General features: G+C 40.0%; 4 protein-coding genes across 8 annotated transcripts; 2 read left to right on the forward strand and 2 right to left on the reverse strand.

Moving 5' to 3' along the window:
• Nucleotides 1–14,256: 14,256 nt before the first annotated feature.
• Nucleotides 14,257–46,340, reverse strand: GPAT3 (glycerol-3-phosphate acyltransferase 3). Its single transcript, XM_039350838.1, has 12 exons — nt 46,056–46,340; nt 36,637–36,703; nt 31,731–32,001; nt 27,055–27,129; nt 26,184–26,273; nt 24,172–24,265; nt 22,514–22,629; nt 20,714–20,769; nt 19,999–20,084; nt 17,751–17,879; nt 17,503–17,582; nt 14,257–15,560 (listed from the first exon to the last, which is right to left on the reverse strand). Exons 1-12 carry the CDS (start codon nt 46,197–46,199, stop codon nt 15,440–15,442), a joined length of 1,329 nt encoding a protein of 442 aa, XP_039206772.1. The 5' UTR covers nt 46,200–46,340; the 3' UTR covers nt 14,257–15,439.
• Nucleotides 46,341–46,598: 258 nt separating this feature from the next.
• ABRAXAS1 (abraxas 1, BRCA1 A complex subunit) lies at nt 46,599–68,403 on the forward strand. 3 transcript variants are annotated; one of them, XM_039350837.1, is made up of 9 exons: nt 46,599–46,736; nt 55,959–56,049; nt 57,072–57,108; nt 57,870–57,936; nt 59,340–59,533; nt 61,623–61,742; nt 62,293–62,377; nt 63,668–63,779; nt 66,492–68,403. In XM_039350837.1, the coding sequence occupies exons 2-9, from the start codon at nt 56,019–56,021 to the stop codon at nt 66,875–66,877; spliced, it is 1,032 nt and encodes a 343-aa protein (XP_039206771.1). In that variant the 5' UTR covers nt 46,599–46,736; nt 55,959–56,018; the 3' UTR covers nt 66,878–68,403. The 3 variants fall into 3 exon arrangements, with proteins under 3 accessions (XP_039206771.1, XP_039206768.1, XP_039206769.1); XM_039350834.1 differs by lacking the exon at nt 46,599–46,736 and adding an exon at nt 53,271–53,948; XM_039350835.1 differs by lacking the exon at nt 46,599–46,736 and adding an exon at nt 53,820–53,948 and having other exon boundaries at nt 55,963–56,049.
• MRPS18C (mitochondrial ribosomal protein S18C) lies at nt 68,035–72,857 on the reverse strand. Its single transcript, XM_039350839.1, has 6 exons — nt 72,671–72,857; nt 70,651–70,712; nt 70,080–70,163; nt 68,588–68,645; nt 68,261–68,320; nt 68,035–68,183 (listed from the first exon to the last, which is right to left on the reverse strand). The coding sequence occupies exons 1-6, from the start codon at nt 72,768–72,770 to the stop codon at nt 68,107–68,109; spliced, it is 441 nt and encodes a 146-aa protein (XP_039206773.1). The 5' UTR covers nt 72,771–72,857; the 3' UTR covers nt 68,035–68,106.
• A 134-nt stretch (nt 72,858–72,991) lies between these two features.
• Nucleotides 72,992–100,165, forward strand: HELQ (helicase, POLQ like). 3 transcript variants are annotated; one of them, XM_039350831.1, is made up of 18 exons: nt 72,992–73,556; nt 76,134–76,878; nt 77,617–77,795; nt 78,814–79,014; nt 79,117–79,189; nt 80,096–80,193; nt 81,701–81,799; nt 83,461–83,606; nt 85,281–85,520; nt 86,829–86,970; nt 93,264–93,368; nt 93,790–94,009; nt 94,730–94,887; nt 96,427–96,525; nt 97,197–97,370; nt 98,139–98,252; nt 98,746–98,880; nt 99,977–100,165. In XM_039350831.1, exons 1-18 carry the CDS (start codon nt 73,368–73,370, stop codon nt 100,052–100,054), a joined length of 3,195 nt encoding a protein of 1,064 aa, XP_039206765.1. In that variant the 5' UTR covers nt 72,992–73,367; the 3' UTR covers nt 100,055–100,165. The 3 variants fall into 3 exon arrangements, with proteins under 3 accessions (XP_039206765.1, XP_039206766.1, XP_039206767.1); XM_039350832.1 differs by lacking the exons at nt 72,992–73,556; nt 77,617–77,795 and having other exon boundaries at nt 76,678–76,878; XM_039350833.1 differs by lacking the exons at nt 72,992–73,556; nt 76,134–76,878 and having other exon boundaries at nt 77,739–77,873.
• Nucleotides 100,166–103,910: the final 3,745 nt, after the last annotated feature.

The following is a 103,910-nucleotide window of genomic DNA, read 5'->3' on the forward strand; positions in this document are numbered from 1 at the left end:
GAAGCTACTAAGCTACACTCTCGTTCAAAATAACCCAACACTGTCCAAGTAGCTTTTTTGGTTGAAGAACGTCTATATGTCAAGTACATGCTCTTCTGATACAGTATTATGAAGGCTCCTAAGGTACATTTGATGGTACTATAGGCCAGGGGTCTCCAACCCCTGGTCTGTGGACCAGTACCGGACCACGGCATGCAGTCCACACAAACAAGGAAAGCCCCATCCGCAGGATGCAGGCAACAAACAAAACCACGCACCCTCTGGTCTGGGGGGGGGGGGAACCTCTCTCCATGTAACCAGTCCCTAGTGCCCCAAAGGTTGGTGACCTCTGCTGTAGGCCTATCAAAGGTGGAGGGTTTTTTTGTTTTTGTTTTTGCAAAACAAAGGAAGTTCATTCAGGAACGAATGCAAATGAACTCTTTTGCAAAAACTCAATATAAGTAGTTCTCGACTTACAATCATTTGTTTCTTGACCATTCAAAGTTAAAAAGGCAGTGGAAAAAAGTTGCTTCTGATCAGTGCTCGCACTTACAACTGTTGTGTGATTGAAAGTTGGGCACTCGGCAACTGACATGTATTTATGACCGTTGCAGCATTCCAGAGTCACGTGTTTGCCATTTATAACCTTCCCAACCAATTTCTAACAAGCAAAGGCAATGGGGCAAGCTGGATTCACTTAATGGCCACAAGATTCACTTAACATTTGTGGGACAAAAGGTCATAAAATCAGGCACAACTCGACTAACAAGAGTCTTGCTTAGCAATGGAAATTCTGGTCCCAGCTGTGACCCTAAGTTGAAGACGACCTACTTAGCGCTTAGGTAAATTGTTGAATATCCTTCTTGATAAGATCTCTTTAAAACGTCTTGTTTGTTTTGTGTTTTTTCTTTGTTTCTTTAAAAAAAAGAATTTGAACTTTTGTGTTTTAACTTCTTTTGAATAAAATAAAAATAGACTAAAAGAAAAAGATCTTTTCTGTACAGATGCCCTGCCTCCAAGGATAGTTTTATTGATCAGAGGGTTGTTAAGATCACTAACTTCTGTCTGTTACCCATCTTTTTTTTTCTTGTTATCACAAAATGGTCATACCTTAAAGCAGGGCTTTTCAACCAGTGGTACGGGTACCACCTGTGGTACATTGGCACCTGGCAGGTGGTACATGACCATCCTAGAAAAGTGGTACCAGGGGAGGGGAATGAGCTGAACCAGTGGCAGCACCGCACAAGCCTGAGTGAGAGATGGCTGGAGCTGCAGGGCTGTCAGGGCTCAGCGGAAGCACCAGGATCAGTGCTGCTTTCCAGCTGATCGGTGCTTCTTTGGGGCTGTCAGGGCTCAGTAGAAGCACCAGGATCAGCGCCAGGCTCCAGCTGGAGCTCAGCGCTAATCCTGGTGCTTCTGCTGAGTCCTGAAGAAGCACCAATCAGCTGGAAAGCAGCACTGATCCTGGTTCTTCTGCTGAGCCCAGAAACGCCGATCAGCTGGAATGTGCAGCATCTCCAGAGTCTTGTGATTTACATTCATATGCTAGGCAACTGATTCATATTTATGACAGTCACAGTGTCTCAGGGTCATGTGAAGTGACCAAAACCTGCTGCAACCACCCAGTAGATGGGGGGAATGAAAACCAAACACCCCCATCCCACCACTGCTGCTAATCCTCAACAGAAATGCTCAAAGCAATGAAAACCTCGGACAGGAGGAAGAGCGCCACTGGGCGGGCGGGTAGGCGTCTTGTTCAGTTGTGGCTTGGGGGACACTTTTTTCAGTGCCATTGTAACTTTGAACAGTCACTAAGTGAACTGTTGTAAGTCGAGGTCTACTTTATCACTTTTTTCTCTTTTTTTTTTTTTGGTCATCAAGTTTTTGACACCTTGCTAGGCGACTGGTGGGACTCGGATGTTGTCATATCCTAAAAGTGGTACAATGGGTGAAAAGGTTGAAAAGCCCTGCCTTAAAGTACCATCTTTCATACAAGGAAAGTAAGGAGGAAGAAGGAGGCCTTTGAATCAAAATTTGGGACTTCCTTCCACAAAGGTCTAGCCAGGGGTAGGCAACCTTGGCTCTTTTATGATTCGTGGACTTCAACTCCCAGAATTCCTGAGCCAGCTTGGCTGGCTCAGGAATTCTGGGAGTTGAAGTCCACGAGTCATAAAAGAGCCAAGGCTGCCTACCCCTGGTCTAGCCCATTATGCTTTTGTGTATGTGTATCAACAGATGCACAATAACTATTATGTACATTGAAATATTGACTTGTATTGGTATTCATCTTTCTTCAGTTCTGTTCTAAGACCATTCACATGAACAATATGCACATAGGTTTGCCTTCTATTCGGGGTGCATCTGAAGGTGGATTTCATAGGCACAATCAGCAACAGCAACTAAGTATCTCAATTCCACCCTTACATTCCACCCATTAAATCTACCCACTTGAAATATTGCATCCAGTTTTGGTCACCATGATGTAAAAAAGATGTTGAGACTCTAGAAAGAGTGCAGAGAAGAGCAACAAAGAAGATTAGGGGACTGGAGGCTTAAATGTCCTGTTTAAAGAATGGTTGCTGGAATTGGGTATGACTAGTTTAATGAAGAGAAGGACCAGGAGTAACATGATAGTAGTGTTCCAATATCTAAGAGGTTACCATAAAGAAGAGGGGGTGTCAACCTATTCTCCAAAACACCTGAAGGCAAGACAAGAAGCAGTGGATGGAATCTAATCAAAGAGAAAACCAACCTAGAACTAAGGAGGAATTTCCTGACAGTTAAAACAATTAACCAGTGGAACGACTTGCTCCAGAAGTTGTGAATCCTCCAACTGTTTTTAAGAAAAGACTGGACAACCATTTGTCTGAAATAGTATAGGGTTTCCTGCCTGAGTGGGACGTTGGACCTCCAAGGTCCCTTCCTACTCTATTATTATGTTAAATATGAAAACTAAGTAAACTTACTACCCACTTGTAGGTAGTAGAATTTCTCCCACAGATGTTTTCACTCCGTATCTCGTTTTCATAATAGATGGAAACCTTTATTACATACTTTTAATGTTAATTTCCCCTGCACATCTGTTCTTATTAAGATATTCCTTATTTGTCTTTTGTTGTTGGTTTATTTGGATTACAGAAGCAGCATGCTAATGAATTTTGATAAGATTTGAGTAAACAAAGCATCTCTAGCTGACAGAAGACATTAGAGGGGAAAAAAAAACTTCAGACTGTGTTTAAACCCGGACATGTATTGTTAAATGTGACATGCTCAATTTATCATTAGTTATGAAGTGAAAACGGATGAATACACATTCAATTTAGTTCAGCTGCTTTCTTCATTTATCACACTCTTTCATCATCCATCATTCCTCTTTCACCCTTTTGATTTCAACAAATAACACACTTTCATAAGTTTAATCTAATTAATCATAATTGTAAGGTAATGTTCCCTTAATGAACCAGACATGGGGCTTTATAAAGTTTACTGCAAATTTTAATAAAATCAGCTCAAGATAGAATCTGCAAATGATTGTATTTTCACCCAAACTACCATTCCCCGCCGTCCTTTTCTGTTATTGGTTCAGCTGATAATAGTAATGATGAATCAATCTCTCGAGTGAACAAGAGTTCCAGCATATTGGAAAGTGTTCATCATTTTATGAGACAAGATATATTTTTAAGGACAAGTTAATTGAAGCAAAAACAGTGAAAAAGATCTACCCAAAGGGTTTTTCACATTAGCACTGTGGGAAAAGTAAAACTTTCTCTATCTGAGGAAGCCATCATAGCTGTGGGGGGATTGAGGAAAGGGGAAGAGAATGCAACTCTTAAAAAAAGAAGGGCTGTAATGCTTGCTTATTACTTTCTCATTCAATGAAATGGAAGGTTTAATCTCCTGATCTCCTGGAAATTTGATCCTGAAAAGCTGCATATTTTAAAGTAGGATACTGAAAGTCTATGGATGTTTCTTCATTTCTTATGAGCTTAAACTTAAAGCAACAGAATAATAAAGTTTGAAGGAACCTTGGAGGATTTCTAGTCCAACCCCCTGCTCAAGCTGGAGATCCTAGACCAGTGGTTCTCAACCTGTGGGTCGGGACCCCATTTGGGGTCGAACGACCATTTCACGGGGGTCGCCAAACAACGCAGTCCGCCATTTTTTTCCCCCTTTTCCTTAGTTGTGCTACTCCCTTTTATTCTATTGGCTTTTGAAACCAATAGAATAGACTCTCTTGAATAGAGTCTAACTCTATTGGCTTTCAAAAGCCAATAGGAATTGTCCAGGCTGTCTCTGCCCTGCTGAGCCCGCCAAAAGTCCCATTCTGCAAACGGTGCTGCACCAGTTGAGTAGTCCTCAACTTACGACCGTTTGAGTAGTCCTCGACTTGCGACCGGTTGGGGGTCGCGGCATTAAAAAGGTTGAGAACCACTGGCCTAGACTGTTCCAGACAAGTGGCTGTCCAGTCTCTTCTTAAAAATCTCCAGTGTTAGAGCACCCACAACTTCTGAAAACAAGCTGTTCCACTGGTTAATTGTTCTCGCTGTTAGGAAATTGCTCCTTAGCTCTAGGTTGCTTCTCTCCTTGATTAGTTTGCATCCATTGTTTTTTGTCTTGCCTTCAAGTGCTTTGGAAAATAGTTTGACCCCTTCTTCTTTGCGGCAGCACTTTAAATATTGGAACACTGCTACCATGTCCCCCCTAGTCTTTTCACTAGACTAGACATACTCAATTCCTGCATTCTTCATATGCTTTAGCCTCCAGTCCCCTAATCATCTTCGTTGCTCTTCTCTGCACTCTTTCTAGAGTCTCAACATCTTTTTTACATCGTGGTGACCAAAACTGGATGCAGTATTTCAAGTGTGGCCTTACCAAGGCAAAGTGAAGTGGTATTTATATGTATTAATACTAACTGCTTAGCAACTGAATCATATTAATGACTGTTGCAGTGTCCTGGTGTCATGTGATCCCCTTTGGCAACTTTCTGACATGCAAAATCATTGGGGAAGCCAAATTCCCTTAACAGCCATGTTACTAACTTAATAACTGCAGTGATTCACTTAATAACTATGACAAGAAAAGTCGTAACATGGGGCAAAATTCACTGAACAAGTGTTTCACTTAGCAACAGACATTTGGGGCTCAATTGAGATCGTACCTGTAGTCCTAAGGGGCCAGGGAGGAATCAAAGACCACGCTACTGCTTAGGATAGTACATCACATATTAATTGGAAGCTATCCATAAATAAAGAGTTGCTTGATAGTGAAATGGGAGGCATAGAAGTTTAATAAATAAATAGAAATCTTTTATTTATTTATTAAATTTCTATATCTCTCGTTTCATTGTCAAGCAACTCTGGGTGGCGTACACATTTAATAAATAGATGGACAACTTTACCTTTATTTTCCAATCATTATGTGATGTATTATCCTAGCATACTATCCCAAACAGTAGCATAAAGATGATATATAAACAAGCTGCGTTTCTCCATATTCTTACAAATATTGCACCAAGTGTTCAAGAGCCGTCTCCCGTTCAGAAAGTTAGGGAATTTGAAAGAAAGGGGATAGTTAAAACATAAGCAGTATATTTTATTGTAAAGTACATCCAAGATTTTAAATAGAGAAAGGTTTCACTTGCTATTCCGTCAACCGTTCTCTTAAAGCCGGCAGATGTACGCTCTAAAGTTCTCCCCATGGGACGATGGGGTGACGACATCAGCTTGGCCGCTGCTGATTGCTGAATACAAGTATAATTAATTTTTTTCTCCAACAGAATAGCCCCGGAATCTTACCACAAAATCAATTGGCTCCCCTAAGCCAAAAACGCACCGACTCTATTTAAGCTCAATGAAAACAAAATCAATGCAAGCCAATTATGGCCCATCTCATTAGAGTATTCAAATGCCGTGCAATACAAATCTAATGCTTCCCTCAACCTTCCCTTTCACCCTTCATTGTCGCGGGCGGGGGGGGGGGACCTGAACGGTGTTCAGCAGCAGCAGGAAAGGAAGAGAAATGAGACGTGGCGAGGCTGCCCTCTAGCTGTGGTGCCTAATATTGACGCAGGCTGGCAAGTTCCCCCCCCCCCCCGCTGGATTCCCAAGAAATGACAATAAGATTTTTCCAATAGAAGCCGATTTACAAGCAAAAACGTCAATCGTCCCACTGCATTAAACAGCAAAAGGAACTCCTGGGACATTTTTTTCTCCAAGAGTATAAATTTACTGAAAAGCCATATGAGTACAGAAGTGAAAAAGTCAGTTCTGATGTTTTTGCATGCAAACAGTATAAGAAACCTTTTCCTTCTCCTTGCCCATGGACCTCCCATTTTCCATTGTGCACCAATTATAGAATAGAATAGAATAGAATAGAATAGAATGGAATGGAGTGGAGTGGAGTGGAGTGGAGTGGAGTGGAACAAAATGGAAGAATGGAACGGAATGGAACAGAGAATAGAATAGAATAGAATGGAGTGGAGTGGAGTGGAGTGGACAAAATGGAAGAATGGAACGGAATAGAATAGAATAGAATAGAATAGAATAGAATAGAATAGAATGGAATAGAATGGAATGGAATGGAATGGAATGGAGTGGAGTGGAGTGGAGTGGAGTGGAGTGGAGTGGAATAGAATGGAAGAATGGAACGGAACAGAGAATAGAATAGAATAGAATAGAATAGAATAGAATAGAATAGAATAGAATGGAATGGAATGGAATGGAATGGAGTGGAGTGGAGTGGAGTGGAGTGGAGTGGAGTGGAGTGGAATAGAATGGAAGAATGGAACGGAACAGAGAATAGAATAGAATAGAATAGAATAGAATAGAATAGAATAGAATAGAATGGAATGGAATGGAATGGAATGGAATGGAGTGGAGTGGAGTGGAGTGGAGTGGAGTGGAGTGGAGTGGAGTGGAATAGAATGGAAGAATGGAACAGAGAATAGAATGGAATAGAATAGAATAGAATAGAATAGAATAGAATAGAATAGAATAGAATGGAATGGAATGGAATGGAATGGAATGGAGTGGAGTGGAGTGGAAGAATGGAACGGAACAGAGAATAGAATGGAATAGAATAGAATAGAATAGAATAGAATAGAATAGAATAGAATAGAATAGAATGGAATGGAATGGAATGGAATGGAACGGAACGGAGTGGAGTGGAGTGGAGTGGAGTGGAGTAGAATAGAATGGAAGAATGGAACAGAACAGAGAATAGAATAGAATAGGAATAGAATAGAATAGAATAGAATGGAATGGAATGGAGTGGAGTGGAGTGGAGTGGAGTGGAGTGGAGTGGAGTGGAATAGAATGGAAGAATGGAACGGAACAGAGAATAGAATAGAATAGAATAGAATAGAATAGAATAGAATAGAATGGAATGGAATGGAATGGAATGGAATGGAATGGAATGGAGTGGAGTGGAGTGGAGTGGAGTGGAGTGGAGTGGAATGGAAGAATGGAACGGAACAGAGAATAGAATAGAATAGAATAGAATAGAATAGAATAGAATAGAATGGAATGGAATGGAATGGAATGGAACGGAGTGGAGTGGAGTGGAGTGGAGTAGAATAGAATGGAAGAATGGAACAGAACAGAGAATAGAATAGAATAGGAATAGAATAGAATAGAATAGAATAACAGAGTTAGAAGGGACTTTGGAGGTCATCTAGTCCAACCCCCTGCTCAGGCAGAAAACTGTATACCATTTCAGACAAATGGTTGTCCAGTTTCTTCTTAAAAACTTCCAGTGTTGGAGCATTCACAACTTCTGGAGGCAAGTCGTTCCATTGATTAATTGATCTAACTTTTGCACTTGCTTTATTTTGGAAAAGGTCAACTTCCCAGTCAATGTCCTTGGGGCATGGGCCTGTGGTGCCCCAGTTGCATTCCAGAGTTCCCTCCTACTCCTCCCTTACATTCCAGTGCCTTCCAATCCCTCCCATTACTGTTGTCTGTTTGCGAGCAGGGCTGTGTAGCAAGTCAACCATGACAAAAAGTCTGTTTTGCATTTTGCCCCTGGGTGATTCCTGAAACATAGTTCAGTTGGGATTGTGTGGTCCTCCCCTGGTCCTCTTTTACTTACATTTTTAGTAGTTGCTCAGCAGGGAGGGGTGGAAGCAGTTCGCCTTCGCTGCAGACAACTTGCAGCACTGTTTGCAGAATGGGACATTTGGCGGGCTCAGCAGGACAGAGACAGCCTAGACAATTCCTATTGGCTTTTGAAAGCCAATAGAATAAAAGGGAGTAGCACAACTAAGGAAAAGGGGAAAAAATGGCGGACTGCGTTGTTAGGAGACCCCCGTGAAATGCCGACCCACAGATTGAGAACCGCTGCTGTACAATTTTCCTGGTAAGGTTTTTCAAAACTGGTTACCTCCTTCCTAGGGCTGACAGAGAAAGACTGGCCTATGATCACTCAGCTGGCTTTGTGCCCAAGGCAGGAAAGAACTCCCAGTCTCCCAGTTCCTAGACCAGGGATAGGCAATCTTGGCTCTTTTATGACTCGTGGACTTCAACTCCCAGAATCCCTGAGCCAGCATGGCTCAGCTTGGAAACCTCTCCCTTTCCCCTCAGCATGGCTGGCTCAGGAATTCTGGGAGTTGAAGTCCACAAGCCATAAAAGAGCCAAAGTTGCCTACCTCTGGCCTAGGCCTAGGCCGCTTTATGGCTCATGGACTTCAACTCCCAGAATTCCTGAGCCAGCTATGCTGAGGGAAAAGGGAGAGGTTTCCAAGCTGAGCCATGCTGGCTCAGGAATTCTGGGAGTTGAAGTCCACGAGTCATAAAAGAGCCAAGGTTGCCTACCCCTGTCCTAGCCTGATGCCTTAACTACTACATCAGTCTGGCTTCCCTGCACATATTTTATACCTGTATAAAATCAGGTAACTGTGTCAATGTTTCTGTGCTGGCTCCTTCATTGCTGCTTTTCAGACTGAAGAAGCTATTTGGATAAGCAGCAAAACATTTCAAACCAAAAAGAAAAGAAGTTGTTGCCATGACTCAATTCTACCTGGAAGGCTGAGGATTTTCACTGACATTCATCCATCCATCCAAAGTAGAAGAAATGTATAGCTTCCACCCCTGCTTACCAGTTTTCCCATCTTTCTCTTCAGATTGCAAGTAATGGGATAAAGTTGGTTTCCACTCACCACCCCCCAATCTAGAATTAGGTTCTATAAGAACCCTGTGGTGGCACAGTGGTTAGAATACAGGTTGCAGGCAAACTCTGCCCACAGCCTGGAGTTCGATCTTTTTTTTATTGAAAATTTTTTAAGTTTTACAACAAATCCCCTCCCCAAACCCCCCCACCCTCCCATACCCTCCCCCACCTCCCCAAACCTCCCAAACCCTCCCCCAACCTTCCCAGAGCTGAATACAGGCTTACTTAAAATTTTTCAAAAAAAAGAATAGAAAAACTTAAAACACACATAAATCCTAAACAAATCTAAATACATTAAATTAATCTAAAAAAATAAAAATTACAATCATTAAACACATTATAATATACTCTAAACATTTTCTAGTATCATGAACTCCCTCCAAAACACAAATTTAAACATTAGTTTCTTTGAATATCTATACCTACAATGTAAAATCTAATTTCTCCCTCTTTCTTTATCCTCAAACAAAAAATACCATTAAAACTAAATACTCTTTAAATACTTTAAACTAAATACTTAAACTTCTTATCTAAAATTTCCATTCAATCTCCATAATCTTCTCTCCTAACAAAAAAAAGAAAAACAAACAAAAAAAACAAAAAACTTAAAAAAATATAAATCCTAAACAAATCTAGATACATTTAATTAAACAAGTTATCTTCTCTTAAAAATAATAATAATCATAATAATAAAAAACCCCAATCATTGAACACATTATAATATACTCTAAACATTTTCATATCATACTTATATTATTATCCATCATAAAATTTTCATTCAATCTCCATAATCTTCTCTAACAAAAAAAAAACCAAACAAAAAAGAACAAAAAACTTAAAAAACATATAAATCCTAAACAAATCTAGATACATTTAATTAAACAAGTTATCTTCTCTTAAAAATAATAATTATAATATACTCTAAACATTTTCATATCATACTTATATTATTATCCATCATTCTTTATAAACAGCCTGGAGTTCGATCTTGATGGGCTCAAGGTTGACTCAGCTTTCCATCTTTCCAAGGTTAGTAAAATGAGGATCCAGATTGTTGGGGCAATATGCGAATAGTGAAAATATACAGGTAGTCCCTGACTTAGGATTGTAATGGAGCTTGCCCATCATGGTCATGACAGTCATAAAACTGCTCAAATATCAATTTTATGACGTTTTTGGGGCAGTCGATAAGCAAACATTGAGGTCATTAAGTGCCCAAGGTCATTGGTCATTAAGCAAAGCAATGATTTGCGATGGGCCAATTTTGCTGCAAACTACCAGTAAATGCTGGTTTAGGGCAAAAGCATCATAAAAGGTGGTCACATGACCATGGGATGCTGCCACCAATAGCTCTAAATGAGGACCAAGTATCCAAAGCATGGTCATGTGAGGGAGCAGCCACTGCAACTTCAGAACTAGATTCTAAGTACCCCAGTGAGGTCTGTCATAATACTGAATGGTCCCTAAGTGACCAGTCGTAAGTCAAGGACTACCCATATGTTGCTCAGGATTGAATTCTGGAGTCCTTGGTGCTCTCTTATTTCTATCATGATGGAACTCAGGTTTGTTTGATAGACTAAGTGATGGGAGTTAAGATACCAAAACTGCACGTGAGAACCCAACCAGAGGCATCCAGTGATCTGTGGAAACTCAAATGTGGTTTGGCTTACAGTGCTATATAAGCCCAGCTAATACAGTTTCTGTAGTAATATGTTGGATGAGCTCATCCAATTGTGGCTTATTTAATGAACTGATACTAACCCTGGCTTATCATGATTGTGAACTCAATCACTGTATTCAATTGAGATGATATTGATGTAGAGGTATTAAGAGCTCTGTGGCACACAGATAATCCTTAACTTAGGATTTTAACGGAGCCTGTCAGTTGCAGTCATAAGTTGTGACAGTCGTAAAGCGTTACCAACCAGATTTTATTGGGTTTTTTTGTTGCTATTATGCAAATGTGTGTCATAAAGTGAATGTGGCAGTCATTAAGCAAATCCATTCTTTGCTGTGCAGTATTTCGGTTGAAAACATGAAATAAATGCTGGTTTTCAGCAAAAATGTCTTAAATTGCAGGCACACGATTGCGGGAAGCAGCAAATGAATGTAAATGCAGGCCAATTGACAAAGGCTGAAAATGTGATGATCATGGAACTGGTCTGAAAGTACCTTTTGGGGTAGTTCACTGTAACTTCAAACACTTGCTAAGCGACCCGTCATAAGTCAAGGGCTTACAATTTTCTATTACTGAAACCATAGCTTTCAAACTGCTTGAATGGAAGCATGGATTGTGAACCAAATATCCAGCCGTGTATTGCTTAGCATCTGAAGAGCAAATTAAGAGAAGGACATGCAGTAGTTGTCCATAAAATGTCATTATTCTGTCATTATGCCACTCATCTTCCTTCAACTTAACAATCCCTGAAGTATGTGCAGGCCCACCGTTGGACTGGGCCATGAATAAAATCAGGTTGCAACACCACCATCTAGTGGCTGAAATCTGCTTTTATTTTTATGTAATGCTGTGAAATTTCTATTTGTGCTTTGGTTAAATACATTCAGTCACATACTTCACAAAGCAACCAGCATCTTAAATGGCTACAGTTCTGTGCAGTAACACAATTTCATTGCCAAATTGGAGCATAGGTTTGAAACACCTTCCTTAAGGTGGCCTGGCCATCCCAGAATAGGCAAAGGTTTTCAGGATGAAATATTTTCTCTAAAGTAGCAACGGTATATTTTCCTGGAAACGTATCTGTCAGTATTAAAACTCAGTTCTCGTTCACAGGTCTGTTATCTTAATTTTGCAAAGCAGTTCACCACAATAGTAAAAAAAAAAAAAAAACCTATACTAGAGAAGATATACAGATAGTCCTCAATCTGCAACCACAACTGAGTCCCAAGTTTCCATTGCTAACCAAGAGCAACCTTTGCCCCATTTTATGATCTTTCTTACCACAGTTGTTGAGTGAGTCACTGCAGTTGTTAAGTTAGTAACATGGTTATAAAGTGAATCTGGTTTCCCCACTGACTTTGCTTGTCAGAAGGTATCCCACTGGACCCTGGGACACCGCAACCGTCATAAATACTGTATGAGTCAGTTGCCAAATGCTGGATTTTGATTATGTGCAATGATCACAAGGGTGAAAAATGGTTATAAGTCACTTTTTTGGTGCCATTGTTAACTTCAAATGAAAGGTTGTAAGTTGAGGACTACCTGCACAAAATTATGTAGGTCAGAGGTTCTTAACCTGGGCGATATTGCCCCCCAGGGGGCGATTTCATTTTTCAGGGGGGCAATGGAACAAAAAGGGGGCAATACGGGGGCGATGGAGCGAGAAGTTTGGGGACACTTTTGAGACTTTTTTGTACAGTGAATCACTGTATATCTGTCGTACAAAAACATCAGATCGCTCGCTATTAATGGATTGAATTGTTTTCAAATGTTCCTCCAGCTAGCTTCAGTACAGAACGCCATACATATGTGAATATGCATTGCTTATCTTCATGCGTGTTGCGCAGCAGCCTCTACCCATACAGTGGCGCGCCATTGGCCAGAATATGGGAGATATGGGAAAAAGACTGGAAATAAATTATTTGTATCGATATGTCCTGATGACAATTTTAAAGAAAACAAAAAAAAGTGTTCGCATAAATCAAAGAACTATTTCCTATGTTGTGATTGAGAGGTTATGTTGGGGGAGGGGGCGATGACAACTTCCTCACTGGCTCAAGGGGGCGATTCGTTCAAAAAGGTTAAGAACCACTGATGTAGGTGATTAATTCCTATCTTTGCAAATACTGTATACATTTGTCAAATGTTAAACACATCCTATTGGAGAACCGTGCACCAAAATATACAGCAATTTTGAAAGCACTCAGAGGACTGAAAGCTAGGACTAGGTGAATGAAGCTTCCAACAAAAAGGAACAAAATGGAAAGGTTCATCTACATGGCTCAATAATTATTTTTCAACCATGTAATTTTCATTTCTCCTAGGCAAGTCAGTGGGGGAAATTCCCCATTAATATTGAGGGAAGTTAGCCCAGAGAAGGAAATATTAAAAAGGGCAGAAAAATATATTTTTCCTCAAAAGGACTTTTTAAAACCAAACCTGGCCCCAAATCTATCTCTCTGCCCCAAGCAAGACTTTAGCCCCATACAAATGCAGATGTAAAACCATCAGAGAATTGAAGCCAGGGCAATCAAGAAGACAAAAGAGAAGATCTGCATACCCCACCCAAACTCTAGGAGTCATTAGCCCTATTACCTGGGAAGCAGGATATGATTAATAGGATTAAACCATAGATATCAAGGCCTAGACAAACACTCAGAAACAGCCTCAAGGTTCATGCCACAGGAACAGGAAACTCTTCCAAACAAGGCTAGATGGGGTATAAAAAACCTACTGCCCATGTGCTCACTCTCTTTCCTCTCTGCTCCTTGCAAGGACATCTTTCTGCTTCTTCAATTAACTGTAACCTTCTTCCCAAAGCAGTCTCCATGTTGCCTATTTATTCCCAGCTTGGATGAACCAGGATGAAGACTTACTTCTCACAATACTGAGGAGGAAATAGCAGGATGCAACAGACAGGTACCAACTGACAGTAGCATCCATAGGAGAACGCAAGGGTAATTGATTAAAAGTTGGAAAGGTATCTGAAGCAGCAGAACTGCCTTCCCCATCTTCACAATAACCATAGCAGAAGGTTGACATCCCGCAGTGCCCATCCCAGCCAGCTGTTCCAGATGCTGACGCTGCTGAAGGCCAAAGGAGCTGGCTATATTTAACTTGGAAAAGAGCCAGACTTATACTGAAGGCCATCTTCAAACATTAGACGAGTTGCTGCACAGATGCCACATCCAGTTTGGTCTGGACAGGACACAACCGTTGAGTCATACAACTAAATGGTGAGAACAGCCCTCCAGAGTCCAGAGAATTCATTCCATAGTAAGCATAAATGCCCTGGAATGATTTTTTTCTCTTTGGACTCTTCCAAGTGGCTCTGTTAGGTGGCTAGAAACTGGAAAATCACTGAATTCCCAGTTCAGTTTGTATCCAGGAATCTCCTTATATCCAGATCAGCAGAAGCACACATGCCACTCAGCTACACAAAAAGAGGTTTATTTATCAAAAATCAAAACAGTTAACTGGCAAAATGGAGCAGAAGGCAAGGAAAAGAGGCACAAATAACAGACAAGAGATAAAAAAACATAGAAGAACATCTACATTACCATATCTATAGACTAAAGGACACAGAATTTTTCAGAACCATTAGAAACAACAACATAGACAATACAAAGGGAGTGGCTTTCGGTTATTGGAGATTTAAACCTATTTACAGGTAGTGCCATCTCATCTTGTTTTTGACCCCTACTTTTAAGTCATCAGTTTTCTCCCCACCTCTTTTTGTATAAGTACATAAGCTCAGTCCTAGGAAAAGAAAATGTTACTGCTAGTTAGAAATATAGAATTTATTTCAATGTACAATAAGGCAACAAGTCATATTTCTCAGACAGTGAGTGACAAATATATATAAAGACTGCCAATACAGTCCAGGAAAGAAAAGCATTGTATTCCATATTTCTTTTGACTGATATTGCATGTATGTATGTGTGTATTCTATCTCTCTTTTAATATTTTACTACCAAAGGAGCAGACAGACCTGCAGCTTGGAGCTTGTAAGCCCCCATTTTCTTTTTAGGCAAGATAAAAAGCAAAAAATTGTTCAGTTTTAGAAGCATCTTTTGAAAAAACAGCTACAGGGAGGGAATTATAAGTTTCTCACTGCACCTCCTAAGGGCACCCTTCATTATTCCTACCATTTATTCCTTCCCATGAACATTTCATTAACAATAACAGCAACAAAAACACAATTCAGCAAAACGACTTTGGAAATGTTGGACCATCTATTCAAACAAACACACAACAGCCCAGTGCAGCCAGGGAGGACTATTTGTTCAAACATTCTCTAATCACTTAAAAGATAAGAGCCATTATTTGTACAATTAAATAACTTGATTTTTAACATTCTTATATACATTCCCCTCAGGCAAGAATTGCACCCATTTTAGCTACTGGGATTTTTGATTTTGCTTCAAGCTAGTTTTCCAGACACCAAGAGTGAAATTCACTGGTGAGTACCAGAAAAAGCAAGAAAAATGCTTGTTTTTCCCTCCTTTTTTTTTTGAATTACCCACACTTGAAGTTTTCTTATTTATTTTCTATATGGGGAAAAAAATTCACCCTTTCTGACAGTGAACAGGTATGAGACACATCCGCTGAGAGAGCTCAGCCAGAGTTGTTTGTGCCATTCAATGATGTTCCATTTCCTATGATCATCTTGCTGTAGTTTTTCTGTTCCTCTTCCTTAAAAGTTTCCTTCACTTTGGCCCTTTTCAATCCTCCGTCCCTTAAAAGAGTAAAAAGGAAAAACAATGAAATATAATTATCTACCTAATATAATATGCTATTAAGGAGGTTCAGTTGATGTCACAACTCTATGAAGGAGGCAAGTCTAACTAAGATGATGATCATCCATCTCCCGGTTGATCACCTCGGTACTAGCCTACTGCCATTTGTTTGGTACCAGGCTGTCCCCAAGGAGTACAGTAACTGCAATTATTGCAAAAAAATGGCTTTCTAGTATGCTTTGGCTACTGAGGTTAGTGGCATATAAATTAAACAGCTAGACCAGTGGTTCTCAACATTTTTAATGCCGCGACCCCCAACCGGTCATAAGTCGAGGACTACTCAACCGGTCGTAAGTCAAGGACTACTCAACTGGTGCAGCACCATTTGCAGAATGGGACTTTTGGCGGGCTCAGCAGGGCAGAGACAGCCTGGACAATTCCTATTGGCTTTTGAAAGCCAATAGAATTAGACTCTATTCAGGAGAGTCTATTCTATTGGCTTTCAAAAGCCAATAGAATAAAAGGGAGTAGCACAGCTAAGGAAAAGGGGGGGAAAATGGCAGACTGCGTTGTTTGGCGACCCCCATGAAATGGTCGTTCGACCCCAAATGGGGTCCCGACCCACAGGTTGAGAACCACTGAGCTAGATGATAAATGGAAGAAAAATAGATGGACGATAGCCAGATGGATGGACCGACAAGACAGATAGATGGATGGATGGATGGACGGACAGAGATAGACAGACAGAGACAGACATGAATGGATAGGTGGGTGGACAGATAAGAGAGACAAACAGATATGGATTTGTCCCATATCTGAATATATGTCTGTTGTCAAGTGTCCTAATTTTGATCATATGACCATAGGGATGTTGCAGCGGTCATAAGTGTGTGCTGTTTTCAGTGCTGTTGTAACTTTCAATGGTAACTAAAAAAATGGTTGTTAAGTCGAGGACTGCCTGTACAGTAAAATCTTGTTTTACCAGACTGTAGAGTCAGAGGAGCTGTCTGTTCTTCCCCAAAGTCCAGTAAATATGGAATTTACATCAAGACAGTGTTTGAATAATGACAGCATCATTCAAACTTTAGGAGCTGTGGTGGCGCAGTAGTTAGAATGCAGTATTGCAGGCTGACTCTGCCCATTGCCAGCAGTTTGATTCTGACTGGCTCAAAGTTGACTCAGCCTTCCATCCTGCCAAGATTGGTAAAATGAAAACCCAGATTGCTGGGGGCAATGTGCTGACTTTATAAACCACTTAGAGAGGGCTGTAAAGCAATATATAAGTCTAAGTGCTATTGCTATTATGCAAATGAAGTATATCATTTGTATAATAATGCAATTTACAGTTGCCTAATATGGTAAATTCTACTTGCACATCTTAAATGCCTCATTCAGACTGCAAGTCTGTTATTCTGGGAGCATGTCTGAATAGAAATGCTGTGCTTTATAAGGTTTCTTATAAAGAGAACACAGAAAATATCAAATTTCTTAACAGTTTTTAAGTCTCATTCAGATCTCTAGATTAATATCCTTCTTTCTGTAAGCAATCTTGAATTTGTGATCTCTCATTTTACAGCCTCTAAAGCATCTGTGGATTGTTCTACTGAACCCAGAAATAGTCGATTTACGATACACAAATATTGCTTGCTGGGTTAAAGTAAAATTAGATATGTAGTGTATAGATTATGTATCTGCATTTCTAAATTTCTAACCCTCATAATTGTAGCCAAACCCACAAATGATTGGAGGGCCGAGGGAGATTTGGATGAAATGTTTCATCCCATCCTTCTACTGGTGTAATTATCATCAGTCTCAAGATCAAAAATGTTTTTTTAAACAGTAAAGTTGATCCATGAAGGCTGCTCAATCCAGGACAAGGGATTTGCTCCTTCTCTAAAACTTCTTTTCTTTCCATTAAAACAGCAGAATCTTTTTCCTTACCAGGGTAACTCGGTAAGGCCTCCTCGGTGAGCAATAGCAGATTTCACCCTGTTGGCAAATTCAACAGCATCTTCTCCTTCCTGTGTATATAAATGAACAAAAGAAGAGATAATCCAACCATCAATACGATAGCAAAAAAAAAGGTAATTCCATAGCCAAGAGGAAGTGGAGCTCAGAAAGCAGAGCGGTTTCTGGTCAGCCTCAGAAGTTGTAGCGACCCACAAAAAAGAGTCAATAACAGGAATTACCTTTCTTGTCACGGGTGGCAGGTACCACACCTGGCACACAATGGCCCAGCTAGTCATGATGCGCAGGAGGTAACTCACAATGTTATACTTGCTGCTGTTCCAGAAGGCATCACCAAACCGTGGGTCATACTGCAACAGAAAGAAAAGCTTGAAGGGCCATCTAGATGCTCAATGCCATCACACAAGAAGCTGCTTCAGAACATGTCAAACGACACATGACAATTGCAGCAGAAACTTCTGAACGGTGTGCTTGAGAAATAAACAAATAGCCGAGCGGTCTTTGGTGCTATCTAAACTTGGTTGTTTTCTTGCAGACGTTTCATTACCCAAACTGAGTAACATCGTTAGTGCTAGTAAAGAACGGGGTTTGCTCTCATTTTATATTCTAGTGGCTTGCCCTGTCAATGTTGGCGGGGGGTGGGCTTAGAGCAGCGGGTCTCAATCTGTGGGTCGCGACCCCATTTGGGGTCGAACGACCATTTCACGGGGGTCGCCAAACAACGCGATCCACCATTTTTTCCGCCATTTTTCCCCCTTTTCCTTAGCTCTGCTACTCCCTCTTATTCTATTGGGTTTCGAAAGCCAATAGAATAGACTCTCTTGAACAGAGTCAAAAGCCAATAGGAATTGTCCAGGGCTGTCTCTGCCCTGCTGAGCCCGCCAAAAGCCCAGTCTGCAAATGGTGCTGCAAGGGGAATAGTCTGCAGAGCTTCCCTCCCTGCTGAGCAACTAAAAAGTAAGTAAAAGAGGGCCGGGGGTGGGAGGTGGGAGGCCAGTGGGCGCAGGGAGGGTTGCTGGCGCGCGTGGGGCCCAGCAGGTGCCTTACCTGCCTTGGGCTGGGCCAGCTGGTGGGCCAGCCGGTGGTCGCCCTGCGCCGCCGCTGCCCCAGCCGCCCGTGAGTGCCTGGGCCTGTCTGCCGCCGCCTCGAACGGGCGGCGGCCAAGTAAGCCTAGTGGGGCAGCGGCGGGCTCAGGGAGGGTTGCTGGTTCGCGTGGGGCCTGGCAGGTGCCTTACCTGCCTTGGGCTGGGCCAGCTGGTGGCCCAGCCGGTGGTTGCCCTGAGCCGCCGTTGCCGCCCAGGAGCACCTGGACCTGCCTGCTGCCGCCCCAAATAGGCGGCGGCCAAGGTAAGCCTAGCAGGGCAGCGGCGGGCGCAGGGAGGGTTGCTGGCGCACGTGGGGCCTGACAGGTGCCTTACCTGCCTTGGGCTGGGCCACCTAGTGGCCCAGCCGGTGGTCACCCTGCCTGCCGCGGCCGCCCGGGAGCGCCCGGGCTTGCCTGCCGCTGCCCCTTGCCAGCTATGCCTCAGCCGGCGCAGCAGGCGGCACCACGCATGCGCGGTGCTCCCGGGCCGGAAGTCCTCGAGTTACGACCGGGGTCGCGTCTATAAAAAGGTTGAGAACCACTGGCTTAGAGGTTCTTTGGTTGGGCTGTTTACTATTAGCATGTTTGGCACTTCCTTGAACAGTGATGGTGAACCTTTTAGAGACCGATTGCCCAAACTGCAACCCAAAACCCACTTATTTATTGCAAAGTGCCAGGGCTGCATCAGCATTGTGGTGCCCTCAGGTGGGGTGGGGGACGTGGCCCACTGAGTGGGCGTGGCTGCAGTGGTTATATCAGACTGGGTGAGCGGGGCCGGGGCCAGTCCCTCGCAATCTCCAGGGCATCCCAGCGGGGCCAATGCCACTTGCTCGCTCACTTCCTGCCCTGCCCCTTCCAAATACCACGTGCTCGCTACTCTGGTGAACTCTGCTGGAGCAACGGCGTGCGTGCCCATAGAGAGGGCTCTGAGTGCCGCCTCTGGCATGCATGCCATAGGTTTGCCACCACTGCCCTTGAATCTCTTAAGACCACTCCCACCAACACTAACAGGGTGAGCCATAGAATATAAACGAGATCGATGGGACCCGTAGCAAGCCTTGCATTCCTGGTGTGCTAGATAGATGGAATAGGAGAGAGGCAGTCCTTCAAAAAAACCTGGCCCCAACCTGACGCATGTAGGCAGATAGACCAGATTAAGAAATGAACTCTACAGGGGGACTAAGACTACTGAGATTGGCTATAATAAAGAATTCTGAAAACTTGATAGTGCTGTATCTCTTCCTCCTCCTTACATTTCAATGAATTAGAAAGATATTGTTTAAGCCACTTTCAAACTTTATCTGGACATTCTGGACTTTAAAAACGTTTTATCCCTCAGCTTGTATATTTCCATCAAGGTCATCTTCCTGATTCTCTTCACATACCTTGATTGCTACAGGATAGATGGTAGCACCTATTTCGAAGCTCCCCTTTTTGAACATCATAACTGAAGTGTTGTTTATGCAGGTGCCTGGACAAAAAAAAGAGAGAGAGAGAGATAAACAGGTGCTTCCTGTCAAGATATATTTAACTAATTAATAGCATGATCCGTGACCCAGCTTCTCTTTGAGATTCTGCATCATGCAGAATGGAGTTCAAGCAAACACAAATTCAGTTTTCCTCTGGACCACTAACTGAATGTGTGGGGAAGGAAGGAAGGAAGGAAGGAAGGAAGGGGTTGCATGCATTTGTAGGCTACTCCTCTACCTAGTTTGAAATTCTCCATGCTTCTAGATAACCTTCTGAACTGAACTCATGTTAACCTCCCAATATCTACTCAAGGGACAGCAACCATAAGACCAAACATAATACTACTAGGATGCTGAAATTTCCTCATAGTTGATATCATTTTTGTCCCCTTTTATGAAAAACTGACAGATAAACAAATGTTTTAATTTTAATTCATCTAATATCCTTGCCTCTGAAAAGCTGCAAATATTCCCCCTCCCCCAATTTTTTGTTGCCCCAAAGCACGAGTGATCATATAACATTACGGTGTGGGTATAAAGGAAAAAATAATTCACTCAGACTTGATTATAAACAACTACCCAGAAACAAGTGAAGTAGAAATGTACATTCTTCTAGTCTTTGGATTTTTACCTTCTGGAAAAATTAGGATCGGCAATTTGTCCTTGTTAGAAATGTGTTCCCTTAGTCTAAAAAAAAATAAAATAAAAGGAGAAATATGTTAGGCATTCCCTCAGAATACAGGAAGACAGGAGAGACTTTCCTACTTGACTCACCTTACAATATAAGAGGATTCATTCAGGTTTTAAAGGAGGCAACAATAAAAGTTTTAATAATAGGAGGAGATGCTATGAGGCAAAAGGCTCATTTTTTTTAAGACACAGCCAAAGTCAGACTGCTATGAACATGCCACTGTCTTCAACCTAGTACTTGTCACGTTTTAAACCACATATCCCATCAAGCTGGCTGTGCTGATGGGAACTGTAGTCTAAGATCTCCTGACCATGCTTATAAGGGTCTATCGATCTAAATTAAAACTCCCTTATGCCTCCCTTGAAGCAAAGGTAAGATATACATTCGTAACCTAGTTCAATGGTCCTATTTAATTTATTTCTTGTCTTCCTGCCAACTTTCAAAAGATAATACATTACAGAAATGGACTTTTATAGTAGCCATTGTACATAAAGAAACTGCAACCGAGATTTTTCTGCAGTGTTTGGATATGGTTTAAAACACAGTCACCCCTAACTTTTTAAATGTTCTGAGTAGTATCTGAATGAATAACACAACTAACATTTTCCAATGCCTTGTATACCATCAGAGGCCCCAGCCAGCTCCACACTTCCTTCTTCCTGCCTTTCAATTTTCACACAAGGCAGACAGTCAGACAGAGAGAATGCAAGTTACAAAACGAAGTCCAACATAAAATCCTTAATTCGGGAGATTAATGTAGTTCCTGAAGTATAATCAAGACGGGAACTAGCAATTACAACATTAGAGGCAAAGAGATGAGACACGAGGCTGCTGCTTAGCCATGACACAGGATGAGAAATCAGAATAACAGAGTTAGAAGGGACCTTGGAGGTCTTCTAGTCCAGCCCTGGCTCAGGCAGGAAATCTATTTCAGACAAATGGATCTTCTTGAAAACCTCCAGTGATGAAGCATCCACAACTTCTGGAGGCAAGTCATTCCAGAATTATTCTGACAGGAAATTTCTCATTTCCAGGCTGGATCTCTTTGATTAGTTTCCATCTTGTTGTTCTGCCTTCAGGTGCTTTGGAGAAGGAAGTTCACTTGCTCTTCTCTGGGGCAGCCCCTTAGACATTGGGAGATGGTTATCGTGTCACCCCTAGTCCTTCTTTTCATTAAACTAGACCTAATTCCGATACCCAATTATACCAGGACTTATACTCAATTGCTGCAACCATTCTTCATGTTTTAGCCTCCATTCCCCTATTTCAGGGATAGGCAACCTTGGCTGTTTTATGACTCATGGACTTCAACTCCCAGAATTCCTGAGCCAGCCATGCTGAGGGAAAAGGGAGTTTCCAAGCTGAGCCATGCTGGCTCAGGAATTCTGGGAGTTGAAGTCCACGAGTCATAAAGTGGCCTAGGCCTAGGCCAGAGATAGGCAACCTTGGCTCTTTTATGACTCATGGACTTCAACTCCCAGAATTCCTGAGCCAGCCATGCTGAGGGGAAAGGGAGTTTCCAAGCTGAGCCATGCTGGCTCAGGAATTCTGGGAGTTGAAGTCCAGGAGTCATAAAAGAGCCAAGGTTGCCTACCCCTGCCCTATTTCATTCATTTTGTTAGCATTTCAAAACGGGCAGTCTCACATATCCTTCCTAAGCTTTCACTGGGCTTCCTGAGAACATTTTCTGAGTTTGACTGGTTAGCAGGGAGAGAGGGAGGGGAGGAGAGAAATTGTCACCTTTTTGTCACCAGATGACGATCTTTCATTTCCGAACGCTCAAACCAGATGTGAGGAGAGGCCTTAACTGTGGCTCTTTGAATGACACCCATCAAACCTCTATGAGCCTGTCCCACCTGGAAATTCATCCAGACCAAACCAAACAAAAAGAAACAAATAAATAAAAAGGCAATTAAATAGCACACGTTTCTTCAACTCCTTAAGAAGTAGAGTTGCATTGCAGGTAGTCTTCAACTTACAACCATTCATTTAGTCTCCGTTCAAAGTTAGATCAACATCAAAAAAGTGACTTATGATCATTTTTCACACTTAACAACCATTGCAGCCTCCCCGTGGTCACATGATCAAAACTTGGATGCTTGGCAACTGGCGTGTATTCATGACAGTTGCAATGTTCTGGGATCATGAGATCACCTTTTGTGACCATCTCACAAGCATATTCAATGGGAAGCCAGATTCACTTAACAACTGTATTACTAACTTAACCACTGAAGTAATTCACTTAAGAACCACAGCTAAAAAAAATCATAAAATGAGGTAAAACTCAATTAACAACTATCTGCTTAGCAACAGAAATTTTGAGCTCAGTTGTTTGTGGTGGTAAGTTGAGAACTGCCTGTATATACTTGAAGGCACCCAATTTGGAGAAAGTCAAAATATTTTTGAGCTGCCTCAATTGGGAAGCTCTGGAGACTACAGACAGGAAAACCAGCATATTTTTTAACAGTTGCAGCATCCTGGGAGCACACGATTGCATTTGTGACCCACCCCCAGCCAGTTTCCAACAAGCATAGTCAATGGGAAAAGCTGGATTCACTTTACAACTGCAGGGATTCATTTAACAATCATGGCAAAATATGTCATAAAATCAGGCACAATTCAGCAATTGCCTTACATAGCAATGGAGATTATGCTCCCAATTGTGGGCATAAGTCAAGGATCCCCTGTATTATTTTACTTGACAAAAACATTTTTTTATGGCTGTGCTGCACATATGTGGTTTTTTCAAAAAGGTGGGGTTGAAATTCAGAAAAGTAATTGGGATTCTCCTCATACAAGTGTCCCAAAATTTTTCAAACTCACTTTATCTATCCATGACAGAGCAATTAAAAGGAACACAAAGAACCCAACTGATTAATCTGTTAATCACTGTCTATTATAGAATACTTGGGGTTCACATATAGTACTCTAAGGAACTAATTAAGTTCTATACTCCTTACACTGATGCTACCACTTCAATTTCTTTTGTGTAAAATGTTAGACTGTAATCTATTATGAACAATTTGCAAAGCATGCTGACAGTTGCTCAATAAAATAAATAAATAAATAAATAAATAATAGTAATAAAGTTGGAAGGGACCTTGGAGGTCATCTGGTCCAACCCCCTGTTCAGGCAGGAAACCCTATACCATTTCAGACAAATGGTCAAATATTTATATTTAAATTGGCCAGCAAATAGAAACAAAAAGTGGTATATAGTTCATATCATTGCTATATTTCCTTTACATAATTTATTTAAGCATCAGTTTCTTTTCCCCAAATTTTCACTTCCATTCAGGGTAAGAAATTCTGCCCAGTTCTCGGAAACCAAGAAATGACTAAGAGATGCTGATTTTCTATTAAAGGGCTTTTGCAGTTCTCAAGATATTGTAACATACCATTGTGTAACAGCCATCATTTGTCAAGATTATTACATCTATCGGAGATGTGTGATTGGCTACACAAATTCCACCCTTCTGAGGTCGGTTCTCCCTGCAATTACAGTACATGTGATTCACAACATTGTGGTAAAATAGCCATCCCGTTAATTCTTCTACATTTGAGGATTGCACTGCTATTGCTCATTCAAAAAAGAGAAGTGTCATTACTCATGTTTTAAGCTGGGGTCCCTACCTCAAGGCCGTGGCCTATTCATAATTGGGTCACACGAGCTTACAACATGGATTCTAAACTCCAATGGTTGGCCGCTCCCTGACATTATATGGCTGTATTTTGGGTACTCTGGCAGTTGGGCTGCATTTACAACTGGTTGCAGCACCCCATGGTCACATGGCCATGTTCTACGACTTTTTTTGCCAAAAAAAACAGCACTTCCAGTTTTCAGCAAAACCACACCCCTAGCGAACCATTGTTTCGCTTAATGACAGCAGCATCCACTTAACAACCGTAGCTTTGCTTAACAACCGAGGTTAACGACTGCGGCACAAAAAGGTTGTAAAATTGGATTAGTAATGTCAATGACCCAATTTATGACTGTCAGGTTATGTTTTGCTTCTGAAGCCAATTTGGTCACATCCATATATTTGGGTGTTTTATTGTAATAAACAAGTCTTCCGGATGGAAATGAACCAATTGGAGGACACCAATCTTTCCCCCTTCATCCAGAACCAAAAATTTGAACAGCCAAAGAATTAAGAACTTCTGCGGAATTATCACAAAGCTTTGTCTAGAAAGGTACTTACTGAAGATAATAAAAACAGTGAGGAAAATACCATTTCATGATTCTAATGAATAACTATTAATAGAGGCTCTATTTTGAGTAGTATATTTACTCCTGCTTTTCACTATCAAAACAATAATTGCAAATGAGAAAGACTATTCTTTAATATTGTCCTGAATAAACATGAAACACATAACCCTTCTTTAAATAACAGAGGCTAGCCTCTTAGAGAGATATGATAAAAGGATTTGTTTACTGGTAGTCTTTGACTTACAATTCATTTAGTGACTGTTCAAACGTACAACGTACTGAAAAAAATGACTTATGACCGTTTTTCACACTTATGATTGTTACAGCATCCCCTTGGTCATGTGATCAAAATTCAGCCACTTAGCTACTGACTCATATTTATGACAGTTGAGTGTCCCAGGGTCATGTCATCACCTTTTGCAACGTTCTGACAAGCAAAGAGCCATGGTGGCGCAGTGGTTAGAATGCAGCATTGCAGGCTAACTTTGCTGATTGCCAGCAGTTTGGCAGTTCGATCCTGACCGGCTCAAGATTGATTCAGCCTTCCATCCTTCCAAGGCCAGTAAAATGAGGACCCAGATGGTTGGGGGCAATATGCTGACTCTGTAAACCGCTTAGAGTGGGCTGTAAAGCATTATGAAGCGGTATATAAGTCTAAATGCTATTACTATTGCTAAAGTCAATGGGGAAGCCAGATTCAACAACCGTATTACTAATGTAACAACTGCAATGATTCACTTAACAACTGTGGCAAGAAAAGTCGTAAAATGGGACAAAACCCATTTAACAAATGTCTCAGCAACATAAATTTTGGGCTCAATTGTGGTCGTTAAGTCGAGGACTACCTTTATTAGATTTATTTTATCCCATCTTTATTATTTTATCTCAAGGCTGTGACCATATCTAATATGCCTCCCTCCTCCTCTTTCCCCCACAACAGCCACCCTGTGAGGTCAGCTGGTCCGAAATCACCAAAATGGTTTCCATGCCTAAGGCAGGACTAGAATTCACAATCTCCTGTTGATTGGCCCAAAGTCACCCAGCCAGCTCTCATGCCTAAGGCAGGTCTCCCAGCTTCTAGGCCAGCACCTTAACCAGGATCCCTCAGCTATATTAATTCAATCCAGTTTGCATAATTTGTTGATTGGGTTTATGCACCAAGAGCTTAGCTAATTACAGCACCTACATGCTTCCACTCACCTGTTGTGGTAACAAATACTTCCTGAAAGTGCCCTGACAAGGATTCGACAGCAGGTGAGATGGACAAGATCACTCAGCCAGTCTTTGGTTCTGCAAAACAGAACATCAAGCGGAACAGGTTTAGAAATCTCTTCATCAGCGGATTCTCCAAACCACAAATTAAGTTTACCATCTAAATAACAATGGAGGATCTTAGATGTATCATTAGATTAGAAGGACAGCCCAGGCCTGAAAGAATCCTAAAAGAAGGGGGGGGGGGTCCAACTTGGCAACTTTAAGACCTGTGGACTTAAACTCCCAGAATTCTCCAGACAGCCAACAATGAAAGAAATGAAATCAAATGATAAAGGTAATCCTCCTTAACAAGAGTAATTTGGATTAGAAATTCCATCACTAAACAACATGGTCATAAGGTTGCCATTACAGATAATCTCAACTTACAACCATTCGTTCAGTGACTGTTCAAAGTTACAATGGCACTAAAACACAGACTGTTGCAGAATTCCCATGGTCATGTAATCAAGAATTTGGGTGCTTGCCAATAGGCATGTATTTATAATGATTGCAGTATCCTGAGGTCATTGATTTCCATTTGCAACCTTCCCAGCATGCTTTTCACAAGTCAATGAGCGACGTAAAATTTTGCTTAACATAAAAATTTGCTTAGGGACCATGAGATTCACTTAACAATTGCAGTGATTTGCTTACCAATACTAGCAAAAAAAAAGCGCCTGTAAAATCAGGAGCAACTCACTTAACAACCTTCTTGCTTAGCATCACAAAATCTGGTTGTAAGTCGAGGACTTGGTTTTGCGATTTATATTCCAGGAGTGCTGTTTATTTTATGGGAAAAAAAAGCAGATCCACTTACTGTCCATTTGGCAGCTTTCCTACCAAGGTAGTCCCCACAATCATAGACATTATCCCAATGGCTGCCAAGGTAATTCTGAAAAAAAAACAAAAAAGAAAATGGAAAGTCCAAATGAGATCAGTGCGTTTTCTGTTCTGGTGTCCCTCTCCAGTTAACTTTTTTTAAAAGCAATCTCCTGATCTCCTTTTTATTATATATAACATAATAATATGCAGTGCTTTTTTTGTAAAAAAAAAAAAAAAAAGTGTCAGAATTCCGTTCTGGGCGTTCTATGACAAAAAAAGCCCTGATAATATATAAATTTATTATATTAATAGGTTTACTACATCACTGAGGGTTTTTTCCCCAGATGGAACAGAGATAAGTTACATCAGGGTTTTTGGTAGTCCTCTATTCAGGTATAGTTGAACTACTTCATCAAGGAGATTGGTAAAGAACATTTAAAATGAAGCTTCGTGGATGTAGATCAGGCATGTCCAACTGCCGGCCCTCAGCCGGATGCGTCACATCGAAACTGTGCCCACCCCATTGCCGGCAATGAGAAAAAAGTTCCGATACATCACTCGACGTCATGTGACATTGTGAGTTTGACCTGCCTGACGTATATGGTTTGTCTTTCATTTATTTTCCTTTTTTTTCTTCTTTTGGTATCTTTGAGCCAGTCTTGGCAATGTTTTTCAGAAATGATTTGCTGTTGTGTTCTTCTCAGGGTGAGGGGAGTGAATGGCTCAAGGTCAACCAGATGGCTTTATGCATAAGGCAGACCTAAAACCCACTGTCTCCCTATTTCTAGCCTGATGCCTTAATCCAGTGTTTCTCAACCTTGACAATTTTAAGGCATATGGACTTCAACTCCCAGAATTCCACAGCTAGCGATGCTGGCTGTGGAATTCTGGGAGTTGAAGTCCACATGCCTTAAAATTGTCAAGGTTGAGAAACACTGCCTTAACCACTACATCAAGCTACCTCTTTTCTTTCTATGAATGCGAGGATTCAGTGCAATTATTCAGAGAAATTATTCCAAAAGCCCAGCAAGCAATTAAAAGCACCCAGTGGAAATTAGGACAATGCCTAATTAGCCAACACCTACAAAACATTTTTTTTACATTCTTTAATTTTAATTAGGCTCATTACCATCCTATTTTTAATGACTTTTTATTTTGGATACAACTTAGCCTGCTTTGATCTGCTTGCAGAATTAGAGGCTGCTTAGCCAGTCAAAGGGATACACTCAAAAGGGTTTTTTTTTTTTAATTCAGAAAACCCTAAAATTAAGAATAATCATCTAAATCACTGAGTTTCAAAGTGGGGTCTAGGGACTCCAGGGGTACCCCAAAGCCTATCAAGCAGTCTGCGAAATCAAATAAATACTTTTAAAATTTCTCAGCTTTAATTTCTAATACAGAAAATATCAATGGATATCATGCAGATAAATCAAAGCCTTTTGGGGTCCTCAGTTACTCTTAAGAATGTAAAGCAGGGGTGTCCAACCTCGACAACTTTAAGACTTGTTGAATTCCACTTCCAGAACTCCAGCCAGGAATTCTAGGAGTTGAAGTCCACAGGTCTTAAAGTTGCCAAGATTGGACCCCCTCTGATGTAAAGGGTCTTCAGGCCAAAATCGCTGACAATCAGTGATCTAAATGAATGATTGTTTTTGTACTTTAAGCTTATTCTGCCCCATTTGGAGAAAGCCAGCTTATTATATAAGCACCCTTTTCAATCTGACAAGTCTTTATAAAAATTAGAAACCATTAACATAGATGCTTTCTCATGATTCTCAATGAGAATTATGCAATCTGAACTTTTATATTATAACCACAATGTTTGCATTTTGCAAATACAGAGAAAGCCAGCTCCCCAAATGGCAAAATGTTGAAGCAAATACTAATAACTGTGACAATGTATATTTGCACTGAGGCGTGGCATATCTGTCAAAGTGTTAGCCCTGGCATAAACACATCAGCAGAAGTTTTAACTAGTTCTCTAAAGGCATTCAAGGTATGTTCTTTGAATGTGTCACCTTGTAGAGGAGATGGATTGCCTAGGAATTTAATAAATAACAATAATAATAAGCTGGATAAATTAGCAAAGGATGATCTATAAAGGAAGAAGAATGAAATGAGCATGAAATGCTAGAAAATATAGTCCTCAACTTAAAACAGTTAATTTAGTGAACATTCAAAGTTACATCATTACTAAAAAACATACTTATGACCATTTTTCACACTTATGACTGTTGCAGCATCCCCATGGTCACATGATCAAAATTCAGACATTTGGCAAGTGACTCACATTTATGATGGTTGCAGGATCCTGAGGTCTTGTGATCATCTCTTGCGACCTTCTTACAAGCAAAGTCAATAGGGAAGCCAAATTCACTTAGCAACCATGTTACTAATTTAACAACTGCAGTAATTCACCTGACAACTGTGGCAAGAAAAATCATAAAATGGGACAAAACTCACTTAACCAATGTCTCACTTAGCAACATAAAATTTGGGCTCAATTGTGGTCATAAGTCAAGGATTACCTGTATTCAGTACTGGATAACAGCATGCTATTGTATATAAATATGTAGCAAACCCAATATTTACTCACACTGATGTTGCCAGTGTGGTAACTAAGCAATGAAATATTTAACAGGGACATTTTAACTGTGCTTTTATATTGTTGTAAGCTACCATGAGTCTTTCAGATTTGGCAGCATGCCAATTTAAACAGCAACAGTAAAAAAAAAAAAAAAAAGTCCTTGTCCTGATAGATCACTTCAACAAGATATGATATAGAAACTGCCTTTGATGGATTTAAAAATTGTATTTGATCAGTTCATGGAACTGCAAATATTAGAAACATGGAAGTGTGGGTTACAATACTCCCTGCCCCACCCAAAAAAGATGGCTGATTTCTGACATACATTCATATTGGCTAATATCAGTATTCTTTTACCCATTTGGAGTCAAACAAGCTTAGAGAAAAAAAAACAAATTCCACCCATCTGGATCACATAAATATATGGATCTATGATAAGAAAAGCAATGTCAAGGATCATATTGTACTAAACTAGAAGTCTCCACGCTTCGCAACTTGTGGACTTCAAGTCCCAGATTCCTCAGCCAGACATGGGAGTTGAAGTCCACAAGTCTTAAAGTTGCCAGGTTTGGAGATCCTTGTACTAAAGGGTAGGCAACCTTGGCTCTTTTACGACTCATGGACTTCAACTCCCAGAATTCCTGAGCCAGCATGGCTCAGCTTGGAAACTCTCCCTTTCCCCTCAGCATGGCTGGCTCAGGAATTCTGGGAGTTGAAGTCCACGAGTCATAAAAGAGCCAAGGTTGCCTACCCCTGTCCTAAACCATTCCTGGTAGAAATGTACAGGTAGTCCTCGACTTTCAATGACAATTGAGCCCCAAATTTATCTTGCTAAGCAACATTTTATGACTTTTCTTAGGCTACAGTTGTTAAGTGAATCACCGCAGCTGTTAAAGTAGTAATACAGTTGTTAAGTGAATTTGGCTTCCCCATTGACTTTTCTGGTCAGAACGTCGCAAATGGTGGTTACAAGATCCTGGGACACTGCAACTACAATAAACACCAGTCTGTTGCCAAGTGTCTGAATTTTGATCACTTGACCGTGGGAATGCTGCAGTGGTTGCTAAATGCAAAAAATGGTCATAAGTCACTTTTTTCCATGCTGTTGTAACTTCAAATGGTCACTAAGTGAACTGTTGTAAGTCAAGGACTACATGTATAAAATGCAACTGTCTAAGGGAATGTGGGACATTCTCTTTTATATCAGACCATGATGTTTCAGTCATTTTGGGGGTGGTCCTACATTAAATGTGCCAAATCAGAAAATAGTTTGTGGGCTACATCCAGAGCATCACAAACCCTACAACATTTGGTTCCTGGGGTCATACGTTTTGGCAAGTTTTGAAATAGAACATATGTTTTGTGTGCAAAAGATCTCTGGCATATTGTCTATGAAACTGTGGATATCTGTGGATAGACCAGGTGAAGAATGCCACCTTAAAAGGAGACTAACATTTGGACATCCATAAAAAGCCACAAAGATGTCACATATATCATAACATCATCACACAAATGAATATACAGGTAAGTTCCCAACCTGCAACCACAAATGAGAACAGAATTTTCATTGTACGTCACTGTGGTCATAAGTCATCACGTGACCAGATCTAATCTGATAAAAGTCTGAAGTCAAGTCATGCAGTTACAAATGCATATCTAGTTTAACCAATGGTTGTTTTTGTGGGTTTTTTTGCTGGAAACTGGCAAAAAATGTCACAAAATATGATCACCATGACTGTGGGATGATGCAACTGGTTGTAAATGCAATACAGTCGCCAAGCACCCAAATTGTGATCAAGTGACAGTGGAGGCTATACTATGGTAGTATGTTCAAATTTAGAGCATAACTGACTTGTTTTAGGCTGTTGTTAATTGAAACTGTTGTTAAGTGAACAGTCTTAAATTGAGGACCACCTGTAATAGTGCAATTTGCATCCACTGTATCTCAATTCATGTCATTTGCATGATGACACAATAAGGCCCGAATGCTTGCCCTTCCCCTGCCTCCTCCTGCAGACCCGGATGGACCAACAGTCCAATTTATCTAAAACGATTTCCACAATGGCATCAACAACTCAACTTACCGAAGAGGAAGCAAGAAACAGTAACGCACAAAGACTCCGATAACCCACATGATCGTCAGTCGCAAACTGATGTATTGGAAGTTAACGTTAGTCCTGGTGAGGAGGTTCCAGGAAACCAGCTCCTCTGAGGTGAATCTTTGGGTGACCTCATCTTCTACAATGGCTTCAAAGCCCTTCTTAGAAAAATAAAACACATCTGAGAGCTCAAAGTCTCTGCAGCCCATGCCAGCAATCTCCTTCTCCATGGTGGTTTGCTCTCTCTGTATGATAACTTCAGTATAAGGGAAAAGAGAAGGAGAATACAGCTGAGTGAGGAAGTAAAGCTAGACAAAAGCAGGTCAGTAACAACAACAATTCATAATGCATGTCCAGGGAAGAACTGGTGTCACTTTCATTAATGCAGGTAGTCCTCGACTTATGACCACAATTGAGCCCAAAATTTCTGCTGCTAAGCAAGACAGTTGTCCAATGAGTATTGTCCCTTTTTATGACCTTTCTCGCCACAATTGTTAAGTGAATCACTGCAGTTAAATTAGTAACACAATTGTTAAGTGAATCTGACTTCCCCATCCACTTTGCTTGTCAGAAGGGGGCAAAAGGTGACCACACGACCCTCGGACACTGCAACTGTCATAGGTACATGCCAGTTGCCAACTGTCTGAATTTTGATCATGACCAGAAGAGACTGGACAGCCATTTGTCCAAAATGGTGTAGAGTTTCCTGCCTGAGCAGGGGGTTGGACTAGATGACCTCCAAGGTCCCTTCCAACTTTAGTACTACTACCATGGGGATGCTCCAACCATCATAAGTGTAAAAACAGTCATAAGTCACTTTTTTTCAGTGCCATTGTAACCCTGAATGCTCACTAAGCAAATGGTTGTAAGTCGAGGACTATCCGTACTGAGACCTTTTCCAACATTTAGAAACAATGAAAGTGGAGGAGAAACTGGTTCCAGTAAATCAGCTTATCCTTTATCCACATATAGTTCCCCCGACTATATGGAGAATGAATATGGTTACAGTTTTTGTACTTCAATCTCAAAAGGATTAGGACAGTGTTTCTCAACCTTGACAATTTTAAGGCATGTGGACAATTTTAAGCAATGCTGGCTGTAGAATTCTGGGAGTTGAAGTCCACATGCCTTAAAATTGTCAAGGTTGAGAAACACTGGATTAGGACATATATCTCTGCCTCCCATCCATTATTATATTTTGGAACATCTGAATAGGAATTAGTACATAGCATTTACAAAAATCCTTTGCTGGCTCAGTAATTCTGGGAGTTGAAGCCCACAAGCCATTAAGAGGCCATCATTCCCCACCACTGCATTAGAGCAATGTTTCTCAATCTTAGCAGCTTTGGGAGATGTGGACTTCAGCTCCCAGAATTCCCCAGCCAGCCCTTCAATTCTTCTCAAATTCAAGTGGAAATTGAGCCATTTGGATTTTTATGCTGTTTGTGTTAGGGAAGACAGAATGAATACCCCAAAAGTCACATTAATAAAGTATTATACACTTTTCTTTTAAAGCAAGAGCCTGCATAATCCTATTTTAAAAAGAAGAAATTTTTTTCTTTTAGAACAAGTCAATCAAGTAGCTAAAATGGCATTTTAAAATTATTGTTCAGCTGCTTGTTCTAAAATGCCAATATACTTGCTTTAATTGCACTATAATTTTTGTATTTTTCCTTACTGGAAATTTAACAGATGAAGTTTTCCTTTAATGTTATTACTCTGTCTTTCTCTACCAGGAAGATCTGTGGAGTTTTGTCTGCACAGAGCAACACAGGGAATCCTCGACCTTTGACCACAATTGAGCCCAAAATTTCTGTTGCTAAGTGAGACATTTGTTAAGTGAGTTTTGCCCCGTTTTACAACTTTTCTTGACACAGTTGTTAAATGAACCATTGCAATTAAGTTAGCCACACAGTTGTTACGTGAATCTGGTTTACTCATAGACTTTGCTTGTCAGAAAGTCACAAAAGGTGATCACATGATCCCAGGACACTGCAATCATCACAAATGTGAATCAGTTGCCAGTTGTCTGAATTTTGATCACGTGACTATGTGGATACTGCAATAGTCATAAGTATGAAAAATGGTCATATGTCACTTTTCTCAGTGATGTTGTAACTTTGAATGGTCACTAAATGAACTGTGGTAAGTCAAGGACTGCCTGTACTCTAATAGAAGACAAATCCCAGTGACTACATAGAAGATGCTGTTGGGGTGGCCTCAAAGAAGAGTTGCTACTGATATGGGAAGCCTCTGACATCTGGTTTGAGTTAACTCAACACTGATAAATTATGTAAACCAGGTTCTTGCGATAATATGCTAAAGGAGATGAGTGTCAATGATGTAGGATGAGTCACTAGCCCAGAGATCACACAATTCACAATGAGAAATGGGACAAGTTGTAGACAAAGATACCACGAAAGTATCAACTACTATACTCATTGCCTATGTTTAGGTCTGTGGGAGGGAGATAAAAAAGAAAAATGCCACCAAAAAGATGTGTAAACTAATGGCTGATCGTACGGATAACCTTCTCAGCACCTAGATTGGCTGTCCTGAAGTGGTCCCAGATAGTCTTTGACTTACGACTACAACCGAGCTCAAAATTTCCATTGCTAAGTAAGACAGTTGTTAAGTGAAGTTTGCCCCATTTAAAATCTTTCTTGCCACACTTTTTAAGTGAATCACCGCAGTTGTTAAGTTAGTTAAGTGAATCCGGCTTCCCCATTGACTTTGCTTGTGAGAAGATATCCCACAGGACCCTGGAACACCACAACCATCATAAATACAAGTCAGTTGCCAAGTGCTGGATTTTGATTATGTGCAATGATCATGAGGGTGAAAAATGGTTATAAGACACATGATTCCGGGACATGCAACCATCATAAATATGAGTCTGTTGCCAAGAGTCCGAATCTTAATCACATAACTGTGAGGATGCTGCCATGGTTGTTAAGTGTGAAAGCTGTTGTAACTTCAAATGGTCACTAAAGGAACTGCTGTAAATCAAGGAGTACCTGTACTGCTTTTTCACTGCCAGAGGTGTGCTAGCTTTTTGTCTCCTGCACTAAGCTAGCAAGGCTGGAAATGATGTTTCTTGACTTGCATGAATTGAGTTTTCATTCTGTTTCAAGCAACATCTCCAATTCCAAGACTGGTCCTAGAACACCATAATTACTTTCCCAATTTCAACTATGGCCTACTTCTTAGTCACATGACATATCTAAAGTGCTAGGCAGACAGATAAACCCTTATTTCAACATCTTGATAAAAAGAAGCCACGTTAGGCAATTATATATAGGGACAAAGTGATAAATAGTAAATATACTGTATATTAACAAAGAAATACTGAAGTAGGATTCACATATTAATACAGAAGATTCTTAAGCATAAAGATAAAACCAGAAGTTTTTATTTTAGCCTTAATGGGCAAAGACTTTTAAAAATGTGGAACTTTGAACTTATATATGCTGACAAGAATGCTTTACACACAAAAAGATGCTTCAATTTAAAAAAAATTTAAAAAATTATTTTAAAATTTAAAATGTAATTAAAAATTAAAAGATGCTTTAATTTGCACAATATACAATTGGCTGCAAAAGCTGATGGAATGAGCTGAGATAACTAAATTGAGTGCTTTAAAGAAAAGAATACAACTAACTTTGTTCCTAATTGGAAACTGCTTCTGGACTTGTGCTTGAGGTAGGAAAAAAAACAAAACTTTGACTGGATTTTGCTGATTAAATAGATTTGTTGTTACAGAAATGGCTACTATATAAAAGTAAAAAACGTTGAGACTGTAATGTTATCTTATTCTACTGCCCTAAAAAGAGTACAAAGTCAATGCTTTCCTTTCTTTCTCTGCTTTTACCTTCACTTCTTCCTCTTCTCTTTTTCCTCCCCTACGTTTTCCTATTTTTTCATTTTTCTTTATATTTTATATTTTGATAAACTAATAAAAATTTGAAGAAGTATATATATATTAATCTGTGTTCCTCCTAATTTCACTCACCATTTCAACGACTTATAACAATGCATTCCGCTTCTCTTATTCCTACAACAGTCGTATGAGATCAGTTAATCCAAAACCAAGAAAAATGATTTTGCTGACCAAGTAAAGTGAATGAATCTAAGTTTGCCCAATTTTGCTAAAAAAATTCTATCCACCACTATATTAACAAAGATGAGTTACCTATTTTGATGGGAAGCCTTATTGATAGCATCCTTATTCAGATCATAAGGCAAGTTCTATATTGGACCAGAATTAGTTGTGGTGTGCACAGTGTGAATGTTATAACTGTAAAATTGGAAAACTTTGGATCCAACTGATAGGAAGTTCATTATCAGATTGAGCCAACCTTTCTATTATTTTTTTTTTACCATCTGTTCACATCTAGGAAATAACGGTCCATACAAGAATCTGTTAGACATCTATACAAGAGAAAAAAATTCTTCTAGATCACCAGATTTGGTTAATTGGGAGTAGGTAAAAGTCATATATTGTTAAAAAGTCATTCAGATGCTAAGTCCCATTGGCAATTGTGGCCAGGAGAGCAATTAAATATTTTGCAGATTAAAGAGATTAAATCTTTTGTAGTTTGATAGAACTGAAGGTGGACAATATATAGCACTGGAGTCCCCATTACAGAATATTCAGCAGTACAAAATAAAGCAGTGTTTCTCAACCTTGGGCACTGGAAGAATTCTGGGAGTTGAAGTTCACACATCTTCCGGTGGCTAAAGTTGAGAAACACCACTCTAAAGCATTTTCCCTAGTCTTTATTTCTCTGAACTACAAAAAAATATGTTAAACTGACATTCAGGACTATTCCTTCAGATTCTTATTATTATACCATTATCTATAATTTACAACTGTAATCAAGCAACTTACCACTTGAAGTATAGGATATTTGTTTCTGTTCTCTTCGGATTCCCTTCTGAATTCGCAGGGTGGCCCACTATTTAGAAAAAGGGAGAAATCAGATGAGACCAGCTTTTAAAGAAGTCTATGTTCACCCTGCATTTTTTTTCTTTCACTTACTCTCTCTCCTATTTTTTTTAATTGGCTTAGAACAGTGGTTCTCAACCTGTGGGTCGGGACCCCATTTGGGGTCGAACGACCATTTCACGGGGGTCACCAAACAAGGCTGTCCGCCATTTTTTCCCCCTTTTCTTTGGCCACGCCCCTGGCACCCGGTGATGTATAAGTGGTTGGGGGTCACCACAACATGGGGAACTGTATTATGGGGTCGCGGCATTAGAATGGTTGAGAACCACTGGCTTAGATAGTTTGGGGGGCTAATCATCTGCCCTGAAGGTTGCAGCCATTTTCATTTTTAAAATACTTCTATTTAAAAATATGGGTAGCCCTCAAGTTACAATCACAATTAAGCCCAACACTTCTGTTGCTAAGCGAGACAGTTGTTAAAGTGAATTCTGCCACAGTTGTGAGTAATCATGTTCATTCTCTTATTCTTTTTAGCCCAAGTCAAGCTGCACAACAATATCTGCACTGATTAGTTGTCAGTGGATCAACTGGTAAATTATTCATATCATTTGCTATCTCATTAAACAAGACTTCAGAAGCCAGGGGCTGAATCAGGATCCTTTCATTGAATGATAATACTGCCACGGATTCTCATTTAAAGCTCTTTCCTTTAAAAAAATTTAATGTCATAAGTTATAGGTGTGAAAAATAGTCATAATGTTCACTTTTTTCAGTGCTCTTGTAGCTTTGAATGATCACTAAACGAATGGATAGAAAAACAAACACACCCAAGCAGCTCCAACTGTCTTACCTAAGGCCTGGAAAACCAATCAGATCTTCAAGGCTTTACAGAACCCCAACAGAATGAGAGTAGCCAAGATTTCACCATGAATTCAAGCCCACAGTCATCTTAGTTAAAAGCGTGACTACTAGGCAGGTATTCATGCATTGCAATAATGCCAGAAAACATGGCTGGATTTGCATACCTCATCAACTAAAGCTTTAAACATAGTTAAACCAAATAGCACATTAGAGCTAATATGACTTAGTGTCATGTATTGTACTGAAAACTACAAATCCCAAAACTTCCACACAGCATAGTAGCTCTAAAAGTTGAAACCTAACATACCTGGGTAGCATAGGAAAAAAATCCATGCTATGATTGGTTCACATTACACACAAAACCAGACTCAAGCAACTCCTTTTTTTGACTTAAAGCAGGGGTGTCAAACTCAATTTCATTGAGGGCTGCATCAGCATTGCGGTTGCCCTCGGGGGGGGGGGCAGGGGGCCCAGGGTGGGTGTGGCCTACTGGGTGGGCGTGGATGGAGTGGGTGTAGCCTACTGGGTGGGCATGGCCAGCTCTACATTGTTCGCGTCAAGGGTGCCTGTGGGGGCCTGGGCAGGAGTGGGACAGATTTGAGGGTCTCTGGCAGAAGGGGGTGGGACCGGGGCAAGCGCCAAGGCATGGTCCATTTCTTCATTCCTCACAAAGGGTGACACTTCCCCAGCAGGCACCCAGGGGACAGGGCCGATGCAGCAGGGGCTGGTTCCTCGCTGTTTGTAGACGGCCTTGTGGAGCTAAGACTGAATGCGTTTCAGCATAGATGGCCACCACAAAATTGTACATTGGCTCCCGGCCGGCCTGGGCCAGGGCCAAGGCAGCGGGGGCCGTTCCCTCACTGTTTCCAGGATGGCTTCACAGGCCACATGAAACCACTTTGCGGGCCGCATCCAGCCCCTGGGCCTTGTGTTTGACATGTCTGGCTTAAAGGAATGTCTTATTCCAGACTTTCTGCTAGATCAACATTTGTCAACCTGGCTCTGAAATTCTGGGACATAATATTTACAAATTCTAAAGTTGCCAAATTGAGAAACACTGTTCTAGAACATTATTCCGGCCAACGGCCTTCTGAAACAGCTTCCCGCATAAATAAAAAATGAAGTAAAACTGAAATCTCCTTTTCCATAATTATAAAATTAAAAATTCAGCTTAAGAACAAAGCAAGGCACAGGAACATATATTACACAGAAAGCCAGAATTGTTCAATAAATTAAAGAATCCAAAGTCAACATGAAAACGGTTCCTTTTTTAGGCTCATATAATATTACAAATAACATGCATGCCATCTCCAGTACTTTAGCAAGTACATCGTTAAGTCAAATGAAAAGAGGCAGGAAGGAGGAACAAAAAGACTTCAGGTAGTTCTCAACTTACAACCACAATTGAGCTGAAAATTTCTGTTGCTAAGCGAGACAGTTGTTAAGTGAAGTTTGTCCCACTTTACAAATTTTCTTGCTATGGTTAAGTGAACATCCATTGACTTTGCTTGTCAGAAGGTTACAAAATGCGATCACATGACCCCCTTAACACTGTAACCATCATAAATATGAGTCAGTTGCTAAGTATCTGAATTTTGATCACGTGACTATGGGGATGCTACAATGTAGTAAGTGTGAAAAACGGTCATAAGTCATTTTTCCCAATGCCATTGTAACTTCAAACCATCACTAAGTGAACTGTTATAAGTCAAGGACTACCTATAATTCCCATATCATGAAGCTATACAGGTAGTCTTGTTTAGCAACTGCTTCCTTTAACAACTGTTTGCACCATAATAATAAAAATTTAAACAAATGAGGTTTATTCTTAGTTAGTCACACTTGCCTGTCATACTGTACATTCTTCTAGTTTAAAATCTGGGATTTTTTGCTGCAATATTAGCTCAATTTTCTTTCTCAAAATGATTATAATACATTTTTATTTCTGTAAAACATCCAAGCTCAATTTTTGGTGCTGATTCTTTCCTCTCTTATTCCATTAAAAGGACACATTGCTGCTGCTTATTTAAATCTAATAATTACAGCCAGTCATTTAGGAACACTTTGAAGGTAAAAAAGCATGGAAAAAAAGTGATTTTTGACAGATTTTTGCACTTACCATTGTCACATGATCCACTCTCATGTAATCAATAGTTGGTGCTCAGCAATCGATACATATTTACGATGATTGCAGCATCCCTGGGTCACCTGATTACCACTGTGACCTTCCCAGTGAGCTTCCAGCAAGCCAAGTCAATGGGAGCACTTGGATACCACCTGGTTCACTTAACAATTGCACTGGTTCACTTAAAAACTGTGGCACTTAACAAATGACTCACTTAGCAATAGTAATTCTGGTCCAACTTGTGGTCATAAGTCAAGGATTACCTGTATTGTAATATGTTTTTTCTTTCTAAAACTGTCAATTAAATTGTTAATGAAAAACTACTATTGGAAATGTTTCAAAATAGGAAATGACTGCAGTTCATCATTCTATTCCATTAGCATAATTGCCATTGTTTGCTAAGATGGGGCGTTCTGTTATTTTATACCTAACAGGGAACAACCCAGATGAGCTGTGTTTACATTTCGAAAATTACTTTATGCCTAAGCAGGAAAACAAGTTTAATGAACTACAAGAACGTACATCAGAAAGTTGCTTCTCAACTTTAGAAATCCTATAAAACTTTAGAAATCCTATAAAAAAAAGGATTAAAAAAAAATTAGCCCTCCCAATAGACCAGCAAAAATATGGAAGATGCAATAATAAAATAAGACAGAACAATTTGTAGACTGATTTGATGAAAATAAGAAACAAATTCCAACTGATGTAAAAACATTGGAAAATAAAGAAATTGTGGAGTGTAAGACAGAGATGACAATCAAAGTGAAAATGCAAATGATAATAATCCAAGGGATGGAAAATGGCCTGGACAAAACTGACATAATTGGATTTACAAAAGGTGGTTTCTAAAACCTTAAAGAAATCTTTGACATGTGATAAATTACAGGTAGTCCTCGACTTACGACCACAATTGACTCCAAAATTTCTGTTGTTAAACAAGACAGTTGTTAAGTTACCCCATTTTACTATCTTTTTTGTGACTGTTGTTAAGTGAACAACTGCAGTTGTTAAGTTACTAACACAGCTGTTAAGTGAATTTGACTTCCCCGTTAACTTTGCTTGTTGGAAAATCGCAAAAGATGATCACATGACCCCCAGGACTGTGCAATGATGATAAATATGAACCAGTTGCCAAGCGCTGAAATTTTGATCATGTGACCATGGGGATGCTGCAATAATTGTAAATATGAAAACAGTTACAAGTCATTTTTCTCAGTGCCATTGTAACTTCGAGCAATCACTAAAAGAATGGTTGTAAGTCAAGGACTTCCTGGAAATCTAAATGGAGATTCAATTCTACAACCGCAACTGGATGATTTAACATCAAGACTATCAGAATGAAAAAGAGGAATATAAAATTGACTTGTTCGATCAGGGTTAAAATAAGAAATACTTCTATAAAATTGTGGAAACTCTCTACAAACTTTTTGCTGATACTTGGACAGAAACAGTAATAATTTCTGGATTTGTGAATGGGTGCTTGTATTTATGGGAGGAAGTACATTATGTATATACAGTAATTTGTAGGGTGTGTAGAATTATTAAATTTGCCTGCACTTGTTGCAAAGACAATGGTATTTTCTTCAAACATTTTTTCTATTTTTTATTTTTCCACTCTCTATTTTTTCCTTCCTACTTTTTCTCTTTCTGATTTCAGTGTGCATTATCCTTTTATGTTATTAAGCTCTTCAACAAAAGATATTCCAAAAACAAAGAAGTTGCTACTACACAGACATCAACCTATACCAGTTTCTATGCCTGCATTCCATTTGACTCATACTATCCAGGATACAAAAATTTGGGTGTCACCACCACAGAAGGAGAGAAGTCTGGCTGGAAAGCTTACACAAGTATTCTTCAGCTAGAGGAGCATGAGAAAGCAGGACAATTTTCTAGTGTTATGAAACAAGACTAAAAGTAATAGTGTACACAGTTCCGTGACCTATTTCACTGGAAATTGACTTAGTGGCACACTGTGGCAGGGGACAAAAAGGAACATATAGCATAGAGTTTCTTAAAATTCCCCAAGCCCATCTCCGGGATCCAGAAAAGTCAGCATATGTTAAAAAAAAAAAACAGATATCAAAATCCCATAAAATAATTTAAGAAACAATCCCATTTCAATATGCGAATAGGATAGCTGTTAAAGATATTTAAATTGTAGTAGCTGGAACAGTGGGGTTGTACAATGAGCCAGAACACACAGCTGTAGTTGATTGGTTGGAGACTGCCAGCTCCTGCGTGAGGCAATCTGCACTGTGATTGGTTGCTGTGGGTGTGGAGGGGGAGTTTCCCTTTTTTCCCGCCTTTTTCTTCTGTGCATTCTGTATGCTGTTCTAAGTTTTACTTGATGATTTACCTCATGATGTAGTGATGTGCCTGACTATCTTGTTTACTGTAAATGTAGATGTTAAATATATTTATTTATATAAAAATTACAAGTTTGTGTCAGCATCTCTGATTTCTAACTGACCAGAAGATGTGGATGGATAGCGGCAGCAGGAGCAGGTGGTGGCACTGAGGGACAACTGACACACATCCTGTAGCGAGTACCTGACCAGCCACATGGTCCAATGACCATCTGGTTATTTCCCCTTAGTGAAGGAGGTGCAGTTATGATCGTTTCACATTTGCCTATATTCTACACCACAATGGAAATATTTTAAAATAAAATACAACCATTCGTTTAGCGACTGTTCGAAGTTACAACTGCACTGAAAAATATAACTTATGACTGGCTTTCACACTCAACTGTTACAGCATCCCTCTGGTCATGTGACCAAATTTCAGGGACTTGATAACCACCACATATTTATGACAGTTGCAGTGTCCTGAGGTTATGTGATCACTATTTGTAACCTTCCCAGCTATCTTCCAATAAGCCAAGTTAATGTGGGAAGCCAGATACACTTAACTGCAAAATTCACTTAACAACTGCAGTGATTCGCTTTTAACAATTGTGGCAAAAATGGGGTTCAGCTCACTTCTGTTTAGCAACAGAAATTCTAGTTTCCATTGAGGTCATAATGGAACTGCACCAGTTTTAATTTTTAATGCAGTCAATATCGATCACTATAACTCTCAAACAAAATTCTTTAGGAATCCTCCATGATCTTCAAAATTGGAAAGGGTTCCCCAGAGAAAAAGATTTTAAGGAACACTGCTGCAGAGAAATAACTATTTTCATTAAATATATGAATACAAAGAAGTATTCCCTGCGAAGGAAATTCAAATACTATTTTTTCTAGATTTTTATCAGAGAGAAATGTTTGGAGAATTAGGTCACCCTGTGAATTATTCTATCTCATCAGAAAAGGAGAACTGGAATTTAAACAATGAACAATTCCGTTTCCCAATAGATTTTATTTGTTTAGAAAACTGTATATTTTATAAAGGATGAGGATGTAGCTAGCCTAGAATTTCAAAAAGAAGACTGTACATCAAATACAATATCAGATTTAATAGGAAAGCAAAAGCATGTTATCTTTCCAATTTTAATCAGAGGATTTCCTCATCTGTAAGACTGCAGGATAAGGACTAAGTATATATTGTTATTCCCAGATGAAATAGATTCTTGCATCAGTATCTAAATATGTTACATAACAGCAACTCCAAGTGTCTAGGTATATGAAAAAGTCAAAGGTAATATGTTTTGCAAGACAATAAAGAAACAAAGGTCAAAATAAGTTGGCTGAATTCAATTTCCTTTCCTTTTATACCTGTACAGTACCTGGACCTTACAGAAGATCCCAAAGTCACAGCATTTATTAGTCAAATTCCTATTGTTGTTTTTTACTATGAACAATGTGAATTCTTTATCCTACCTGGATCTTGAAACCCTACCTTCAAGCACTCTAAAAATATTCAAAAAAAGCAATCAAGAAAAAAACTGCTTGTCCAATGGAAGTTTATAAATTGCCATAATACGCCCACTAATAGGAAGTGTACCCATCAATGCAGATGGTATGGTCTCTGTTAAATAAAATATAGTTCACACCTTCACCAAAGAGTTTCTTAGTATAAGAAGAAATCTGAACTTCATTACAAATAAATTTGGAAGTAAATATATTCAACCTAGTTATTATAAAGTATATGGATACTCAACTAAGACCAGGCTTAATCCCAAAATATCAAATCATGAAAACTGGTCCAACTTGTTTGTCCCACAGAAACCCTCCACCCTGGGAGGTGGAGTGGAGTGGAGGAGGCAATGGCTGAAGGGTCAGTTCATGTTGTTGGTTTCTATTTCTATAGGTTTGTCCAGTTGACATCAGGCTAGCCTCAACAATATATTGTATAGTGGCCAAGACAATCCTGGTATGAAGTATACATATTTTTTCTATAATGCATTGGTGCTTTTCAAACAAAATTTCTGTCATTCCTGTAGATGCTCTATTGCATTTTGATGAACTGTTGTAAACTACTGATAGCCCTGTTAACTGCAACAGGGGGGAAATTATATTTATTTGTCTGCATTAATCTCAGAGTTACTCATGCCCTGGTCACCTCTGGAATGGAGTACTGAAACATACTGGAGCTGCCCTTGAAGTGTGTCTGGAAACTTCAACTGATGCAAAGTGAAATGAGTTATCTGTGCTCCTAGCAATGAAACACTACATGACATGACACATGTTCTGCAAGCTGCATTGGTTCCCAGTTTGCTTCTAAGTTCAATTCAAAATGCTGGTTGTCATCTTTAGAGTCCCAAATGGCATGGGGGTCTATCTACCCATCAGATCTAGCAAGGAAGAGCATATAATGGGCCCTATCTGCTAAAGCAGTGGTTCTCAACCTGTGGGTCGGGACCCCATTTGGGGTCGAACGACCATTTCACGGGGGTCGCCAAACAAGGCTGCCCGCCATTTTTTTTCCTCTTTTCTTTGGCCATGCCCCTGGCACCTGGTGATGTATAAGTGGTTGGGGGTCACCACAACATGGGGAACTGTATTATGGGGTCACGGCATTAGAAAGGTTGAGAACCACTGTGCTAAAGAGTTCTGTCTGATGAGACGAAGGAGAGGGACCTTTTCTGCAGTAGATTTGCCCTGTAGAACATCATCGCCCCACAACCCACCTGAAGTGAGATTATATATATATATATATATATATATATATATATATATATATGGAGCCCACAAGATGGTTGTATTGTGAGATTTTGGTGCATTCTCTCATGATCGGATTTGTATTTTATGTTAATTTTATGTTATAATGGTTATTTAAGATTTGTTTACTTTATTGTACACTACCAGGAGTCCCATGAGTCATATCAGCAACTATAAATTTAATAAATAAAGCATGCTATAGTGAAGGTCATCTGGCTCCTTCTAACCAATACACATTTCCCATTGGATACTGTCCTTTAAATAGAAATTTTATTTTTGATCCAAGAGGGGCTCTGCCACTAACAGAAGGACAGGTTGCAGACAACTTCACCAAGGTCATCCATGTAGCACTGACCTACAGAGCCAATTCCAAACCACTCACACAGGTCTGGGATACTATTACAGCAGTGGTGAGTGCTTGTTTGCACCTGTGCAGTGAGTGGATCACCATGCATTTCCCAGCAGGGTTCTTCTTAAAGCAGTGGATTGCCATAATTAACTGGAAAACAACAACAATTCTGCACCTGGTTTAACTTCTGGACAACCTCACAAAGCAGAAAATATTTCAGCAGGTCACGAATAAAAATTCAATAGCCTGGCTCCTTAAAATGCACTAAACCAGCTAGTCCAGATGAAATCCTTTTGAGATACGCAAGGCAGCCTTGCCCTGGCACAACCCAAGCTTTTTGGCAGGCGTTTTGTTTTAAAAGCGCCCCTTCCACTCCAGTTTTTCATCCCAAAATGCCCCCATTCTTCCACCCGGCCAAAGCTTCGGTCTAATAAAGATAATCCATCGAGAGCGGATTCCGCACTGAAGGGTGGATTTTTAAGTCCTCTAAGTCCCCCTGGGAGCAATGTAAAGACGCTGCGTTTCGTCCCAGGTTGGTCAAAACAACCTCTCTCCCGCACTTCCGCTCCCATATTTCGCGTAGATCCCCATTCTCCGGATCCCAACCCGGCCGCGACCTCTTCCCCTGGCCAGGCTGAGGACCCACTTTCAGTGAGGAGAGCTGGCTCTCGCCTCCCTCCACCGCCTAAGAGATCGCTGAATCATGCGGGAAAGGTCCGCTTTTGGTGAGCTTTGCAAGTGCCGGTAAAGCGTACCTTTGGCCACCCTTCCCTTCAACGCTCCTGACGACACTCCCCATCATCCCCTGCCAATTGAGCGTCGCCGCCTGGCTTATCATGAAATCCAGGCGGGGAGAGGGTTAAATAAGCTGCGCCCTGCGCCGACCTCCTCGAATACCCCTCCGGGAACCCCCCCGACTCACCTCAAGGATCTTGACGAGCGCCCGGAGGTAGAACTCCGAGACGCCCAGCGACAGCCCGAAGACGGACGGCAGCACGATGAGCAGGAACGCCAGGGTGAACCAGAGGCTCAGGAGCTGCAAAAAGACGGCCAGTATCGCCTCCATGCTGGGGACGAGGGCCTGCGAGCCGCCACCCGCAGCCAAGCGCCGGCGTCCCCGGCTCTTTCCTTCGCTCGCCGGCCTGGACAGGGAAAAACCCTCCGGGCGCGCTAGCTCACTGGCAGCGCCTCTTCCGAGCTGCCTCCTTTTGCCTAGCCTCCCGCAGCTCCACCCACTTAACTCCTTCGGCAACGCTGGGGCGCCTCGGGCACTGCCTGCAGCCGGTGACTGCGCAGGGTGACTCCTGGCAGGGAGCCACCGCTGGCGCGTTATAACTCAAGGGCGGCCGCGGAGGGGCAGGCGCCTGGCTCCCCAACGAAGCTCGGCCTCTCCTGCATCTGCCGCGGAAGCCGCGCGTAAAGAGTGCCTTCAGCGCGCCCTGGAAGCGCGCATAGCGGGTGCGCCGCCGGCGCCGTCTTTTCCATTGTTCGCCCACGGCGGCATTGTGCGCTCAGCTCGATGCAAGCGAACGCTGGGAGAAACAGATCGGCCTGAATAGCGGAGGGAAGGAGGAGTCTGTGGCGGCAGGGCTGTTCTGGAATTGTGCGTATTTGCTACTCGATCCGGGTTGAGTGCCTGCCGGACTGAACCTGGAATTCGCACAGGCAGGGCTGCAAAATCCGGATGGCTATAGTATAAGATGGGAGCAAGGAGGTGGAAGAAACTTTATTCCCATCTAGTAGTCATCCAACTGCTTACACGGGTCCCTGGTGGTCTCTGAGCTTGTTTTCTTGCACACATTTCATTACCCAAACTACCGGTAAGTAACATCATCAGTTTGGATCCTGAAACATCTGCAAGAAAATAACCAAGCTCGGAGAGCATTAAGGACCTCTCATTTCAACCCTGAGCTACAAATATTCTCCTTTATTGGAGTGTTTACAGCCCAGATGTGCCAGCCTTCGCCTAGGCCAGAGGCAATCCCTAAAATTAAATTACCCACCATTAACTGTGGATAAGCATGTGCAGTAAACAGCTGTAGAATTTCTAAACATTCTCAATAATCGGAGTCTGAGACAGAGCCTAAGTATTTCATGCACTTTGAATTAATGGCTCATACATTTAAATAAGCACTGAAATAAATAAGCATACTTTTAGGTATGCTGCAAAGTGCAGTACTTTATGAGCAAATAGTGTCATCCAGCCAAAACCACAAGGACGTCAGAATTAGTTGTGTGTGTCATACATTTGATGCAATTTGCAATTTGTGTCATGACAGAGGCTTAAGTTAACTTAAATGGATTTAATTCTCGTGCATTCAAATTCCCTTTTGTGTATGTTGGTTTGTAGGAAATTTTAGCCCTTGCTCAATATTCCTTAAAGTGTTTTTTTTTGGGGGGGGGGACCCACGATCATCTCCTTGCAGCACCCAGTCATATGAATAAGTTATATTAAGTTTAATACCAAAGTATAATCATCTAAATCTGTACAGCTGTCTGAGCAATATTCTTTTATAATGTTATACTGAAAGTTGATAAACTCCTGAGAATCACGCAGGTTCACAACTCTTAAGTAAAAGGCAAATTTAGGAAGTCACATGGGTTACAAGTAGCCCTTAACTTACAATCATTTATTTAGTGGCCATTCGAAGTTACAACAACACAGAAAAAAGTGACATACAGCATCCCCAGTCATGTAATCAAAATGTGCGTATTTGGCAACTGGTGTGTATTTACAATGATTGCAGTATCCCAGGGTCCTGTGACTGCCATCTGCCACCTTTTCAATTGGCTTCCAACAAACAAAGTTAATGGGAGAAGCCAGATTTGCTTAACAAACACATGATTCAATAAACACAGGGGTCTTCAAACTTGGCCCTTTTGTGACTTGTGGACTTCAACTCCCAGAATTCCTCAGCCAGACACGCTGGCTGAGGAATTCTGGGAGTTGAAGTCCACAAGTCATAAAAGGGCCAAGTTTTGAAGACCCCTGAATTAACAACTGCAACGATTTGCTCAACAAAAATGATGGCAAAAAATATTTTTGATCGCAAAAATCAGGTGTGACTCACTTGGCAACATAAATTCTGGTCCTAATTGTCATAAATCAACCTGTAAGCCATGACATGGTTTGGTTTTGAATTAGGTAAACTTCCATGTTAGTCTATAAAACTTTATTCCCGGCTTAGTTAGTACATTAAATGAACCTGCATGAGTTTGCCACACAACCCAGACTTTGGCCATGTTTGATCCTTATCAGTCAATTCCATCACTTTGGCTTCCTTTCAAGAAATCTGGCGATTCCTAAGTTTAGGAGAATGGTGAAAAATCTCTTGCCAAGTGGCTGTATAAAGGCAGCATCTTCTAGGCCTTTAAATCTCCGCAGTCCTCTCTCTAAAGCAGGGCTTTTCAACCTTTTCACCGATTGTACCACTTTTAGGATATGGCAATATTCGAGTACCACCTCCCAAGGCTGCTGCTGTTTTTTTCTCGCTCCCTCTCCCTCCCCCAAACTGCCGCCTTTTATAGCCTCTCCTGTCTTCGCTCCCCTCCTCCTACTTTCTCATGGGGAAGGGTGAGACAGAAGTGAGCCTGGGCCCTTTGCCTCGTCCCAGCCACTCTGTAGCTCCAGAGGACTCTCTCACAGTAAGTCCTTGCCTGCGCTGGCTCTTTCCCTCCCCCATTACACTTGGCTAGGCAGGGCTGTGTACCACCTGCCACTTGTTAATGTACCACAAGTGGTACGTGTACCACCTGTTGAAGAGCCCTGCTCTAAAGAGAACCCTGCAAATTATTTCTCATTCACGGTAAAATTGAGAAAATGAGTGATACTTTCATCCCTAGAAATAAAAATCCAACCTCACTGAAAAGGAAAAGCTATGAAGATCAAATCGCTACTGCCATATTGTTTGATCCAATCATATTCATATGCATCTTTCTTGCACCTTTGTTTCAGAAAAACTAGGGAGAGAAATGGAAGAAAAGCTACCTCTCCTTGGCAAATATTTTTCCAGGGTAGATCAGATTTCACTCTGCTAAGCAGCTGCCCTTGTCAAAGACAGGAAGGGCTACCAAACTTTTCTTCAAGTCCATAGAAACAAATGGAAACTAAGCTTTGAGAAACATAAATCTGGGTTCAAAATGAAAGGGAAGCCTATCCTTAGTATTAAGGTATTAACTTCTAGGAGAAGTTACATTAAAGAAATACTAGGGCTAAGTCTGTTCCTCAACTGATTTCTGGTTCATAAATAGACCCAATTAAGTTACAGAGGGAGCTTGCTTCTGGGTTTGACCTAAGGCCCAGGTGGGTCAACTTTACACCTGTGGATCCCAGAACATTCCTTGGTGTACTGGTACTCTATGACTTACATTCATTTAGTGACGTTCAAGGTTACGACAACATTGAAAAAAGTGACTTATGACCATTTTTCATACTTACAACCATTGTAGCATTGTCGTGGTCACTTATCAAAATTTGGATGCTTGCCAACTGGCTCATATTTATGAATGGCTGCAGTGTCCCAGGGTGATGTGATCACCTTTTGTGACCTTCTGACAAGCAGTCAATGGAGAAGCCAGATTCACTTAACAACCGTGTTACTAACTTAACAACTGCCATGTGATTCACTCAGGGGTTTTTTTGTCATAGAACACCCAGAACGGAGTTCCAGCACCTTTTTTTGGATGGAACCTTGTAGGGTAGACAAGGCGGGTAGTATGACATGTGTGAGTTCCAACACCTTTTTTTATTATTTATTTATTTATTACAAAAAAAGCACTGGATTCACTTAACAACTGTGGCAAGAAAGTTCGTAAAATGGGGCAAAACTCACTTAACAACTATCTCACTTAATAACAGAAATTTTGGACTCAATTGTGGTCGTTAAGTCGAGGACCTATATAGAAGCTCTGAAAGAGAAGCAGATAAAAAGATGCCTGGAGAGTTACTGGAGAATGCCAGTAATAGTGTTAATAGTTAGAGCCAATATTAAGAATATATTGCAAGAGTAAGGGTGATAAAGCAGCAGCATTTCCCTGCCTTTGTTGCATCTGCAGATGGATGTCCAGCAATCTTGTTCTGGGTGACTTGAGGCCTCCAGGGAATGGACAAGTCAGAGGTTTCAGGACTTCAGAACTGTGTATAGAAATTTGCAAGCCGTCTGATGAATAAAATACAGGCACATAGCAACACAAAAAAGGCAAAGAGTAGCCTCAGATGCATTATTTCTACATGCAGAACATTAAAAAGTACAAGGCCAACATCTATTAAGAGCTTTATCTTAGACTGTAAGATTTCTAGTACATTGCAAAAGAATGCTTCTAATCTGGATAGTTTTTAATAAATACAGTTGTTAGCAAAACTCTGCCACTGAAGATGCTAAAGTTCATTACTTGTACACTTACCTGCTTCCTCATCAAAATATAACTGGTTGTTAAACTAAGCTAGCATAAAATGCTGACTAAACAAGCAGTTATATCTGTACTTTGGCCCTTTTTTTTCCTGTTTCAGTGGCACAGATTTTCTTGTTGTGCTCCAGAATTTAGCCTCCCAATGACCTTCCACCGAGGGAAGATGGAAATTCTATGCTCCTTTCTCCACTAAATATCAAGGGATATCATTTCAAAGAAATCACATGTAAAAACATTTCCTAAAAATATGATCATACTAAATAGATTAGTTGCCCATTTTTCCTAAATCCGCATATGTAACTCCAGAAGAGTCTACTTATATGAAAAGAGAAGGTGGGTTATACGGCACTTTTTTTTTTCAAATAAATATAGGGATTCCTGGACTTAAGACCATAGTTGGGACTGGATCTTCTTCACTAAACAATGCAGTCATTAAGTGAGTCACACTCAATTTTATTTTTTTACTGTGGTCATTGAGCAAACCTTGCAGCTGCTAAACAAATCCAGCTTTCCCCCATTGACTTCCCAGTCAGAAGTTGGCTGGGAAGTTCACAAATGGTGATCACATTACTGAGGACACTGCAACTATGGTCAATACATGGTGAAAGCGCCAAGGACCTGAATTTTGATCATGCGACCACAGGGATACTGCAAGAGACCTAAATGCAAAAACCAGTCATAGTCAAAAAAATTTCAGCACTATTGTAACTTCAAACAGTGGTTAAACTAATGGTCGCAAGTTGAGAACTACCTATAAATTATTTAAAACCTAATCCACATGATAAATTATAAAATATTATCCTATCATAGAGGCATAATACATAAGCTAATTTTAAAGACATTCCTCTCTATTCTGCAGAATTTTGCAGTTCTATTGCAAAATTAGATATTAATGCTGTATTTTGTTCTCAACAAATTCATTTTCATGTATGTGGTAATCATGCAAAATCAGGGGTACACAGGGACCCCAGTTCTAATGTTAAACTAGTTTTATACATCATTGTTGTTTGTTTAGTTGCTTTTCTTCAATGAAACGCATTTCCCCACAAGTTTATTAGTAATTTATAATGTATTTTTAAGACCTAGTTTCATGTAGTGGTTAAGGAACCAGGCTGAAAAACAGATAAGCACAAAAACCAAATGGGTTCCTTTGGCCCAGTCACTTTCTCTCAGGCTTCAGTTAACACTGGCAAAATGAAATGAAAATCTTGATAAGAAAACTTCAAGGATTAGCTCAGACAGGCATCAACACCCCCCCCCCAAGGTGTTTTTATAGATTCCAAATTTTTTGCCAATTTAATTTGTGTATAAGCTCTACTGAACAGTTTCATTCACCTCTATGAAAATGTTATGCACTATGGACTGCACAAAAATCCAATATGGAAACCCTAAGAATCTTTTAAAAGTCTGATGGCAATAGAGAGCTGCATATGAAATGCGTGGGGGTACAAACATACAGCTGTGTCTGCCATCTTAACTTAAATTTTGACCATCTCTGGTCCAAAGCTGATGCATTTCCAGTCACTAGAATAACTCATGTGCTGGGTTATTTAATCCAATGAGTTGGATTCATATAACACATTCAGATTAAAAATTGACCCACATTGCAGACCACAGTGAAGCCCAAAACAATCTTCTACTTTAGCGCTTGCACAAATCCAGCCAATGAGTTCAGCGTGAGGAATCAGCAAAATTTAAGGGTTTAGATGTAACAGGCCTGAGGCATTTACAACTGCAAGAGAAACATCACCAAATAGATTTAAAGTAAAACTCTACATAGAAAATTGGCATGATATAAAAGTAGCTCTGGACTATATATTTCTGGACATGCTTGCTTACTCTGTTCAGGCAAATGATAGACAAATGTAAAATTCTACACCATCAGTTTCAGATCGGACAGTCTAGGAAAAAGTTGTATTCTCTGTTTCTTGAGCCATATTTTCTTCTCTGCTGTATCATGAACTTTATAAATATTTTTCTAACCTTCATTCCCTAACACTGCATGAGGAGTCATATTCTGAGTCATATTAATCATAATACGCAGCCTGTTCACTTGTAACAGCTGAAAAGGATAATTCTGGATTGTCAGTGACTGTCGTCGCTATGCTTTTCGCCCCAAATTCAACACAATCAAATCAATATAGAACAGGGATACAAAACCTAAGTTAGAAACTTAGAAGAAAATGAGTTTTAGTCCCGCTGGCTGAGTGACCTTGGGCCAGTCGCTTTCTCTCAGCCCAACCTACCTCACATGGTTGTTGTTCTGTGGAAAACAGGAGCAGGAAGGAGTGTTTGGTATATTCATTACCTTAAGTTATTTTTTAAAATAATAAAGTTGGGATTAAAATAAAGACCCTCAGTGGATTTTTCTTGGGGAAAGAGGGAAGGCCCATTAAACAGCGGCCTGATAAATAACATGCTTTAAAACCCGTTTAATATTAATAGTCCTTGAGTTACGAACACAATTGAGCCCAACATTTATGTTGCTAAGTGAAACGTTTGTGTCAGTTTTGCCCCATTTTACGACCTTTCTTGGCAGTTATGTGAATCATTGCAATTTTAAGTCAGTAACACGGTTGTTAAGTGAATTTGGCTTCCCCACTGACTTTACTTGTCAGAAGGTCGCAACATTATATGACCCCAGGACACTGTAATAGTCATAAATATGAGCCAGTTGCCAAGCATCCGAATTTTGAACACCTGACTATGGGGAGGCTGCAATGGTCGATATGTGTGAAAAACGATCATATAGATCCTCTTTTTCAGTGCCGTTGTGACTATGACTGGTCACTAAACGAACGGCTGCAAGTCGAGGACCAACTGTCCTTCGTTCTTCCTTGCCTCCTTTAAAATTATTCTTGCTCGCGCCCCCTCGTCCTCGTAACTTGCCTCCTTCACCGCTTCGCGCGCCAAACCACGATGGTTCTTTTTTTCCATCAAGGTCTACCGTTCCAGAGAAGGATGGTTTTCCCGGTTAACCGTGGGTTGGCGGGGTTGCCTTAGCGCAGCCGAACCAAGGACGGGGTCGAAGCGGGGTCTCCCGCGGTGGATGCAAATCGGGGGCCGCGGACCAAGCGCGAACCGGGGCGCGGAGGGCCAGCGGCGCCTTCCTCCCCACCGGCGCGCAAAGGCGGCGGGGCGCAGTGCCGCGCTCCCTCTGGGCGCTAGAGGTCTCTGCGCGCTCGCCTCCTCGCTGGCGGGCCGGGCGCGGCCATTGTTGCTCCGTCCTTCCTCCCAGCGGGGCTGTCGTCGTCGTCCTCCTCCTCCATCGCGCCAGCCCAGCCGTCGGAGAGACCCCGGGGAAGGCGCCCCGCTGGGGATGGAGGGGGAGAGCACGACGGCGCTGCTGCCGGGCTTCCTCTTCGGCGCCCTCGCTTTCCACCACCTCAGCACCGACTCAGATTCGGTACGTAAAGCGCCCCCCGCTCGTGTCTTCTTCGGGTGGCGAGGCTTAGTTTCAGTTTCATTTCGTCTGGAGCCGGATGGGCTGCTCCCGATACCCCGCTGGCATTTCCCCAAAGTGTTGTCCCCCGATGATTTTGGATTGGATTGGGGGGAAATGGCGGAGTTCAGCCGTCTCTTTCCTCCAGGAACGCCAGACGGTTCTTTCCTACTATGGGTTCCCACAACAACCCTGCGCGGTAGGTGGGAAGAAGCGCGCCTAGCCCAATCAAGGTTGAGTCTTGATTTGAATTGGGATCTGCCTGGTCTTAATCCAAGATCCTCGATGCTCCACTATAGTACAATAGTTGCTTCAGACTTGGCCGCCCTGGCTGGGAATCCTAAGAGTTTTCTGAAAAGGTGCTTTTTCAAACACCTAGGAGCTTCGGCTCCAATCCAGAGCAGAGCCCAAGAGTTGCTGCAAACGGATCCGGGATTTGTTGCAAAAATTGAATGCGCGCACCGCCTTAGGAACATCTTGCGCGGCTGTTTCCAATCTGAGGTGGATTGGTTCGTGCCTGCACGTGGCATCCATGTTAATATTAAGATCTCCCGCTGTGAGCAAAGTTGGCTTGCTCTGTTTTCTGTAGCTGCTGGATGCAGTATTATTTTGAATTTCCCTCTCCTCAAATGCTCAAGTGTACAGCCTCTGCCAGCGTAAACTCTTCCGAGTGAAGAGACAGACTCCAGTTTGTTTCATTGACTTGTTGACTTCCGTAACGTCGTAGGAGTCCCGGGTTTTCCTAGCTGTGGCCCTGTATGCCTCACTCATCCCTCACCTCCTAAAAGCTTGATTTACACAGCTGAAGAATAAATGTAGATGATCCTATCCTATAAATTGGGGGAATGTAAAAGAAAATAGAATGAATTAAAGTGTCAGGCATGTATAGTTGATCTACCCAGAACGCCTGACAGGGAAGACTGTACACAGGATGCTTTGACTCTGAAATATTACCAAGTGAGATTATAAGGAACACACTGTCAGGTATCACCCACTGGTTAGTTTGCAAAAGTTAAAATACTTTTTTTGCTTTTCATTACTGCAACCCCCTTATAGACTACTTCATGAAAACAATGTACGGTAAGTAGTTTGACTGATTCTGAATACGAATAGTCCTTGATTTATAACTGAATGGAACCCAGTTATTCTAACCCAGTTGAATTTCCATCCTAAGTTATGATAGTCACTTACATGACCAGACCTGATTTTATGACTTTTTTGAAGTAGTTGTTTAGTGAATCAATGTATTAATGGGCACTTTTTCCCCTGAAAACTGGCTGAAAAAACTGGACACTGTCAAGAAATAAATAAAAATGGTAAAGGTGAATTAGTTGCTAAGTGCCCAAAATGTAGTAATTTGACTTCAAAGGTGTGCGCAGCTGTTAGAAATCTGTCATAACTAGCTTTTGGGGGTATATCATAACTTCAAACTGTTGCTAAGCAACTGGTCTGTACCTCTGATAAATATTACATCTGCATGAAGGAGAGTTTAAAATATTGGGTAGGATTAAGAATTTATATTTGATGACTGGGCATTTGTTTCTGAACCTTATTGCTTTAAATGAATTGTTTATTCATATTGAATAATACATATGTATTTTTCCATATTAAATAAACAATGTTTACTTTCTAAAAAATATTAAAATTATTAACCAAAATCTGTTAGTGAATCCTCATTTCAATTGCTTGGCTCTCAAGCCTATACATGGATAAAATAATTTAACTCTTGCTTCCAATTTTATTTCATGTCAAAAGAAATAAAATGAAGTAAAAGAGAGAGCAAGACACTTAGGAAAAAAGTATGTGTCATCTTTTTGAAAGTTAGCAGCCTGCTATTCTATCACAGATCGCTGTCTTTTAAGTTGTCTTTTCAGCATTTTTTTTTTAAAAAATCAAGGTTTACATTTGAATTTGAATCTTGGGATTTCTTAATATGGTCTTGGTTTGACACACGTTTCCCTTTTGCTCACAAAGGAAGGTTTTCTTCTTGGAGATGTGAAAGGTGAAGCCAAAAACAGCATTACCGACTCTCAGATGGATGATGTTGAGGTTGTGTATACAATTGGTAAGTTATACACGAATTTATGGAATATTGGAGTGCGAAATAATTCCCTTTTGAATAATTTCAGGCATAAAACTTTGGGAACATCTGATTTCAAAGTGCAAAAACTTGTTTCCAGCATTTTGGTATAACCTTTAGCTTGAAACACCACTGTTGCAAGCTTCAAAGGGTCCATTTTACTTACAGCAGAAGGCGTAGCTCAGATGCATATTTATTTAACATGTGAATGAAAGATTTTGCACACTTAAATAAATTTTGCAAGGTTTCCCTCTACCTCCACCATCTGCCGCCTTAGATTTCTAAGACCATACAATCTATATATAGTACCAATAAAATGGGAATATGTGCTATTTTACTATAGCTTTCAGAAGGAACAAAACGGATCACAATAATATTTCCCATAACATATAATTTCCTATATCTTCCTCCTATTTCTGAAATTATTCCAAAAGGTCTTTAATTTCCCTGCTTTGTAAGAACTATAAAAGGAAGGATACAAATGGGTTTGTTCTATGCAGGGCTTTTTTTTCTCATAGAATGCCCACCACCCTTTTTGGATGGAACTTTGTAGAGTAGGCAAGGCAAGTTGTATGACATGTGTGAGTTCAGGCACCTTTTTTTTTTTTTTTTTTTAGAAAAAAAGCACTGGTTCTACGCTATGAAAAACTGTCCAGGTCTTTAAATTTGCCACTATCCCCATAAATGGAGATTATCATTAATTTTTGAAATTAATTTTAATGTTCCAAAAATCTGGCCACATGTTGTTCTTCCAAAGCTTCTTGACAATACGAATTTTAGCTCATCTGCACTTTTAGTAGAAAAACCGAAAAGTGTTCCATGAAATATTGAATTAAATGATTTTTCCAGGATTTACAAATCTCACATAGTTATAATGCAAAAAGCCATGTAATGAACAATGTATGAATCATACAGAACTTTTATTTTAAATAATTTAAGAACATAACAGAAGCATGTCTACATTACACTTTCTGAAACAGATAATATAAAATGTTACTTTATTTCAGATATACAAAAGCACATTCCATGTTATCAACTCTTCAGGTAGGTAAAAAAAATTGTTCATCTTTTTATAAAACATAAGATGGCACATTTAAAAAGTGCAGGAGGGTAGAATTAGCTGTGATTGTGAATTAGAATCACATCTGCAGAATAGTCTCAAGAAGTTCATCGAAAAATTAAAGGGCAGCACCTGTTTGCACTGAGAGCTTCATATCCATGTAACGGGATCCTAAGAACAGAAGTGTCAAGAAAGGAAACTGGAAACTGCAATCTTGTAGATTATTCCAATATAAACTTGACTGAGAGTAATATGAGTTCTATGTGGAAGTGAGTTCCATTTAATTTGCAAAATCTTACATTTTAAATTAACTTTCCCCTTGCTGTGATTAATATGGTATTCCAAGGGTATACCCACAGGTTCTATAAAACTATTTACAATGCAGCCAATAGTCAATTTATTATTTTTCAACCACATTAAACAGAGTGACAGGGGTTATTTTATGATATTGGCCCTTATCTCTCTGCAAATCAGCCGTACAAAAACATGCATATAGCTAACATTTTACTTTCGCCAAACATAATTGTAATTCAATAATTTTGTAGGGAAAAGAAACATTTATGATTTATGATTTTTGTCTACTTCCCAAGGCCAAAACGTTTGATTTCTGTATTTATTTTTATTTTTGATTTCCTATGGAAGTCTCAGGAAAAAAAAATGACTAGAAACAAACATTTACTAAAAAATACTGACTGCAAATATATGTAATTCAGTGTTTCTATTCTTTCCCTTTCATCATTTTTAGCTTTTACAACGCTGCTGGAGAACTGAATAAACCAACACTGAAGAAAATATTGTCAGGGTGCAAAAAGGTATTTTGTATTTATTAGCGTATTCAGAAACAATTTTATTTAGACATCCCCAGTTCTCCATGGCATGATTGATTGATATGGTTCGATTAGGAGTTGATAAGTAACATTGTCTCAGCAAGGTCAGTGGGTCTTGTTCCCAAATATATATCCCTAAAATTTCAGATAATGGGTCTCTTTGTACAAATTTCCTCAAAGGGAATTATATTGGACACTGTTGTCAGAATTTTTGTACTTTGATTATGGAATGGAGCTTGCTGGTAATCTTCGACTTACGACCACAATGGAGTCTAAAATTTTTGTTGGTAGGTAAGAGAGATGCTAAGTGAGTTTTGCCCCATTTTATGATCTTTCTCGTCACACTTGTTAAGCAAACCATGGCAGTGGTTAAGTTAGTAACACGGTTGTTAAATGAATCTGGCTCCCCCATTGAGTTTGCTTGTCAGAAGGTCGCAAAAGGGGATCACGTGACCCCGGGATACTGCGACCATCATAAAAATGAGTCAATGGACAAGTGTCTGAATTTTATTCATGTGACGTTGGAGATACTGCAATGGTTGTAAATGTGAAAAACAGTCATAAGTCACTTTTTCCAGTGCCATCGTAACTTCAAACAGTCACTAAACAAAGTGTTGTAAGACAACAAACAACTACCTGTATTTAACTACTGGTATTTCTGAATTAACACTGACTAAGAAATGTACTCTTTAGAAGACTGTATACTTTTACAAGCTTCTTGTCACCCATTACCATTATATTCCTTTGGCTGAATTTTTGTCGTGTGTATGTGTATAATTTTTCTTTTTTAAGTTAGAATTTAAGTTAAAATGTATATATATAAAAGGAAAACACTGACCTTGAAATACGTATTGTTGAAAATAATTAGAAATTATAACCAGGCTTATTAAAATAAAGGCAGGCATAAAAGCTGGGGCTAAATATGAGTCAGTTCCTTATATGATGCAACAAATTGTTTTGAAACTTATTAGCCATTAGCCGTGTTTTTTAATCTCTTGTTTATTTTGCATTTTCAGTTTTTAAGATTGTAGGTAAGATGCAGAGTCGCTGTTGAAAGATGAGCAGCCATATAAATAGATTGAAAGAAAGCAGACATACTGTATATATATTCAATGTACTCAAAATACATACATACTCAATTGCAAAATATAAATAGCCAACTAGACAAATTAGTACATTTTTTTAGAGCCAGTAACTTTTGTGGATTTCTTTGAAAGATTGTGGTAGATATAATTACTGGTTTTCATTTATCCCAGCTGTATTATTAGTTCTTGTGCTGACTCATGGGTTAAAATGTTAATTGTGATTCTTTTGCTTCATGTTCACTTTGAAAGTAATAACACATTTCTGTGTAGCTTTTTTTTAAAGAATGCCCTTTTGTTTTTCAGAATGTGATAGGTTGGTACAAGCTCAGGCGTAATACTGATCAGACAATGACGTTTAGAGAACAGCTTCTTCACCAGCGCTTACAGTCACACTTATCAAACCAGGGTCTTGTGTTCCTGTTACTCACTTCCAACGTAACCTCTTCAAGTTCAGCCACTTACAAATTTGAATATGCCTTACATAAGCCACAAGAAGGGTAAGTAACAAATCTTGCACGATTTCTTTTCATTCAGTTACATATTCATTCCGGTCAGAAATAACATGTTCCAGTGCAATAGCACACGGGTCCCCAACCCTCGGACTGCAGCCCAATAATGTGGCCTATTCGGAACAAGGCCACGGAAGTGGTGTGTGAGCACAGCTCTGCTTGGGTGAGCATGCACACACATGCTCACATGGAACCATCCCCTCTCCCCCCCCCCGCCAGTCCACAAAGCCAGAAGATTGGGGACCGCTACAGTAGCATGATCTGGGATTAATACTGTGTATCTCAAGGTAAGAGAACCAGATCAGTGCAGGCACCAAGTTAGAAACAGAGAGAGTATGAGTTTTAATCCTTCCTTGGGCATAAAGCCGGGTGGGTGTCCTTGGGCCAGTCACTCTCTCTCAGCCCTAGGAAGAAAACAAGGGCAGAACACTTCTACCAAAAAAACCTGGACAGACTTGTCCAGGCAGTCACTAGAAATCAACGCTGACTTGAAGGCAAAGCTCATCCCCCCCCCACCCACCCCCCAGGATAACTTTAGATTCTCTCTATGAATTCCGTTTGAAATTTGAAAGACATCCTATTACAGTGGATGCCAGAGGCGGCACTCGGAGCCCTCTCTGTGGGCACATGTGCCATTGCTCGCCTCCCCCCGCGACCCCCTCACCAGCAGCCCCCCTGGAGGAGTCGCCCCTGAGCGTAGCCCACGCGGAGCAGCGCAGCCAAGGACATGGCAGCCAGGCAGTGTAGACAAGACTGCCCTCACGCCCCATCACGCACAGTTGATGCTGCAGGGCGCGGGCAGAGGGCGTGGCCACCATGGCGCTGCTGGGCTGCCTGGGCGATCTGTGGTGGGCCCTGGAGGCGGTGAGTGGCCCTGTGGGCAGGCGGAGTGGGGGATGGTGTGGGGGAATAGCAGGGGGTGGAGCTGGGGCAGGGCCAGTTTTGGGGCACTCGGTCTCTGAAAGGTTCGCCACCACTATCCTATTATAACGAAAATTATTCATTTCAGTTAAAATTTCATATTTTACTTTCATCATCTCTGGCAACATTAATCAACTGATTCTTACAAAAATTAAAATTGTAAAATGATGAAATAAAGCTTAAAAGTTATTTTATCTGTCTATAACAGGGGTCTCCTAACTTGGCAACTTTTTGAGACTTGTGGACTTTCCCAGAATTCCCCAGCCAGCATGGCTGGCTGAGGAACTCTGGGAATTGAAGTCCACAAGTATTTTAAGTTACCAGGTTTGGAGACACACACACACACCTCCCCCAGTCTATAGCCTCAGATTACATTTCCCCTCTCCTCCAGCCCCTGACCATTTTATCTGGACAGGTAGTCCTTGACTTACAACCACAATTGAGTCCAAAATTTATGTTGCTAAGTGAGAAATTTGTTAAATGAGTTTTGTCCCGTTTTATTTGCACATTTGCTGAGTGAATCAATGCACCTGTTAAATTAGTAACATGGTTGTTAAGTGAATCTGGCTTCCCTATTGACTCTGCTTGTCAGAAAGTGGCAAAGGGGGATCCCATGACCCCGGGGACACGGCAACTGTCATAAACGTGAGTCAGTTTTCAAGCATCCCAATATAAATCAAGTGACCATGGAGATGCTGCAGTGGTCATTAAGTGTGAAAAACGGTCATAAGTCACTTTTTTCAGCGCCGTTGCAACTTTGAACGGTCACTAAATGAACTGTGGTAAGTTGAGGACTCCGCATAAGCTGCATCTCACATGTCAACCTACCGTAAATGCCAGCGTACAAGGCGACCCGGCTTATAAGACGACCCCCGTCTTTATAGCCGGGCCGCATTCCTAGAACGTCGTCTTATACGCCGGAAACTACCGGTCTTTCCGGCGTATAAGACGACTCGGCGTATAAGACGACCCCCGTCTTTGGCGCCGATTTCAGCGCTCGCGGAAGTCGTCTTATACGCCAGAATTTACGGTACTCTTCCTTTAAAGTCCCGTTATCCTTGAAGATAAATAGCAAAATGGCACATTTGTCATCTGCAGCAGAAAAAAACGAATAAAACCTCCATTATCTCTAATGATGTATTTGGGTTTTCTGTAGACTTTTTCAGAGAGTGCCCTTAGTTGTAGCCAATCTAGGAATGGCAGAACAGCAAGGTTATCGAACTGTGTCCGGTTCCTGTATCTCTTCGGGCCTTTATAAAGTGATCGCAGAACACAGGTAGGAAAACAGCCCTCTCCTATTTTTTACAGTATGGTATTCTCAGTTATACTTTAGGTTGATTTCAGACTAGCTTAAAGAAAATGTTCCCTATTGCCCGTATCAGTGGGATTTGGTCAACGTATTCTAAAACATCCGTGCTATGTGAGAAGAAAACTGTTCAGAGTTTTCAGCTGTGCTTCCCTTCAGAATATTCTAAACCATAAAGTACTTAACAATCCTTTATCTTGCCTTGATTTTTTCAGTTTTATTTTTCAGTTCAGTGGCTTTTGGTACTGGAGCATGAAAACATCCCCAGTTGCTGTTTTTACATTCTACTTCAGTGTCCAACTTTTTGTTCTTTTCTCAGCAGTTTTGCTGTAAACTCATTTGTAGTACATTGAATACTTGAGTTTAAAACACAGATAAAGTTGCTTAAGATTGCTAGAATTAAGGGTTTGTAAATCTTATGATTACATTTTGAAATATCTACATTTCAATACTGTATTTTCTGAAAATAACAGATAAAAATAGTACATGCTAGGAGTTTTTTTATTTTTTTGTATCAAAGGTCAGAATTCTTTAATGAAGATGGGTCTCTAAAAGAGGTTCATAAGATTAATGAAATGTATTCTACTTTGCAGACAGAACTAAAGGTAAGTTGTGAATACCAATTTTGAAACTTTTAAGCAGCAGTAGAAAATTTGAAAGACAATTGTTAATTGTCAAATAAATGAGGCAGGTAAGGAAAGAAATCCTCGCTCCCCCCAAAATTGCCTTTCTTTCCTTACCTGACTCCCAGCCCCGTGCCGTTTCTCCTTCACGATCCACCACTGCCGTGTGCAAGGAAACGAAGGGTTTTTTTGGGGGAAAAAAGGTCAATCAATTCCAACTTCTCACGAATTGATTGACCCTTTTTCCCCTCAAAAAACTCTTTGTTTTCTTGTACGCTGTGGTGGCAGATCGCAAAGGAGAAACAGCACGGGGCTTGGAGTCAGGTAAGGAAAGTAAGGCAATTTCTGGAGGGAGAGAGGATTTTTTGGGGGGATCTCTTTCCTTACCTGCCCCACTTGTTCCGGGGCCCCTTTCCGCTCAGACGCGTTGCTCTTGCCAATGGCCCAACCGCCCACTTCAGCACCTCCCTCCCCGAGCCTCCAATGCTCCACCTGCTGCTTTGGTGGCTCTGTAGGCAGAGCTACAAAGTTCTCTTCTCTACAGCCACCAAAGCTGTAGCTGAATGGGCAGGTGAGGAGGAAACTTGCCCCACTTGTTCCATGGCTGCTTTCAGCCAAGCCACATTGCAGTGGCATTGGGTGCAATATGTGAGGCGGCAAACAGCATCATCATGCCGAAACCAGCCATTTACTGCCTCCTGGCTGCTGCCATGAGGCCATGGAACAAGCCGGGCAGCGGTAAGAAACTGGTATACTGGTTCCTTACCTCCGCCCAGCTTGTTCGAGGGCCTCATGGTAGTGGCATTGGGTGCAACACGCGAGGCGGCAAATGGCCACAGCTGGAGGCAAATGGGGACATCATGCCGGAATCGGCCATTTGCTGCCTCGTGCATCGGACCCAATGCCACTGCCATGAAGCTGCGGAACAAGCCAGGCGGAGGTAAGGAACTGGTATACGGGATTCCCCCCTCCCCCATCAGCTTCGCCTCATCACAGGCCGTCCATGCAGGTCCTTAAGTAGGGCTTACTTTCGGGGGAGGGATTATATTAGGCCACCACCCCCCCAAATCAGCTGGGGCTTACTTTCGGGGGCGGGTTTACTTTCGGGGAAACACGGTAGTTATGCAGTCTCCAGGCTAAAAAGATTGCACATTCCTATGAAAAATATAGGAATTAGGGTAATATGGAACTAGAAAGTGATGCTTAAAAATGTTTGATTGCTGACAAAAAAACCTTGCATTCCACAGAAGTGTTCTTTTTCTCTTGTTCTAGAATCTGTGCAGTAAAGTAGTGGATAGTGAAAAATCAGTAGAAAATTTGTTATCACAAATAGATCAGCTGAGGCAAGAAATAAGAAGCAAAAAAGAACAAAAGAAAACTACAGGTAATTGTGCCTAAAAAAAAAAAAAAAAGCTTATTGTGCTTTCAGGCCTTTAAAACATATTACAAATAGATTGTACAGAGAAGAATTCTCTTAATTCATTGTTACTACATTCTTTATTGGTTTTGGTATAAAAGACCTGCATAGTTATCTCCCTTATTTTTCCTCAACAAAACATGGAGAAGCTGTAATTTTGAAAATTGTTTATTGATGTTAAATAAAGCACTTACAAAGATAACCATTCGTTTGCGAAAATAACCAGTTTAGTAAGCTGGTTCATAAGCTGGTTCATATATAGAATAGAGCTGGAAGGGACTTTGGAGGTCTTCTAGTCCAGCCCCCTGCTCACGCCATCTCAGACAGGTGAATGTCTAGTCTCTTCTTGACAAAATCTCCAGTGATTGAGTGCCCACGATTTCTGGAGATAAGCTGTTCCATTGGTTGATTGTCCTCACTGTCAGAAAGTTTTTCCTTAATTCCAGGTTGCTTCTCTCTTTGATCAGTTTCCAACCATTGTTTCTCATCCTTCCCTCTGGTGGTTTGGCTAATAATGTGACTCCCTCTTCTTTGTGGCATATATGTTGAGATCCAGTAGGTTTGGTTTTTAAGCATACAGACGCTGCATATACCAATTATAAAAGTTCATTATTGTAGGTTGTCTGGCAAAATAACCTAAAAGTTCTGAGCCATTTTCTTTACCAAGAAAAGTGAACTTGGTAAGTGAACATAGAGAATGGCTAGAGCACAGACAAACCAGTCAGCCACAAATGCTTCGTGTTTCTGAACTTGCTTGTACAACATTTTATTCTTGATTCCTTGTATGAGCATTGGGATCAGACAATAACCCGCCCTTTCCCATATTCCTTTACTTGCTCTCTAGTTATGCCCCAGCCATTTTGCCAAATAGCTGCCCAAGAGAGTGTAGGTAATCCTCAGCTTACAACTATAATGAAGCCTGCCTGTTAGAGAAATAAGTCATGATAGCCGTAAAGCAGGCCATCACGTGACCGGACCATTTTTTGCAGTACTTGTTAAGCAAATGACCCATAGCAAATAGCACTTCAGACTTATATACCGCTTCATAGTGCTTGACAGCCCTCTCTAAGCGGTTTTACGGTGTCAACATATTGCCCCCCAACAATCTGGGTCCTCATTTTATGGACTCAGAAGGATGGAAGGTGGAGTCAACCTTGAGGCAGGATCAAACTAGCCAGCAGAATTAGCTTCCACTACTGCATTCGAACCACTGTGCCACTGCATCAAGATATTTAAGCAAATCTGTTGTTCACTATGGAGCATTTTTGCCAAAACCTGGAAATAAAAGCCGGTTTTGAGATAAAGCATCGTAAATCATGGTCACAAGACTACAGCACACTTCAATTGGCCATCAATTCAAGCTAGTTGCCAAGCAACCAAAATATTGTGATGTGACCACAAGAGAGGGAGCTTCAAAGCCAGGTTATAAGTACCTTTGGGGAAGTCTGTTGTAACTTTGAACTGACACTAAGAGATTGACTATAAGTTGAAGACTATCTGTAACTAGAAAAAGGTGGCTTATAGAGAGGATCCGGTGCATGCCATAATTTCCATTTAATTTATACATCTCCATCCATGGTTCAAACTTGGCATTTAATAGGTGCATCATGGGGCTGTCACAAGCACCCATTTATATTTTACAAGGGGTTTACATGTTACAAAAAGCCAGAAACAATGGTCTTCACTTTTTATCCAATAATAAAGGATTTTACAAATGGTAAATGGGTTTGTGTGTGCATACATATGTATATATATCACAAACAATGTAAAGGAACCAAGGGGTGGCCTGGTATATACTGTGCTGTAATGTTTAGCCAGGCAGAAAAATAAAACAAGATTTCATTCTTTAAAAATTAGCTACTTATTATATGTAATCAGAAAAATATTTAAAATAAAATCTAGTTTGTTAAGGAAAGTACAAACTAGTAAAAGAATTTTAAATTCTTTTAAAATCTCAATCTCTAGAGCAGAGTTTCCCAACCTTTCCAGCTTGGCGGCCCAGAAGGAAAGGGAGGAGCAGAGAAATGTATACACGTGTGGCTCATATGCCTGCACACGCAAATGGGCATGTGCACGGCAGCAGCCCTAGCATGCACACATGCACAAGCGAGCTGCGTGTGCCTGCGGCGGCGTGCTTGCGCAAATGGGCTGCAGATGCGCATGCCCAAGCAGGCCACTAGGTTCGTGTGACACTGGTGGTGGTGCTAGCACCCCCACGCATGCGAATATGGGGCCATTGGCACCCATGCAGCGACACTACCACGAGTGGGGGGGCTCACCAGCTATTCCTGCAGCCCAGTGGCCAACAGGCTACTGCCTGGTACTGGGCCGTGGACCATAGGTTGGGGACCCTACTCTAGAGCATATTAAAATTGTAGTCAATTGTTGAACAAACTAAATTCAAATTATAATTCGTCTTGCCAACTAATAAGAATATTCCAGTAGGAAAAAGATAAGGAGAGGTGACCCTTTGCAATTCCTGCTACATCCTCACTAAATAAAAATTAGCTTTATCTGAAATCCAGTTCCTTGGTACAATATACCCTATATTGTTATTTGGGCATGTAATAAACTGTTTCACTATAAGGGAAAAATGCTGCTTTTAATTAATATATTCAGCCTTTCCATATAATGAAAATATCCTCTAATCTGACTTTTTCCTTTCTCTTTTCCTCTTAGAAAAAGATAGAAATTACTTGGAGGAGCCAAAAGAGAATCTTTTTCTCTGTCAAGCTATGCAGCACTTTTTCCCAAATTCTGGGCTGCAGACAAGCATGGTTACTTTAAAAGGAAGGCAGATTCCTAAGCAGGAATGCACAGCTGACCACAACATCAAAATCACGGACCAGTTAACTTTAATGATCAAAGAAAGTAATTTCCCTGAAGCAGAAACGAGGCAGACAACGAAGCGAAAAGCTATTGTGAACACAAGCGGGCCAAAGACATGCAAAAGACTGCGATCTTTCTACCTTAATCAAAAACTATTTCAGGAAGACCAGGAAAATAATGACCAAGAATTAAACGTTAGGAGTAACACCAAAGCAACTGAAGATGTGACCCCCTGATGGGCATACACTGCCTTCAACTCTTTAATCCCTTCCAGTGGCAAAGAGTTTTTGTTGTTGTTGTTGTTATTCTCATCTCATTGCTGCTACTTATGTTATTAGCACTCTTCATTAATACATGGAATACTTGAGTCAATGTTTTGGAAATAAAACATCGCCCTTTTAAATCAGCATCATTCTTACAACCTGGAACAAGTTTCAGGTTGCTTTTCCTCACTAAATCTTAAATTGCTTAACTCTCTTAAAGAGCACAGCAGAAAAGAGCAAAGTCAAAGAACCTATCTGTTGTTTTTAATAAGAACAATATTAAGAATGCAATGGTACTTTCTTTAAATATCAAAGCTGGCTTTGAAGTGAAGCCTTGGCCCTACAATCAAAACACTGCAGTGAAAAAGAAAACCTAGAAAACCTAAGAATTCTATTCCCAATTATCACTTTACATTCTGTTTTAATACTTAGAATTTCTACAGCCTTGTTACGTATTTGAACTAAAATGTGTAAGTAAAATTGAATTTGAGAGGAATGAGCCCCAGTGATGCTAATTCAAATTAGAATTACAGTATCCTTAGGTGAAAAGGTTGATTTTCTATCCTGTATATGAAGCAACAGTTGTTGTTCAAAAGGCCCCATATAGCAGTGGTGGCAAACCTGTGGCACGCGTGCCAGAGGTGGCACTCGGGGCCCTCTCTGTGGGCACGTGCACCGTTGCCCCAGCCCCATCTTCTCCCGTGGCCCCCTCCTCACCAGCAGCCCCCCCCCCAGAGAGTCACCCCAGGGCACGGCCCATGGGAAGCAGCGCAGCCAAGGACATCGTAGCAAGGCAGCAGGGACAAGACTCCGCTCTTGCGCCCTGTCGCACGCAGATGATGCTTTGGGGCACGGGCAGACGTCGTAGCCTCCATGACGCTGCAGGGCTGCCTGGGTGATGTGTGGTGGGCCATGGAGGTGGTGGGTGGCCCAGCGGGCAGGGCAGAGCAGGGACGGGGGGCGGTTTTTGGGCACTCAGTCTCTAAAAGGTTCGCCATCACTGCCATATAGGTTGAAGCAATCAGATATTCACTATAGAGACACATCTTTCTCCTTATAGTGCTATATTTGAGGACACAATTCGTTTTTTACTCACTATACAATATGAAATAATAGGCTTCTCATGGACATATTGATAGCTTGTTTATTAACATTCTAATAAACATAGTTACAAAAAATAGGTTAACCATGATTGATACAATTTATTCTGGATATTTAATATTACATAATTTGGGGTCATTGCGAAACAATGGGTCCTTATGCATAACCGACATAAATCCTGTAACAGAATAATTGAGTTTTACAAACAATATTTTTATAAATCATCCAAATGTATGACTATTTTATAATACTTACCCATGCGATGGGCTCTTTTAATAGCTTTTGCTATTTGTTTTTGTTTCTTTGTACATAAGCCTAAGAAGCAAACAAATAGTAATTTCAAAAATTATTCCAATAATACTAATTGCTCAATTTCCTTTGAGCCTTTGTTTCAAAAATAAAAATTATTTTAAGTAACTTTTTTCTGCTTCCTTGCTTTACAAAGCAGGTACTTGGGCCGGTATAACTCAAAATGGGTGTAAACTATTTAAAATTCTTACATTATAAGTACTGAACAATATTTCACTATTGGATTTGGATATGAGTAGATAAAATTCGGCTATAAGTATTTTTTGTACATACCTGTTATATGTTGACCATGTATGTGACCGGTGTATGGAGAAATAAACTGTGATAAAAGCTGTTGGAGAAATAAGTTGGTTAAATCTTCAAAGCAGTAAAAATTAAATAAAATTAATACCTTTGGTAGCAAATATTTGCAATTGGACAATATTTCATACTTATTTAAACAAAAGGACTGTGTTGGTGTAAATTCATAATATTTTATTCAAAAATCTAAAACCATAACTTTGGGTTGTTTTAACCATTTAGTTGTGTCCGACTTGGCAACTTTAGAGGCAAGCCCTCTCCATGCTACCATCTCAAGTACAGCTTCTTTCAGTTGTTGGATGTTCCTCTATCAGGTTCGATGTTATCAAGCCAGTGTGTTCTTTGCTGGCCCTTCCTTGTTCCACTAATCATTCCTAGCATCACTGCCTTCTCCAATGAATTTGCATTCACGATGTGGCCAAAGTAAATCAGATGTAGTCTTGTGATTTTAGCTTCTAGTGATGTGTCTTTGTTACTCTGTATGCCCACGGTATACACCAGGGGTAGGCAACCTTGGCTCTTTTATGACTTGTGGACTTCAACTCCCAGAATTCCTGAGCCAGCATGGCTCAGCTTAGTAACTCCCTTTCCCCTTAGCATGGCTGGCTCAGGAATTCTGGGAGTTGAAGTCCACGAGTCATAAAAGAGCCAAGGTTGCCTACCCCGGATTAGCCTATCATACCCACACCAGCAGAAGGGTATACTGTGGATCCCATCGACCAGGTAATTTCGGCTGGTGGGTCCAGAAGAGAGAAAGTGACTGGCCCACCATCACCCAGCCAGCTTTCATTCCTACTGGAGGTTTAGAACTCCCATTCTCCTGGTATCTAGGCCAAGGGTAGGCAACCTTGGCTCTTTTATGACTTATGGACTTCAACTCCCAGAATTCCTGAGCCAGCTTGGCTGGCTCAGGAATTCTGGGAGTTGAAGTCTAGGCCAACCTAATCTTAAAAATGTTTTTGCTGTTTCCTATAATGCAGTAGTGGCCAAAATTGTGAAAACCTCTTGGGAAAAGTGTACAGTAGAAATGCCACCTTTGGTTAAGTTTCCACCAAGTTTCTCAGCTTCAATACATGACACATCAATAACTGAATCCTACTGTGATCTGATTGGCTCATTGCCAGAACAAGAGGACACCTGACTGGCTCTCTAAACACTCATGCTCATTGGCCACAATCAGATGAAGGAAAGCTACCTGATATCAACCTAAGCAAATTGTACTTCCTTTTTCTGGTTATTTGGCTATAGCTTTTCATAGAATACAGTACAGATAATTGAACAAACTATGTTGCATTACATTCTTGATTAAATTATCTTTCCATTGAGATATAATTTTATGGTACTACTCCCAAAAAAGTGGTGTTATTAACCATCAAACCTCAAATGTACACTTTTCCCAAAAGGTTTCCACAATTTTGGCCACTACTGTATACACAACATCAAACTAAAATACTTATTAATTTACCTGTATATTCTTGTAGTCAATGGTTACACCACATAAGACACACTTTTTAGGAAGCTCCTTGTAGGGATTTTCCATCGATACAGGCTGAAATGACAGAAATTTTAGTATTTTTCTTTCAGCTCTTCCTATTCTGAAGTCCTTCAGCAAGAAAGACATCCTTTCACCCAAACTGTGTCAGCTACACTAGATAGACCAGACCAGGAAATCCACAAGAGGGCTAAAACTACTTTTATTTAGATTGGCTACAATGACACAATATTGAGGTTGCAAACTGGTGTAACTGTAATGTCCTATATGCCCTTTTTCAAAGGGGTTAATCTACAATATCCCTTTAAATTTAGGATCAACTTTTCACAATTTTACTGGAAGAAATTAGAAACATATCCCCATTCTATTTATAGATATTTCATATTGGTCCCTATGAGTTATGGAAAGTGCAACCAGATTTCTTTTTTAAAAAAAATAATAACACATATATGACAAGCACTTTACTGTATTCACTATATTCTGACATTCTGTGTCAAATATTTAACAATACATAGAGTTTAACTATGTTGTAGTAGTATCTTACCATATCTGCTTGATTGGATTCCTGTTCACTATATGAACTACTCTCTCGTTTCCATGATCTACCTGAAAAGAAATACAAATGTTAAAATATACTAATCAGCCAAATAAAGAACTGAACAGAAATGGCTCTGACTTCCTGAAGATTTCTTTCCTTTTTGATCTTCTGCAAAAATACAAACTTGTCATCAATATAAAAAAAACCTGAGATGGACACATGAATGATGTATTTGAAACTAGCAAAAATGCTGACACTCAGGCTTGCATTTAATCATATGGATAGCTATCCTAAACAAAAGGAATCCCATGCAAGGTAGTGGAAGAAAAGCCTGCAAATAAGTAAGAAGTCTACCAGAGAAGGTCTGGCTTGCTCTGCTCCCAGCCATATTGGGAGAAATTCTCTCCAGAAACATTATTAAAAAGATACAGACTGATGGAGGAAGTACTGATAGCTGTCTCCACTACAGAAGCTAAGCTCATAGAGTGTGATCTAATTCTCCTCAGTCAAGCTGATGGTCAGAAGGCAACTTTTAAAAACTAGCCTAAGATTTTGTAAAGCTTACGTTTCAATATTAGGCATGTCTGTTCCTCCAAAAATAGCAGCAGAAACTGTTTACTTCATATTAGGCTTCCAAAAAAGTTATTGACTAATAGCTTTCATGGACAAATTAATGACTGTGTTGTAGTAGCCATTTAAAAATGCATAATTGAAACAATATAGTTGAAAAATAATCTTGTTTGCTGCTGTAGTATGTGAAAGAATGTAAGAACAGCCCTTCTGAATCAGTCCAAGGTACGTCATATATAAAAAAAAGCTGTGGAGGGACAGAGAAAAAAGTATACTGTGAACTGCATAGTAGATCATATTTACAAAGCCTATTAACAACAAAAGCTATTTTATTATTCTATTCCAAGATATACCTCCTGCAAAGGCTCATAACATCCAAACTAGGTAATTGTAACAAGTAAACATTTTCATGCATTAATTCCCAAAATTCATATATGGCCCTTTTTTACATACAGTATCTGTAATTATTATTTCATTTTTTTATTTTAAACTGCCCAATAGCCTAAGATCTCTAGGCAGTTTTCAGTAAAAAGATACACTTTGAGTAACTACACATGCACTAAAATTAAATATAACGCAAAATGAAAATGACAGCAGCCAAGGTGGTCATTCAAAATACAGGTAGTCCTCAAGTTACGCCCACAATTGAGCCTAAAATTTATATTGCTAAGTGAAACATTTGTTAAATGAGTTTGCCCCATTTTATGACTTTTCTTGCCACAGTTGTTAAGTGAATTATTGCATTTGTTAAGTTAGTAACATGATTGTTAAGTGAATCTGGATTCCCCATCAACTTTGCTTCTCAGGTCGCAAAAACTGATCATATGATCCCAGGATACTCTAACCATCATAAATATGAGTCAGGGGCCAAGCCTCTGAATTTTAATCATGTGACCATGGGGACACTGCAATGACTGTAAGAGTGAAAACCGGTTGTGTTACTTTTTTCTGTGCTGTTATAACTTTGAACAGTCACTAAATGAACTGTTGTAAGTTGAGGACACCTATAATAATAAGGCCAATTAAAAACCCTGAGAAAATAGGAAGGTGGCACCGAAAGTATTCTAATGTGGGGGTTGGTTATGCTTCTCTGGAAATAATTCCGTGGTTAAGGTGCTCTCCTTTTGATGGGCAAGGGTCCCCATAGGTGGGCAACCACATCAGAAGGGATGAGTGTCTGAAACAATTCCCATCTCTTTGCTCAAATGCCTGAATTCTTTCGTTATTCTATTCCAGGAGTTTTCAAACTTGGCCCTTTTATGACTTGGACTTCAACTCCCAGAATTCCTCAGCTAGGAACGCTGGCCGAGGAATTCTGTGAGTTGAAGTTCACAAGTCATAAAAGGGCCAAGTTTGAAGATCCCTGTTCTATTCTATCCTAAATTAATGGGCCCACCACATGGAAAAGATTATCATTATCTTCGTCGCAGGTTCCGCAGGGTTGTTCTTCGCTTACCTGGGCCAGGCACACAGATTCCGTTTCTTACAGCAGCGAAGAGATAATAAAACCTTCCCGAAATTTTGGGAAAAGAAACCAAGCCTACCACAGCAGCCATCTTTTTCCCCTTACAACCTTCCGGTTCAGACCGGATAGGAAAGTAACGTCCAATCAAGTCCCTCTCACAACACGTCCGGCTTCCAGAAAGGAAAAAAAAAAAAGCTCTCGCGCCTCAACTGCGGTTGCTCCAACGGCCAATAGAGTTCATTAGCGGCTAGCCAATCCTCCCAAGGAAGTATCTTCCGTTCAACCAATCCGGCGGTCTTTCGTCATAACAGCACGTGATTCATTGCCAGTTCTCTCTACTTTTTTTTTCGAACCCAAATCCCATCAGCCATTGCCATCATGGCCGCCTATGTGAGGGATGCTGGGAGTTGTAGTTCATTCATCGGATGCTCATGAGTTCACTTTCAACAGGACGCGAGGGCAGGAAGTGCCTATTCAGAGTCCCGCGTAAATGAAACCCTGCGCCCTTTTAGTAGATAGTGCAGTCCTCGCTCAGAGGTGGACAGTTCCTTTCCCGAAAAAAGGGGGGGAATCAGAGAAAATGGAGTCGCTGCCTGTCGTAAGAAGTGGCCCAATTCTGTACCCGCCCGTCTGATGCAGCACCGGCTGACTCGGGAGGTTGAGCCCTGCTAGGGTTATACCGCTTTCCATGGAGGGCGGTGGGTTTGCCATGAGAAGGACGCAGGAGCGAAGGAGGCGGCGGCGACGGCAGCCGGGTCAAGAGGCGGATTCGCCCGACATAAATTGCCGAGGTGGATCCCGGTCTATTTCCCCGCCGGCCAGCAAGAAACTGAACTCCGACGAAGGCGAGGAAGAGCTGGAGGAGCCGAAGCCGGAGGTACTGTCTATTCCAGGCCTCTCCAGGCATCGTGCCGAGCAGACTTGAGGCTGGGAGGCTCCATTATAACAGAATAACAGAGCTGGAAGGGACCTTGGAGGTCTTCTAGTCCACCCCCTGCTTAGGCAGGAAACCCTATACCGGGAGTCCTCAACCTTGGCAATTTTAAGACTTGTGGACTTCAACTCCCAGAATTCCTCAGCCAGCAAAGCTGGGTGAGGAATTCTGGGAGTTGAAGTCCACAAGTCTTAAAATTGCCAAGGTTGAGGACCCCTCCCCTATACTACTGCAGACAAATGACTGCCCAGTCTCTTTATTATTTATTTATTTATTTATTATTGTTATTATTGGTCGCACAATCAGTCAGGTGTTTTTTTACCTGGATTTGGCATTTTTACCCATTTATGAAGTCCTCAAGGATCTAGGATGGGCAGATGATGTTTTATGTTGTGAAGAGATGTAAGCTTTCTGTAACTGACTGATGGTGAATTTGTCAATGCCTATGGTGTTCAAATGGTGCTCCAGTTATCCAATATCATTATCATTAATAGTGTTGTGCAGTTAAGCAAACCATGCTGATTTGAGGCTGGAAGACTCTTGTGGAAGGAGCTAGTGAGCCAGTTAGATTTGCCACATTTGAATTCAAGTGATGGTGATTAAGGGGAGGTGGGGAAAAAAGACAGGTGAGTTAGTTCAGTTGGGCAACAGCAACATTTTGGACTCTTGTATAATGGGTGTGCATGTGTGTGTGTGTGTGTGTGTTGCAGAGACATAATACATAATACACCCATTAAAAATCCCCCCAAATTGACCTATCCTCTGTAAAGATAAATTCCTTGTTTTTGTCGTTCTGTCTCTAAATCATGTCCAACTCTTCATGACCCCATAGACTACAGCACACCAGCTCCTTCCACCCCCGCCCTTTACTGTCTCCCGGAGTTTGCCCAAATTCATGTTCATTGAATCAGTGACACTGTCTAACCCAGGGGTCTTCAAATTTGGCCCTTTTATGACTTGTGGCCTTCAACTCCCAGAATTCCTCAGCCAGGCACACTGGCTGAGGAATTCTGGTAGTTGAAGGCCACAAGTCATAAAAGGGCCAAGTTTGAAGACCCCTGGTCTAACCATCTCATCCTTTGCCATCCCTTTCTCCTTTGGCCTTCTGTCTTTCCCAACATCAGGGTCTTTTCCAAGGAGTCCTATCTTCTCATTTGGTGGCCAAAGTATTTGAGCTTCAGCTTCAGAATCTGTCTTTCCAAAGAACAGTCAGGTGGATTTCCTTTGGGAGGAACCTCTAATAATTCCTTGCAGTACTCCAATCTTGCATCAAAAACAAAAAAAGATCCAGAATGCCAATCATTCCAGTGACATTGCAACATGACAAACCATGCCTTATATATAGGCCCTCAGGCATGGCTGAAGATGATATGGTAATGTGGTCTCCAGACATGTATCCTTTCAGCAACTGTTTATGTTTTTGTACTGGTCTAAAGAAGTTTCTTATGATGTTCAGCTGAACTGCTCATGGTACATATTAAGGATATAAGGGAAACTTTGATGTTTTAAAAAAGAGGAGTGTCTTGGTCAACAACTCATTTGTGCCTTTTTATAAGCAGGTAATCCTCAGCTTGCAACCAATCATTTAGTGACTGAAGTTATAACGGCACTGAAAAAAGGGACTTCTTACTGTTTTTCACACTTACGACCGTTGCAGCATCCTCATGGTCACGTGATCAGCATTCAGATGCTTGGCAACTGGCATGTATTTATGACGGTTGCAGTGTCCCAGGATCATGTGATCACCTTGTGCGACCTCCTGGCAGGCAAAGTCAATGGGGAAGCCAGATTCAATTAACCAACTGGGTTACTAACTTAACAACTGAATCACTGGCAAGAAAAGTCGTAAAATGGGGCAAAATTCACTTAACTATCTTGCTTAGCACAGAAATGTTGGATTCAATTGTGATTGTATGACAAGGACTGCCTGTAAAGTACTATTTCATCCCCATAGTTTTACATTTTGCCAAAAGAATGAATATTTTATCATCCAAGATACAATTGCTTAGTATTAAGAAGTCTCATTCACTGACACGTTAGAACCTGAAGGATTTAGTATTTTAGAATAGATGATTGATTTTTAATCGAGTTCTAACTAACATTTTGATGATACGATTACTTTTCCTGATTTACTGATTTTCATTTGTTACTTTTGCTTGTTAGGATTTATTTATTTTTTTTGGAGATTTTATTAGTAGTGTTTACTTAATAGATCAACGTATTTGTTTACTAATTGTTTTTAATACATTACAGTTTAAGCTTTGTTAAAAATGGTTGAATATGATAATTACTCATTATTATGATCCGGACGGTTGCTTGTTTGTTGAAATATGTGATTGTACCCATCTTTATTTTACCCTAATTCCTTATTTCCTCCCCTCCCCCTTTCCTTTTACCCCTCCCTTTACCATACCTGTATTGTTCCTATTTTTCCTCACCTATATAAATTTAATAAAATTTTGTTAAAAAAAAAAGTCTCATTCACTTTTTATCTGAGTCATTCTTTTTTTTTTCTTTCAGGATTTTGACAGTGATGATATGTTTGCAGACTATGACAGCTTTTCTGGCAACAACTCTTTCTTAACTGAAATTGATGATATAGAGCAAAAATGCATGCCCTTTGGTAGGGATAGTCTGGATTCTGACAGCTTCGATCGCAACACTGCTGTGCGGCCTGTAGGTGGAGCTAATCAGGTGACAATTGCCAGGAACCCTGCACAGGTATTTTCGGAGGCAGAACAGGTATTTTTGGAGACAAACGCTGCAATTAGCTCCAGAGTCATAAGAGAATATGATTCTTTGAAACGGATGAAGGAACAGGAGAATAGCTCAGAGCCTCAAGATAATGATTTAGAAGGTCTTCCGTCCTCCCAGCTTTTGTTTCGTCAACATTCAGACGAATGTTCTCTGAAAGAAACTGCCATAAAAGAAATACCCTGTCAGCTGGACTTCTCAGATCTACCATGCTGCAGCGACACAGAAAGTAATAAACAAGACTGTGAGTCGGTGAGAACTGCTTTGTTTGAACCAAGTAGGCGGAAGAGTCTCAAAGACCATCTCAAAAATGCAATGGCCGGGAATGCCAGATGCTCTGCTTCATTGGTTTCTAAAAGCAAACAGCTGAAAGAAGCCATTGTAACTGAAGAGATGGCCATTGCGGAGGCAACTGACAACTTGGCTTTTGTAGATATCGGCCCTTTCTATGGTTTACCCACCAAAGTCAAGGAGCTACTGCTATGTATCAGAGGAATTGAGAAGCTTTACGGTAACACCACCAATCTCTTGTTTATTGTGACCTTTGCTACTATGATAAATTCCAATTCGGTGCAATCTTTGCTTGTTCTGCTAGTGAAACCAAATTATTTTACATGTAATCCTTGACTTACGACCGTAATTAAGACTGAAATTTCAGTCATAGATTGTTGCGGTCGGAAGTTGAGGCATTGCATTTTTTTGACATTTTTGTGGTGATCGTTAAGCGAATGCCACTGTTGTTAAGCGAATCCATTTTCCCCAATGAATGTTTTTTGCCAGAAACGGGGGGGGGGGGGGAATGCTGGAAATTAGCAAAAAAAAAAACCCCATCATAAATAGCTGCCAATGTCTGCAGGACACTTGAAATGGCGATAAAGGTGAGTCAGTTGCCAGGCACCCAAAATAGACTCTCTTTTTTTTCATTGAAGTATAGCATCTGCCCACAAAGGAGCTGTTCCTGTACAGTACTAAATTTACATTTTTGTTTTTAAATTTTTCCTAGGTTCTTATAAAACAATACAATTTTAAGTGTGTACCGTATTTTCCGGCGTATAAGATGACTGGGCGTATAAGCCGACCCCCGACTTTTGAGAAGATTTTCATGATTTAGAAAGTTGTCATACGCCGGAAAATACGGTAGTTTGTCAAGCTTTCTTAGAATCCCCAAACAATTTAATTTTCATCGTGAATCATTATGAATACTAACACAGGAAAGGAAGACTATAAGAAATGCCTCTTAATTTTACAGACTGGCAACATGATTGTTTAATGTTCGAATCCCTGCAAAAGCGAAAGAACTTAATATATTCCTTGCCAACCAGTGGTGGAAAAACACTCGTCGCTGAAATTTTAATTCTTCGAGAATTGCTCTGCAAGCAAAGGGATGTTTTAATGATCCTGCCTTATGTGGCTTTAGTCCAGGAGAAGGTGCGGAAACCGGCTTTATATTCATCTACAGATGATTGAATTTGATTAACTCCCATCCACAGGAGGGCTCCAGTTGTGGTAGGATAAAATGCTGGGTTTGCACAGCTGGGATTTCATTTCTGTTGTACAGGTAGTCCTCTACTTACAGCTATTCATTTAGTGACCATTGAAAGTTACAACGGCACTGTACAAATGGATTTATGACCATTTTTTACACTTACGACTGTTGCAGCATCCCCATGGTCACGTGATCAAAATTTGGACACTTGGCAACTGGCATGTATTTATGATAGTCGTAGCGTCCAGGGGGGGATCACGCGATCTCCTTTTGCGACCTTCTGACAAGCAAAGTCAATGGGGAAGCCAGATTCTCTTAGCAACCTTGTTACTAAGTTACCAACAGCAGTTATTTCATTTAACAGCTGTGGCAAGAAAGGGGGTGAACTGTGACAAAATTCATTTAACAACTGTCTTACTTAGCAATGGAAATTTTGGGCTCAGTTGTGGCCATAAGGCGAGAACTACCTGTACTGGAGGTGGGGAGGTGAACAACCAAGAAAATGCCTACGTTTTATTTCTTCTTATTCTTCTTGTGCCATATCCGTTATCGGACGTTGGCGATCATGTTGGCGATCCTGTTTTTATCAGCAACCGCATGAAAAAGTGCTGCTGAGTTTTGTCCAAACCAGTCCCTTAGATTTTGAAGCCACGATGTTCTTCTTCTGCCTGGACCTCGTCTGCCTTCAGTCTTTCCCTGCAGGATTAAATGGAGTATGCCGTATTTTTCTGGGCGTCGCATCACATGTCCGAAATATTCTAACTTTATTTTTTTTTAATTGTTTTGATGATTTCCCTTGGCTTTCCCAGGTGGCTTATCACCTCATTTCTGATCTTGTCAACCCAGCTTATATGTAACAGCCGCCTGTAAATCCACATTTCAAATGCTTCTAGTCTATTTGCTGTTGTGAAATTTGTACCATCGTAAAATGACTTTTTCTCCATTTTCTTCCTTTTCCAGGTTGGGAGTTTGTGTGGTTTTGGAATGGAGCTGGGTTTCTTAGTGGAAGAATATGCAGGAAGCAAAGGAAGGATTCCTCCAATCAAGAGAAGACAAAAGAAATCCGTGTACATTGCCACTATTGAAAAGGGACACAGCCTGGTGAATGCCTTGATAGAAGCAGGGAGAATCAACACCCTGGGTCTAGTAGTAGTTGATGAGGTTTGTTGCGACGTTTTATCATTATTTAGTATTTCCAACTTCTTTGTACTCGGTAAATTATTTTGCAGCTTGGTGATTTTGATATCTTTTTCTCATTTAAAGTTGCACATGCTTGGAGAAGGTGGTCGTGGCAGTATACTAGAAATGACCCTTTCTAAGATTTTGTATGCAAGCAGTAAGTTAACTCTGTATAATATCTGAAAAGTCATGTCTGAACTTACTATACTGTATACTAATAGGTTAGGTATGGCAATTTCAAAAACCTACAAAACAGCCGCACACTGTATTTATCTGAAAAGAAGACTCGCCCCAAGTAACACGAAAGGATTAGCTTAAATTTGTTGAAATTCTAGTGCCAAACACGATCATAAGTTGTTATTGTATTGTTATAATATTGTTATTATTGTAAGGGAGAGTGGCAGTTTCAAAATCCTACAAAAGGGGTGCGCACTGAAAAAAGACACTTCCCCAAATAATTCGAAAGGGTTATCGTAATTTTATTGAAATTCTGGTGCCAAAATGTGGTCATAAGAATATAACACTGTAAAGTGTTATAAACAGTATTGGCCAGATTCTGGTTTGCAAACTATGCATGGCTTAGCATTTTTGCAAGAACAAGGAAATACAATTCTTAAAAAACAGTCTCTTATATATTTATGCATCTTGAAATTGTTTGATTGCCACTTTCTGTAGATGCAGAGAGAAGTTGCATAAAATGTATGGATACTCCTGTGACTTTACATTCGGAAGTTAATTCACATTGATTTCAGTAAAACCTAGTTATCATTGACTACTATTTGAAGATTTCATTATGTGCTTTTAAGAATAAGGAATTTTTGTCCTCTCAGAGGCTTTCAGAAATATATTTCATGCTGTTTGTATTGGAACAGTATTCAGTATAGTTGAATATATATACAGTATATATACATATCTTGAGATGGAAGCATAATGGCAATATTTTTATGTAAGAAGTTCTTGACATTCTTTTACTAATTTTGTTTGCAATGTGAATTCTTGTATATTTAAATTCTTAGGCATGCATGTTTGGCATTTAAGCCTGATCTATTTCATTTTTGCATAGAAACAACTCAGATCATTGGAATGAGTGCAACATTACGAAATGTTGAAGACTTGCAGCAGTTCCTGAAAGCAGAATTCTACACAAGTAATTTCAGACCTGTATGTTATTGAATTAAAAAAATGTATCGAACTTTCTGAGAAATAATTGTTACATAGTAACAGAGGTGAATGAATAGTGCAGGGGTAGGCAACCTTGGCTCAGGAATTCTGGGAGTTGAAGTCCACGAGTCATAAAAGAGCCAAGGTTGCCTACCCCTGGAATAGTGTTTGCAAAGGCAGTTTAGTTTCCTATAGAGAATTCTATAGAGAAGTTGGTGTAATCATCTTACAAAAAATAGACAAATTGGTTTGAAAATGAAGGTTTGATCTGTTGTTCAGTCACTTTGATGTTTACAGTTATTTGATGAAAAGACCTGGAAATATTTTTATTTTCTTGTCACAACTGTGTAAAAGTAGGGGAAATGCTCATCTTAATTAAATTTGTATTCTATTAGGAAGTATCTAGTTTGCTATATTTTAAAAAGCCAACAAGAACAATGCATGTACTTACTCAGGAGAAAAATCTAGGTACCACAGGAATCGACCTACAACCATAATTGCCCCAGGATTAAGAGTTGTAAATCATTGAAGCCATTAAATGGGTCCCCATGTGACTGGATCTGGTTTTACATTTTTTACACTGGCTGCTAAGCAAATACTATAGTTGTTAAATGAGTGCCACGGTCATTAAGCGAGTCCATTATACCCAATGGATGTTTTTCGCCAGAAGCCAGAAATAAATGCCAGAAACAGGCAAAAAAACAGGTGCCCATGCCAAGTGTCAAAATGCAATGATATGATTACAAGGGGAGGGGGCTGGTTCAGCCATTGTAACTTTGAAATGAAGTTGTAAGTACCTTTTGGTGGGGGGGTCCATTGTAACAGTCACTAAGCAACCAGTCGTAAGTTGAGGACAGTCTGTATACCAGTGACAGCAAACCTTTTAGAGACCAAGTGCCCCAAAACCACCCCCGCTCTCACTCCACTCCCCGCCCTGCCTGCCCGCACGGCCACCCACCACCTTCACGGCCTGCCACAGTAGATCACCCAGGCGGCCCAGCAGTACCATGGCAGCCACGCCCTCTGCCCACGCCCTGCAGCATCATCTGCATGTGACAGGGCACGAGGGCGGAGTCTTGTCCCCGCTGCCTGGCTGCCATGTCCTTGGCTGCGCTGCTCCGTGCAGCCGCACCCGGGGGCAACTCTCCTCTGAGGGGGCTGCTGGTGAGGGGGCCGTTGTGGGGAGGCCGGGCTGGGGCGACCACACATGCCCACAGAGAGGGCCACAGGTTTGCCACCACTGTTATATACCGTAGTAGTTCAGTTGTTGGACTGAAATCAAAGAAATTTGAATTCAAGTCCTCAGTCATGGAGGTCATTGGTGATTTAAACATCTCACAGGGTTGCTGGGGCATAAAAATAACAATGTCACAGAGGTCCTTGGGCTTGCCTAGGAAAGGTGAGATATAAATATGTTTATGTTGCTGTAATTTCAGTATAAACAACTCTTTTCAAAAGGTCTTTTCCAATTACATCCAATTATTTTACGTACCTTTCCACAATATAGGTTGAATTGAAAGAATACATTAAAATACAAGACCGCATCTACGAACTTGATAGCAAAGCAGAAAATGGCCTTAAGTTTTCACGTCTCCTTGATTTCAAGGTAATGCAGCTAAATATGCGGACATTTCATTTTCAGTTTGCAACTTCCCTTTCAGCCACGGCTTTTTCAAAACCATGTTTCTAACGGCATGTCATTCGTTATTACTAAAGCACCATAACAGTCTCTAAAACAGCAATTCCCAAAGTGTGCAGCGTACCTTCTTTGAGATGGTGCAGAATCCAGGAGATAAGTGAATAATCTTTTAATGGTACATTGTTTCAATAAATCCACTTTTCCCTAAATATTGCAAATAAGTAACGTGGTGGAATAAGCACAGATACTGGCTTTTTTATTTTTTAATGTCTTCTTTATTAAAAATAAAGTTTTGTGTGGTTTTCCTTGTCCATTTGTGTTTTTAGGGGAGGTGTGTATATTAAGATTAGATTAAAGCAGTATTTCCCAACCTTAACCGTTTTAAGATGTTTGGACTTCAATTCCCAGAATGCATTGCTGGCTGAGGTATTCTGGAAACTGAAGTCCACACATCTGAAAATGGCTAAGATTGGAAAATGCTGCACTCAAGGAAGGTATCATGGCAAAAGGTTAGGAACACCTACTCTAAAATATCATAAGTAAACAAAATATACGGGTAGTCCTCGACTTACAACAGTTCATTTAGTGACCATTCGAAGTTACAACAGCACTGAAAAAAGTGACCTAAGACCAATTTTCACACTTACGGCAGTTGCAGCATCCCCTTGGTCACAAGATTTACATTTGGACGCTTGACAACTGACTCATATTTGTGACAGTTGGAATGTCCCGTGGTCATGTGATCCCTTTTTTCACCCTTCTGACAAACAAAGTCAATGGGGAAACCAGATTCACTTAACAACCGGGTTACAAATTTAAGAGTTGTAGCGATTTACTTAACAAATGTAGTGGGGAAAAGTTGTGAAATGGGGGAAACACTCACTTAACAGATGTCTCACTTAGCAACAGAAATGTTGGACTCAATTGTGGTTGAGAGTCGAGGACTACCTGTACTTAATTTTCAAATTATTTCTTCACTTTTTGTACATAATTGTGATGCTTTGCTGATCTTGATTCTACTGCCTTGAGTGGGAGGTGTAAAACCCTGGAGAATCAAATGCTTATTTTGTATTTCTTTTTAGAAATTATTTAATAGATTAAGCACGTTGAAAGCAAGTATTTAAAACTCAGGCATCAAGTAGGGATCGTTTGATCATTTGCTTTCTTTATATCCAATTAAAGTTATAGAACAGTGGTAGCGAACCTATGGCACGGGTGCCAGAGGTGGCACTCAGAGCCCTCTCTATGGGCATGCGCGCCGTTGTCCCAGTCCTAGGCCTTCAGCTGGGTTTTATAAAATCTTTTCACTTTAGGCCTCCGCCGCCATGTGCAAAAAAAAGAGGTTTCAACTTCTCGCAGGGAAAAAAAAAGATCTTGCAAAGCTGGAATTGATTGATTGAACTTTTTAGTCCCACTCAGTCTGCTGTTACCACTGCAGCCACGCCCACCCAATGGGCCATACCCACCCAGCACCCGACAATGTATAAGTGGGTTTTGGGTTGCAGTTTGGGCACTCGGTTTCTAAAAGGTTCGCCATCACTGTTATAGAAGCTTAGCACAACTACTTTGACAAATTGGGATTACAACAATTTGCTTCCATTTAGAAATAACGCTGCTTAATATTTTAGTATTCTAGTGATCTTCAGAAGGTAGATCCTGATCATCTTATTGCATTGGTCACAGAGGTTATTCCCAAGCACTCCTGCCTTGTCTTCTGTTCTACTAAAAAAAACTGTGAAAATGTAGCAGAAATGATATGCAAACACATAAACAGGTATGTCTCCTATGTGGACTTTAATTACTAAATCAGTGTTTCTCAACCCTGGCCAGTTTAAGCTATGTATACTTCAATTCCCAGAATTCCTCCGTCAGCCATGCTGATGGAGGAATTCTGGAAGTTGAAGTCTACCGAGCTTAAAGCAGCCAAGGTTGAGAAATGTTATGCTAAATGAACATTTTCATGGATCTCCTGGTGTTAGTGTTAATTTGATGCAGACATAGTACATTTGCATCCTAAGCAAATGTAAAGCATTGCAGGATATGTTCTTATGTCAAAGAATAACAGTAATGGTGTATAGCAGGGGTCCCCAGACTTGGCAACTTTTAAGACTTCTGGACTTCAACTCCCAGAATTCCCCCAGCCAGTGGCTGGCTGCCTGAAGAATTCTGGGAATGGAGGTCCACAAGTCTTAAAGTTGCCAAGTTTGGAGACTCCTGGTGTATAGGATTGGAAGATATCTAATACTCTGGAGAACTACTGCCAGTGTAATCTGTACTGATCCAGAGAACCCAATAGTATAGATATAATGTCATGTGGGAAAGACCTTGGGAGACAGGACCAAAAGATGCTGTCTAGGAAATGGTCAGGGAAGAGACAGCTTAGCCTGCAGTAGGATAATGGATAGGAAAACAGGCTCAGAAGAGACTCTCTTTAGTTTCTCTGGCTGTAAAGGAGACAGTGGGAGAATTATACCGTCAGACCTGCAGTGTAGCTTTACACCCTAAAGTAGAATTAGCTTATCTGGACAGGTTTCCTGTCTGGTCTCTTCTCATTTTCTTAGTATTCCCTTATTGATCTAATTCACAGCCTAGAAAATCAGGTCAAGTGTTTTCTAGTACCATGTTCCATCTTCCCTTTCCTTTCAGCAAATCATGGTTGGCTTTGGAAATTAGAATGTTATCTAATTTCCAAGTTGCAAGACTGGTTCTTACCACTCTTTCCAAAAAGTGGAATGGGCAAACAAAAGGCAAATTTGTACTTGCCAGGCTGGGAAACGGGTTTGTCAGCCGGAAATGGTTACATCCAGCCAAATATATTTGAAGCTGGGTTCAAATTCCAGATGTGGAAGGGAGACCATATTCCATAATGCACTTCCAGTCTTTTAATTGTAAGCTAATCAGTGGAGAAGAATACAAATAGTCCTTGACTTATGACAGAAATAGAGCCTATGGTCATAAGTCATTGCAGTCGTTAAGCAGCTCACCCTATGACTGGACCCAACTTTAGAATATTTTTTGCAGTGGTTGCAGTATGGTAGACATCACACAAATACTGCAGTAGTTAAGTGAATCCATTATACCCAATTTCTGGCCCTTTTTTTGCCAGAAATTAAGACTAAACCCCAGAAACTGCCAAAAAGCGTCAAAAATATGGCCATAAAAGTGAAAATACAGTCATTTGAGCCCAGGGGGAATGCGGCCATAGTAACTTCAAGATCAGGTTGTAAGTAAGTTTGGGGAGGTCTGTTATAACTTTGGTCGCTGAGCGACCGGTCCCTGAGTCAAAAACTACCTGTACATTTGAACTTTTGGTGCGTCTTGTAATGGATCGTTCCTTGTTCATCCTAGATGAAAACAACTAGTTATGTTTGGAACAAAAGTGGCTTGTGAACAAAGTCCCAAGAAGTCTGAGGATACCCATTGTCTAATTCTACCCTTTCTTTGCTAGAGCACTTAAAAAGGTCAAGGAGAAAGAAAAATACAATCTTCTGAAAGAGTTAAGAAGCATCTGCAGTGGAAAACTCTGTCCAGTTTTGAAGCGAACAATTCCTTTTGGGATTGCTTACCACCACAGCGGTCTCACCAGCGATGAGCGGAAATGTATAGAAGCAGCTTATTCCTCAGGCTTCCTCTGTCTGCTAACCTGCACATCTACACTTGCTGCAGGAGTCAACCTGCCCGCTCGAAGGTTATAGCACTGGCTTTTCTTTTTATGTTCCTCATGTGAAATAGGGTAAACATTCTAACATTTCTTTCACTGAATCCCCAAAAAGCCACCTTGTGGCGTGACCCAAGAACCAAGTGATGTTGTCGTGATTCCGATAGATGAGACCAATTAAAAGAACTTCAAGACAAGGAATTCTTCCTCAGAGAACGTTACAAAATAACGGCACCTACAAAGGTGAACCCAAGACTAAATTCCCCTCCCCCTGGTTACAAAGTTGCAGAGTTAACAATTCCCACCCCAGTTAGATGTCATAAATCACATTCCTCAATTGTTACTAAATGGGGCACTCCTCCCAGATCTCCAGCCCAGCCAAAATGTAATCAGCAATGACCTTGGTTCCCATACCTAAGAATTGTTATGGCTAACTTAAAACTACACTTCCCGCCCCTCATCCCCTTCTAAATATGTGGCAGCCAAAAACAAAGTGAAAATGGCTTCAATTTGTTGCAAGTTGGCTCTCTCAAACAGCAGCTATGGAAATTCTAATGATCCGTTGTTTCTCTTTTTTAAAAAAAGAAAAGCCATCCATGCCCATTAAAAACCAGGGATTAGACCCAAATCTTTCCCTAAATGCAATTTTTTTTGTTTCCAGAGTATTATTTAGAAACAGATGTTCAGATACACGAATCCCACCCGAAGTCCGAAAGAATATGATCTAGAAATAGTATTCAGTAATGTAGGGGTGCCAGTTCCCACTCCTTACTAGCACTGATAATGTTAATTAGTTTGGATAATGAAACATCTGCAAAAAAAAACACACAAAAAAACAATAACCAAGCTCAGAGAGCACCAAAGACCCCTCACTGGAGATAATATGCAAGCAGTAGCTCCTGTTGATAGCCTTATCCTCCATAAATACAGATAATTCCCCAATTGGGCCACTGAAATGATGACATTTTGGATCAGCTACTTCCATATTTGAACTGTGTGCATATCATTTGAACAAATGCATATCAAAGTAAAATCTTTCGTTTGATTTCAATGTTCTTAATGGCTTAGGATATCCCATTTTATTCCATTATTAGCAATAATTCCATTGTGACCATTACTCCTTTATGCACTTTAAGCATTCCAAAAGAAGCTTCTGCTTTCTACTGAGATGATTATTATTATTTTGGTTTTAGTGTTCGTAATTTTAAATATTGTATGATTCATCTGTTACCTTAAAAGCTATCAAAGTATTTTCAAGTGCTTTTTCTTAGTGAGGAAAGAAAAAAAAATTGGATGTAAGTGAGAAGTAATTAAAGTCCCTGTTCATGGATTCCGCAGGGTTATTTTAAGAGCGCCATATGTTGCTACAGATTTCTTGAAGAAGAACCAGTATAAACAGATGATTGGCCGAGCTGGTCGTGCTGGCATTGATAAGGCTGGTGAAAGTATTTTGATTGCGCAAGAGAAGGACAAAGAACTGGTAACTTAAATGAAATGAATGACAACGTTTGATATTAATTGATTAAATAATACTGTAGTGGATGGAGTTCAAATATATAAAGCCTTGTTCCAAAGTAATTTATTTCTTCTTCTAGTAAATACATTTAAAGATAGCTTTGTAAGGGCAAATTGGTTCTTCATAATTATGTCACTACCAAGAAATATCATAACCTAAGTTTACACATCTGTGCTTTGGTGGAAAGTGAGCCCTCTTTTTATCCATTTAGGACAGGATTGTGGCATTTAAAGACAATTGTGTTTATTTTTTAATTAAAACAGTTAAGTTGTTCTGCATCACAAAAACTTAAAAGCAGTTTTGTTTTCTATTTCCCCCACATCTTCTTGAATAGATTGGTATTACAATGCAGTCCCTGTAAAGCAGGTGATAATGCATAGTTATATATCTTGAGAAAAGGTACTGCAAATACATAGGGCTACCTCTGAGAAGCTAATGTTCCTAATGATAGAGGACTTGAGCAAGGCATAAATTGCAGGAAATGATACAATTAAAATAATGCTCAGGATGCAATGGAGCAGGCATTTCTTTTTTTTTTTTTTTATTGAAAGTTTTATAAATTTTACAAAAAGACAAAAACAATACAAAACAAAAGACAACATATACAAAAAAAAACTAAACATAACATATATAAAAAACCCCCCCCATCCCCCACCCCTCACAAAAACCCTCCCTTCCCCCCCCCTGAGCTTCCCAGAGCAGAATATAGGCTTAATTAAAAATTAAGAAATAAAAATAAAAAATTAAATTATTTATATATATATATATATATCTATATATATATATAAAAATAAAACTTATAAAAAAGCTATGTGATATTTTTGTATACCCAATCTAAATTGTATAAATTTTATCCATTTGTCCCAAACAGCAAGGAACTTCTCTTGCGTTTGTTGCTTTAAGAAAGCCGAAATCTTTGCCATTTCCGCCAGATAAGCTACTTTAAGAAACCATTCCTGCAATGTAGGCAAAGATTCCTTCTTCCAATATTGTCCTACTAACAGCCTAGCGGCTGTAATCAAATTTAACATCAATACAACCTCCTTTGTATCACAATCTGTAACAATGCCTAACAAAAATAATTGCGGAGTAAATTTTACCCTCCTTCTAAAAATTCTCTGGATATTCCACCATATTTTGATCCAAAATGCTTTTATCTCTCTGCATGACCACCAAATATGATAATAGGAAGCATCCTTATAACCACATCTCCAACATTTAGGTTGCACGTCAGGGTACATAAGAGACATTTTTTGTGGATCAAGGTGCCATCTATAAAACATTTTATAAAAATTCTCCCTAAGGTTCTGTGCTTGTGTAAATTTGACATTTCTCACCCAAATGGTTTCCCAAATGTCCAATGAGACTGGGACACCAAAATTCTGCGCCCATCTAATCATACAATCTTTAATTAATTCCGTTTCTGAGTCCATTTCAACTAATACCCCATAAATTCTCTTAATATGGGTTTGTCTTTGATCCTTGACTTGCTTAATAAGATTTCCATCTTCTCTAAGAAAACCCAATTTACAATCCACCTTCCATTTATCTACTAGTTGCCTATATTGAAACCAAGAATAAATAATATTTTCTTGCGCTAAATCTTCCCGTATTCTTAACTGCCAGTTTTGCCCATCCCATCTAAGTAACTGACTATAAGACACCATGTCCATTTTTACTCCTCTTTTTATTCCTTCTATCGCATGCCAAGGTATAGCCCATAATGGAACTTTAAAATCACTTTTATAATATTTTCTCCAAATCCTAAGTAAAGAAATTCTTAAAATATGAGATTTAAAGACCCAGTCCATTTTTTTATTAAATATTAAATAGGCATGCCACCCATAAAGTAAATCCCATCCCTCTAAATGAAGTATCTCAGGATTTGTCAAATTTACCCAATCACTGATTAGTGTTAAAACCACCGCATCGTAATATAATTTCAAATTTGGTACCTTAAGTCCACCCCTCTCACGGAAGTCTTGCATAATTTTAAACTTAACCCTTGGCTTTTTCCCTGCCCAAATAAATTTATTAAGACCCTTCTGCCACTCACTTAAATTAATCTCATTTTTCAAAATCGGTAACATTTGAAACAAAAAAAGAAACTTGGGTAGAATATTCATTTTTATCACTGCAATTCTTCCCATGAGGGATAATTGCAACTTCTCCCAATTCTTCAAGTCCTTCTGTACCCTGACCCACAACCTTTCATAATTATTTTTAAATAATTTTACATTAGAAACAGACAACATCACCCCCAAATATTTTACCTTATTAACAATCTCAAAACCCGTCAAGTTAGCCAAAATCTGCTTCTCCTGACTAGACATATTTTTAGGTAAAATTTTAGTCTTATTTACATTAATCTTAAAACCCGAAACCAAACCATAATGATAAATCAACTGTAATAAGTTTACTGCAGAATAATCAGGTTGCGACAAAGTAACAACCAAGTCATCCGCAAAAGCTCTCAACTTATATTCTTTTTTGTTAACTTCTATTCCTTTAATTTCCTGAGACTCTCGAATTTTGATCAATAATATTTCCATGTTAAAACAAACAACAATGGCGATAAAGGACACCCCTGTCTAGTACCTTTCTCTATTGTAAAAACCTCCGACAGACCTCCATTAACGATAAGTTGTGCCGTTTGTTTTTGATATATTACCATAAGAGCTTGCAATATCTTTTCACCAAAATTCATCTCTTCCATTACTCTTAACATAAAATGCCAATTCAATTGATCAAAAGCTTTTTCAGCATCTAAAAATATCAGCCCTGCAGGAACTTGGTTGTTTTTATCTAAATATTCTAATAAATTAATAATTTGGCTGACATTATTTTTCATGTACCTTCCAGTTATGAACCCAGATTGCTCTTTATGCACAAGGTGATGTACAACCCTCATAAGCCTATTTACCAAGATTTTTACAAATATCTTGTAATCCACATTTAAAAGAGATATAGGCCTATAATTTTTTGGTAAAGTAAGATCTTGATCCTCCTTTGGAATCAATGATATAAAAGCACTACGCCATGAAGGAGGAATCTCTAAACCCTGTAAGATACCATTAAAAAGATCATTTAATGGTTGGATCATCTCCTCCATTAAAGCTTTATAATAAACAGCTGTTAACCCATCCGTACCCGGTGCTTTCCCTAGTTTCAATTGTTGAATTGCTGAGGCAATTTCCTCCTTAGTAATTAAGCCATTAATTTCATGTTTCTGATCCTCAGTCAATTTAGGAAAACTTGCCTCAGCTAGATATTTATTTATATCTAGCAGTTGCACATTAGTAGATTTGTATAACTTTTGATAATAATCCAAAAAAGATTTTTTAATCAATTCCTTCTGAGAAACTAATTTACCCTTGTAATTTATTTTCTCTATTATTCTCTGTCTCTGTTTCTTTCTTAATTGATAAGCCAACCATCTCCCAGGCTTATTAGCATTACAAAATGTATTTTGTTTCATAAACAATAAATTGGTTGCCGCTTGATCTGCTATCAACATATTAAATTGTGACCTTAGTAACTTTACAGATTCTTTAATACTTTCATCAGAAGGATTTAGAATCAAGGCCCTTTCTTTTAATTTAATTTCATCTTCAAGTTCTCTACGTTTCTGCATCTGCTTCCGCTTATGACAATTATTCATTTTTATCAAAACACCACACATAAATGCTTTACCTGCATCCCATACCATTGACATTGAAGTCCCCTTATACATGTTCAAAGCAAAATAGTCCTTTAAACACTCCTTTAACTTTTGAACATTCTTCTCTTGTCTGAACAAATTTTCATTAACTCTCCAGGATCTCATTTCCTCTTTCTCTTGAATCAGCTCCATCCAAACTGGGCTATGATCCGTCAGTGATCTAGGAAAAATCTTTACATTCTTTACTTTATTATACAAATCCGTAGTAATCAAAAAAAAGTCAATTCTTGAAAAAGATTGGTGTCTATCAGAAAAAAAAGTGAAATCTCTCTCCTCTTGATTACATTCCCGCCAATAATCCCTTAATTCCCAGTCTTCCTTCATATCAAAAAAAGCTTTAGGTGAAACGGAACTAATTAAAGATTGTATGATTAGATGGGCGCAGAACTTTGGTGAGCCAGTTTCATTGGACACCTGGGAAATTATTTGGGTGAGAAATGTCAAATTTACTCAAGCACAGAATTTAAGGGAGAATTTTTATAAAATGTTTTATAGATGGCACCTTGATCCACAAAAAATGTCTTACATGTACCCTGACGTGCAACCTAAATGCTGGAGATGTGGTTATAAGGAGGCTTCCTATTATCATATTTGGTGGTCATGCAGAGAGATAAAAGCATTTTGGATCAAAATATGGTGGAATATCCAGAGAATTTTTAGAAGGAGGGTAAAATTTACTCCGCAATTATTTTTGTTAGGTATTGTTACAGATTGTGATACAAAGGAGGTTGTATTGATGTTAAATTTGATCACAGCCGCGAGGCTGTTAGTTGGACAATATTGGAAGAAGGAATCTTTGCCTACATTGCAGGAATGGTTTTTTAAAGTAGCTTATCTGGCGGAAATGGCAAAGATTTCGGCTTTCTTAAAGCAACAAACGCAAGAGAAGTTTTTTGCTATCTGGGACAAATGGATAAAATTTATACAATTTAGATTGGGTATACAAAAATATCATATAGCTTTTTCATAAGTTTTATTTTTATATATATTATAGATATCTTTTTTATATATATAAACATAAAGTTTTTAATTTAATTTTTATTTTTTTTTTATTTCTCAAGCCTATATTCTGCTCTGGGAAGCTCAGGGGGGGGGAAGGGAGGGTTTTTGGGAGGGGTGTGGGGTGGGGTTTTTTTTTTTTTTTATATATGTATTGTTTAACTTTTTTTCTTTTGTATATGTTGTTTTTTGTTCTGTATTGTTCTTGTTTTTCTTGTAAAATTTATAAAACTTTTAATAAAAAAAAAATAAAAAAAAAAAAAAAGCTTTAGGTAACCTTGCTTGTTTAAGAAAAGGAGAGGAACCTTTCTTGTCCCTTTGTATATCTAAGACACCATTCCAATCACCCATTAATACCACTGATCTATAGTCAAGCAATGTTATTTTTTGATGTAACTGCTTATAAAATTGTTCCTGTTGTTGATTTGGAGCATACAGTCCCACTATAAGTACTTTCTTACCATATATACCAAGTTCAATCATCACATATCTCCCCTGGGGATCTGATTCTACCAGACAAGCTGGTAGGTTTTGTTTAACATATATAACAACTCCCCCTTTCTTCCCAGGAGCAGAAGATATAAAATGAGATCCCAAACGAGCATTGACTAAATATTTCTGATCTTTAAGTAAAATATGAGTTTCCTGTAAGCAAATAACATCATTGGTATGTTGCTTCAAATAATAAAAGATTTTTTTCCGTTTCTGAGGAGAATTCAATCCATTAACATTCCAGGTCAAAAACTTTGCCATCTCCCTTGGCACGCAGCCTGGAGAAGACACCATCAAGATCTGAAAGAGCTGCATGTGTTGCATAACTCTTGGGTCTTGCTCCTCCCACCGGCGATGATGCACTTCCAGAAGAATTCTCTTTAGGCTCTTTTTTACGTTGCTCCTTCTCTTTACGCTTATAAGCTGCACGAGTCATCCTCTGCTCTTTAACCTCCATCTGGCGTTGCCTTTCAGCTTGTATCATCCCAGCGGAAACCAAACCTAATGCCTCAGATTGCTGCTCGACTTCCTTGCCGCTCGGAGATTTCTGACCAGCTGAAGTTGAGCCTGCACCCAGGACCGAAGTATAAAACTCTCTAGCTTTGTCAACTGTATTCAATCTGTAGCGTGTCCCCGCATGGCTCAAAACAATACCCATCGGAATTTCCCATCTAAATGGCATCAATCTAGCTTTGAGCTCATTGGTTAAAAAAGCAAAGTCTTTCCTGCTTCTTAACATTTTGGATGGGATTTCCTTTAGAATGATAACATCTTGGGCAGCAATCTGAAATCTTTTGTTGTAAAAGGCTTGTATAATCTCATTCCGCAGGGACTTCTTTGTAAAATAAATCACCACATCTCTAGGCAAATTCTTCTGCTTAGCAATCCAAGAGTTAAGTCTATAAATTTTTTCCACTTCTCTATGTAATTCTCCTTTATCCATATCGGAGCAGGCATTTCATAATGTTACAAGCACATGTCAGAATCATAACTTTTTTTCACAGTTATTATGTTTCATTAATACATGCTGTAAATTTGTTTTAAGGTTCAAAATTTAATCACCAGTCCCCTAGAAAGCTGTTACAGCACTCTTCTGCTGGAATCCAACAAGGGCATCCGAAGTTTACTTTTATCGGTGGTTGGTTTAAAGGTTGGTAATTCTAAAACGTTAATTTTCAGCTATAATACTTTAGTGAGAGAAGTTCGGAAGTAAGAACTTAGAAGTAATAGCAATCGCAATAGCACACTTAAATACCACTTTACAACCCTCTCCAAGCAATTTACAGAGTCAGCCTATTGCCCTCAACAATCTGGGTCCTCATTTTACCGATCTCGGAAGGATAGAAGGCTGAGTCAACTTTGAGCCGGTCAGGATCGAACTGCTGGCTATGGACAGAGTTTGCCTACAATACTGCATTCTAACCACTGCACCACCATAACTTCTTTTACTCTCTCAAGTAAAATAACTAATGATAAAATTCTCTTTTGTCTTGGCTGTAAATTGGTTTTCTCCCCAACTAAGCCTTTAGTTAGTCTTAGTTTAATATTTGACCTTTGATATTCTATTACAGGTAGCAAACAATCCTGAGGAAATTTACCAATTCATGGGTGCAACCTTACTTAGTATACAGCCACAGCTCCTGCCTCAGAAGAGCCTGCAGGATGTAACAATGGAAGCCTTACAATGGCTGAAACAAAATGGGCTGCTAAAAGAGAAAGAAAATTCTGACAGCGAAAAGAACTGTCAGAATAATCTAGGGATCACTCAGTTGGGCCGAGCTACCTACAAAGGTAAAAGATGCTTGTGTTATTGGTTAATGGGGAGGTAAGCAGAATCGACCTTACCAATAAGCAGAATGAAACTCACCTCTAGAAGCATCCACGAGAAGGTTACTGGGTAGAGGGAAAGTGACAAGGCAGTGCAAGCTCCATCCCTTTTGTGCATGTATTAGAAAAGATGGAGCTTACCACAAGACTCTGGCTTTCGTTGTTTTAGGACAGTGATGCGAACCTTTTAGAGACCGAGTCCCCAAAAACTGGCTCCGCCCCCGCTCCACCCCCCCTGCCTGCCCCTGCTCTGCCCCCCATCCCCCACCCCGCCTGCCCACAGGACCACTCAACGCCTCCAGGGCCCGCCTCATTGCTCAGGCAGCCCAGCAGCGCTATGGCGGCCACACCCTCTGCCCGCAACCTGCAGTATCAACTGCATGATGGGGTGTGAGGGCAGAGTCTTGTCTACGCTGCCTGGCTGCCATGTCCTTGGCTGCGCTGCTCCGTGTGGGCCACTTTCGAGGGCGAGTCTCTTTCAGGGGGGCTGCTGGAGAGGAGGGAGTTGCGGGGGAGGCAAGACTGGGGCAACGGCACGTGTGCCCATAGAGAGGGCTCCGAGTGCCGCCTCTGGCACCTGTGCCATAGGTTCGCCACTACTGTTTTAGGATCAGATCCTGTGGATGCCTCTACTCACCTCAGGATGCTGATTGCATGTAATCCTTAATTTTATTCCTATTTTAGGTTCAATTGAATTGGCACACTGTGACACTCTCTACACAGACTTGAAGAAAGGACTTGAGGGGTTAATACTTGAAAGCTACCTTCATCTGATCTATCTGATAACACCATACGATATGATTCCTCAGTGTAGCCCAAATTGGATGGTCTATTTTAAACAGGTAAGATGCTTCCCCCCAAAAAAGCATCATTGGGTATCTTCTTCCTAGGCCTGGAACCTTGGCTCTTTTATGACTCGTGGACTTCAACTCCCAGAATTCCTGAGCCTGCAAGGTTGGATCAGGAATTCTGAGAGTTGATGTCCATGAGTCATAAAAGATCCAAGGTTGCCTACCCTGGCCTAGAATAATAGAAAGGAGTATTCCTAACAACACCAGGATAATTAAAACTCTGTCTTCTGTGGTACTAAATTTCATTGGGAAGAGACTTTTGCCTTTTTATAGCCTCTCTGTCTATTCTAAAATTGTGTGTTTTGGGCTCCTTGGCACTCCCATTACAGTATACCGTATATGCCGGCGTATTAGGCGACCCGGCATATAAGACCCCCGTCTTTATCGCCAGGTCGCCTTCCTAGAACGTCGTCTTATACGCCGGAAACTACCAGTATTTCCGGCGTATAAGACGACTCGGCGTATAAGACGACCCCCATCTTTGGCGCCGAGTTTAGCGCTTCCGGAAGTCGTCTTATACGCCGGCATATACGGTAAATGAAATGGATTGAGTTATGCATATGCTGCTGATGAAAGGCTACATAAAGAAATTTAAATCATGCATACACAGGATTTAGATCTTTTGAGAGTTCATCTGCTGGTGGGAGATATTTACTTTTTACATTATAAGTTAAAAATTAAGAGCTTTTATGCAGTGATTCAGATTTTACCAAATAGGTCATAAGTGTTTTATTTTTAGGAAAAAGGTATGTGAAGTACTAACTATATTTATGTATATATTCATTTATTTAATACAGGTATATACATTCCCATATAATCACATCTCAAAGCAGTGTATAAATTACAAAACTGAAATAACAATGATTAAAATGACAAAATACTGACATGAAACCCAACTTCAAGTTCATTAAAACAATGAGGTTAAAGTAAGGAGAGCAAAATCCCGGATCATTTATTCAAGGAGAGGACAAAATGGTCCCCCCGGGGGGGGGGGGGGGCGGGAGAGAGAACTAGGTCTTTGTTATGAACCTGGGAAGAGGGATAGGCAACTCAGAGTGCCATCACAGGGAAAGCTTACCTACAGGATTGTCCCTTGCCCGGCTTTTACAAGTGACCACTTTCAGTAGCTTCCCCTATTGTGTGGAAATTCTTCTTAGCAGAAATTCGGTTTGCTTCACCCCTCTTGAACTTCAGGAAAATGATAAAAGACTTTTTGTTCCATCTAGTTTGGGAAGTGGGTACATTACAGCTGAAGGTGAAGTTTGCTGGTACAGATTTCTAAGTTCTGGTTTCTTTTTTGTTTTGTAATTTTTTTAAATACATTTTTGGATATTATGTAATGTTGACATTGTTAGCCACCCGTAGCCTTCCCACCAGGATGCACATATCTTTGCATTCACCTCTGTTTGAAGCTGAATAAATACAACAGCTCAGTTTTAATATTTCTCATGTAAAACAGGATAGATTGTGTCCTATAATTACTATTTGCTTAATTTTAGATCTGAGCTGATTATAATTTGTTTGTTTTAGTTCAATCAACTAAGTCTAATAGAACAACAGGTAACCAGCATTGTTGGAGTGCCGGAGAGCTTTATTACCAAAAAGGCATCTGGACAAGCCATCAAGAAAGTAAGAGAAAGATTTGTTTATTAAACAACCGTGTCTGAATGGCCACCAGAAAAATACACTTGTAATTATTTATTCCAGTGATTACAAGTTTTTCTTCCTTCTCTTATCCACTTTCTCTTGCCATTTAAGCTACTTGTTAAAGTAGCAACATTAAATAAGAGGATTTTGAAAATATCATAAGAATTACTGAAATACTGGAGAACCCCATGTTGAAATCTCCATGCTAATGTGTCATAAAACACATCGGGTGACACTCATTGGGGATTGCCATAATTGCTCTAGCTGCAGTTGATAGAATCTGTAGGAAAAAAACAAGATATATTGCCTTCCTTGAAGAAAAGGTGAAGTTCAATTGTAATCTTATGTATGCATGATCTAAGAATAGTAAGAATACAAAAAGAATTAAATTAATTCATCTGATATTGTACATATTGAATGAACTAGCAAGAAAATGTTTTTAACTGTAATCTGAGAATCAGCAGAAAAATTCTACAGTTATATTTCTGTTATTTATATTACAAATTCTATTTTGGAAAAATGTGTTACTATATCCCTTAGATTGTTCCTACATTGTGAAACATACTGTAATTATTTAAGGAACTTAAAGAAATAGAAGCTTGCAAAGATTTTATGTTGTTTTCAGTTTCTTTATGATCTTGGTATCTTCTTAGGAACTGGATAGTAATACTGTTAACAGACTTTACCTGTCCCTCATCCTTCATTCCTTGTTAAGAGAGACCAACATATGGGATGTGTCAGAAAAATTTAATATACCACGAGGATTTGTTCAAACTCTTCTCAATTCAGCGGCTTCATTCTCCTCCTCAGTTTTGCATTTTTGTGAGGTAATGTAAAACAGCTAAATAACTGCAAGGCAAAAACATCATTCATTACTTGTCTTTGAAAAAAAGTTATAATTTCTTTGGTAATCATCTCATACAATTTCCTTTCATAAATTTAGATCCAATTTTCAGTGCATTACTTTGCTCCCATGTGAACAGTTTTCAAACTGAAAATAAATAACACTCATAGATATCTTGTAATTTTGTATACCTCATTTTGAAACCAATCCCTCTGATATGTATTTTATTCATTTATTTATTTATGAGAAATTATATGGCTGCCTACTTACTCTCAGTGACTCCAAGTGGTTTACAAAAATAAAATTACCCCTTAGCTAAATACAGCATCGTATTGACATTTTCCAACAGCTGGTTTTTCTTTTGTCATCATATCATAACATGAAAGATTCTGTGTTATCACAATGTTGCATCCCAATATGTAGAGCCCAGTTTAATCCTTTTATCTACTGCAAACATTAATTTAGATACAACAAATGGATCCCACTAAGACAAGGGTAGGCAACCTTGGCTCTTTTATGACTCGTGGACTTCAACTCCCAGAATTCCTGAGCCAGTATGGCTCAGCTTGGAAACCTCTCCCTTTCCCCTCAGCATGGCTGGCTCGGGAATTCTGGGAGTTGAAGTCCACGAGTCATAAAAGAGCCAAGGTTGCCTACCCCTGAACTAAGAGAAGAAACTAAGCAAGGTTTGATTGATAGGTTTCTAAGTAAAACTGACCAACAGGAATGTTGCTAATGTGTTTTCTTACAGGAGCTGGATGAATTTTGGGTTTATAAAGCTCTCCTGCCAGAACTTACCAAGAGATTAAGCTATTGTGTTAAAGCAGAACTTATTCCTCTTATGGAGGTAGCTGGAGTTTTAGAGGTTAGTACAGTCTACTTTGACAAAAAAAGGATGTTCAGTACACCTGAATGCAGTTTATATGAATTAGTTTTTAAAAAATAGGTTAACTAGGAGAGTTTTTAGATATCCAAACAGAATGTAAGGATTACTTCTAAAATTTCTTCTGGTTGCTCACTACTTCCTGAAAATTTCCAGTTAGAGGTAGAGGACTGGCACATTGGCAGGTGTCTGTAATGTAAATCACATACCTAAATTCAAAAGGACCTTGATTGGGTGCTTCTGGTCCAGCTTTTGCCTTGTTGGACACCAAGTTCTGCTTTGCAGATGAGGGTGAAGATAGACACTAGCAGCTATTTATTTTTCAGCTGAGAGCCATTGTAGTTTTATTGTGGCTGGAGAATTTTGGGCATTGAAGTCCACAGGTTTTAAAGTTGCCAAGGTTGGACATCCCTGATGTAACGTCTTGATCCATCGTTAGCTCTCTCCTTTAATTAGCTTCTTCACTGCTTCGCAGGCTCGAGCCAAGCAACTCTACAACTTGGGCTATAAAAGTTTAGCTCACTTGGCCAATGCAGATCCAGAACTTCTAATCAAGAATGTTGCGCATATGTCCAGAACACAGGCCAGGAAAATAGTTTCATCTGCAAAGGTAAGGAAAGAAGTAGTGAGACACTCGTCTGGACCAACTGCTGTTTAAGTGGGAAGAGGTCTTATATAGTCCTCGTCAGAAATCAGGGTCAGAATAATCTCCATCTTTGGCAAGTAGCCATTCTGTCTCTATTTTATCTAAGTCTTGTGGATTGAGGCAGTTGGGGTGAAGTCTAGTGCTGTTTTTGAGAAATATATATTGATATCTGTGATGAACGGTGTATGTTGCTTAAAAAAAAAGACAATCTATTATGATGGGTCTTCAAACTTGGCCCTTTTATGACTTGTGTATTTCAACCCCCAGAATTCCTTAGCCAGCATGCGTGGCTGAGGAATTCTGGGAGTTGAAGTCTACAAGTCATAAAACGGCCAAGTTTGAAGACCCTTGCATTACGAGGATCAGTAGTTGCTAGGATCTCTGCACGACTGCAGAGCACTTACGCTGATTGTGGATAAGGTATAAATACATGTCAGATTTTGCCTTTGTTGCGTGTAAAGCAAATGCTTTGGCTTTTTTTTTTTTTTAACCTAAATGCAGGCATTAATTGATCTGGGAGAAAATAAAATTGGAGGCCTCATATGAATGAAGGTTCAGTCTAGTCTCTGCTCCAGTGAGCCTTCTAAGAAATGAACATTGTATATGTCGCCTTGGGAGCTATTTGGTCTCAGACACACAGTAAATACACTACAGCAGCGGTTCTCAACCTGTGGGTCGGGACCCCATTTGGGGTCGAATGACCATTTCACGGGGGTCGCCAAACAACGCAGTCCGCCATTTCCCCCCCCTCCTTTTCCTTAGCTGTGCTACTCCTTTTTATTCTATTGGCTTTTGAAAGCCAATAGAATAGACTCTCTTGAATAGAGTTTAATTCTATTGGCTTTCAAAAGCCAATAGGAATTGTCCAGGCTGTCTCTGCCCTGCTGAGCCAGCCAAAAGTTCCATTCTGCAAATGGTGCTGCACCAGTTGAATAGTCCTCGACTTACGACCGGTTGAGTAGTCCTCGACTTACGACCGGTTGGGGGTCACGGCATTAAAAAGGTTGAGAACCACTGCACTACAGTAAAAAGTCGTGACTTTTTTTTTCTTTGAATGCAGATGCTCCTTGCTGAGAAGACCGAGGCTTTACAAGAAGAAGTTGAAGAATTATTGAGAATACCCACGGATGTTCCATGAGGCTTTTTATTTTTCCGTAAATCCAAGATTCAATAGATTTATCTCCTGCCTTGATCACTGCTTGTATTTACTGTATATATTAATGTAATAAAATTTATACATCAGAAAATATTTTTTAAAAAATCATCAGCATGTTTTGTTTTGTACATAATGGAATTACATGGGTTTTTTTGCAATCTGCTTTGTATTTTACCTTTCAGACATATTGCCATTAATGACATGATTTTACATTTTATTTCAGTGTCACTATTTTTATTAGATTACTTCATGACTCTTAACACGATCATGTTGGGAAATTAATTTTATTTTTTTATTTGAAAATCTATTTCGGGATTATCAGGAGACTTATAATGGCATAATTGACATAACTTGTCTATCTTTGCTAAATTATATATCAAATATGCTTTCGAATAGTTTAGTCTATCTGGGTAATTAACTCCCTGGCTATGTTCACACTATGTATTAGTACCACAGATTAGCCAACCATATTTTAGTATAGAGTATCTTGCCAAATCATGGCTAATGGCTAATTCATGGTTTGAAAAACTGTGCCAATTGGTTTTGAATATTTTTAAAAAATAAAACACACCCCAAACAAGACTGAAAAATATATACCGTATTTTCCGGCGTATAAGGTGACCCGGCATATAAGACGACCCCCGACTTCGGCGCCGAGTCGCATGCCTAGAAAGTCATCTTATACGCTGGAAACTATCGTTATTTCCGGCATATAAGACGACTCGGCATATAAGACGACCCCCGACTTCGGCGCCGATTTCAATGGTTTCGAAAGTCGTCTTATATGCCGAAAAGTACAGTAAACAAAATGTACAGATATTAAAAGGTAGCCATTACAAGCACAGGCAAAACCACACACCCACAGAGGCTCTATACAACACATAAACTATAATTATTCATCACAGTGGCTCAAGAAAAGCCACCCACACAGTGGCTAAATATGTTGGTCTGGTTCCCATACAAAGATATCTGACTTTGTTTTCTTAGGGAAGGTGCTTTTTACAAAATATATTTCAAAAAAAGATCAAAATGAAAGCATTGAAAGATCACTGTGGAGAAATCTCTGAAACATTTAAGGAGGCAATTGTAAATATTGGCAAGGCTGTGCAATAGCTAGATAATTTTTTTATCTATTAAGGAAATACCTGGGGTATAAGCTTTGTAATACGATCACAGATGCAAATGCTAATAGAGAAAACCTATTTCTACTTATCCTGCCTGCACTTGGGCCATCCAAAATGGACTATGTGCACTTACTTATACATGGACAAACAAAATACTCTCTCACTTCTCCCTAGCCCCAGATTCTGAAAATCATCTCTCCTTCCATGATCCTCTTTTATTAGTCCAGCCCAAACTTTTCTTTCTCTGAAGCATCTATCTTGTAAATCTGTTTTAAACTGTAGTCCTGATGGCTAAAATGTTGGACATCCCTGCTCCTATCCCACTTCCTACTGTTTGCAACCTCATCCTTCCTCAAGACTTTCAGAGAAAACCCAATGTTTTATTTCAAGTATATTGTGTATGGGAGTTACTGAGAAATGTGTTCATGTTCCTGCAAATTCTGAAACTTGTGCTTGAGTTCTGTACTTGGGTGGCTGTGACATTTCCTGCGTAGTCATTGTAAAAGCAGTGAGATTCCCACATTGTATTTAAAGGTCATTAGATTTCACAGCCACCTCAGTTCTATTTTGGATGGTCACTAGGATAACACATCCTCAATTAGTTAATAGTTGGAAAACCTGTTATAATTAGTTTGTGACTAGATTCTTTAGGTGGAGTCACAGTTCTGCAACAATGAGGACTGAGTAAAACCATTAGAGTAACTTCCTTCAGCAATATTTACACTACAATCATAGCTTTATCAAACCATCTTGTCCATTTGCACAACCCAGCACCGCATATCACATTTTAGTTTAGCCAGATGCAATCTTTAAGTAAAACAGACATTCATCTGTCCTAAAATACAAAAACTCTAGATTAGGTGCTGAGTAGCACAAATTGGGCACCAATACAAAGGCTGGGTTCATTCATCATTCAAAGGAACTGCTTAACAATGGTTAGTTGAACAAACCACAATGACTTTCATGCCATGCTAAGCCAAAATATAAGAAGACACATGACTTAGCCCAGTTTTTCCAACTTGGCAACTTCCAGATATGTAAAGCAACTCAGAATTCTTAGCAATAGCCATGCAATCTAAAGAATTGTGGGAGTTATAGTCCACAGATCTGGAAACTTGAAAAACAGGTTTGTTACAATCTCTGAAACCAGTAAGGAACCCATTTGTTTTCTCCCAAACTGCTTAGTGAATTGAAAGTTGAATGGGACTCCAATCCTATCACACTGCTTAGAAATTAGGCAGAATTTAATTTCTGATAAAAATGCATAAAACTGTAGTCTGTTGTTCCCTAAATATGTTGGAAGTGCATCTCCCACAATTTCCAGCTAAAATAGTCAAATCCTGGGAATTCTGCAAGGTGCACACCCAATATATTGTATTTGAAAGATGTCAAACTGGGGACATTGTGCTGACTCAGATTCTCCTGATTAGAGAAGATTAGAAAGGCTACAAACAATGATTCACATTGTAGGCATCTTCAAATGTTTTGGATGATTACTTGTTTGGAAACTTTATAATACATTTATGGACATTCATAAATGATTGTTGTGATAGGCAGGCCAATCACAAAGTCCCAACATACTAGGAAAGCACAGGAGAAAAGACCTATCTATTTAACTTCTAAGGACTCTTCAACAACAAGACAATCTTTATTCCATAATTTCTCCAAATTGGTCTCAATTGTTATCATCGATGCTGGCTGAAAAGTACAGGTTTCCAGGTTAAAACATAAAGTTGAGAAAATAAAACATAATTTTCCATTCCTGAAAACTTGCCCACTAATTCATTCCACATCCTTTTTTTCTGCTTTCTCAAAATATATTGTTTCTCCCAGCTAATTCCCCTTTCGGTTAACAACCAAAAAAAACAGCTGTTGCAATTAATTCACACAGATGACAAGGAGAAGCCACAATGACATCAAGGGGAATCATTACACCACTGTACAGACACAAATTATGTTGTGACATCACTTGTGTCCGGATGCCCAAGGAGTCACATAAATACAAAATGGCAGTTATTTATTTGCACATGCCCCCAAACAGGGTGCAAATTTCTTACTTCCAAAATGTGCAAAATTAGCAAAATGCCACTTTTTCATCTTTTTTGTTTTTAAGGTCATGTCCGGGTGCCACTAAATGAAAGTCTTCTGAGCTCGGAAGGGTTGGATTCAGGCTATGGCTGCAAAAACCTCTTGGTCAGGGGTGTCAAATTTGCAACGTCACGTGACATGTCACAACGTATCGCAACTTTTTTCCCATTTCTGGCAATGGGGTGTTCACGGTTTCGCCATGACGCATCTGGCCTGTGGGACGGCAGTTTGACACCCCTGCTCTTGGTTGTGGTCACTTCAAAAGGCTAAACCAAGATTTTATTTATAGAGAAAAATAGTTGTAGCTCTGGGTTCAAATGAGCAATGATGATGTTACCTAGTTTGGGTAATGAAAGGTCTGGAAGGAAACAACCAAGTTCAGAAAACACTAGGGACCGCTCAGGGCTGGGTTAATTAGTTAGTTATTAAATTTATTCACTCACTTAATATACATTTTTAGATTTATTTTATTGAATTTATGTTAATACATTTATACGTTGCCCATCTGACTGTGAAGCAACTCTGGGCGGTTCACAACATGGTAAAAGCAACAATATAAAACACGAAAAATATTAAAATGAATCAAATTGATTTTAGATTCGGTCAGTACAGGCAGTCCTTGACTT

The sequence above is a fragment of the Crotalus tigris genome, unplaced genomic scaffold, assembly GCF_016545835.1.
Source record: "Crotalus tigris isolate CLP2741 ecotype Arizona unplaced genomic scaffold, ASM1654583v1 scf7180000018362.2422785, whole genome shotgun sequence".
Classification (NCBI taxonomy): domain Eukaryota; kingdom Metazoa; phylum Chordata; class Lepidosauria; order Squamata; family Viperidae; genus Crotalus; species Crotalus tigris.

What these genes read in the sequence shown, in the direction of transcription:
- GPAT3 (XM_039350838.1), bottom strand. Translation starts at nt 46,199, where the DNA reads ATGGAGGCGATACTGGCCGTCTTTTTGCAGCTCCTGAGCCTCTGGTTC. An exon ending in TGTTTCTTGCTTCCTCTTCG is followed by an intron (nt 27,130 to 31,730) that starts GTAAGTTGAGTT and finishes TTTTTTTTTCAG; the next exon opens with AATTACCTTGGCAGCCATTG. An exon ending in GATCCTAATTTTTCCAGAAG is followed by an intron (nt 20,085 to 20,713) that starts GTAAAAATCCAA and finishes TTTTTTGTCCAG; the next exon opens with GCACCTGCATAAACAACACT.
- ABRAXAS1 (XM_039350834.1), top strand. Translation starts at nt 53,592, where the DNA reads ATGCAAATCGGGGGCCGCGGACCAAGCGCGAACCGGGGCGCGGAGGGC. An exon ending in TTACATAAGCCACAAGAAGG is followed by an intron (nt 59,534 to 61,622) that starts GTAAGTAACAAA and finishes GGTTTTCTGTAG; the next exon opens with ACTTTTTCAGAGAGTGCCCT. An exon ending in AAAGTGATCGCAGAACACAG is followed by an intron (nt 61,743 to 62,292) that starts GTAGGAAAACAG and finishes TTTGTATCAAAG; the next exon opens with GTCAGAATTCTTTAATGAAG.
- MRPS18C (XM_039350839.1), bottom strand. Translation starts at nt 72,770, where the DNA reads ATGGCTGCTGTGGTAGGCTTGGTTTCTTTTCCCAAAATTTCGGGAAGG. An exon ending in AATCTGTGTGCCTGGCCCAG is followed by an intron (nt 70,713 to 72,670) that starts GTAAGCGAAGAA and finishes ATTTCTTTTCAG; the next exon opens with GTAGATCATGGAAACGAGAG. An exon ending in TTGACTACAAGAATATACAG is followed by an intron (nt 68,646 to 70,079) that starts GTAAATTAATAA and finishes TTTCTCCAACAG; the next exon opens with CTTTTATCACAGTTTATTTC.
- HELQ (XM_039350831.1), top strand. Translation starts at nt 73,368, where the DNA reads ATGGAGGGCGGTGGGTTTGCCATGAGAAGGACGCAGGAGCGAAGGAGG. An exon ending in TATCGGTGGTTGGTTTAAAG is followed by an intron (nt 93,369 to 93,789) that starts GTTGGTAATTCT and finishes ATTCTATTACAG; the next exon opens with GTAGCAAACAATCCTGAGGA. An exon ending in AAATAGTTTCATCTGCAAAG is followed by an intron (nt 98,881 to 99,976) that starts GTAAGGAAAGAA and finishes CTTTGAATGCAG; the next exon opens with ATGCTCCTTGCTGAGAAGAC.